Source organism: Camelus dromedarius, chromosome 22 (assembly GCF_036321535.1).
Source record: "Camelus dromedarius isolate mCamDro1 chromosome 22, mCamDro1.pat, whole genome shotgun sequence".
Taxonomy (NCBI): domain Eukaryota; kingdom Metazoa; phylum Chordata; class Mammalia; order Artiodactyla; family Camelidae; genus Camelus; species Camelus dromedarius.
In genome coordinates this window covers 22,083,929-22,228,107 of record NC_087457.1, presented here as the reverse complement: position 1 = coordinate 22,228,107, position 144,179 = coordinate 22,083,929, and positions in this window count along the sequence as shown.

The window sequence follows — 144,179 nt, the reverse complement described above, 5'->3', positions numbered from 1 at the left end:
AGTCCCACAGATTCTGTGATAACCTCAGATATATTTGGGAGAATGTGTTTATGACTCTGAATTAGGTAAGATTAGATTACACCTGGGTGTGAAGAGGACATACCCAACAGGGCTGGCAGTAGGATCAGCATTGTTTTGATGGAGGAAAAATGGATGTGGGGCATGAGGACGGCCGTGTCCCAGGCTGCAGTTGAGCCCCTGGGACGTGCCCCGCCAAGTGTGGGTCCTTGGCTTCGCGCAGGAAAGAATTCAAGAGCGAGCCACAGTTGAATAAAGGCAGATTTATTCAGAGAGATACATCAAAAGGCAAGAGAAAGGCCACGAGGTGTAGGGGCTGGGGGCTCAGATTAAAAGTGGGTATATACTCCATAGACAGAGTGTGGACCATCTCCAAAGAGGGAGAGAGAGAGGGCAGCGGCTGTGAGGCACGTGTTGCCAGTTTTTATTGGCTTGGTGGCTTCATATGCTAATAAGTGGAAGGACCAGTTTAACTGGTCTGGGGAAGGGGCTGGGATTCCCAGGAAGTTGGCCATTTCCCACTCTTTGACCTTTTGTGGCTAGCCTTAGGACTGCCATGGCGCCTGTGGGCGTGTTATTCACCATGTTAATATATTACAACGGGCATATAATGAAGCTCAAGGTCTACTAGAAGTTAAATCTCCCACCGTCTTGAGCCTCAAGGCCTCCTGGGGGTTGAATCTTTTACCGTTTTGATGTTAATTGCTGTAGCCTTCCTTCAATGGCTGTGCCCTGCCCCCTTCCTGCCTCACTTTCATTTAATTAATCACAAAACTCATTCATATTTGAATTTAAACATTTGAATTTTCCTCTTTCCTCCTCTCCCATTAATGATTAGTACTAAGTCAATGTTTGCATTAATTCCATCCAAGACCTGTATCAATACTGTTTTACCAAAGATTTTTAGATATTCCTTGAGTTTTTTTTACTCTTCAATAGTTAGATTTTTAGGCAGAAAGTTTATCCTAATGAAAACAATATGTTTGACATCAAAGTGACTGACATGTTAAAACAGAATGTTTGTTCTGGAGGAATTATCAAAGGACAGCCTTATTTAGAGTATGAGCAATTCCGTAGATATAGCTCTTCTTAAAAACAGAAATTTCCATATTTCCACTTTGGCAATTTTTCCCCCTAGAATATGGAAATATCTAGACTAAATTGTATGGAGCTTATGGAATTATAAAGACTTGGCATTCATTAAATTACAGATTAAAATAGTCTCTTAGTTTAATTTATTGCTTTTTTCTTTTTTTGAAATTCCAGTGGAAAGTTAGGACAAGGGTAATTTTCAGTCATAATATAATTGGAAATTTTTGCATTTTGATACATAGTAGTTTTGTAGGCTGTTGTATGAAATGCATTCCAGTTACTGCCAGAAGCCTCGACTGCATTGAGATATGAGGGAAAAGCAGGGTGAGCTTAGTTGTGAAAATCTGCAGCATGACAGACCTTGTTGAAATGTGTCTTCCTCCGCTGGCTCTGGTTTCCTGACGTGGGTCATATGGGCAGTGACTTTCACTCCCTGGTACCCTCAGGACAACACTGGACTCTGACATGAAGCTCCTTCTCCTTTATTTTTTCTAAATCTTGCCCTCTGTACTCTCAGTATGGTCTTTCTTCAGAGCCTTTGTCTCTTTCTCAATATTTCCTTAATGAATTCACTCTTTCTCTATACCCACTGCATTTTTAGTCTTTCTGTATGTTTTCTAAACACAGCGAACACCAATAAGGAGTAGGAGCAAGGAAATATAAGACAATACAACAGACACTTTCGATTCAACCCCTCAGGGAAGGTAGATGGGTTGCTATGGGCTATCTTAAGAAAACGTAAGAAGTGATATATTAGAACTGCCCAAGTGTGTGGGAATATACAAGAGCAGGTGTATGATTCTGTCCAGTTAAAACATAGAAGGCTTTTTGCAAGGGGTGACATTTTTGCTGGTTGTGGTTAGATGAGTAGAATTTCCAAGTGAATAAGAGTGAAAAGGACATTTCAAAGAGTACCAAAGTTTATAAAAGTTATTTTAAGAAATGTAAAAGTTAGTAAAGCTGTTGTTAATTTTTTCGTGGTAAGGAAGTCATATGACCTGTGATTTTGAAGTATAAGCTAACAGAGTAACAATATAACAAACAAAATACCCATGGAAAATGTTGAGGGCATAGTGGAAAACTGGAGGTCGGATGACTGGAGAGAAGCCAATTGGAGTTATTTAAGTTGAAAGAAGTGAAGGCAGCAGCAATGGGAGTGAATGCAGGGGCTCCTTACAATTATATTGATCTCTTCACCAATTGATTAAGATTAAATTTAGCATATTCCAAAATAAATTTAAGTCATTTAGTGTCTTCCTGTGTGTAAGTCCTGTTTGCCAATTTCAGTTGTAGTCACCTAAAACTAGAGACCAGATCTTTTGTTTCTCTTCTATTTTTACATCGGATAGCAAAGTCTCTCTAGAGCAGATGGTGACTGAACACACTGTGTTCATTAAATGTGTAATTCCTTCTTTACGCTGAAAAACTTCTCCCCTCTTATCTGGATCCTCCATACTCTCTGTACCTTTCTCACTTCCTCACTTCACTGATGTGCTAATGGGCTTAGTTCCACATGGAATTTTTTCTGACAATGTAGATGGTAAACTATACAGAGTAAACTCAGGGGCCCATTGACTTTGATAGCAGAGTTCTAAAAAGGAGACCCATCTTGGTGCTTTACAGGCACCTGCCTGTGTAAACAGACCCACTCAGGTGAATAGCACACCCCACAGAGGCCACAAAGATGGACTAAATAACCTCTTGACTGGAGAGAAGAGGAACAAGTGAACTCAAAGGTGAGCGGAATGTTGGAAATAAAAGACCAAGGGCAGCCGGGGTGATAATCTTATATGTAATTTCACTGCAGGGAGAATGGCCTTTCTGTGGCTATGATTTTTCTACTAACAAATTTTGATTACCGCTTTTTAGGGGGTTAGAACCACTTTTTGAAATTCATCCTGCTTCATCATTTGCAAAATCATTCATTGTTGTGGTGCACTATAAAAAGAGACAGCATGTGGTGCCAAATGCTGCAAGTAAGCCTACTTTCTTGGAATACTGATTATGCTCTCTCTTCCCGCCTCCCAGACCCCAGGTTAGGTGATCATAAGTATTTATGATAAGCAAATGCCACTGCTTTAAAATTCTGCAAATAACTCAACTGAGATTTACGCTGGATTATTTTAAAGGTCACTAGATACAGATGGTTCACAAAATGATAAATCCTTGAAATACGAAAACTTGTGCTAATCTTCTTCTGAGAATTATTAACAAATTGAAGTTGAGGGGAAATAAGGAAAATCACAAGCTCTTAGCAAAGTTCAGAAGAAGAGAATCTCAAACTCAGTTCCTCCATCAGGAAACAATGCATTGGAACGTTAGTGCAGAGAAGGTCTGCAGCGGTTTGGAGAAGACCGATTCGTGCAAACCTTTCAGCTCCTTCCACAGGTAGCAGCGTCCCTCTGCTCACTCACATGGGTTTTGCTCTTCAGGGTTTGCTTAGCAGGTGTCTTCCCTTTGGAATTCTTGCTTAGTGCTTAGAAACTCTTTCCTCTGAGTGGCCTGATCGATGCTAGGAGAGGCTGAGTACCCGGGCTGCTCTCATTTACCTCGACTGTGATCCAGAGAGTCCCATTCGCTTGTCACACTTCTTCACAGTGAACATTTGATATGAAGTGACACCCATTTCCCATTCAGTATGAAGCGACTGGCTTATGGTCATCTTGTTAGTTGTTTAGAAAAACTGTCAGAAATGAGGTGGCTTTTCTTAGTGTGCCCTTGTGGGACAGCCTGGCTCACCTTTTTCTGAGGTTAAAAGCATGATGAAATGCCACGTTTGTGCTACTGTTGTTTCATGGTTCCATTTCCTACATGCTGGTGTCAATAAAAAAGAAAACAAGCTTTTTCCACCTGTCACTGGAATGAAGAGAGTAACAAGGGTGGCACCAATTTCTAGGGCATATTCCTCCCCTCAAATGTGAAAATTTCCCTTTGCAATTTCAATGTGGGGTGTGTTACATATGTTTCACATGCTAATTAACATATTGGCCCACATTTTTGCTGCAGCTGTTGCCACAGCAACCAGCCGTGTTCAGCTGTAGCCTGAGGGCACCTGGCTTCAGCTGCCTTTCTTATCTCTTGCTTTCTGCTCCTGTTTGCTTCCCCAGTCCACCCCTGCAAACTTTGACCAATGGGGGTGGGAGCCAGGCGCTAAATGCTCTTCTCTTTAATATTTTTGGGCCGATAATCTGAGACACATTATACATAGTTCCTCAGGGAGTTCCCAGCTATGGCTGCCAGATATAATATAGGATTCCCAGTTAAATTTGAATGTCAAAATAAACAACAGTCTATTTTTTTTTTCAGAGTAAGAATATGTCCCAAAGATTGCATTGGATTGGTTTGTTAGTACTTTTTTGAGAATTTTTGCATCTGTATTCATTAGGGGTATTGGCCTGTAGTCTTCTTTTCTTTTCTTATAGTGTCCTTCACTTGCTTTGGTATCAGGATAATGCTGCTAAATGAGGATAATCGTAAAATGAGCTTGGAAGCGTTCCTTCATCTTCAGTTTTCTAGAAGAGTATGTGAAGGATTTGTGGGTTGTATGATTCTAGGAAGTTGTCCATTTCTTATAGTTTATCCAGTTTGTTGGTGTATAATTGTATCGTCTCTTGTGATCCTTTGTATTTCTGTGGTGTCAGTTGTAATGTCTCCATTTTCACTTACAATTTTATTTGAGTCCTCTCTCCTTTTTGTTGGTTAGTCTAGCTAAGGGTTTATAAACTTTGTTTAGCTTAAGAAAAAAACTCACTCAGTTCTGTTGCTCTTTCCTGTTGTCTTCTAGTTTCTATTTCACTTATACTGTAAACTTTATTTTTTTTCTTAAGCTAATTTAGGGTTAGTTTTTTATTTTTTCATTCTTTTTCTAGTTCCTTGAGGTGTAAATTTAGGTTTAGTTTATTTAAGATCTTTCTTTTAATGTACACATTTATCACTATAATTATATTTACCTCTTAGAACTGCTTTTGCCGCATCTCATGTTTTGGCATGTTGTGTTTCCATTTTTGTTTGTCTCAGGGTATTTTTGGATTTCCTTTTTGATTCTTTTTTTGACCCGTTGGTTGTTCAGGAGAATGTTGTCTGTTTTCCACGTATTTGTCAATTTCCCAGTAGTCTTACAATTTGATTTCTAGTTTCATACCATTGCGGTGAGAATAGTTAGTCCATGGTATTAGACTTTAAAAATTTGTTAGCATTTGCTTTGTGGCTCAACGTATGATCTATCCTGGAAAATGGTCTGTGTTTTTGAAAAGAATGTGTATTCTAGTGCTGTTAGATGGGATGTTCTGTATATGTATCTGTTAGATCTATCTGCCATATAGTGTTATTCCAATCCACTGTATCCTTACTGATCTTCTGTCTGGATGGTCTGTCCGTTGTTGAAAGTAGGGTCTTGAAGTCTCCTGCTGTTACTGTATTGTTGTCCCTTCAGTCTGTTAATATTTCCTTTAAATATTTAGATGTTCCAATTTGGGGTGCATATATATTTATAATTATTATAGCCTCTGAATGAATTGAGCCCTTTATCAGTATATAGGGACCTCCTTTGTCTCTTGTGACCAACTGCAAGTCTATTTTATCTGATAAAAATATGGACACTCCTGCTCTCTTTTTATTACCATTTGTGTGAGTATCTTTTTCTGTCCCTTAACTTTCAGTCTGTGCGTATCCTTAAAACTAAAGGGAGTCTCTTGTAAGCTCTCTCTCTATTGCTACATCTTGCTTTTTTGTCCACTCAGCCACTGTGTCCTTTGGAGAATTTAGTCTCCTTACGTTAAAAAGGATTATTGGTAGTAAAGAATCCCTATTGCCATTCTGTTAATTGTCTTCTGACTTTTGTAGTTCCTTTCTTCCTGTCTCCCTTTGTGATTTATCTTTTGTAGGGGTATGCTCTCATTCCTTTCTCTTTTTCTTTTGTGTATCTACCAGAGGGGTTTTTATTCGTAGGTACCATCTGATTGATTAATTCTTAATAGTAAACGTATTTAAGTGATTTGGCTAGATATACTTAAAGTAAAGATATTGGGAACTGCAGGCAATCTGATATAAGGCTAAGTTACCTCTAAAATCATGCCAACAGGAACTTATTTATTTTCTCAAGGTAGGTTATAAAATCAAGAATAGTTAACATTATAAAACAATGTTTAATGTCACAATATACTTCAAGCATTATGCTAAATGATTTACCTGACTTCTGCCTCAATACTCTTATGTAAAAGGCACTATCATTGCTTATTTTTTCATACGTAAGCCAAGTATCTGATCTATGGTCCTACAAGTTGTTAAGTGTGAAAACTGGAAAACAAATTTAGGTATATTTGAATTCAGAGTCCAAATGCCAAACGTTTGAGAAATAGGGACATGGCTGAGCTAAGTGTGTGGGCAGATGGGAATGGTCAAGTTTAGGTCTCTTGAAGGTAGAATAAAAAATGGTTGGAATTAGTTAGAAGTCGATATAAAATTTATTTCAGTTTTTCTGTTTTCTGTCTAACTATGTATTGATGAAGTACTTGTTTATAAAATTTGAACAAAGTGGTCATAAATCTTGTTTTGTCATAAATCATGTTCCATCACCGATATACACACATAAAGGAAAACTTGGATCTTTTAACACAATTGATGTCCTGGCTCCAGTTTGAAACTTAATTTCCTATTTCAGTCCACCCGTTTGGAATGTGTGTGGTTAGTTTGGTGACTAAGCTGATGAACTACAGTTGCTGCTTTGATAATGATTCAATCTCAGTTTAGTTACATCAAAAAAAAAAAAAAAAAAAGTCCCACTCCAAAACAAACCTAGCAGAACAAAGGCAAGTTAGGAGAAACACTATACATTAGAAAAAGTCTTTGCATGTTACTCCTGAGGTAAAGATAAAATAACTCTTTGGCATTGTTATAACATAGGAGTCGTTTTCTTTATGGCCTTTGAACTCTAACTTCTTAAATATCTTTAATGTTCGCAGGCAAGAGATAACGTTCATAGGCAAGGGACGCAGCAGCATTCTATTTCTGACTTCTATTATTGGCTCCTTAAGCCCAAGAGAGAAAACTGAAGCTTTATTTTAGAATGACTCTCTGATACCTGTTCACCTGCTATGAAGATGACCAATTTTGTATCTAATAGAAAGCGAAACATTTTTGAATTCTGTATATCACCTCTTGGAGTGATTGTTTTCTTTAGCAAAGTATACCTCCTATCAGCTTATTTCACAGCATTAAATTTGTGTTTGTATGTATTCTGTTTCTCATATATTTTTGAGGAGAAACCTTACTAAGGATGGTGTATACATTTATTTTTAAGTCTGCAGTTTTATTTTATTTGGTAAAATTGGCTTCTTGTTCTGAGCGTGTTGTGGCCGGAGCAGCTCCCACCATTACTGCTGATTCTGTTGGGCACTGGCAGAAGGAACGTTTGACCTGCTATCTGTTGATAGCATTTTGCAAGAGATTGGGCTAAACAACCGCAACCAAGAATCACTAACAACATCAGGAGCTGAAAAACTCTGCTCAACTGTTAGGAAGTTTGCAGTGACACAGCTCTTGTTTGGAGAGCTTACTGTGTGCTGCTGGAGAATTAATCTTTGAGTGTAAACCTTCTTCTCTTTCCTTAATCAGATAAACTGTCTGGCCTAGAACACAGGTCTTTTCTTTTCACAGACAGCTCTGTTTTCTCCCGGTAAGAGAGTTTGTACAGCATGAGGACCTGTTTCAGTCTAAGTGGAAAGTGTCTTAGGTTTGTTTATTTCATTCATCTAATAGCAGTTGTGGGAAAAAGAGAAAACTGCTATAAAGCGGTCAGATTGTCTTTTTAGTTTATTTAGGGGAAGTCTGAGGTGAGAAAATAATTTGCATCTTCCTGTTTTGGTTGAGTGTAAGTAGACTATTTTATTTTTTTTTAAGGTATTTGTTTCACTGATTTTTCAGTAGGGAATAAATGCATGAACCATTAACAGAATCACAAAATAGCCCCTTACCACATCCCTTTGTGTAAGTGAAGCTTAGTTATAATGGCCCAGACATAGCTCTTAGTTTATAGCATGATAGTGTATGTTTTATTTTTTTAAACAAATTGTTCACCAAGCGTTTGGTGATTAAATCACTTTTTTTCTCCCCTCTTCCCTCCTTCCTTTCCTTTCTCCCTTTCTTCTTTTATATTCTTAAACTGCCCTGAATCCTAGTGGTAGAAATAAGTATTTTTTTTTTTATTATCACATCTTAGGGCACAGTTTTATCACTTTCCTTATGTCTTTCCTAATTGCTTTCTTAACAGATTAACCAATTTATTACATTTACTTTCAAGCAATATTTTCTTATATACAAAATATATCTTTATAGTAATATTTCCATAAATGGAGCCATATAAGAATGGAAATGCGGTACCACTGATGTGGTAAACAGCTTTGACATGACCTTCAGTGATCCTCACCTCCTGCCACTCCTAGTTCTGTGAATTCCTTCCCCTTGAGTAACATGCTTCTGATTAATAGAATATAGTAACATTGAGGAGATTGAGTCACTTTTGTGATTAAGTAACAAAAGGCTGTGATCTCTGTTTTGCTAGCGGACTCCCTCTGCTTTCGGCTTTGATGAAGTAAGCTGCCATGTTGGAGAGGCCAACATAGCAAGGAACCGAGAGTGGCTTCTGGCAATAGCCAGCAAGGAGCCCCCAGTCCAGCACCCCTCAGGGAAATGAGTCGTGACGACAGCCATGTAAGTGAGCATGAAAGTAGCCTCTTCCCTAAACAAGCCTTCAGGCCTGGAGGATAACATGGTTATAACCTTATGAGAGGCTGAGGTGGAGGTCCCAGCTGAGCTTGCCTGGATTCCTGACTCATAGAAATGGTAAAATAATAAATGATGGTTGTTTTGAGCTAATAAATTTAGGAGTAATTTGTTCCACAGCAATAGATAACTGATACAATTGATAACAATTTACTGTTTTCTTTTCAAGTCTTTTTTCCAAGAGACAAATATAAACATATTAAAATTGGGATAATGTAAACATAAGTTTTCTTCCTGAATTTCCCCATACATTTCCATGATTCTGAATAATCCTTCAAAATCGTATTTTTAATGGTGATATATTATATAATTGTATAAATTCACTGCAATTAATAAAATATCCCATTATTATCATTTTATGATGGTAAGTAATTCTGTGAAAAAAATTCTTCTATACAAATACATTGCTTATCTATGATATTTTATTTAGCATATTAATCTGAAAGTGAATTACTTGGGTAAAAGGCATTTTAAAACTCATAAATATTATTTCCAGATTCCGTACTGGGACGATTGCCCCAATTTCTTAAACTCACCAGATACATATGAAAGAGTGGTCTCCTTATTATAAATTGGCCCACATTGGGCTTATATTTATTTTTCTTACAATTTGATAAGTGAATTTGACTTCTATTAATGTGCATTTTGATTTCTAACAAATGTAAACACATTTTCACAATTTAATTAGTCATTTGGGTATTCTGTTGTCAGTGAAATTCTTGTTCATATTTTGGTCATTTTTATATTGTGCTATTTATCTTTTCCTTTATTGATTTTATTTTAATGATATCACTTTATTAGGTTCTTTATGGGATAATGTGCAAATAGCTTTTTCTTAATCATGTACTTTAAAAATCATTGTGTTTTAAAAATCACATTTATTTTGACCTTGATTCTAGAGCAAAAGGGACCAATCACATTCACTTTTCTAGCAGCATTTCTGTCTCCCTCTCTCATTCACACATACACACACAGACACATTCATTGTTGACATTTCACCTAGTAAAAATATTAATATCAAACAGCCTTTTAAAAATTGGGTCATATGTACAGTCCCTTTTATTTATTTAAGCACTGAAATATATATTATCCCATTTGACACTCACAACAACCCTGTCTAGGTAGATATAGGAAGTCTTACTATCCCAATTTTACTAATGGTTTAAATGTAGCCCAGAAAAGTGACTTAACTGACTCAAGGTTACAGAGTTTAGTAGTTGGCAGAGTTGACACCAGCCACCTTCTGATTTCATATCCAACACTTTTTCCTCTTCTGTACTCCACATCCAGCATTATTTTAGGTGTTGCTGGCCATAGACTAAAGATGTTTACGTGTGCTAGATATTTTTATATGCATTAACTCATTTGATCCTTACAACAACCTGTAAGTAATAATTTCCTTATTTTCATAGAGAAGAAATAGAAGTCTCAAAGATTTATTTGCCCAAGTTATAGAGTTAATAGAGGCGATTACCCAGCTGTTAGGCAGATCATATTCAAGGCCTGGGATGTGTTCTTCTGTAATTTGAAAGTGGTTTAGTGTACGGAGCAAGTGGAATTTATTATAGAGCTATTTTCTTTTCATCCTACTCCTTTCCTATGGTCTTTGCCATTCCCTTCTCCGGACTCTACCAGTAAATGGGGTTTTGTTGGGGCCAAATTTTTTCACCTGGTTAACACCTAGACTTTGGTTAAGGCTTGTGTCAGGCACTGCCTCCTCCAGGAAGGCCATCTTGAACTCTTTTTGTCCTTGTTCAGACACTCTGCATCTTTCTAGCATGGCACTCATCTCACTGTATTCTCTTTATCTGTTTGGGTGTTTAACCCCAAGTGCCTAACCACTTTAAAATGTGAGTTTCGAGAGGTCTGGGGGCACTGCTTATGATTCAGTTTGAATTCTCCTTGTCCAGCGCAGTGCCTGGCTCAGAGTGAGTGCTCAATCAGTGCTGAATGAATGAGTGAGGAAAAGGATGGGGCGGAGGGGATGCTCGGGACTGGAGCGCTCTCGGGACTGTAGCGGGACACAGCTGGCCAAGCAGTACTCCTGTGAAGCACAGGAATCTTAGGTATTCTCATTATCTGCTCGTAGGGAATTCCCATAGGAAAGGTTCAGAAGGAAGTTTTGTTTCACTCTCCCCTTTCGCTGTGGTGCATCTATTTGAAGCTTTTAAAATAAATCAAGAAGATTAAGATAAAACAGCAACTTAAATATGACATTTTATATTAAATGGCACTTCTGGGGATTCTGCAGGATCTAAAAAACAAAGTTGGAAACTCTGCACCACAAGTGATGCACATTTTACTTTTACCACTTCTGTCAGATAAATCTGAAGTCATCATGTACTCTGCGTTGGCACTGATGTGTGTATTTATTCCTGTATTAGTTACTGTATAAATTAATCATAGAGTAGAGATGTTTGAAAACTGAATACAAATTGTACTTCTATTATTCTTGCCTGGTTTCTGCAAGTAGAAATTGGAGGCAGTGACAATTATCTGTCTATGTCATATTCTATAGGCAAGAATTAAAAAAAAAATTTTATTTGTGGGGGAGGTAATTAGGTATGTATGTATTTATTTAGTGGAGACACTGGGGATTGAAACCAGGACCTTGTGCATTCTAGGCACGCACGCTGCCACTGAGCTATACCCATCCCCTATAGGCAAGAATTTAAAAACTATTTTTCTGGAAAAAAACAAAAATACTAAAATAAAATAAAATATATTTTTCTGAAAAATAAAAATATTCAATACTAGTTCCAGATTCAACGAACAACTAAAATCTATTTATTTACTGTGTTTAGTGGTTTTTAAATTGCTGTAGATGAGCTGAGGTGAGAGTAGCAGGGAGTAATCCACTCTTTAGCCGGCTTGCTGATGGAAGTGGCCAAGCTTCAAATGCCAGAGTACCTGAAAAGGTATGAACAATTATATTAAATCAATAATTCAAACTGAATAAGCACATGTTACCAAAAATCAGCTGAAGCACAGTGAGCACTTGGCTAAGTGCGTGCAATGGAAAGGAGGTGAACTGTGTCCTTGCATCTGCTACGTTTGAAATTGTATAATTTGGAAGGAAGGGAATCTTTCTTGAGAAATCAGCTGGGTGCCTGCCAGTTTTGATCAAAGAGAAGCTTCTGGCAGAAGGCTATAAATCCCAAAGATCCTTGAGATTTTTAAAGCTGTTCTCTCCGCTGAAGAATTTCACAACTACATGGAACATGTTGGTACTATTAATTAAGGAGCAAGGCTTGAAAAAAAAAAAAAAAGATTTCAAAATGGTGAAAATCCTCAATGTGAATATTGATGGTCCACTTCAGGGTCAAAGAATGTAGGTAATACATATTAATGGATGTCTCCTTCCTTTCAAAGATGCCAAAAATCACTCTCAGAAGAGTTAGATTTTTTTAAAACAGTCTCATTATGGTATTTGCTTTAATCCCTAACAGAGTCCTTCCTATACCCGAAAAACCATGGCACGTCATCCGGTTGATGGGTAATTTCCATTCAGTAGCTGTACGTCCCGACTAGCCACACGCGTACTCTAGCGCCACCTAGCTAGAGTCCAAGGAAATGCATTACAACTCAGTTCCGCTGCTGGCTTGTAATTATTTCAACTTTTCTTTTTCTCTTTTAATTATACTGTATTATTTAGATGCTTTTGTTTTTCCTTCTCTTTAAATATAGCCCCCAGGGATTCTTTTATCCCAATTTAAATAGTCTAACGTAGGAAGCGGCGTCCCTCTCCAAGAAGGGTTATTCGTTAGTGGTAAATCCCTGACACAGTATAGAATGCATTTGGTTCTGTAACAACCATGAGTCTCTGATTAGGTTTGCATTTTTGGAAGGCTGTTCCACGAAATTATTAAATCTCCAAAGTTGGTTGCCTCTACTCACACTTGAATTATTATTATTATTAGATGGTCAAGACTAGATTAAGGTGAGACTCTGTCTTCAGGGGGCTCACATTTCCCAGCAGACCCACACCGGCAGGCCTGGAGTGCCAGGGAAGGAGGTAAGGAGAGGATGCAGTGACAGAGGGGAGGTGAGTTGGGCAGTACCAGTGACAAAGGTGGGATTGGAGAGGCAGAGGATGACTTCAAAGAGGACAGTCTTAGACAAAAACCCAAGAGACTTGAGAAGGAGAGTAGAAAGAGGAGACGGGAGATACTAAAGAGAGAACTCAAACCAAGGGTCAACCTGGGGTAAAGAAAGAATCAGAATAAAGGAAGGCCAACAAAGAATAAAAAAATAAAGGAAGAATAAAAGCAGAAAGCTGAGAAGAGGGATTTGATTCCACCTTTACAGTTAACATTCTAATGTGATACCACCTATTTGAAAACCAGGGTCTGTAAACTGGAGCCAAACCAACATTGTTGATAGTTAACTAACCTACTAGCATTCACTTTCTTGATCTTGACTTGATAGGTAGAAATTTAATGAGCTGACAGCATATTTTGAAATAAGAAGTTAGAGCCTTTTTATTTTTTCATCTTCAGAGCCAGTTTACATCCATGAAAGGAAAAAATTACTTAAAGAAAATTGAGATTAGCTCTGATAAATACTTCACAGAGATGCTGAGATGTTCTTGGGTGGCCAAATGATGCTGCGAGATCGTCAGAGCTTCCTCTGGAAAGGTTGGAAATAGGTTGTGCATTAATTCACATTTCAAATGGCTTTTTTTATGATGAGGAAACTCATCACATTAGACACATAAACAAGGATTTTTGACACTTTCTTAATGTAAAAGAATATAAACAGGAGAATCTTTACAAGTATGCTTAAAAAGGAAACATTATTTTAGAAACAGCATTTAACCTAAAATTTTAGTGTTTTTAGGTGTGTATAATACTGGTTTTGTAAAAAAAAAATGTTTACTCTTTCTCATTTAGTGAATGTGTCACATAATTCTGCAGGACTTTAATTCCTAGCAACCCTTCTTTTGCAAGGGCAAGTCGACAGCACTTTAATCACCTTAGTTTTATACCATGTGCAGAATGTGGGGAAGGCAGTTTGTCAATGGCACTGTCTACTCTTCAGCACTCTTTGGTGTTCCTTTGGTTCCCCGCTTACCACAGAGCTTGCCCCACTCTCCAGTTCCTGTTCGGGAAATGCTCTATTCTGAATGCTGTTTGTACTTTCGGTCGCTTTTTACTAACTTCTGCTTGGTTATGAACTGATAATTAAGAAATGAGCTGATAGTGAGTTGATGTAACTCCTTCCAAACATTTTCTGGGAAGAGACCTATATCTATCTATCTATCTATCTATCTATCTATCTATCTATCTATCTATCTGATAGGACTCTTGTTCTTTCTATTTGTTTTATATCTTCAAAGTCACCTTCACCCTTAAGTCCTTTTCTTATGGTTGTAAGATGATAGTGGCAGATTCAGATCAACACTGCTGTGGGGAAGAAGGAGGACCCTTTCTTATGTCCTTTTAAATTTTTATTTGAAAAGAAGTGAGGAAAGCTTTTCCAGCAGCCCTCCAAGAAACCTCCTCTCATGCCTTGGTGAGGATTGGGCCACAAGCTTACTCCTAAATCAGTCACAGAAAGGAAAGATTACAGTGATGGGCTTGGACTAATGGTTCTCAACCTTGACTGCATTTTGAAAGTTGAGAAAAATCCTGATGGCTGGGTCTCACCCCCAGAGATCCTGGGATATGGCCTGGAGTATTGAGAGTTTTAGTGGAAAGCTCTTTTGATGGGGACCCTTAAAAGAAAGAAACCTTCAAGAGCCAAAGGAATTAATAAGGTACAATAGGTGACAGAATACATATTTTAGGTTGAAACTTCACCAGGCATCACCGAGGTCTCCTGGTAAGGCAGCCCTATGCAGAGTCTCTGGAAATTTTAGCATCACCACCTTCAGGACTTCACAGAGATTTGTCAATAGGGCCTGTGCCATGTAGCCTAGAAAATTGCATAAACATGAAATTCTGGCCCCTTCAGCGGTTTGGCCTCGTACTGACTCCCGGGTACCATCTGAGTACACCTGTGAAGCCACACGGTCTCCTGAGCGGGTTGAACAGGTGAGTGTGGGCTAAAATCCAGCTACTCTCTGCTGCCAAGTCCTTCCCGTGGCGCCAGGCTGCAACCGTTGTGGAGAGTGACAAACACAACCCTCTTAATCATTTCAACTTTCTGTCTAGAATGATGGTTTGGGGCTTCTTTATATCAACAGAAAGAAGAAATTAAAAATAAAATTTAAAATATATGGCAGTCTGAATAGTCCTACTTTATTTAGATGCTATTTTTATGGTACTATTATGTACACTGTTTAATAAATTGTCCAAAATATGGGACATTTTCTAATGTTTTTATTTTGAAGATATTTGGAATATCTCAGTGTTTTCACATCATAAAAATACTAGATCAGGAGGTGTTCCAGACGACCGTTTCCTGATCAAATACCTCATCAAAATCCTTAACTGTCTAGTTCTGTGTATTCATGATTCATTTTCTGAAGTTTTAGGGTAATGAGCCCCGATTTTTAAAAAAAGTGTAGTTCTAACTTGCTTCAATTGGTGTTCCAAAGACAGACAGCCTTCCTAGAGAAAAACAGAAATATCAAACCAGATTGCAGTTTTACTGCTGATCCAAAGCTTCCTGCTAACAATTTTTTTTTAATATCAGGAAAGACAACCATTATCATCTTCTCAGCTGCTTCACTGGCAGAAATCACACCACACAGGGTACCTCCTTTGAATTCTTCTCCCATCACAGCTATGAATGGGCGATGTTTTGCACATTGACGTATGTCACCTCACTCTTCTTCACAATGATCCAACCAAGTTAGACACCATTCCATCTCTGGTGCAGATGCAGAAATCATAAAGCAATGTGCCTAAGGTCACACAGGTGGTGGAAGAGCCAGGACTGGATTTCAAGTAGGTCTAACCTGGAAACATGTACTCAAGAGAGTCTAACTTGGGTGCCACTACCTTAGGTGGCATGTGTGCAAAAAAAAAAAAAATTTATCCAAAGATAAAATAAATGTATCAATTGTTGACATGCTGCCAATATTGACCTACATAATATTTGAATTATTGTTTACTGACTACTGTTTAAAATTTAACAAATTAAAAAATATATTTGGAAAATGAAGGGATATAATTATTGGCAGCTGGTAGCAGTATCAACAACAGTGACAGAAGCTAATCTGAATTGTGTACTTGTTAAGAGCAAGGTATTATGCTAAGCACCTTGATAATGATAATAATAAATATAATAAATAATATAATAAAAATAATAATATAAAAATAAATGAGAGCAGCAATCCTATTACTACTGGCTAACAAGAGCAAGTAATAATTAAAACGCCGTGTCCTCATTACTCTTCCAGGAACTTCACATGGACCATCTCCATTCTCACAACAACCATACAAGGTAAGTTTTCATCATCAGCTCCGTTTTATAGATGAGGACATGGAGGCACATGGGGTCAAGAACTTCCTCCCCATCACCCAGTTAGTAGGCATCAAAATTGGAATTTGGACCTGGACTATTTGATTCTAAAGCCATGGATTTTACTGCCAGATGTGACGTGGTCATTTAAATAAAATAATGTTCCTTTAAAATCACCTCTGAGCTCTTTCAGTGAATTGGACTTAAGAATAGTCATTCTCTTGGAAGGAAGCCTCTAGGTTCAGTATTATATAGCAGATACGTGCAAAGTTAAGGAGACAAATTGCCTAAGTTAGATGCTCTTTAAAGTTCTAAATAGAATACTAAAAGCACTCTATTTATTTATTTATTTATTCTTTATTTATTCTCTTAAAAGTTCTAAACAGAGTACTTTGCTTTCAATGTTCCATCTCCTTTGGACAGCTTCGCGTGAAGAAATTAGGTACATTCTGTTTTTCGACATTTTGTGGAATCTTTTGGAGCTTTAATGAAGTTTTGAAATTACAGTAAGCGTTCTGGGGCAGACCACAAAACTAAGTCTCTCTTCGGAATAAACTGACAAAGTCTAGAACAACATATTTTACTACACACGTGAGACTGAAGTTCTTAAATTTTTAAATTTGAGTGTTTCATTAAGTGAGTTCTTGGCTTTAGAGACCTACTAATTTAGAGTACCCCTAGAGTTGATAAATGCATGTATCGTGTTTTTGGCATTCTATAATTCACTGCCACAGATGGGAATGTGTGAGATCGTAGGGTTCCTTTTACGGCTACCAGCCAGCCTCCTGCAGATTTGCAGGATGGACCTTAAAATGCCCATCATGAAGACAGCCAGCCTCTTTACTTGAGGAAGAGGCCACTCAGGCGGTTTTATTTGTTGGCAGTGGTGATTCAACTAAATTCAACAGGGAACTTTTGGGTTCAATTGTGTTAAACTGTGTTGGTGTTACAAAGATGGGGCTTTCATCTGCTCTCAGATAACAGTCTAGTGGTGGGGCGGACACAGACATGACCCACACTAATACTATACATGTTGTTAACGGCTGAGCACACCCAAGTGCCACGGCAGTGTATGGTCAGAGGGGTTCACTTATGATTGAGAGGGATTCCGAGAGATGTTCTGAAAGATCGAATCTGAACTGAGTTTTAAAGGACACGCAGGGCTCTTAAGATTGGTGGATGGGAGGACAGACCGTTGTGTTGCAGGAGTCCATGCTTTGGAATCAGGTAGGCCAGGCTGAGGATAGCGGCCCAAGCTCTTTATTCTGCTCATATTGGGTAACTTACTTCATCTTTCCTGCCCCAGCTTTCTCCCCTGCAAAAAGAGACTAGTAATATCTGCTTCACAGAGTTTTTGAGAGGATTAAATGAGAACCTGAAAGAAATGTGTATCAGAGTACTTGTAATGTAACATTTGCTGGGTAAACGGTGCATGAATGCTTGGGCACACACACACATACACGCTCACACACACTCAAGAAATAATGTCCTCGTGTGACCATACGTTGTCACATTTTTGGTATTTTATTATAAAATTGCTAATTGATAATGAGGAACTGAGTGACTTTTGTTCAATTATTAGCTATTTCTTCTTGCCCCTCAGGTAATTCTAATGTGGTTTGCCAATCTTCCTTTGCTATTCATATAAGAGATCCTACTTTTTTTTTTTTTTTTTTTTTTTTTTTTTTTTGGAGATTATGGCTTTTAAGAAAAAGAGGGAGGAGTTCTGAGGTGAACAGAATAGAAAGGTTAACATCAGGAGCTTTTACACATTTTTGGGGGCCTGTTTCCTATGTAATGAAAAGCAGAAGGCAAACTCTACTTTGCTGAATGACTTGCTCTTTTACGTGGGAGATAAATATCATTATTACGGGAACAACCATTGATCTGTGAATGGTGACAGGTACCTAGTCGTACAGAGTGGGCTGTGAGTCCACCAGGCAGCAGCCCAAGGTGGAGTCAGTGATGATGTGGATTGAGATACTTTCTTCCCTGAGCCCTCACTCGCAGCTTGGAAGAGCCTTGCCTTTTACTTTAAATGAGGACATCCATGAGGATGTCTGCCAGGAGATGAAGAGGTGTGGTCTCTGAGCAGGTCTGGCCAGAGTAAGGCCCCGGGCGCACTGACTCATCTCCTTGAGTGACAAGAAATGTGGCCTCATGCCCAGAAATTAGATCAGAGCCTTTGGACGTGGAGGGGAGGTTTTTCAGTATTTTTTTTTTTTTTCTGACATCATAGCCTGACTTATGGAAAGCAAATAGGAATTTGCCTCTGGACTTAGATTTTTCGTGAAGGAATCAATTCAGAGAAAAATATACATATTTATTTTGTCTTAATACATAATTTACTCTGGGTAGTATTGGGTGGCATGTAGGTTACTGGTATTCCACTCAATTACCTCTGTTTAAAAAGCAGAGCTAATTTATTACTTTGTATACTTTTAAAAATATATATATATAACTTGAACACTTCCTCTAAAGAATTGTTTTGACAAAGTGGAAATCAGAAATAATTATATTAAATAATCTATACTGAAAATGTTCCATTAAGGACTTATCTTTAATCACAATCATATTAATTAATAGTAATTAAATTATTAATACTAATTGTTAACATTATGCAAACCATTGATATTTAATTAATGTTATTAATAACCTCTTCTTTAAACATAATTCTATTAATGATCCCTGTCATCAGAAAGTGAGTATTTTAAGTGGCATATATTTAAAAGTATTTCACTTGTCAATGTTCAGATACTAACTATAATGTATAATAGAGAAAATTTTATTTTATTTTATCTTAATTTTTAAAATTTTATTTTATTGAGTTATAGTCAGTTTACAATGTTGTGTCAGTTCCCAGTGTAGAACATAATTTTTCAGTTATACATGAATGTACATATATTCATTGTCGCATACTTTTTCACCGTGGGCTACTGCAAGATCTTGTATATATTTGATAGAGAAAATTTTAAATAAGCAATTTGTAAACTAGAAAATATCTGTATTGTTTTAAAAGTAATTACACTAAATATGAATTTCTCCTCAATAGTTAACATCGTGGGATTTTAAGTTTGTTATTATTGAGGGTTTTAAAAGAATCGTGTAGTAGAAACAAGAGTTTTAAAGTGTTAACATCAAAAAATAAAAGACAGGTTAGGGCAGGTTTGGTGTAAAATCTTAACAACAATTTGCTTTTAGATATGGGTTTTGATTTTATGATGTTAATGTGCCCCATTTTATCAAAAAACAAATACTATGGAATCCACAAAAAGTTCTCAAAAAGATTTTTCAATTTATTTAAAATGAAAAATAACGAATCTGTCACAAAATGTGTGGTTCCTAGGGTCAGCGAAGACATTTTTATTGTTTACGGAATGATAGTTTTTTTTTTAAATGATGCTATCGATAGTATTTACGTATTGTGGTTTTTTAAATGAAACGGCTGTTAAAATGTTTGCCAGTTTCTCCACAAAATAGAAGCTACTGTTTAATTTTCCCTAAAACAAACACAGAAGTTTTAGTGAACATTGCTAGATTAGTTAACTACCCATTCCCTGTGAGACATAGCAAGCTATTTTAAAATATTGTATTAATTTAAAAATGATATGTGAAATTGAGTGACTCCTGGGACATGAATTATCATGCCAAAAAAACATTTCTCTTTAGAAGAAAAAATAACTGCTTCCATCTAGATATAATCGTTTATTTTTTGTTACTGCTGTAGAGGAAACGTACTGAGTGATTCTACTTAGTAAACAAATATTCTGTAATCCCATGTGAATATTTTTTCCCTTTATCTCTCATGAACTGTCAAGTGTATATTCTACAATTACATTCTGGGATATACTCTATAGAACACAATAACTTAGTTTATTTGAAAATACCCTTAAGAAACTATCTTTTTATTACAGAGAAAAGCAGAGGGAAAGCTAGATTTTTAAATTGTATTTGATCCAATTTATAGATCTCATTTAGTATTTTGAGGAGTATATTTAGAATTCATGTATTTTACAAATATACAAGGAAATTTGTTTTAAAGATTTTATCAATTCAAAGCATACTTATTGAAGCCTTTGGGATACACATAATGAAGAAAAGAGATATAAAAAAATGCCTGCTCTTCTGGAACTTACATTTAAATTGGGAAAAATGGATAATGAACAATGTAAGAGACATGCAAATTATTTAGTATGGGGAAGGTGCCAAGAGCTGTGAAAGAAAGGGAAAAAGGAAAAATAGGGCCAAGTGCAGGGGGTTGGGAGCAAGATTTTCTAGAAAAACAATTCTTTAAAAATTTAAGAAAATTTGCTTGTTTGATAAATAAGATAAAGTAGCTCAAAATCTAGTGCCAGTAATGATGCTGATGCATAAGGCAAAAAATAAATAATGCAAAAGAGAAGCAAATAATCTTTAAGATCTTTTCAATGATTCTATGATTTTAATCTACTTATGAGCATTAAATCATTCTTTTATTGGATTCTTTTATTGCAGACCCTGTAAGTGAACATGGTAAGTGGTTATAGTCTGCTTCCAAAAGAGGATATCAAATTATTTCTTATTCCTGCTGTGCATGTTTCAGAGATAAATGTGAGATAAATTTGATATGTACACAAAGACTTAGACATCAAGATATTCATTGCATCAATGCTTACAGTGGTGAAAATTGGAAACAGACTAAATGTCCATCAATGGAGGACTGAATAGGTAAATTATAGCTATATTTAGAAATTATTCAGCAGTTAGAATATTGAGCTAGGATTATATGCATTGTCATGGAAATCTCTTTAAGATATATTGCTGAGTTTTAAAGAAAACAAGTTCCAAGACATTATATCTAGAGAGCTGATTTTTAAAGTATCAAACAAATTCAAACAATTCAAACAAATCAAAACTGTATGTTTTGGTATGTACGTTTATATGTATGGCAGATCACTTTATTTTCCCCAACTCTTTCCTCCGTCTCTGTAATAGAATTATATGTCAACATCTTTTTTATATGAAATGCTGACATTTCATATACTAAATTCCTATAGTTTAATTTGGTCTTTATATTCCTGCCCAGTGTCTTACTTGGCCATATAATTCTCCTTGACTGTCTAGAGCTTTGTCTAGAGGTCTTGATGTGAACAGAAGCTCTAAATGTGCTTGTGGGGTTTTGCCTGACCCCTTACATGTCTGCTATCGGCCATGAGAAAATAACAATCTTGATAGCTAACAGTCCCAGAGGAAAAACCGTTTGAATGAACCTAAACTGATCTGTAGCCTGAAACAGACTAGCCTCAGCTGCCTCATAATCCCTTGACCAATAAAAAGAAATGTTCTAAGCCACTGATTTTTGAGATTGGTTGTTATGCAGCATTACTGCAGCAGTAGCTGACTAATATAATATGTCTGTATGTGAGTGCTTAGAAAAAGATACATAGTCTTTATCTCTGAGAATCAGGATTGGATGTAAAGAGGAAATTATAATTATTTTCTTATATTGTTAAATGTATTTTAATTTTTAAAATTTAATTTTTGAGTAGGTAATGCATTTTTTGTGTTTCAAACATGAAAACATTAAAAGTATACACCAAGAAGATCAACTCGTACTTTCTTTTTCATCCACCCCATTTCTGCACCCTGTAAGTAACAAATTAGTATATTGTTTATCTCATCAGAGTGCTTAATGCCAAATCAAGCAAAAACAAATCTATGTTCTTATCTTCCCCCTTTATTACTTACACTTTGTTCTTGACTTTGCTTTTGTTTGACATCAGTATATCATAAAGGTCTTGTCATTTCAGTACATATATACTTTTCCTCTTTATTTATCAATTGTGTAATATTCCACAGTGTTCCTTAGTTTATTCAACCAGTCCAGTATTTGCTGAGCAGTTGGGTTATTTCTAGGTCTTTTCTACTACTAGCATTGTCCACAATGAATACTTTTGTACACATCACTCTGTAAGTATAGAATAATCTGCAATATAGTTTTATATTTTCTTTTCAAATTTCTATGCATCAGTTTTTTTTTCTCTTCTCTAAATACATAGCTGAATACCTTTAATACAAGTTTAAACAGTAGTGTTGATAGTGGCCATACTTTTCTCGTTCTTCCAGATAAGAAAATGTCTTACTTAGGAAAGACGCCAGTGTTTGGGTGGGGCTCACCTATAATCATAATGTATCAGTTGGGATCTGTGCAATAAAAAGTTCAAGGGAAGTTATTTTTCTACCCATAACATTTCTGACACCAAACATGTGAGTTTTCCACACTAAGCAATTCTCCAAATCTCTGTGGATACCAACTCTCTATCCTACAATTTAATTCAATTATGACACCAACTACCCAGAATTGGCACAGACCCTCCCCCCCCCAGCTTAAGGGCTCAGTCCCACAAGACTGTCCCCAACTTCAGATGCCAGTTGCAAGCAATGAGCCTCCAGGTTACCCACACTTCTGTCCAACTTGATGACCAATTAGGGGTTTCCACCATCCCCTCCTCAGGTTCTGTAATTTGCTATAGCTCACAGAATTTAGGGAAACATTTATTACCAGTTTGTTATAAAGGATATTGCAGGGGAGCAAAATTTGCTACCCCAAAATGTGTCTCTTTGGCAGGAGAATTAATTTAGACTGATTATTTTTAAGAAACAGAAGACTCAGAAAGTCTTGGTTTTTAGCTCCTTTTTAGCTGCCTAAAGAATTTAGATAAAGAGCCTGTTTCTGGAATTGACTTATCACCAGTGATATTATAATCAGGAGGAGGGGAATAAAAATTACCTTGGTTCTTAGTCACCCAAAAAGAAAAAAAAAAAGAATGTTTAATGGGAGCAGAGAGCATGATATAAACAGAAGATTTTATTTGCAAAGTAAAAAAGTAGTAAAATGTAGTGCACCCTGAGAACTGGGGGTGGGCCAATGCAAGAGAGGAGAAATGGCGCGGGCGCCTTTGTTTTTCCTGTCTTTATATCCTGGCTTAGGGGGTATTTTCGTGATTGATTGACTCATTCATGGCTCAGGTTCCTCGTGCTCAGGTTGATTGACAGCTCGTGTTCATTGTGCTCAGGCGCCCATCTCCTTTGCGCAAGTTCTTACCCATGATGCACACGGAGACCGACAGGAGGGGGCTCGAACTGCAATGTTAATTACATTATAATGAGCATTGGGTCAAGTTAAGCCCAGTCCTTCTCTCTATTGCGCAGCTGCAGCATTAGATTCGAGCCGGCTTCTTTGCTGGCTTTCATTCAGAGAAAGTAAAAGCTTCTTGGAGCCCCTTATCCTGAGGCGCAGGCGTTCTGTTATTTTCTGGGTTGCTCCCTCCCACTTCCTCTCCCCCTGCCGGGTGCTCATTTCTATTTAACTGCCTAACAATATCAGCAAAGAATATGGGCTAGGTGGGGGAAACTCTGCAGGGCCTAGAGATCAGAGTCCACTCTGTGTTTGCAAGGCCCATCAAACACTTGTTTACCAAACATTTGCTTTTCTGTCTCCCTGTAAGTTACCTTCCTCCCTCTTCGAAGTCCCAGACAACTATCCCCAACATCCTCTTTGGTCTTTAGTTGAAGTGAAACTGAGGGTGGTCGTCATCAGTTAGCCATCAATAAATTGCTGTGTATTATTATAAATATATATTTATATATATATATAATTAATTAATTATATATTAATAAACTGCAACCTCTCTTCACTGATCAAGCTTGCTTTAATTCTTCTTACTTAAACTTGCATGTCCTCCAAGGCTCACGTCACAGGCTTTTCTAAACAATAAGACATCTTCCCAGGTTGTTTTATCAGACACTTGGAGTCAGCCGTGATCAGTTCAGCTCAAGCCGGTTAAGACTGGTTGGCACCCCGGACCCTCCCACTGGGCTTGCGTGAGTGTCCGCTGGGTGACCTACTGACCTCCGTGCCAGGAGCCCCACGCTCAGAACCTGCAGCCATTTTCCGGACCGCGTGCGGTGATGACGCAGGTGGTCTAGCTGCGCCTGCGCGGACTGACGAATGCGCATGTTTTTCTTGTCTGCGATTTCCTTTTCCCAGGCTCCCCCGGCCTCAGCGTTATCCCATTCATGTCCCGAAACCCGTGCCTTCGGAGGAAGCAGGTTTGAGATTTGTTCTTCTTTCTTCTTGCTTGGTCGCCTTTTGAATAAATCCTTTTCCTGCTGCAAACCTCGCGTCTAAGCACTGGGCTTGCGGCGTTGGATGAGCGGACCTGATTCAGTAACGGAAGCTGGCCCTGAGGTGAGGATTTCTGCTATTTTGGTGATTCCCTCAGTTTCCCTGCGTTCTCTTATGCATACACGTTATTCAACTTTTGTTTAGTTATCTTCTGTTAATCTGTCTCACGTCAGTTTAATTCTTAGACCAGCCTTAGACAAGAACCTGGAAGGACAGAGGAAAATTCTCTTCTCCCCCACAGTATTATAAAGGACACAGATACCAGTGAGGTGAAGAGGTACGTAAGGTGAGGCCTGGAAGGACTTCAGGTCTGGGAGCGTCTGTACTTGTGGAGTTTGGGGTGCGTCACCCTCCTGGTTCAAGCACATGAATGGATTCACGAACTTGGAAGCTCTCCAAACCCCATAATTTAGGGGTTTTATGGAAGTTCCATTACGTAGGAGTGATTGATTAAATCACTAGCTGTTGGTGGTTAACTTGACCCTCAGCCTCTCTTCTCCCTGGGCGTGGGGTGAAAGTGTCAACCCTCTTAGCCCATGGTTGGTTCCTCTGGCAGCCGGCCTCCCCCGCTAAGAATCCCCTCACTTTCTTAAACTTGGGTACAATTGAAAGGGGCTTATTATATATATAACAACAGATGCTCCTCTCGCCCCACCACCCAGGAAATTCCAAGGGCTTTAGAAGCCCTAATGCCAGGACTGGAGACAAAAAATAAATGTGTACTTCTCATTATACCACAATATCCCAACAGTACAATCAAACTAATTAATGTAATTAAAGTAATTAATGAGAATTTATTGAAGAGAACTCTTTTATGAGAAAGGGGGCGGGAATAAGAAAACCAAACAGGGATGGTGACGTTTATGGGACCAGCCACACAGTAAGGTGGCATTGCCCTCCCCAGGACTGAAGGGGAAACAGGAAATGGGGGCTCTGGGAGCAAAGAGCTCTAGGCAAGAGCCTCCTCATAGAAACATAGCCTTCAGTAAAGAGTCACTTTAACCCTGCCATCTTCTCTAACTGTCTTAACCCAAGCAGAAACTGATGGTCTTGATACAGGAAAATGGGGTGCAAGAGGATGGCCATTCCCCAGCTCTTGGTTGAGCCCCCTGGGATGTGCCCCACCAAGTGAGGGTCCCTGACTTCGTTCAGGAAAGAATTCAAGAGCGAACCATAGTAGAGTAAAAGTAGATTTATTCAGAGAGATGCACACTCCATAGACAGTGTGTAGGCCATCTCAGAAAGCCACAGAGGCCAGGAGGCATGGGGATGGATGTTTTAAGTAAAAGTAGGTACACACTCCATAGACAGTGTGGTTCGTCTCACTCAGAAGGGACAGCAGCAGCCTCAGAGCATGGGGTCAGTTAGGAAAAATGAGATCAGCCCTGAGGTGTGGGGCTTGTTCATTTTTATGGGCTCGGTAACTTCATATGCTAACAACTGGGAGGATTATTCCAAGTACTTTGGGGAAGGGGCTTGGGTTCCCAGGAACTGGACCACTACCTACTTTTTGACCTTTTATGATTAGCCTCGGAACTGTCAAATGGCGCCTGTGGGCTAACATATCATAATGAGCATATAATGAAGCTCAAGGTCTACTGGGAGTTGAATCTTCTGCCATCTTGGTGCTAATTGCTCTGTCATTCTTTTTATGGTTGTACCTGCCCCCTTCCCTCCTGTCTCAGTCTGCCTCGCAAGAACAAAGGAATACAGAGCAGGATGATTAAACCTTCTGAGATCCAAGCCCTTCTGAACTTTTGTTCTTCCTCATGGCCTAGCCTTGTGGGATTTTTGTCTGATTGGTGTTTGGCAGCACTTACATACTATTTGGAATCTGTGGTTGAATGTGTCTCCTCATCTATGAAAATGTGGCTTAAAGATACCTAAATACATTTTTTATGTTCATGGGTCTGTTATTTAGGCAGAAAGATGGGAAGATGAAACATTAAGCTCCTGTCACATTCCAATAGGAACTAGAACTCCCTATATTTAATTTTTAACAAGGAGAATAAATTGTATATTATTTATACAATTAAAGGAGAAAAATAAATTGCTTTATTTCTTAAGCTTTTGTTTTGAAAAGAAACAGGCATAGTTAAAGGTATGCTCTGACCTGGCACTTAGCCAAATCTTTAAAAAAGCTTGTGTTAGAAACTGAAAGGAACATAAATAAACTTAATGTTTGACCATAATACAGACTGTCCCCAATACAGGCTCCTGTTGCCAAGTGGTGGTGTTTATCATACACTCAACCATTCTGATTACTCTGGAGACTGTTTTAAATTGTTTCACTTTAAGCATCTCCTTAATTTAAAACTCTTAGTTCACTCTTTCTTTAACATAGTGTCTCTTATTTTTATCTTTAGTGCATTTCATTTTTTACCCCCTAAAAAGTAGCTAATACGTTTTTTTTTAAAAGTTTATGATTGTTTAGAGCATTATGATCTGATTTTGAAGCAAAGTCTACAAATATTTCCCTTGGTTTAATTTCATAATGATAGAATGTATAAGTTGGGTTTTAAATGATTTGTGATGTTTTCCAGTGTGGAACCCTGATAGAAATCTAGTGATTAATCCCTGCCTCCTGCTTGATGAGCTCCTTCAGAGATCAAAGGATACCTTGTTAGTCACTTAGAAAGTACAACAGATTAGTTAAAGCGCATGCAGTCTCAGACTGTTCAGAATTTCCAAAGTTACCCGTCAGACCCTGAACAAGAGAAGAAGTGACACGTTGAAGGGACTCAACAAAGTTTACCTTCCTAAAACAACCATTCACAGATAGCCTCTGTAGGTGTGGGTGTTTTGCCCCAAAGGTAACAACAATGCAGGGTTGGTGATGGTTTTGCAGCCTATTCATATTTTGGTAACTTGAGTTTCCTAAAAATGAAACTACCTACATTTTCTCAAGTAAAAACAGATGAATATTGAAGTCTGATAAGTTCTCTACATTTATATGCTTCCCGAGCATCTGGGTTGCTCTTCCAGTACCTTGCACCGTTTAATTATCTTGAAATAGTTTGTTTAATTTAATTATCTTGAAATAGTTTGTTTAATCTGTCTGGCCAGCTATATACCATTAGCTACACAAGAAGAGGCTGAGTCTGTTTCATCTAAAACCATCTCTGTCTCTTAGGACAGTGTCCAGCACTCAGTAATTATTTATTGGTCAACAAGCACTGAGCTGAGTAAGTGTGTTGAAATCTCAGCACCTGTGGGTTAGGCATGCAGTGGAAAACTTAGAGTTTAAAATTAAACTCTAATATTTGTAGATTTACTTGGACTCTAGTTCAAAATCTGATCTTTTAAAAGCTCCTGCAGTACAATTTCCATGTAACTGCTAATAAATAGTATTTATTATAAAGTTACCTTTTCCCACAGTAAACTGCTCTCTATTAGCTTTTTCTCTTCATGTCTTTCACTGACATCACTTTGTCTCTTCCGCTAGACTTTGCACATCTTGAGGGCCAGGACATGGTATTCCCAGTAAGGACTTGAAAAGTATTTCTTGATTCACTGTTTGAATTAACAAAAAATTACCAGCATATTATTGATATGTCTTGACTGAATGGGCTTCTACACAGAAGAGAAATCTTAAAACTTATATTTTGATTTGAGTGTATTTCCTTTAGTCCCCTTGGCAGAGAGAGAGAAATTATGAAATATTTAATATACTATAAAAGCATGAATTATTTATGAATAAAACTGGCTAGAACTCAACATTTCAATAAGTGCTAACATCTAAGCACTGCCTTTAAAAATAAACTATTCTTAAATTCAAGCCTAAGTACACCTGTTGGGAGTGCCTCAAATTTTGAGAATTAAAGTTGATGATTAGCTCTGGTAAAAGTATCTTGTTGCAATCTAGCAAAATTAATACTCTCCTGAGATCACGAACAGATTCTCAAGAAAAAAAAATTCTAAAATGCATTTTCAGTAATGGTAGTTCATTGAAACAAGTGCAAAATATTTCTGGTTGAATACTTGAAGAAAACTTGACTGATAGATTGTATCATATCTACTGGTAAAGAGTCTCATTAGGACAGACATGAGCATAAAATATTTGTATAATACTTCAGAATCCATAAAGTGTATTTTCATGTTGCAACTCACATAATCCTCCAACTCGTGAGTTATTTGAAATCTTCTTTATTTTACAGAGTAGGAAACTGAAATAGAGAGGCATTAAGTGGTCACTTATGAACTGTTAGTTTGTCAGTCTACAGTTTACAGCTCAGTTTCTTGAGGAAAGGTAGGATGCTGTTCTTCCTGTTTGAATGGGTGTGTTTCCCACATGAACAATACAGACTAAGATGGTTCAGCTTCCTAAAGGTATGGATCGAAAAACTAAGCATCACTAAATAATGTTTCTGTGATCCCAAGATGATGGATTCAAAAATAAATAGAACAAAGGAATAGAATCTGGCTCAAACTGGTGATTAATTCTCACAGATGTTTGAAAATACTTCTTTCAACTTAACTTCTTTGTGTTGTACTGTGAGTTTTTTTAACCACCGAATTATGGAGTTTTCATAATGTATATAGTTGTAGGAGTATAAAAAAGGAAACAATGACGTTGCAAAAGTTGCCTGAAAAAGTCTATTGTTTTCTTCTTTTCCTCAATCAGACACACTCCTCTCTTTCTCTATGTATGAATACATGCATGCACATGCCTCACATAGCATTTGCTTTCTTATCTACCCATTCCTAAGATTTTATCTTGAGTCCCTCATTTATTGACAACTTGCTGTGATGTTCAGAAAGGAGTGTTTTTTTCCGAAAGATAAACTTCAAATAAGATCTTCAAAATAGATTTTAGATTTTACTTTGTTACTGCAGGATTTTATCATGCAATATGCTTTCTTTTACCAAGTATGTGACTTGAGACAGAGATTTGAAAGAGATGATTCTTCGAGGTTCCCTTAAGAGCTTCCAAATGACCTTAGTGGGCAGCTGTGGCCTTTGGATTACCAAAAGAAATAAACTTGTCTAAGAAAACTCCAGCTTGCTAAATTTAGTACATTGACAAACATTTGACCTTGGTCCTAGTAAAATGCGGTAGTAAGCATATGAAGAGCTATTGCTTTTGTTTCTCCTTTCTCTGTTGCCCAAATTTAAAACAACGTGGAGTAAGATTAGAACTTTTTGATTTTGACATTCTTAATGCTATAAAAAATGAATAAAGGGCAGAGTTCATCTCATGCATTGATGCACTAGTATATTCATTATTTAGATTTATGTTCATAAGCTCTAATAGATGTGTTGAACATTTTAGAATGCTAATTCCCTTAATTCCCTGGATCTCTAGATGGATGAATTTGGGAAGAAGATGGCAAAAATATTACCTAGCTGTGATATGCCTAATTTGTTGTAGAACTTGAAATTAAATGTAGAAAAAGAGAGAAATACTTAATTTATTTTGGGTAATATTAAGAAAAAGATAATGAGAATCAACACTAATATTCAGGATTTAACTAAGTGAAAATTATAGAATCATCTATGTAACTTCAAGATTTGTATGTACTATCTTCTTACCAATTAATTATTTAATTAAACAAATATTTGCTTATTATATACTCTTTGCCAGGCTTTGTTCTAGGCTCTTGAGATTTATAGGTTAATAAAACAAGTACAAATCCTGCCCACCAGGCACTCATATATGAAGTGTATAAACACTTTATATTGATTTATGCTGTGTATAAAATATGTATGCATGTACTAGATTTTATAACATAGTAAACAATTCTGGCAGTGGATCTAAAAGCTAAAGAACCATTGGAAACCCATCGTATCTAGTCACATGTTGGAGAGCACTGTGCAAAAAAGTATTTTTTGCAAATGCATCCAACGTGGAAATGCTGTGTAAAAAAACTTACTTTACTAATCTCAGTGATCTTAATAATTACAGAGTGATAAACCATAAACATGTAATAGCTGACATGGAAGATGGTTGAGGAAGACAGAGTGACAGCTAAGCAACACTAAGCCATGTAATTGTTGTGATAATTATCAACAATGCAGTGCATTTTTTTTTTTTTTTGTCTTGTTGAAGTCAGTTTGTGGAGGCATAGAGGACCAGTGTGGCTTATAATAGCTGAGATCTATACACTTCATTTGGGTCAAGCAAGATGTCTTTGTGGAGCATCTCCATCCATTGATAGGAGCAGAAAAGAAGGTGACTCCCCCCACCTTCTCTCCCCTACCCCCAGTGCTTTTCACATTGTGGTTTTGTTACTGCACCTAACTCTGGTCTGCTCACCTGTGCGCAACAAAGACAATCTATTGACACTGGGTTGTGGTGAGGGAAAATACAGGGTTTATTACAGAGCACCAAGCAAGGAGAATGGGCAGCTCATGCTCAAAAGACCTGAACTTGTAGGTGGCTTTCAGGGAAGGGTTTTTTAAAGGCAACCTGTGGGATGAGGGCTGCAAGGCACATGGCTTTGTTCTGATTGGTTGGTCGTGAGGTAAGAGGGTAGTATTTCAGGAATCTTAATTAATTTTCTGGTTCCAACCAGCCTGTGGTCTAGTGCTTGCAGTTAGCATGAGCAGATATCTAGTTTCTGCATAACAACTCAAAGATAACGTGTCCAATTGTTACGTGTATCCCTTGAGAGGGAACTAGGACTCTGAACTGTCATTCAAACTCTCTTGCTTAACTGCTTTCCCTTTGTTTCTGTACTCCATCACTTCTCTGATTAATAACTGCTAGAGTCTGCTCTTTGGAACTCAGGGAAGGTCTAAGAGACTAAAGTCTTCTTTCCTGCAAACAACTAACAGGGGACAAAGAGAAGTCTTGTCACCCAGGAAAGCCTCCCAGTGTCCTGTGCAGTTTCAGTTTGACATTGTCTCTAGAAAAATACTGAAATTCTAAGACATGATTTCATTAAACAAATAATGTATCCTACAGGGATTTTAAAAGCATTCTTGTATGTCTTTATTTATTCATTATAGTTTATAGACTTTAATTCATATTTACTAAATGACATTTATTTATGTTATATACTTCTTTCCATGTAGCAATGTATTGAGTAAAGATAAAACATTTTATGTGAGTTTAAGAACATATAGAAAAGATTTAAAAATCTTCTACATTGATAACTAAATAGAATCAATGGTTATTTAAATGACTCTATCAACTTGTTTAGACAGGTTGAAACAACTTATCTTAAGGGCATTCCAACAATCCCCTTCAAAAAGCCAGCAATTCACCCAATATAAGCATTTTAATAAAAAAGATCTTCTGTTCCTGTTGCTTTTGTCTTCTCAGAATGGGGGTGGGGATGGGGTTTGGGGTTGAGTAAGGGAGGAACAAACTATAGAGCAAGCTTTTAAAAACAGATAAAATGATATTTTTCTTTAGGATGGGCAAGGAAAGTTTCACTGAAAGAAACACATCTCAGGTAAAGCTAGTTTTCCTTTTATTCATCTTAAAACTGACCAGTGAGGCTCAACGTGTGCCCTACACTTTTTGTTCTGGGCACCTGAGTGGTGCACAATGTATCACTTATCAGTAGAACAAAAGCCTCCTTTATCAGTCAAGCGCTGAGGAAGATGACAGGGGGAGACTCAAAGCCGCTGCAGGCAGCTCCTTTGCTGGGACGGAACAGGAAATAGACTATTCATGTGGACTTTCATGTCTAACTCTATTTAATTGGATTCAAGTAAGATTAGCTTCTTTCAAAACATATCCATGTTTAATGGTAATCCTAGCTGCTTGTTTCTTCTGAGAGACTTGGTTCGGAAAATTTAGAAAATAAATTGTATTATCTGGGTTTTACAGTAGAAACAGTAACTTTTTATTTAGCTAAAGAGTATTGGTGTGTTATGAACACCTTACCTTCTAGAATAATATCTTTCATTACAAATTATAACATAAGTGTCATATTACAATATTAAATTATAATGTAATAAGAATATAAAGGCCAAATAAAATTAGGAAGGTTTTGTGCTATGGATAGTGTAAAAGAATGTTAAAAGGAAATTTTTATTGTCCTGCAAAGATACAATTTTAACTGTAGTTTAATTCTCAATATTAATCTTGTTACTGAGTAGATTCTTTTCTCTTTTATGTAAATATATTTATCCTTTTAGGATTATAAGGTTATACACATACTCCCCCTAAAGTAAAAAAAATTCTGTTTGGAAGGTCCCTAAAATGTAGAACCCCAAATTCTTGAGCAATTATGAAAGAATCGTTTCCTGAAAAGCTCAAAGGTTTCTTAGTTGCTACGTAGGTCACTCCGTGTGAGAATAATTTAATACAGAATATTTCACACATAAGAAGTCAGTACTGATCACATTTTCTTTCATTCTGCTTCGTGTGTCCCTGATATAAATGTTTGAGGAATTATAAATTAGAATAATTAGATATAATGATTTTTATACCATCATAGATTCCATGCCAAGGGTAAAAACAGAATAATGTTTTGTATTTGCAGTATGATTAATTATAGAAACATCAATTTGGGATGCTCTCAAGGAAGGAAAGAAAATTTATATTAAAAATTAAGAAAAATTTAAAAAAATTTTACAAACCATCTAAATTTATAGCCTGACATATTTTAGTGACTTAGTAAAATATGCCATATAGGGATTCTTGTTTCAATGAAGAGTTAAAAATTTCTCCTACCAAAAAAAAAAAAATTTCTCCTACCAGTTTTTGTCAGTAGATGCTTCTATGTGCATGTTTGAAAATAATTTCCTTGATTTTCTATAATACTTATGGCACTAGTTTAGATACTGAGAATAGCTCTGAATAAGACAAAATGATTTAAGTAGCTTGATCATAAGTGCTGTGGAATATTTGTATTAGTCATTTAAATGATGGAATGATTGAAGTTTTATCACAGAATAATTACAAACTTAATGTTTTGTTTGGATTTAATTTTCCATTTAATGTTTTCTGATCTGCATCGTGTGAGAAAGTTGGTCCAATATTCAAAAAGTAATTTGTTTCTGTCTCTGTCATCTATTTATCTAGATATATAGATTGTATATTACTATATACCTAAATAAAGATTGTACACACACACACACACACACACACACCCCCTGGTCTATATACTACAGGTCTAATGAAAATGATCTTACAGAACTCCAAGAAGAAGAATATACCTTGTCTCTTTTAAAATATTCCCTTTTCCTTTACTTTTTATAAGATTCTTATTAAATTAAAATAAAAATGTTGAAGCAGTCAAAAGAGTTGAGATTTCAAATTGAATACTAAAGGTTTTTTTGTTGTTGTTTTAAGTTAAAAATTTTTGTAAGATAAGGACTTATTTCTGGTGCTTTTAGTAATGTTATTTGGGTGTTGTGATGTTACATTCCCTCCATGATTTGCCCACTTGTGGTCTTCATCACCTTCTGTTTTAAGATCAGCCAACTCATCTGTCTCCCAGAATAATTGTCTTGCCTTACCTTCACCGCTGGATGTAGGATTCAACCAGAAGTAATGTTTCTGAATAGTCCAGCTTTTTTTCTGTTCTAATCTATCCTCGGACTGTCCAACCACATATGCTGTAATCATGGTACAGTGGAAGCAACATCTTTTTTCAGTTTACTATTTAAAAATAATTGATGCAAATGAGAAATTTCTGGGCTTTAGTAGTGCTTCTTACTCTCTTCACAAACCTCTTTCTGAATCTTGTTACCACTCCTGGAGGTGTTAGCAAAGTAGGTCATTTTTTATGATGAAATATAAATATAATGACTCCTGTTCAGAGTAAGAGTATGTGTTGGTGTCTTGAATGTTTGAATCATTCTGTAATGTCCCTATAAGCCTTTGCTGAAATATTCCTCAAAGGATGTTCCTAATTAATAGATAATAATAATAATAATAATAATAATAATAATAATAATAATAATAATAATAATAATAATAATTTTTTTAGTTACCAGAGGCTTACTTGTTTTCAAAATTTTTCTTCCAGGGAAAACAATTTTTATAAACTGTATGATTTGCTGGAAAAGTAGAAATTACTAGTGTGTTGGGAAAAAAAATTCTATAAGAAATTTAGAACATGTAAACGAAATCACTCTTAACTGAGAGTTAACTCAGAATGATTGCTTTATTCATGGGTGGAATAGACTCGGTGGGAAATGACAAGTAATTATTACTTTTAAAATAATGAATGCTGTGCTTAAAATGTCAAATCATGATAGCATTTGGATTTCACCGTGCATCTAATTAAAGAATCTACTTTTGTTATCACACCTACACACCATCTATGTAATTTCCTCTTTTTATCTTAAGGTCTTCCAAGCTCCCTGTGATGGTTAGTTTTATATGTCAGCCTAGCTAGGCAGTGGTCAACCCAGACATTTGGTCAAAACCCAGTCTAGATGTGTCTGGGAATGTTCTTTAAAGATGAGGTTAACATTTAAAACAATAGATTTTGAGTATAGTAGATTAGCCTTCAACATGGAGGTGGGTCTCATCTAATCAGTTGAAGGCCTTAAAAGAAAAAGATTGCATTTTCCAGAGGAAGAGGAACTTCTGCTAGCAGATAGCTTGTGGACTTGAGCTACAATGTCAATTCCAGCCTTCTGGCCTGCCCTGAAAATTTCAGACTTGCCAGCTTCCAAAATTGTGTGAGCCAATTCCAAAAGTAAGCCTATATCTATATTGTATAGTTCTGTACCTAATTTATTGGTTTTTCTTTCCCCAGAAAACGCTGACTAATACACCCTCTGTGTCCTTAATCACTCTCTCTTAATCACAGGGTTGAGAATCACCCAGCATCTGTTCTCAGTCTCTTGCCAGGCTTGTATAAAGTGGATAGATACCTTAAGGACTATACATTTTTTTAGTATTTCGGATTCATATGCTATAAGTACTAAGATAGCAAAGTACAACTTAAGTGTAAATTGGCTCATTTATAGGCTCTAAAATTTTAAATCTTTGTTTAGATAAACCAGTCCTACTGATTTGTATATGATTTAGCTATTTAGAAAAATGCTAAGCTGGTAGATGAAATACAGAAGGATTTACAAGCAACATAGTTTTTATTTTATTTTATTTTATTTTATTTTATTTTTCAATTCAAGAGTTAAAATTTTTTTATTGGCAGGTCAAAGTCAATTAGGAAAAGAGACAGAATTAATGGTCACCACAACTATTGATAAAATAGGGGACAGCAATTTTGAATTTAGGAGTTTCACTCCAGTTCCCCAAATCTTTAAAGGAATGTAGCTGTGTCTTTGTGTTGGTTTTATAAATAGACACTATTTCAAGGAGGAATTGAGTCCCTGAGAAATAAAGTAGAAAAGTAATGAGAACATGTCCCTATCTCAAGCTTCCTGGTTCATTGTAATAAAATTATTTTCTCAATTTCCCTTAGTTGTAGGTACTTCACTGACATAATTACATTTTAGTGGAAAGAAGGGATCACAATGTTGTCCTGTTTCACACTAAGAAACATGATCATTATATATATATATATATTTTCTTTTCTCTAGCTTATACCAATAAGAATGTAAGGATTACACAAAATAATTGCATTAACGGCTACTTCCTGCCAATATAAAATGTCACTGAACACAATGGTAGGGTCTTTCTCCAAATCGCTGCTGACTTTTTGGTCTGACCTATGAAGGGAAATCACATAAGCTACTTAAGGTTGGAATAATAATCTTTGGAGATTAAAACGATGAAAGCTTTAAAACTGGCTGCATGCCAAATTTTGATTTCCTGTTGTGCCTTGGGGCATAGTGTGGTGAATTTTGGGAAATTGTTCTCTTGGTTGGTGTTCAGAGACTTCTTTGCAATTCATTACAATTTAGCCAATGCTAAATTTTAATAGTTGGCCCGTTTGGGGTCAGGTAATAAATTCTAAGAAACATGACTCTTTAGTATCATTTTTCCATTTATTAGTAATGGGGCTGTGTAGAGTGGAGGATAAGAACACAGCTTTTGGACAAAGAGAAGGAAGGGTTTCCATTCCAGCCTCTCCTTTTATTACTCCAGTGATCTGAGGCAAGTTAATTAGCATCTGGGTAAAAATGATGAATAAAGTTGTTGTAAGAATCACCTCAAATTAGGTGATGCATATAAGATGGAATATATAAGCGTGGTACTGGCCGCTGTTTATCACTTAGAGTAAACGCATTTCCATTTCATTGTCTTCTAAGCATCTCCAGTTTAACATGTCCAGTCCTCAGCAAATTTCCCCATCTCAGTTGATAAACTCCATCTTTCCAATTGCTCAGCCTTCACTTCCTTCATACCCCGTGTAAATCCTTGAGGGAAGCCTTAGGATCTACTTCCAAAATATTTCAAGACTATAACTGCTAATTCCCACTTCCTCCCACTGTGTTCTAAGCTATCATCGCCTTTCACCTGGGCTTCAGGGGCTAGCAAGAAAAAGAATTAAAAAATGACTCCAAAAATTTTAGCCTGAATAATTGGACAATGGTGCTACCAAAACAATGATACAAAAGGAACAAGGAAAAAAGTTCAGTCAATAGTCAGAGTTCATAGTTAGTGAGATACAAGAACCTCTGTTCACTCTGGACCATAATAACCCATATGCAAGTTCCCTAGCATTGTAGCAGAATCAATAATTGAAATGCTCCTGTTAATTAAGATGTGTTGCAAAGTACTTGGAGAAAACAAGATGATAATCCTTTCAGACAAGAAAATGGTATTCAATACAGAGATAGAAATTGTGGCAGCTAAATGCATGTTCTGTTTTCTGACACATGGTACCATTTTGGGGATCACTTGATTAAAATGTTCCCTGTATCGATTTATATCAAGCCTTTATTGCTTGGTTTTTATTTTGTCCTTATAACGGGTAGTTCAAACTATGAAACTTGGTAATTAATATGCTATAGCTATACCTTAAATAAACTTTTTATTAGGGGAAGTCCCATAGGCTATCAACTTGGTTTCAGCAATTATCAACACATTGCCAATCTTATTTCATCTATTTTTCACCCACTCTCTTATCTCTCTTCAACAGGTTAATTTTGAATTCCATTTTGTTTATAAATATCCAGCATATATTTATTAAAGATAGGGTCTTTATTTTTTAAAGAGCTACACTGCCTTTAAATAGATTGAAAATGATTAATTTATTGTCAGTAAATAACCAGTTTTCTCATTCTGATGAACATTTATTTATTAAAATATTATTGAGTGCCTCGATTTAAGGCTAACATTTAGCCTCTTATTCCCTGTTTTATTTTGGCAGTGTCTGTCAGGTGATTTTCAAAATGAAGTGTTTTCCAAGTAACAAGTACTCCCCTAAATAATAAATGATATATTAAATGCAGTAAAAGAAGGGATTTTTAAATATTATATCACCATTTCTTAGAACACTGCTTCTGAATTCTCCCTCTCTCTGCCCCCCACTTCCCTCAATGCACCCATCCCAATCTGGTGCCACAATACAGGCTCCATCTTTGACATCTTCCTTGAAAGGCCAGAAGTGAGTTCATGCCATGCTTCATGATGAGTTCACATCTGTTAATGGAACTTGAGAATGTAGTCAACTGTCATGGGCATCCATTTCACTTAAGAGAATTTACTACAGACCTCTAGTTTGGGTTCTCACATGCATTTTGGAAAAGGTTAACTTTCCTGTTCCTTACCCCTTGAACCTCTAAGAGACATTCTTGTCACTAATGATTCTACCTGCATGGTGCTTTAACAGTAATGATTATACGTCGACATCCTTGACTATGTTGTGATCTTGAAGGGGGTCACATGGCTGTGTATTTTATTCAGTTTTGTATCTTCAGTGCTAAATCCTGAGTCTGAGGAATAAATCACTCAAATAAGTATCATTACAAAATATTTTTAATGGAGCTATTTATTACTTACAATAAATTTCACCCATTTTAGGTGTACAGTTTAATGAATCTTAGCAATTGTATATAGTCATGTAGCCAGCCCCATAATCAAGGTGTAACCGAGTTCCCACTTCCTAAAATATTTCCTTATGCCCCTTCACAATTGATCCACATCTCTGAACACTGCCCAATGAAGCCATTTATCTGCTCTAGAAAAAAAGCAGTTTTGCCTTTTGTAGAAGTTCATGTAAATGAAATTCTTGGATTGCTTAATATTATCTGTTAGATCCCTGGACTCACTCACTGTCTTTTTGGATTTTTTTGCTCAGTTTCTCATCTTGGGGTGTTATCTGTTAGTGCCGTGGTTCTTGAAACTTAGAAGTTGGTCCTCAGTAAAAATTGATAAATAAAATCTAAATTGCATTAAGGGAAGTAAAAAAAAAAGAGAAAGATTTCATTTGGTTAGAAGGAAACAACATTTTATATTGGCATTTATGGATGTGTAGTCGATAGAACTGGACACATGAAATGTGAGAGTTACAAATAACCAGAGACGTTACATGTAATTCTGAACTATTTGACTCTGGCAATCTTTTAAAAGTAGTGTTATTAAATGAGATGTTACTGAGGAGCAAATGGAAGCAGGCCTTCAAAATGATGCAGTTTTAACCTATTTAATGAGCCTTTTTAAATTCTTGATCAAAGAGGTAAGAATTTCATATTAAGAGTATCTTAGAATCCTAACAGTTCTGAAAGGGACTTTGGATAATTTCTACTTCAATTTCTGTATTTAATCAATGAAAAAGTTAATATCAGAATAAGATCTTCTGATTTCTAGGATTAATCCTGGTTTTCTGAAATTGTCATTTAATCAGATTAAACTTCATGGTTTCATTTTACTAGGACTTGACAGCTTAACAACTCTCATTTCTTATCTCCATTAAATGCATTTCTCCTTTTGTGCTCCTCTGAAATCTTGCTGTTTTTCCTCCACCAAACTGTGTCTGTTTATTTAAGGCTTCTCAGACAACCATACATCACACAATTCGCTCTAAAGTTCCATTATTCCCGTTACATTGATTTCCAGTTCCAGAGAGCTGCAGAAGTTTCTGTTTTTGCTCTTCTGCTATTTTTGTTTTATAAGAATTTTTGGAAAGTTAACATTTATCATGTAGTTACTATGCACAAAGCTTTTTGATTGTTTCTGGCTAGTCTCTCCCTTAATCCTCCAGGTGGCATTGGAGGGGCGTGCCCTCATTTTGCTACCAGGAAAATAGAGGCAGGAAGAGATCAAGTGTGTTTATCACGTAAGAAAACCAGGTGGAGTGCCTTCCGCATGCAGGTTTCTGTGATTAGAATTATTTCTTCTTTCATCCCTTCTAGTAGATTTGAAATGACTTTAGGGTCGGGCTGTGTCTTTTTTTCGCTTTGCAATCTCCCACAGTCCCTCCCCTGCGTTCCCAGTGTTATTCATACTTAGTTTTGAGTGACCAGATACTTCTCCTTGCCTCTAAGAGCAGTTGTTCCATGAGTTCGTGTAAAGCAAACTGAACATGTTGCTTTTCAAGGCTGAGCAGAGTCCTGGTCACTGAAGCGGTGGCCGCTCTTTTAGTGATGGCTCGCCACTTCACTGCCACTCCTGGTAACTTTGTGCAGGCGTTCCCGGCTGTTCTGGAACTTGCTCTTTACCATAGGACATTTACCAGAAGTCAGCCTATCTTGCAATGGTCGTCTTTCAAGTGGCTTCGAGGAAGACTCAAGGCAGCAGTTACTCAGCTTTATTGCCTCACAGGCTAAAGCAGTTTTCGTTTTAATGGGCTGCCAAGCAGTATAGAAAGTCCTGGTGGTGCGACCAGAAAGAGGAGAGTCAGAAAAGCAAACTCTGCTCTCTGGGGCTTCAGGTAAATGGCTGCCCTGTAGATTTCTTTTTCATGTGACTCTGATATTGGCAGCTGTGATTTGCTATTTGACTCCCTTTATCACCTGTTCATGTTAACACAGAGGTTCACAGTGTGTCCCTTGTCAGAAAGACTCCACTAAGATAGAGGAACCTAATTGTGTGTTTTGTCATGCTGATATTAAGGAACCAGGGGGAGGCAGGGTACCCAAACAAATTGTGCAGGAGAATATTTTACAGAGGTGGCAACCCATGGCACAGAGTGCCTGCCCTGGAAGGATGTGCTTGGGGCACAACCAGCCAGATCTCAGATTTGTTTGTTACCACATGTTTACACTTCCGGTGGACAGCAGGTGCTGGAGGTACCACTTGAATAGGGGCAAATTGCTATTTTTTTTTAAATATAATCCAGGCTTGCTGTTGTCAACAGAGTCAAGTGTAGTAAGCGTATCTTAAAAGAACACTCCATGTGAGCAAGATAATAGTTACATGATCTTTAATGACGACTTTTATCTCACTCTCTGTTTTTCTGACAGTATGTTAGATCACATTAGGCCATTTCCACTAACAATATTGTGGAATACAGCAGCCTTCAGCATCGTTCCAGGGAATCTGGTCCGCCTTGCATGATTTTGTACATAGCTGTGGAGGCTATAATGTGAGATTTAAGGCAGTTGAAAACAAAGAAACTGGCAGGTGATTTCAAGGCTGTGGGTTCCATTTAGGTTGAGGGGGAAATGAAAGAAATAGGTTCCTGTGAGAGATCTGTGTGAGACTCAGTGATGCTTAGAACCTGAGCACGATAGGCCAGGAATTAGAATTAAGGAGAGGAGGAATGTTGCAGCTCCGAGTTCTCTTTCACAACTAATCAGAGATACGGAAGAGTTTGCCAGAGGCTGGGATGCTCAGAGGCAGGTGTGCCTGAACCAACTTAACAAAAGAAAAATGAATACTACTTCCTGTATAAAACTTTTATTGTATAAAGAAGTTGGAAGCAGTGAGATTTAGTATCGGGATTTTTAAAGGTCTATATATTCTTTATTTTTCTTGGAGAATCCTAAAATTAGATAATTATACATGCTGGACATGCCTTGTGTGACAATAAAAATTATCTCAAGGATTGTGGAGTTCATACATGGATGTTATAACTTACTTTCTTATATTTTTAAATAACAAGCTCTTCTTAAGTGTCTAACATTGTATTTGACTAAGAAATAAGCTACTATTTGATTAAAAATGAAAATAATTCATTACAGTATATAATTTATTTGTAAAACAAGATTTATAGCCAAGTCCATTATGTGATGGCTTCTGTAGTCCAACTTAAGGGGATAGGTAAGAATATCCACCCCCCCCCCCAAAAAAAAAACCTTTAAAAATTCACAGCTTCGATTACTAAAGAACCTGCATAAGGTCAGGTACGATAATATTACCAAAAAGGAAGGGGACTGCTGATGGAAGGTCTAAAATAAGCCGAAATAACATGAGATGACAAATAGAGATGTTTGCATAACATTCCCTGCTGAGAAAGTTGTGAAGCCGTGTGTGGGTTTGGTGGGGAAGGAGTTTGGTAATTGATTCGTGCTGTTGTTCATGGGCCACAGAATAAGGGAAAGTGGAATGTTTGTCTTTCACTTGCTGAAGTTGCAAGTGAAATGGTGTCTAGATTCTAATCTAAAATGTAGAAAGTGCCAATTCACCAGGCTGACATAGGCTGATGGACCTATTCTGTAAATGGCTGCACTATTTTATGTTCCCACTAGTATGTGAGTTCTTTCCAGTTTCCCCAGATCCTTGATGACACTCGACATTGTCTGCCTTTTGTCACTGCCATCCTAGTTGGTATGAAGTGAGATCTCATTGTGGTTTTAATATGCCTCTCCCCAGTGCCAAATAATGCTGAGTATCTCTTCATGTGTGTATTATCCATTCCTGTATCTTCTTTGGTGAAGTATCTATTCAGATATTTTGATCACTTTTTTTATTGGGCTGCTTATCTTTTAAATTATTGAGTTGCAAGAATTCTTTATGCTAGATACAAGTCCTATAAGAGAATCTGTGATTTCAAGCACTTTTTTTCTAGTCTGTGGCTTGCCTTTTTACTTTCTTGGTGGTATATTTTGAAGTGCAAAGGTTTTGAATTTTGACGAAGTCCATTTGTTAATGCTTTCTTTTCCTCCTGTGTTTGATGTGTTCACAAAGTTATTAGATAATTTAAAATCACCAAAATTTACTCCTATGTCTTCTTCTAAGAGTTTTACAGTTTTAGTTCTTATATTTAGATCTATGGTACATTTCAGGTTACCTTTTGTGCGTGGTGTGAGAGAAGAGTTCAGGTTTCTCCTTCTGCCTCAGGATGTCTGGTTAGGCCAGTGTCATTTGTAGAAAAGACTATTCTTCCGCCACTGAATTATCTTGGGAACTTTGTCCAGTAACAGTTTCTTATAGGGTCTGATTCTCATTGCAAATTAATGTGCATATATCTGGCTGCAATATACAATTGTCAATATCCTCATATGCGCACAAAGAAACCTAGAGGTAAACACTACCCTATACATTTCTGATACACAAGGCATTTTACTATTTTGCTAAATCTTTGCTATGGGAGAGGGCACATCTAAGTGCAGGAAAGTAGCTATAGAGAGAGGTTACTCATAATATAAGGTACATATGGTTAGGAACCGTGGTAAGTGCTAAAATGACTTTTATTACTAAAAGAAGTAGTTCAGCAATAAGGTAATCATCAATTGCACTTTTCTTATAACACTGGACTGATCATTTTTATACTGATCTTGTAATTTTTAAGTCTGGAAATATTACGATTGTCAGATTAACAACTTTAATTGTGTAGGTTGTAAAAAGAAGCTGCATAACCGAAGTCCTTTGCTATCATCTGAATGTTTGTGTCATCCTCAAATTCATATGTTGAAACCTAACCCCTAAGGTGATGGTATTCGGAAATGGAGGTCTATGGGAGGTAATTAGGTTCTGAGGGTGGAACCCTCACAAGTGGAATTAGTGCCCTTACTAAGGAGACCTGAGAGAGCTCCCTTGCCCCCTTCTGCTGTCATGTGAGGACACAATAAGTCTGCGACCCAGAAGAGTGCTGTCACCCACCATGCTGGTACCCTGACCTCAGATTCCCAGCCTCCAGTACTGCAAGAAATATACTTCTGTTGTGTGTAAACTACCCAGTCTGTGGCATTTTGTTACAGCAGCCCAAATGGACTAAGGCATCCTCTGATAGTTCAGTGAAGATGAGTTTATTCACCAGCTTTATTGAGTGCTGAGCCAAGCATCCGCTGAGTGGGGGCATCTATCACACTCTTTTGTAAATGTTTGCATTTTAATTTTCCTTTGAAGGTTAAAGCATGACTCTGGGCAAAGTCTTTAAACTCTTTTTGCCCTAGTTTTCTTTTCTCTTAAATGGGGATACTAAGTACATCAACCTCATAAGGTTGTTGTGAGGACGAAATGAGTTAATTTATATGAAATACTAAAAGTCGTACTTGACTCCTCGTAAGAGTTAACTGCTGTTGCTCACTTGAAGGCAAGCTCTTTGAGGGCAGTGGTTTTTGTTGCTTTAATTCATAGATGTATTCTAATTCCCTAAAAGCATTCCTGACATGTATTTGGTGTTTAAGCATGTCTAGGATGAACAATATGAGACATAAACATGCTGGTTTTGAGCTGGTCGTAGGGATTGGTGAGACTAATGGCTCAGGCCATTGACGAGCCTTCCCACGTCACGTACCTGTCAGGATTTACAAGCGTGTGTGAGACATGTCAGTAGGATGCACAGTCGTCATAGTAACCTTTGCCAACCATCGGTTGGGAACAGCGTCGTATATGTGAATGGGAACTTTCACAGGGACATGTGAGCTAAATTGTGGTAAGTGTAGAGCAAGCCACAAAATAAATTGAGAAGAAACTCGTTCCCCCAGGACAGCCACTTAAACATTTTAAAAGACTTTGGGGGAAAAAATCTTGTCAAAAGTTTCAGATGGTAGGATTATGAAGAGAGAGACTGGGTTAGAAAAAAAAGCAAAGTTGGAATGAAAATCCTCTTTGGTTTCAGTAAAGTTCCCTACAAATTCATTGACTTTCCAGTAGCATTTAGGATGATTTGAGAGAGGAGGAATCAGTTTCTAGAAATAAATTTAAATTTGAATACCACAGTAAAAGACCTCTTGGAAGCCCATACGGCTTGCCACTCCAAGCTAAATACCCAGTCAAGTCTAGATTCTATCAAATGAAGATTCTCACTTTAAAAGGAAAGGGAAATTTGATCACGGCTGGGAGTAGGCGAGTCAATGGCTGAAATGAATAGGGAAAGGACACTGTTTCAAAAACAGCGTGAGAGTAGCCACGTTGGCTCCTTCAGTGTGCTTCTTGACAGATGTGCCATCTCTGAGCTTCTGTTCTTGAGGAAGTTAAGGAAGTGAGCCTCTAACAAAGGAGGGTCTCACTTGCCCCTGGTATGGAGGGCTGCATCTCCGATTGCATTTGGTTTGTTTTAAAAGCCATAGTTCTTGTGATTTGAGCTTTTGAGGAACAAGTCTGAGGACAGCAAATCTATTTATTTTCAGAACCCAAAGAGGCAGATTTCATTAAAATGTATCTAGTACATCTCTTATTAAAATGGAGATATAAAGCTAAATATCACTGGAGTGTAATTTAGTACATTGAGATTAATATTCATTTATCATAATCTTTTCTCCATTATCAATGGATTTATTTCAATGTAAATATTGTTAATTATATAATCAATTTATTGTCTAGTTAATATTCTATATGTCATATAATTATATGAATTACATAATTAAATGTGTATACGTGACTATGTCTGCAGGAGATGAATGATGAATGTGGCTGGGATTTTCCTAAGGAGTCGAGCATTGGCCACACTGAGCATTGAATGGGAGGAGATGAGAATCCTGGATCAAGTTCTCATAAAACAAAACAAAACAAAACAAAACAACGGAATAAGGTAAAGCAGAAAAGTTGCCAAGCAGACAACAGTTGGAATCATTGTTTCCATAGAGAAAAGAGAGTTTGTGGACTCCACATAATACTGATCAAAATAATGTCCTATCTGTGTGAGTACTTTGAATTGCAGAAGTATTTCACATGCGTTATTATATTTGGATCTCATGGCACTGTCCAGGGTGGGCTTTTACCAGCCTCATGATTTGTAAATGGGGAAACTGAGTGCATTAGTTGCCTAGGGCTGCCGCAGATCAAACGGCCACAACTTCTGTGGCTGAGAATGACAGAAATGTATTCTCTCACAGTTCTGGAAGCTGGAAGCCTGAAAGTAAGGTGTCATCTGGGCTTCATTCCTTCTGGAGGCTCCCGGGGAGAGTCCACTTCCTGAGTCCTCCAGCTCCTGGTGGCCGTCAGCATTCTGCGGCTAGTGGCCACGCCCTTCCCATCTCTGCCTTCCCATCACATTGCCTCGTCCTCTTCTGTCCGTGTCCTCTGTGCTGATCAGGACAGTTGTCACTGGATTTGGGGCCCATCCAGATAATCCAGGGTGATCTTTGCATCTCAAGGTCCTTAGCTCAATTATTTCTGCAAAGACCTATGTGTTGCCAAGTAAGGACCTATAACACGGCTTGATGCTCCATGTATGTTAAAGAGAAATGTGATGGTCTCATTTTAGGAGAATTAAGACCTTGAAATGGAGAGAACAAAGATGAGCTAACAAAAATGAATCCATGAATGTGGAACTGAAGGGTCAGGTGCTCTTAGACCCTTGAGAGTCGTCGGGTTAAACAAAATTAAACTTCTCAACGGCAGGCCTTTCAAAGTCTTTAATATTTTCAGTATCAGTGCAGTTTGAACTTCCAGGGCAAATGCGGTGTTTTCCAAGATGATCTGAAGAGGGGATTTCTTTGTGCTGAACTTGAGGGAGCAGTGGGGCTGCAAAGTGTAGTTTGGGAAACAGTCCACTCAGTGAAGAGAAATCGGGCCCAACTGCTGTAAGTAACCTGGGACCACGGGGATGCGAACAGGCATTTTCTGTGAGTTAAATACTGTGGTGAGGGCTTCAGGTGCACTAGCTCATCTTAACACACTCCTGTGGTAGGTTCTGTTATAATTACTTAATAGCTAAGGAAACTGAGACGAGAAGAGGGTCAGCCACTAGTCTAGGGTTATGCAGGAGTAAGTGTTAGAGGCTGGTCACTAATCAAGCCAGTCGACCTAACCAAGCCTGCTAACAAAATCACTGTATTATTCCAACATTAAAACATTCTTACAGACCACGTAATTAAATATGTGTGCAAATCAAGTCTCAGGACTCCAGAGAGTGGCGGCTGGGCTACTGTGGTCTCTGGCATCAGGGAGCCAGGCTTGCTGTCCAGGGTGTCCTTCATCGTTTCTGTCACTCAGGGCTCTGCGACGAAACAAAGCTGGTGTCCTGAAGGAGGCGAAGAGATGCCTCGAGACTTAGGTCAAAAATGCTTCAGTCCACAGGTAATTTATGAGGGTTGATCCTATTCCTGTTTACTTCAAAGCTTCAGTAAAAATGAGAGAGATGCAAAATGGCATTTCATTTTGCAGAGACGTCTGGGTTCTCCTGGATCTGGTCTTGCTGGCAAAGCGTCCTCTGACAATCTCATGGCTGTGCTGAGAGGAAGAGAGCTCTTGTCTTTTCACCTAAAATAAAATTCCAAATGGTTTTCTTGAATATTCCCCATCAGAATTTCTGGGGAGGGGTGGCACTTGAAACTTTTCCCCCCACAGTTAACTACTCCTGACATCGCTCAACATTTATTTCTGGAATAGAAGCTGAATTATTGAAGAAGGAAGAAGAGGAGGAAGGCGGAACAAGACCACAAGCTGCATTTCAAGGGGTGGCATCAACTCGTAGGATTATACCAGTTACTATTTGTCAAGTGCTTTGAGCAGTGCTTACCGCATAGAGATGCTTGTCCACTAAATAAAAATACAACTCCGGGAGAGCTTGCCTTCTCTGGGGGTGGTTCTGGGGGCTTCTGAGAGGACCTGAAAAGAGACAGTCTTTGCAGTAAGAGCAGGTCTTTGGAGGTGAGATGAGCTCAACCTGCAGCGTGTAAGGATTTCTAACTTTTTAAGCCTTGGAAGTTGGCGCAGTGACAAATATTCCTGAAAGATACCAGCTTCCATTTAGATGGAAAAAGGGCCATTGTATTTCCAAGGAGCCTCAGGAAATTAGGAGAGAGGTTATTGTCGTTTTTCACACAAGGAAATTGAGTCTCAGAGGTTAAGTTTCCTGCCCACGGTCAGGCAGAGGGGGGATTCACAGCCGCAGCCCTCCTGCTCCCTGCCAGGTGGGTTCCGCGGCACCACTCACAGCAGACAGGCACGGGGCTCAACTGTCTCATTAGAACAAGTAATTGCTTATTCATTTCTCCTTTTTAAAAAAAAAAATCTTACGAAGTTCTCTTTTTTAGGAGGCAATAATTTTTGTCACAAAATTTAAATGGACAGGGTTGACTTTGCTTGAACTAATGCTTTTTGTGGTGGACTCGGAGACGTGGCAAAATTCTTCTCAGGTGGTATGCGAGCTAGAAATTGTTACTGTGCTTTGGGAGGATGGGAATTTATACCTTCTTTTATTTTTTTAATTGATGGAAACAGCGAAGTATTTAAAAAATTTGGTTGTATCTGATCTGAGCTCATTCATTTAGCAAGCGTTTTTTGAAGGCAGACTTTTATGAGAGTGGCTGTACTGGGCTTAGGGAGCATAAAAATCAGGAAGATAGGTATCTTGAAATAAGCTTGCAACCTGATGTGCACACAGTCTAGCAGTGCAAGTTTCCTAGTGATCAGGGTCACTAAATACTGAAAAGAAAGCAGAAGCTGTTTATCATTCAGCCGCTAAGCTAACACGTTCGGCTAACAGTCTTGTATGGCAAACAGTTCCACGTACTTACAGAAATAGATACAAATAAGTGTATGTATATGTATTTTAGCCACTTTCTTACTTTGTATCATTAACCCTAGCATAATGAGGAAGGAAATATTAGGACAAGTTATATTAGATGTGAGATCAAAACGCTAACAAAGAGGTTGACCAAATAAACCCAAGCAAACCAAATTGTGGTTACACGTTACATGACAATGATTAGTGGCTGAAATCTGAGGAACAGCCGTCTGGGTCAGATGCCATCTATTTTCAAAAAATAGCCCATTTGTTTGCTTATTGAGGGCACTTTCCTCTTAATTAACAACCCAGTTATGTCTTTCACTTGGTATCTGTGACTAGCTAATACATTCACACAGGTACCAGCTTCTGCTAACTAGCACCATCGCTGAACAGTATTCATGGAACACTTACCCAGAGCAAGTATCTTCCTCTACTCCTCCTCCCTTCATTGTCCGCCAGTATGTATTGGACATTTGCTATTAACTATGGCAGGTGTCTCCTAACATTTTCTTGAGACTTAAATTTCAGGAAGCCAGAAATAAAACACTGTAAAAGGCCCACATTCTGCTTCTTGTCTAAAAAAAACCTCCCAGTCGTCAACAGTATGCCATATACATGCCAATTTTATCATTGGGAGGAGAGGGTGTTTGGTGATTAATTCAAAAATTATACATATTATGAGATGATTCCTAGAGACTTTATACCGAAATGTGCTTTAGAATAACCTAGTAAATAACAGGATTTCAGTAACATGATTCACGAAACCATCAACTGACTTTCGTCTTTCCACGAAGGTTCTTTACTTTCCCCAGTACTTCCTAAACAGATTTTTTTCCCTCCCTATTCAGTTCTTTGAATTGATTTTTGCTTTAGCATACTGGATAACTTTTATTTTCAGCCACCACCAGAGCCTCAATCTTATTCTTCCAAGATAAGTGGATAAGCAGTGAGGGTCTTTGGGCTGCTTTAAAAAAAAAAACAAACAAAAAACATTCAGTATGAATTTGGAGGACAACTCACGTCTTTTGTGTGTGTTACTTCTCTCCGAGGGCAGGTGGAGCTACCTGTCCTCTGACCCCCGTCAGGCGAGTTTGCCTTCCCTTTTCCCATCCCGAAGACAAATTAAGAATGCTGAAACCTTTCCCTCATAACAAAACAGTGATAAAGCAGGTAACAGGACCTCACATGAATCAGCTCTTTCAAAGGAGAGGCCCCAGCCTGCACCCTTCTGTCTAGCCTGCTGGCCGGTGGGTTTTTTCCAGGCTCTTTTTAGGGTCGTAGCATTCTTTAGCCTCGCACACATTCTCCTTGGAAATGTTTCACTTTTCAGACAGTCTCTGTGCTGATCAAAAAACCCAAAGAGCCACTCCAGAAATCTGAACTTCTAATGATCTTCTTTTATATTTTCTTACAATGGACAATGGCTCTCTCTGGACTAATGGCCTCAGTACACAAAGGGGCAACAAGGCGGAGAGAGGGAGGGAGGAGAAAGAGGAGCCACTATCACAGGAGGGGCTGCAGCATCTCGGTGGAAAAAAAGTCGTTTTCTGTAGCCAAATTGTTGTTGTCTCTTGCTGAAAATATTCAAGGCCCCTGCAAACCAATGCTGAGAAAGGGTAAGAGCGGGTGGACAATTTTCTTCCCAAGAAGAAACAATACCGTGGGTTAAATGGTAATAGATGAGTCTTCTTGTGCTTTTCTAATCCCTCTCACCAGCAACGCAACAACAGAAAACTAACGCGCTAATAATTCCTCCCTCAAATTTCCTCCGTGCAAGGTTTGACCTTTTTGCAGCCTGAATGAAGCAAGCGGCCTTCAAGTGTGTGACAATTATGTTGAACCAAGTGCACCCTCTACTGGTCAATCGAAATATTACCAAACTAGTACAGGATTCATCAGATTCCTGAAATCAGAAAGGAAAGATATTTTTGGGCAGTTTTAATTGTAAGAGTGTTTTTCAAGATACAGTTATATAAGAAAATTGCAAAAATTTATGTATTATATTTCATAGAAACTTAGTGAAATAAAAATCGATTTTTATGATTTAACTATTTGCTTGAAACTTGCTATCACTTCTTCCAAACATTTGGAAACTTTTCTTTTTGGTTAATTTTCAGACTGTACTGACAAACTTCACTAAAAGTAATGATGTGAGAAGTGGCAGAGTCCTCATAGGTTATTTAGTACAATTCTCTCATGTATAGAGGAGGAGACTAAAGCCCAGGGTAATTCCTGAATGCTAGTCCAATCACTTATCCTATCACCGAATCAGCTCTAAATGACTTTTGGCTATTTTGGTAAGATAATGTATAGACTAATGCTTTGCAGATTGAAAGAATTAAACAAATATTGTTATTAATATGTTAGGAGAAGAAAATGAGATACATTTACATTTTCTCTCCCTTTGAAGACTGTCTCCAAAAATGATAAAGCCACAAAAAGCTGGTAACATCTCCTTTGATTAGAATCACCACAAGTTTTAGGGATATGATCTTACATAGGCACATTATGTAAATATCACGATTTCATAGATTTTAGAATTTTTATTGGCAACTGGGTATAGAGGTGAGTGTAATTTATCTCAGTATCTGAGCAAAATTGTGAATTATAAGTGTTGATGCACGAAAACCAAAGATAGTTGTATTTTGACTATTGGATTGTCTTTAGCAAAAGATGTTACCACGTGAAGACAGCGCCTGTGTGGCACTGCATGTATGTAAAATTTCCTTGAATATTTCATTCCTGCATATTCTGACCAAAAGTCAATTTCAGATGTTTTTCAAATTAAAGCTAACAATGAAGACTTAAATCATTTTGGCAATTATTCATTTACTCAACACTCATTCAAAATAGTGACAGACACTGGGTTAAGTGGTAGTGATGGAATTCTGATTTAAAAAAAAATCCTATCTGGTCTTTGCTCTCAGTGCACTTTCAGAGTATGAAAGAATTATTATCGATAAGGCCTTGAGCTCTGACTTGGAGAACACAAAAATGAACGTGACACCAAGTTTGCTCTTAAGGATTTTATATGGGGAACAGAAAGAAAATAAATGAGAATAATAAGATGAAAATAAAAATATAATAAATATAAAATGAGAAGAATAATTAGCTGGCGCTAAAAAGTCACATAGGTAAGAGACTGTTTCCTTCTGGACTTGGAGAATGCCTTGTCCAAGTATTCAGAGTAAGGGACAAGATTCTAGAGCCTGAAGGAACTTTGCCACAGTTTTCACCAGGAGGCTGTACCATTTCCCATAGAAATGAGTTTTGGGATGTGCAGGGCTCAACTAGTATTTTAAAGATGGGGGCCAACGATGTTAACTATGATGCAATCATGTAATAATCCTGCACAACCAAGAACTGTCTTGCCAAAGGCTAATGGCACTACCATGGAGAAACACTGAATTCTAGTCAATGTAGAGGAAAGGGAGGCCCCAGAGGTGTTCCACCAAATGATCCTCTTGCTCTCTTGACTGCATTTCTCTTATAACTGGAGGTCTGGGTTCATATTTTATGTTCTGATTGTCCTGCAGTGTCTGCGGGGACATTTATCCACTTTAGAGGTGGCCCTGCCACATCCCATCGACCTCAGTGCACACCCATGGCTTCAGCACCAGCAACACTAGGAAGAGCGGCGGGTCGTTTCATCACAGGTGTTGCGTGAGTGGCCCCAAGCCCAGAGGGAAGTGAAGGCAGAGACACGGGGAGAGCCTCGGATCTGCGGTTGTCACCTCAGTGCTTGTTCTAACACTGAATTGGAATGTTGGCAGTTTCTTTAAAATTACCAAATAAATGATACAAATTAGAAAAGGGTGCACATTTCTCCTTAAAAACACTGAAGAAATATGCAGTCACCTTATATTTTACTGAGTTCATTTTCATTCAGAGATTTAGAAGGTGGCCCCTGGAGCCTGAAAGCCTGGCTCAGACCCCAGTTCTGCCACTTCTGTGCCAGGTTCTTCATCTGTGAAAAAGGGGGACGTTTAGAACTGTTTTGGGGGTTATGTAAAATATGTATAGTGAGTCCTTACCAGTGCCCAGAACATGGTGGATCCTCAAAAATTAGCATACTTTTTGTTTAATCTCTGCACAGGTTCTGAGGTTCTAATAAGCATGTCACAGCACAATTATAAACCTCAAATCTGTTGTTCTCTAGGATTTTACATAACTCATAATAAAAGCCACACAATTTTGAGACTATTATATATGGTTATAAAAATCCTATAACTGTCTTTGAAAAATGACCTGATTAAGAAAGAAGCCTACTTTTTAATCTTCTGATCCTGGAAAATCTGGCCAAGCTACAGGGCTCCTGAGGGAAATGCCCCAGACTCTGATGGCCTGGGCACCACGCAGTCCGTATGGTGTTGGAGACTGTGATACAGAGATGTTGCTTTGACATTTTTAGTGACCTAGCTGAATGTTCTGCCTACTTCTAAAAGTTTGCTTGATTTCACTTTCTTCCATTATCCACATTTACTTTTTAATGTTATTACTGGTGACTGTGAACTTTCCCAGTCCCGCTGAAAGATGGGAGAATAATTTTCAAATTTTGATGGGCTTCAAATGTAAACTAGAACTGATGATCAACTTTTCTATGTTGTACCTCTTTCTATGTGTGTCTGTTTTGGTATTGTCCTCTGTGGATCCCAAATTAGACTGTGGAAACCAAATTCTTGCTTTATCCACTAGGGGGAGGCCTTGTTCTTCTATTCAATGTGAATCTTCATTTCAAAAAAAAAAAAAAAGGTGAAGTTTACATTTTTCTTCTCCCTGTGAAAGTCGAATACTTTCAGTCCAAAAGAAGTTTGCTGAACGTCGTGATGGTAGCTTGGCTCTTTTAAGGTTGACACTGCGGAATTCACTAAGGAAGAAAAGACTTGCTGGTCTGTGAATGGTGTTTAGTCTCCTTTTTCCCTTACCTTTCATGGGCCACTCAAGCCACAGTCTCACACAACACACGCTTTTTCACAGAGCTGTCACACCACTCTAATGAACTCTCTTCTGTCTCTTTACAGAGACGACTTACTGAAGGATTTCCCGAGTTATGCAGCCACACTTCTTATTAGTCTTCAACTCTTCACCGCTTTGATGGAACACTTCACGGTAAATACAACAGTGATATGAATGTTTCTGACATTTTTCAAGCATCAGTTAAAAAAAAAAGAAGGTAACTTTTCAAAACCCATTTGAATTTGAATTTCCTAATGGTTCCAAGTAGCCAGCATTTAATTTCATCAAATGGTATCACTTTTGTAATACATATAATTGAAAATGATGGAGTGTTGGAAGTCCATTAACTGGTAAGAGCTGGCAGAGGTCCACTGGGGTTAGGAAATTGAGGCTTGCTCAAAGAACAGTGATGTTTATTTGGTGCTCAGAAAATGTAAAGTTATGTAGAATGATGGTGCAGCCAACTTCGCGAACAAGTTTGGCATTTTCTAGAAACGTTTAACATAAATATACTATATGACCCAGCAGTTTCACTCTGAGTTATCCACCCAAGAGAAATCATTTATCCACACAAAGACTTGTATATAAATGTTCTTTAGCAGTGTTATTCACATGAGCCTATGCAAGGAAACAATCAGATGTCCATCATCTAGTGGACAGATAAACACAAAATGGTGCATCCATACAACAGAATACTCTTGACCAAGGGAAAGGAATGAGGTCGTGGCACACACTCTACAGCATGGTTGACCTTCAAATCCATTTTGTTAAGCAGAAGAAGCCAGACACACAAGATCACGTATTGTAAAGTTTCATTAAAGGAAAAGTCCAGAAGAAGTACGTTTACAGGGACAGATAGTAGATTAATGTTACTGGAGAATTGGAGTGGGAGAAAAGGGTGCCTGCAGACAGACATGGAATTTCATTTTGGGGTGACTGGAGTGTTTTAAAATTGGATTGTGGTGATGGTTACACAACTCTGTACGTTTACTAGAAACTATTGAATTGGACACTTAAAATTTATTGTGTGTATAAAGTTGCCAAAAGTTAGTAGAATGAATCTGAAGGTGAAACGTTCTTATGAAAATCTGAAGCGTTCTTCCAGAGAGAGGAACTCAAGCTCATTAGACACTCCAGCTTCCAGGTCATGCCAGCTTCTTGTCTTAATTTCAGAAAAGAGTAAGAATTTGTAACTTTCATTTCTATCATCCTAAAAAGGAAACCCACTAACTGCTCCTGAATCAAAGCATCAGAATTCAAGCAGTGGAGCTTGTGACATGTGAGACATTCCTCTAACTCACACAACCTACCAGTCACCGAATGAGACAGGACTCCATGAGGTCTGGTCTCTCCTCGCAGGGGACGGGAACACCATGTTGTTTGGGTATCTTGAGCAATTTAATGCTATTGTCGGCAAGTGACATGGATACAAAGACAAGAATTATTTCCCTAACTTGTGACAGACTATAAACCTTGTCCACGTTTCTCCTCATGCCTTTGGGAACCTTCCTTTGCTATTATCTGGCCAGGACAATGGGATATTTTTTTTCTGACATCAGTGGTGGGGAATTGATGTCTTGATATACGTCTGAAAACTCACTTAAGACAGACGTCTTAAGGAAGGTATGGGAAACGGAGGAATATTCACAAGTATATTGATTATTTTTACTTATAGAAATGAATCTTATCTCTCTCCCCCACATCCCATTAATAATCGCTACTATTTTGAGTCATTAAAATGCCTGGCATTTGTTTTGCAAAACCCATTCAAAACGTCAGATACGAAAAGAAATAATGATATGTTTGCCTGCACACTGCATTTGTCCTTTTCATCTCTGAGGGCAAATACCCCTTCATGTATGTCTCTGGGAAGTTTCCCTTGATGATGTTATACTGGGGGTGCTTTTTGGATCTCACTTCTTTTCCTTCCTTCCCTTCACCAGGTTAATTAAACTAGCTTCAGGAGGAGAAAATGTCCCTGCTCTCAGGGACGACAGGCAGGAGGACTCTGCCCTGTCTCACCGTCTTTTCTCAGCACCAGAATGCCTCGATGTGGGAGCGACAGCTGACTCTTCAGTGATGGCGTCAAGCTTGGCTCTTCCGTCTCCAGGTGGGGAGGGTCCAAGTCACAACTGTAGCCAGTGAAGATCAGAGCAGCTGTCTTTTCCACCTGGAACACACTCCAGCACCTGTTGGAAGAAATTTTTATTTGTCGCCCAAAAAAAGAACCCTTGCTGAAGGATTATAGGTGAGTTTAAAAAAAAACCAACCTATTATTATCTCCTAAGGTCTGCAAATTATTTTCATGGTTGAGTAGAGCATTTTAACTTGTTGTTGACGGGCTCCTAACAATGATGTATTGTAAGCTGGCTTCATTGTGGCTGTCCCCTTCCATGGTGACAGCTTTACTATGGTAAGTGTCACCAGCTCTGTGGGTTCAAAGTCTGTTGATTGCCGCTTCTCTCCACCTGGAGTACAGTTTTTCAGTGTTGCTGGATGAAATCCTTTCCATCGTTTGGTTTGTTCGGTTGGTTCAGCTGAATGCTTTGTTCACAAGACTGTCTTTGATGCCACTGGGGAAAGACTTTCTCCTCCAGATCCCTCCAGCACGTGATTACGCTCTTAGAGACATAATCTTATCTCAAAATAACCAGTACTGGGTAACATGATTATATTAAGAAACTTTTTTTCCCCTTGAATAATTACTTTATTTGAGAAGAAAATTCTTCCAAAGATTTTTAATTGAAATCTTTAAGTTGTGTAGTCTGTGCATTATTATTGAAAGTAATAAAATCGTATAACATCCCAACTATTGCAACAAATCCAAATGCTATGGGTACCATAGTTAAAGAAGATACTTCATTCTATCTGGTTTATATTTGTTTGCATACTTATCTAACCTCCTCTCTACAGCTGGGCTGTAAAGTCCTTGAGGCCAGGACAAATGTGGACACAGATTTGTAACTTCTGTGAAACACCCAGAGGAGGGACTGACACAAAGTAAGAAATAGCAAAAGATTTGTCCTTCCTCCTTTTGGTTTTTTCAACTTAAAGTGGCAAAACTTAATCTTGAGACATAGTGCTGGTGGCTAGCACACAGCTACTAGGGATTCGGGTTCTTTGCATCTTGGCCTCGTAATGTTTTTGCTTTCAAATGAATCAAGCCATATCTAATTTTTGTGGGTCTAATTGATAATAATATATTATTATGAAGCCAGGGTTACTCTGCGGAGAAGAGTCCCTTTCTCTTAACACTCTCCCAGCCAAATCCTCCGCTCCTCACCATAGCCCCGGTCTGCTGTCCACGGGATACCAAAGATCCTGTTGGGGTCCGACTTCACCCTGTAAACCACTCCATTCGCTCATCAAATCTTTCTTCCATTCACTCAGTTGTCTTCTGAAAGATGATCCAGTCCGCCAACAAGGCTCTATGTGGTCTGGCCCTATTTGACTCTTTTAAGTAACAAACACATGACACGGTGAGGGATGGGCTTTAGAAAGATGTCTCTCTAACTGCTGTAGCCCAATAGTATGACCACATGTCCTGGTTTTCCAGAATGGGATCCGTTTTTGATTGTTGTCCTGCTGTAAATATTAATAGTGTCCTCTTGTGATCGTAACACTTGATGTTAGTGATAAAGTATTATATTTTCCCAAGAGTAGATAAAGACCATGTAGTATGAAGCTCTTGGTTGCAATTGGTTGTGGTATTTTGTGAGAGATGATGTCCTGCATTAAGTTAGGGACAGTAGGGACAGAGCACAGCAGAGGATGGTTAGCAGTGGTGGTGACATTTAAGACGTAGAAAACACAGTGGGCGGTGGCTGATAGGATGTGGGAAATGCACAAGAATGACTAGGGCTCTGCCACTCCAGGTTTCTCCTTCAGCAGCTGAGCAGGCAGTGGACTATTGACTGAGATACAGAGAACTAGAAGATGAACACGTCTGGGGGACAGAAAATAACAACTGAATGTTAGAAACTGTGGAACTGAAGACGTCTCTAGGATGTCTAAGAGAGCTGGTAGACGTTCTGACGTATGTCTGAAACTCTGGATAGAATTCTGAGCTGAAGAGAGAGATGTCGGGGTCATGTGCATAAATATAGTAACTGAAGCCACGTGCATGGACGAGATGGCCCAGGCTGACCCTAGAGAGAAGAGAAGTGGCCGGGGACAGAGCCCTGAGGAACTTCAACACATGATGACTGATGAGAGGTGTGGTTCACAGCAGAAAGTGAGAAAGAGACAGAGAAATAAGGAACAAGGAGAGTGTGAGGTCCTGGCGCCAAAGAGAGTATTTCAAATGCAGGAAGCGCTCAGCAGTGTCGACAGCGGGAGGGAACGAGGTGAGGTCCGAAAATAACCAGTGGGTTTAACAGCAAGGTCACCTTGGCGGGAGAGTTTAGTGAGAGGATGTGGACACATCAGGATGCAAAAAAGTAGAGCAGAAAGAAACTCCTTCTGGAAATCTTAACACTGAGATGCGTGTCTCTGTTAATTAAAGAGAGATGGTAGTAGATGAATTAATTCCTTCTTTTTATTAGCGAGTGCGTTCCGTTTCCTAGGAAACGTAACAGCTGACCCACTTAAGGTACATGTCCTTTAAGAAACCCCCAAGGAGGTTAAGGGTAAGACTGTGTGGCTCTAGAAAAAAACTAGTGAGAAGGATCTTTAATCCTTGTGTGAAGGAAGATTTAAGGTCTCCATAAATGTCATTGCATAGTTGTGGCCTGCTTTTCCTATAGGGAAGCCTGGAACTTGCTGTGAATTCTGCTTTTCCTTTTTCTTAGAGCTTGAAAGCCATCGATTACCTGCTATCACTTGACCGGCATTATTTTTAGTACCTGCTTTTTATAATTATCAGTGTATGTCAAATGCCCTAACCACTAACTGATAGGAAACCAGACGGAAGAAACACAAACACGGGGGTGCGATCTCAGAGGGGGCCGAAGAGCTTGGGCCTGATACCAAGTAGACCTGATTCTGCACCAAGCCTCAGTCTCCCTCCCAGTAAAATGTGAGTGTTAATAGCAACCTCATCATGTGGTCATAGGGATTAAATAACACAAGATGTAGATGTGGCCCCCAGTAAACACCCAAATCAAAATTCATCACGAGATAAATTACTCTTCCACTTTTTTTTCTGGTACAATGTCATTTCAAAAAGGCTTTGTGTATATGGAGAAGCCATTTCAAGGTCAGGATTAAAGTCGCTATCAGGGTTGTAAGAATAAAGTTGATAGTGCATTTATCTGCAATATTCATTTGCCTGCTATATTGAGAAACCAGGGATAATCTTCTTAGTGTCAGTCAACCCTCTTCTGCCTCTGCCTTGCAGTAGCAAGAACTCGACTGTCTTTGATACTGTCTGCTTGATACCGTTAATTTAAGGTTGTTGGCATCCCCACTTCCTGCAGAGGAATTGTGCCCTTTTTGGGTGTCACCTAACTATTAGAAGGTTTAATTGAGTCTGCCAGAGGAATCCCAGGTCACCGAGCATAGAAGTCCCTAATTGTGTGATGATGTTTGTAGCAGCCTTAGACAGAGTTGTCAGAGGCTGGATGTGTATCCCCTACACTTAACTGTGTTGGAAGATCAGCTTATGGTGATTTGAAGATTCTTAGATACATTTGCTTCAAGACTATTAGCTTTATGAATTTATTAGGTGCCATCCAATGAACAAAGTCACCAGAGCTCAAGAAGAAAAGGAAACATACTTTTCTCTTTGCTTGGCAACTGAGAACAGTGAGAGAAAGTGAAAATGCATGTAGTATATCTTCAGTGTGAAGAAAATGCAAATTTCTGTATTGGCTAAAATGTACTTCACACAACGGACCGTGGAAAGATTTGACAAAAATGAAGCATCCATACTTTGAGTAGTCACCAGCCTGATTCTATCACCACTCCCTGTTTTGTTAATGACTAGGACCTTAGGTGGAAGCATGATGACTCAGGCATTTGGGGATATTGACAAAGAATGAACAAAGTGAGGGAGGTTGGACTCTGGATAATTAGTACAGAAGATGAAAGCAGGACAGGGTTTAAAAGGTTCCAAGAAAGGAAAGGGGACAGTGGACCTAGGAAGTAAGAGATGTGGTATCATGGGAATTAAATACATCAACCTTACAGAGATTCTAGGTAATCAGAGCTGAGACTTGAGCCCCTGGTCTTGTCCATCTGTCCCGTCTTGGACTGTCTGCAGTATGGCTCACCACTGCTGCTTTTGGAGGTAATTTGGACTAGAAGTAAGTAAACTTTACAGCATTGGAAAAATGTAGCGGTATGCTAGCTTACCCTTGGGGGAATGGGACATTTTCCCTTTTACAGTGAATTGATACCAGTCTGTCTTCCTATGTAAATTTTCATATCATTTCACTGTTTCAAGATGTCCTTTAGGACCATTTGGATTTGCAGAATACTGTACATGAATCAGTATTTTGCGATCATATGTTCTAATTTAGATGTTTAACTTTTTCGAATGTAGTTTCCAGAATTACCTAAAAAAAAGAGTGGCTCACCACCATGCTCTACAGAACTCGTGTATTAAAAAAAAAAATTTAATTGCACGTTCAATTGCATAGTGATTCTTGGCATTTTTAATGGTGGAAGTTTGTGAGCTGTAGACTGAAAAATGATCAAAGAGCTATTAGAACGAACCTCACTTCTATTAACAGTCATCATAATGGCCCCCAGCCCTGACTGCTTCTCTTGTTCAGCTTCAGTCATCCTGAACCCATCACCGGGCTTTCAATGAATTGGCCTATTCTCTTCAAGTTTCCCTGATGAATGTCTTTCCTTCTTTGGTGTCTGCCTTTCTATAGCTGCAAGTCAGGAACGCACATTAACTCAGTGGTACGTGGAGGGGAAGCGCTCAAGAAAGGGCAAACTTTTCTTCCTGATGAGAACTCACTTGGGGAGCTATTAAATCTCAAGAGGAGAAAAGGTTTTTTTCAGTGCATTGTCGGGTCTGTCACAAACACAGCTACTGACTTTCAAAGATACTATTTGAAAAAATAACCCAGCTGGTAGGTGTGATATTTAAATCTCACCCCTAGGTGATGCCCGGCAGCTGTTGCCAAATAACACGTGAAGTGCATGAGAGTCAGAGTTGGCAGGGAGGTGTTCGGAAACCTTCCCCTGGTGGGAAGCCGTGGCAGCAGGAGGGGAGAGGGCAGGAGGCAAGAGATGTGAAAAGGTGGGTTCTTCCATGTAGGGAGCGGATGAGACGATGAAGTCAGTTAATTTGGGCTCTGCTGGTTTATTTATCTGTTCCTGGCACTTTCCTCTGTACAAACACAGGAAGCCGCCTCCTTGGTGAGGTTTCTAATGAAACCATTTACTTGAAATAATAAAAAAAAAAAAAAGAAGAAGAGCTCCCCATGGCACTTGCATTTCAATGAGAGACCTTCCTCTCCAGCCTGGGTGTGTGCAATTGATCGGTGACACTGGGATGAAAACGTCCCATCGATCACTGGGAAAGCCAGGCGCCTTCACTTGCAGTCTGTCAAGCGTTTTGGATTATTTTACTCCGGAAACTTAAAATGTGACCCTGACAGGCTTTCAGAGTTTAAGGTACCTATTATATTTACAAAAGAGAAAAGGAATTTTAAAAAAATCAAACAGAGAAAAATGATATTAGTCTTATAAAACTGTGACCAATATTCCTCCCCACAGGCATTGTAGTTCCCACTTTAAAACTGGTTTATAATTCAAACTTCATGTACAGATTGATTTTTTGTGATATTCAGATTGCACTGTTCAGTGCAGAGTGTGGACCCACAGAGGAGGGAGAAGCACGTTGTTCGGGTGATGTTCTGCCTAGTGCAGGTTTTCTGTGAGTAACGAATGTTCTCTGGAGGGACTTATATGTAGGGTTGAAGTTTTGAACACTGAGTTTATTTTAAAGTCCACTTTGGAGTGTTAAAATGAACTTGTTCAAAAAACCCCACAAACAACCCATTTTGGATTGAAACCTACCTCTTTTTGTGTTTAAACCTCCAGAAGGGTATTCTTCATTTTTCCAATGACTGGTACCACCCTCTGAAATCTTCAGTGTTAGGAAACCCTTCATTATATTTCAGTATAATGAAAGAATCACAGGATTCCTCTCTAAGAAGCTGTTTCTCTGCACCCAGGCACCCCGTAGAGAGCCCGCCACATTTAAAAACACACAGTCCTATGGATGCAACCCCACAGGGCTTTAAATTACATTCCAGCGTCAAATAACTTTCGCAGCTGAGAAACTTTTCCGGCCAAAACTAAATTCCTCCCCTTAAATTTTCAGCCTGTATGTCAGGACCCAAATCCAGGCTCTGATGACCCGCCTTGCATAGAGCTTTCATTCTCTTTTTCTTCTGGAACAATGGGACTTGGAAAAAAAAATGCTGTTTGGTTTCACATAAAGGGCCAATTTTTCACCTTGACGAACATGTGAGATTATAGTATTTACTGACATCGTTCTGTGACCAATCTCTGAGTCATCTGTTCAGAGACTTTACCACTTGTGACGGTAGGGGAGGAGAGTTTCGTGGAGCTGTGGCTCCAAGAGCATCAGCTGCTTAGAGAACAAAAACAGTGGGATAATCATTTCACCCAGCAGATTGCTAGTGATTAAAAATTTCAAAGGACACTTGCTGGCCACTGAAATGTAGTGGGGGGATTGTAGATGAAAGTGCATGGGGTGTTGGGTTAATTCCTTGGGATCCAGCCGAGACTTGTTACAGCTAATGTCCAATAATGGGACGATGTCCATGATTAGCCTAAAGCTTTTTCGCAAGTTCCATTTCCAACGCAAATCTAATTATCACAAACGTATTAAACTACTGGGGAAGATGGAGCAAGCGGGAAGGTCTAATTGTTGCAAATTAACCCTTGCTTTGGGTTACACAGACAGTGCTCTGTTGGAGACGGAAAGATACTTTACAATGGTTTTCCTGCCTTTAAAGGGCTAAGGCTGTAGAAGGGACAGAAGGTAGGCACCAAAGCATTTTTCACAACGTGAGAAGAGAAAAAAATGTAGAAATGGAAACAGCCGTTGTTCAGGAAAGACTGGGAAATCCAGCCATGAGTATTAACAAAGTGCTGAACAGCTGGGGTGGGGAGGGTGCAGGTGGAATTGAAGGAGAAAAGATAATTCGTATCAGACCGAGCGTGTCACGAAGCAGCAGGAGCTGAACAAACAGCTCTTCAAGTGACAGGAATGAGACGATGTAGCCAGAGTTTCATAAAAAAAAAAAGTAGTCCAAGTCTTTCCTTGAATTTATAACGACTAGTTTTATTGCTTCAAGATTTAGGACTACTGCCATATTGAAGAAAATGAGAACAAAAACTTTTCAGTATTTCCAGAAAATTGCCTGGAAGGAGAAAAAGAAGCAATAAGTGAAGATGACAAATAAATGAATCAAGGTGGTAATAGGATTTTATCCCATTATTTTAAAGTTAAGGCTGGTTTACACCTTGTGAATTGCCTGGTTGTCTTAAGAATAAATCATTTAATTTACTTCTCAAGAAGAAATGAAAATCAAAATGTAGATTTTCACAGTATGCTTCTTCAAAACTTTTGACTTTCATATTCTCAGTGCGATGAAAGCCATTGAAGCATGGACAGAGGAGGGAAGAGTCATGCCTTCTGGTTGGGAGGCCTGTCTGAAGCCCTGCCTCATCACCGCTCTGAGGCAGATTTCTCATCTGTAACGCGTGTGCTGTTAGTTTCAGTAGAGGACTAGACAGCACAGGCATCCTGGTGGCCACAGAACAGCCGAGACACAAAGGGCAATCGGCACCTGTGCCTGTGACTTCTCACTGGGGACCCTGTGTCATTCCGTCTTCTGGGGACCTCCTTGTCTCCTTCCTCTTGTCTCCTGTGGTCTTAACCTCTCCGATGGCGAGAGAAAAACCAGAAAGATGAACGCAAGATAAAAAGAACGTTTCTTTCTTCAGCTATAAGGGAAGAGCTAGCTTAAGCCATCCAAATCATGGTTCCTTTTTTCTTGGGCTCCACCAGGGTCCTGCTAGGTCTCCCGAGGGCTTCTCTCCTCGAGAAGGAGGCAGTCCAAGTTACAGGGGAAGGAAGGGAGGGAAAGAGAAGCAGTGTGCACACACAAACTGTAACAGATAAACAGTTGTGCTGCCCAAGTGATGTATTCTGAACAGAGAAAAATCGAAGATGGTTAATTCAGGCAGGTGGTTTCAGGTAGACGGTTGGTTGGTTGATTCACGTGTTCCTCCAAATCTTATGGGAGTAACTTAGACACTTCTTAGAGATGAGACAGACAAGGATTCTTCATTCATAGAGCTCACATTTTAGGGGGAGGAGAGAGACAATAAACATGCAAATGCATTGCTGAATAACTGTGTTTCTTGTTGTGGTAAGAATTATGAAGAAAATCAAATACGGGGCCGAGAGAGCAAGTGGAGGGGAGCTGAGTTACGCCAGACTGAATCTTTAGGGAAGGCTTGACCATTTGGTGAGAACTGATCTGGTGTCTGTTGAGGGTGCTGGGCCTTGGCGCCGATCAGTCACTGCCTGTTTTGTAAAGCTCCCTTCCCGGCGGACTTCCGTGCCTGTGACACCACCTGAGGGGCTGTCCTCTTCGTCCCCCACCTACAGGCTAAAGCTTGTGACTGCTGGGTCAGGTGAGAGCACATGAGATCACATACAGCGAACTCTTCTACAAACTGTTCAACAAAAATTTAACGTACGCCTTCTAGATACCAGGCATCCGTCAGTGACTCTCTCTCACACACACACACACACACACACGCGCGCATATGCATACACATACACACACGCACCATGCACACACTCATACAGAGCCTTTCTAAAGTTTACAGCCTATTTAAAGATACAGTCTCCTCTTCCTCCTCCTTTTCCTCTTCCTGACAAAAAGTAAGTTTAAGGCCAGAATTTCTGTAAGGAAGCCATTTTTCTTTGTGCTTTACTAACATTGAGATTTAAACCATCTGTAAAGCTAATATTGCATTAAATTCACTTAGAGACATTTCTGCCCAACGTTCCTACCCCTTTCATATTTGCTTTATTCTTAATCAGATTTGGTTACTAAGTGAAATAAGGCCTCTATTTCAGCTTGACCATTCTGTGTTTTATATTGCAAGCCTTTGGGTCTATTTCAAGGTTTTATTTAGAAAGAATTTGTCTATTTTTGAAGTTATTTATTATTACTATAGGTGGGCATGGAGCTGTTTCTTCCACATGCCTTCTAGTTCAAGCTCCAACCTCAAAACAGCGAGGTGGGACCATTTTTCCACTTTTTAGTGGATTTCGGCAGACTAAGGAATACTGGCTGAAGATGCAGAAACATACGTCTTATGAGAAAATGGGTCAGCTTAACACCTTCCACTTTGAGATGGGCCTGCTGCCCAAAACATTCACTGCAATTAAATTATTCCGTAACTTACCATGATTAATGAGAAAAACGTCCCTCTTTACCTCAGCTAAATTCTGCAAATGACAGAATAGAAGAAATAAAAGTTGTTCACATTTTTTTCATGACTCCAGGAGAGGTTAGAATAACCAGAAACATTTCCTGTAAGATCATGAACAAGACAAGGATGCTGACTCTCACCACTTTTATTCAACATAGTTTTGGAAGTCCTCACCACAGCATTTAGAGAAGAAAAACAAATAAAAGGAATCCAAGTTGGACCTAGAATGTCCACTTTATATGTGAAAGTGTAAGGTCTTCATGTCATCACCAACTCGGAAACTGCCTGTGGGCATGCGAAAAGCACTCAGGATTATCCAGTAAATGGTATTCAGGGAGGAAATGGATTCCATTTTTAAGCATTTACCCATGGTCTTCACTTGTGGCTTCTACAGTGGGAATGTCTTAAGGGATATAGAATTCACACTACACCTGAAGACGACCTTGAAAAACGTTTTGCTCACTTAATTATAAGAAAACATAGCGTGTCAAATTAGCAAAGGGAAACAAGGGAAGAACTAAAAAATGTCAGATGCAGTAGTTAAAACCAAAAAGAAAACATATTTTAAAAATGAGACGATCATTTTCTCTTACACTGATTGAAATCCCCTTTGTTTTATTTTCCCTTGTTAGAACAAAGCTGTGCAATACTGTGAAATTCTCCCTAATATGTATTCTTCAGGTGGGTGACAGGTCCATGGTAACGTGAGATGGGGAGAAAAGAAGCTCTCTGGAGTTCGCAGAGGGATCAGGCCTCTCAGATGATGGATGACCTCTGGTTAAGGGCAAATAGGCCCCTGATAAAAAGAAGAATCAGTGGTAAGGAGTGGGTACCTTGGACAGTGGTAGCTTTTTTGTAGTGTATTTTTTGGAAATGGCATTTTCTATTCCTGTGTGTCATGATAGGCTGCCCTGTGTTGTTTTCTGCTTCCTGAGCTTAACTAGAATAATCAGGCAGGTGCATGAAAGAATTTTTTCCTTTTTTTTTTTTTGCCATCTAATCTGTATTCTGTTATCTATAGGTTGTTTGACCAGACAGAGAACCTCTGAGAGGCATAATATGATTACCAAACAAAAACGTTTTAGCTACCACAGCATTGGTTTTGCTGGTATTCTGACTGCTGGGGTAACCACGGTATTGACATGATACAGATTAAGCCCAAGGACAGAGTTGTTGCTGAATGAGTTAGAAATGAATCCATCTAAGATTCTGCACCCTTTAATTTGAGTTTTGATTTTTTTTTCCCCTTCAGGGGTATTGAGTGCATTTTTCTTACACAAGGATGATAATGAGCCTTTGTGGTCAAAGATGGAAAATCGTGCTTCATTAATAAGCCCAATAGGGGAGGCTCTTTGAACCGACTTTAACATCCAGCTGGAGAGAGTCAGGATTCAGAAGAGAAACATCTGGGCTGCTAAGGGATCGGGGAGCTCCTGGGGGGGTTTCCTCCTAAGGGCTAAAATACCACTTGCTCTAAAGCTATCTGTTATACCAGGGTCAAGGGGAATAGCACAATAAGGGTAGGAATCAATTCTGGGCAGATAGAATCTTATTTCTCCTGCTGGCACCTACAGTGCTTGGGAATTACTGTTACATGACTGAATAAATGCTTTCTCCAGTCCTCTCCACTAGAATCCTATGTGAAAGAAAGAATTGCATATTCCTTCAAGGGTGTATGATTCCAGATTAAGATGTGCCTACCCATACAACTATTCAAAAGATGCTGCTAAACCAGAATCATTTCTGTGAGAATGTAGTGGTAGGGTTAAGACAAAGAGCAGTTCCCTTTTTTTTTTTTTTTCACTTCCCTCCATTTTTTGGTTTGCTAGTGTAATGGGGCCGGAGTATTTTAGTCAATGCTGTCTGATAGAACTTTCTCTGATAATGGAAATGTTCTTTCCCTGCGCTGTCCGGTAGGATAACCACTAACCATATGTGGCTGTTAAGAACTTGAAATTGTGGCTAATGTTCCTGGGAGATGAATTTGAAACTGTATTTAATTTTGGCTCAAATTTAAATAGCTCCATGTTGCTAATGGCTACCACACTGACAGGGAGATCTAAGAAATGGAATAAAACCATAAGTGATGCTTTCCTTTCTTGTCACTGACTAGAATCCTTAGATGCTAGTTAAAATGACTAAATTGTCACGTAGGGTTGCCACTTCATAAAAATGAATTTACCTTGCCTTTTACTTTTTAAACCAAGGCTGGGGGCATAACGTTTTCAGATGGGGTAAGCAGTGCAGTGAATAGGCTTTTTAAAGTGTTGTTGCCTCTCCTATTTTGTGTAAGAAATTGATCTCTGGGTCATGTAAAGGGAAGTATTCGCTCCTGGAGAAGACACATTGTGACATAGTAGTATTTGAACGTGAATTGTCTTGGAAATTGCAATATCTCAGCTTTGTTCAGGATTCACTTTGCTTTCTTCACTAGACCAGAGCTGTCAAGGTGAGGGGCATTAGGTAAAGTTTGCAGGTGTAGTCCTTTTCTTGCATTATGGTTGTATTTGTATCCAAAGTCAAATAACAGATCTTTCATATTTTTTCACTGATTCTGATGGATTCTGTTAGGTGATCTTTTGTGTTCATGTGTTAACTATATTATGGCAAACTGTTCTAGAGCCATAAAAAATCAAGCCCTTTGGGAGTTTGTGGTGGAGTTTAACAACACGTAGGAACAAACATGTCACCTTTCCAACGCTACAGCTTAGGTGAAGTTCATTGCATCATATGCAATGCTACGTGCTCCTCTCTGGCTATTAGGCAAAATGCATTACTGCCTACAGTTTTAGTCTCAATTCATGTTCCATGTGTTTCTGCAATTGCATTTTTCCCCATTTCCACAGACTGTAATCTTCTCTTGACTCAAGAAATGAAGAGAGGGTGAAACTGGGAGAATTGAGGGACTCTAGAAAAGTCAATGAATAAATTATGATTATCTATGAAATTTTTACTCCCTCCATTCCATTTTCTTCTTGTCAGTTTCCTTCTCCATATGTTTTTCTGAGGTATAAAGGCCAGTCCATTTCGATGTACAAAATATTTAAATGTTGTCAGCCTAAAGAATTTTCCTCTAAAAACATGACTTTTAGAGATGTGTTTACAAAAAGTGAAGCTGCGCTCAAGATGTCAGAGTGAGCTGTTACAACAACTGAAGTAACTAACTCACGTTTTCTTTCTCCTTTCCTCATTTTGAACTTTGTACCACAGTTCTTCTTCATTAAAAAAATACTAAAAATATTTTCCAGAATATGTGGAGAGTATTGGATCAACTTACTTCCCTGACCTGAATACTCGAATACATCTCAGAGCAGTCTCTCTCCCTGTGCTGGTCATAGGGGATCTTCCTAAAACACCTCAGAAATTTCCATTATGACTTCCCTCTGAACAGTGGACACTCATAGGTAGGTCAGCAGGTTTTTGGGGTGAGAGCGTGTTCAGCTTCATAGCCACATGTTGAAAGTTGATTGTTTCACTGTTGGCAGCACTGAAATAAATTCCCTTTGGAAGTTTTTATTTGTTTGTTTGTTTTTGTTTTGGTTTGTTTTTGGAAAAAAAAAAAAACTCTGCTTCAGGTGAAGATCAGCACATGGCAAAATAATAATCCTGTAATTCTTATTCCCTCCTGTGGGTGGGCAGGGGGTTAAGGGTTCAACTTCCTTTTCTCACATGGACGTTCACACGTTTCGGAAAGCAATCCACCTTTTAGAAAAGACGGCAACAGAAACGAGGAGGAAGATCCAAACAGTAACAGGTTATCCCACAGCGCTTCGTTTCAGAGCACGTCTTAAGAGTCTGAAGGAAAGGCAGAAAGAAAGGAAAAAACAAAAAAAAACCCCTCCAAACTCTGACAACTTACAAGGCTTAAAACTGAAGAAGCTCCATCAGGCTAAAACACAACAGATGCGTTCTTAGAAAACATTGCATGGTGCTCAGTTTGATTCTAGACAGGCTGACTTTGGAAGAGTTAAAGCGAATGCTGATCTTTCACACATTCACACTTCTTACCCTAACGTCTAAATGGCAGAGTCAGAAATTCCTATGCTTGAACCGTGGCTCCTCTTGGGCTAAGAATTTAAATTCCATAAGTCTTAGTTTCTTTGTCTTTAAATTTAGGATAGCCATCATACCTGTTTTATAGGTTTTTATTATTATTGTTATTAAATTTTTGCTTTCACCTCCAGCTCATATTGTGATTTGACTTCCTCGTCTCCGTATTGGTCGCCGTTATCCCACCCCATCTGCCTGTCATCTCTCTTGGAACATGGTCTTCATGTCCTGTTGGCCTTCTTTTTCTATCTTGATTTTCTCTGTTTCCTGTCCTTCCACACAGAAACCAAAGTGGTTAACAACAACAACAAAGCCAAAAAACAAGTGTATCAGATTATGCTACCCTCTCTCTTTCCGCCCCCCCCCCCACATTTTCCTTTGCTCTTTCCATCAGACCTCAGCTCCTCTCCATGGCCAGTGGGGACTTAACAGACGTGGCTCCTCTTCTCTTTCTCCTTCTCTGGGCTTTTGCACTTCCTGGCCCTTCTGCCTGGAATGGTTTCCCCAGTTGGTGGTGTGGGTGGCTCCTTGTCACTCCTTTGGTCCATCTCAAGTGACCTCTCTACTTACAGCCCTTCCTTCCTCCTTCATCTCAGTTGTCTGTCCCTAGCTATTATCAACCTAATCACCATGTTGGTTTTCTTACTCACAATATAGTTATCTCTTCAAGACTGATTATTTTCTTGTTTATGTTTCTCCCCTATGAGAAAGGTAGGTATGCTCATAGGAAGGTATGCTTTGTTGAGGTAAGGAATCTTGGATATCTTGTTCCCATCGCATCTCCAGGGCCCAGGAACCATGAGGCACAGAGCTGTCATGCACTATAATAGCTACATTTATTGAGAGCGGTGATAGGCACCCTTTCAGGGGCTTTACATGTGCACATTCTCATATTTCTCACAACCTGTGGGGCAGGTATTGTTTCTATCCCATTGTACAGATGAGAATTTTCATATTGTACCCCAGGTCATTTAGTTAAAAGTGGTAGACGTGAGACCACAACCAAGGGACTCCAGCCACAGAGTGTATCTCTGTAATCATTTTTCCAGTCCTGATAAATATTTGTTGAATAAATGAATGTTTAGTGCATGGTGCATGCCTAGCATCTAGCATGTGTTAAAAATAAAGCTGTTATTAATATTGTTATTCATCTGGGAACAATTTAATTCTCTTATGGGCTTACTTCCTCAGAGTGGGGTCAAGCTGTTAGAAAGTTGCAGGGCTGGCTGGTGAGTCTGTGAAACTGCTCCTGCGTTAGCTGTCTGTCTCTGATAATTCGGTGGCAGACAGGCCTTGAGTCAAATCAGCTGATTTGGCTTCAGGGGATCTCAGACAGCCCTGTGGAATCCAAGTCTTCATTTTAAATGTGAAGATCTAATACTACTCGCTGTTCCACAAATCTTCCTTACCATCAGTGTTGCACTTCTGCGGAAGCTGTAAAATATATTCCAGTGACTGGAAGCCATTCAAAAGATTATCTTGAGATTTACTACTTTTAAACTGGAAGCTGAAGAAGTGCAGCGGCAAAGCCGCGGAGGAGAGATGTCAGGGCTGAGCGTCCCTCTAGTCCTCACCGCTGTCTTCTGTGGGTCTTGGCTCGTTTCAGTCAAAGCTGACCTTTAATAAAAGCTTTACAGTAACGAAAGGATGTAAATACTCATTTAAATTTAAAATGGTTGTACTGATATGCCCGAAAGCCTAGGTGATATGCTGGGAAATTCAAAGCGGATCTGGACAGAATTCCGGTCACAGAAGAGTGGTTCCCCACCTTAACCCTCCAGTTACACTGGGGGGTTCCCTTGAGCTCCTCTCCCAAGATTATTGCGAAGGTTTGAAAATAATAGTATATGGAGAACACATGCGCAGTGCCAAACACATAGTAAATCATCTTATTTTTCCTAATTATTAATATAAGTATCTCTCGAGGGCTTTTGTTTATTTTTTTATTGGAGATGCCTGGAGGCCCAAAGGAAGGTGTTGAGAATGGCTGAACCTCTTTTTAAAAAGAGAACAATACACAGATTACCATATGATTACGTACGCATAGCAGTACATGAAGGCTACGTGCAGAAAGGAGACGTTGTTTTCTTGTTACAAATCTGCAAGGCACTAGTAATGCCCTTTGACCTCTGTGGAGAATGGAAGAGGCTAAAAAAACCAAAATAGAGAGTGGGATGAATTCTCTTTCGTTGCTATGCTGTCTGGCCTTGACTGAAAGTACTGCTTGTAATGTTCATTCCTTTCTTACTAAACATGGATGGTTCTCGTTCTTACTCTTTAGTCTTTAAGAGTTGGGCTGATTTGAGTACTTGATACCTGCAGGTTTGCCGGGTGGTTTTGTTTTGTGCTTCACGGTAAGGCAATTACAACTCAGAGAAGGGTATTTTGTTGAGACAAAATCTTTCATCTCTTGGAGTTCATAGCCTGCTTTTTTCAGTGCTGCGATACTTCGTTTTCAGAATATTAAGTCCAATGCCAGCACTAGCAGTAACTAGTGAGAAGTTCAGAGTTCTCAAGAGGAAATACTTTGGAAATAATTATGCCTTAAATATATAAAATCTTTGCCAATCATACTTCAATAAAGTGGTTAAAAAATTAAAATTAAAAAAAAAATCCCCTGAGGGATGCTAATCAGGAAAGAGGGAGGGGTAGATATCCAGATAACCTGGATTGAGAAGTGGGTTGTGGGGAGGAGGGAGAGGATAAGGGAACAAGTGTTGGGCTTTCTAAAGAGAAAGGGACCCTGACTCCACTTCTTGGCCATGTGCTAGGGAGGCTGTATGACCCGGGGGCAGCACAAATACTGATGTGCTGAAGAAATAGAAGAAAATACCATGAAACATAAGAAAACGAGGGCCATTTCCACCTGAGACTTCCAAAGTGATGGGAGGATGGTCCAAAGAAGCCCACTGGGCAGTGGAACATGCGCTGGGGCTGCTGTCAGACTGGAACGCGGGCAGCATCCTCCCCGACATGGTCTCAGAGGAACGGTGCAGGCTGGCCCCTCCCTGTGGGAGGGCTGTTTCTGTCCCATCCTTTGCTCAGCTTCGCAGTGGCCTCCAGAAAGACCCCAGGTGATCGTCCTTCCAGGATGGGTCAGTTTGGACCTTCTTACATTTTTACATGCCCCCAGATGGGCTTTGTTTGACAGCATTGTCTCCTGTGATTGGAATGACTATTCACCAGAACTGTCTCGGGTTGAGGGATGGGGTGAAAAGCTAGCCCACTAAGAGTGGTTCAGCTGCCCTGTTGCTCTACACATCAAGCTCTGGAGAGCACTGGAACTTGTGGCAAGAAGCCTTTAGCTTTCTTGCTGATCTTGTGAGACCCTCCCCACCCCCTCCCTCTGGAGAACGGGAGTTAATTCCTATTAACTATTCACCTTTTCCTTCTTAGTTTTATAGCTGGGAGCTATAAATTATTTATTTTCTTTGAATTTCTTTATTTGTAACTTTATTAGTATTTTTTTATAAAGCAGATGTAATTCTTTCATGCATTAGCTATTCATATCTTTTGCATAGTTTTCTATTCCAATGTTTGTCTTTCAGTTATTAGCTTAATTGTTCTTTATATATTTGATATATTAACTCAGTCTGTAATATATGCTATGAATATTTTTCCAGATATTTTTATATTATTGATGCATTATGATGACTCATCTAACAGAACAGAAAATGAAGGTCGAACCTATAAATTAGAGGTATTCAAGACAGAAGATATCAGGATAAAAAAAATATATAAGCAACAGTATAAGATAAAAGAAAAAAGCTAACTGTTGTAGTATTAAGAATTTGTTCCTTTGACAGTTACTGATCACAGTGCCTTCTCTGTCCAAGGCACTGTTCTGGCCACTTGGGTTACAAGAGTGAGCATTTCAGACCATACTTTCTGCCTTTAAGGAGCTTAGATACTAGTGGGTGGGGAGAGAATCAATGATAAAAATACTAACTAAGTAAATTGGATGGTATGGTGGAAGGTGAAAAGTACTATGGGAAAGTAATCAGGTGAAATAGAACAAGGTACACAATCAGAAATTCTGGGTGGAGCATGGGGGTTGCAGATTGCAAACCAAGAAGCCTGATCAGGTATCACTGTGAAGGTAAGGGTAGAAACAAGATTCACCATGACTGGGTGAGCCATGTGGGTATCTTAGGAAAGTACATTCCAGGCGGAAGAAACACCAGTGAAAGCCTTTAAGATGGGAGCATGCCTGGCTTGTTTAAGGAACAGCAGAGAGGACAGTGTGGCTGGAGCAGAGAGAAAACAGCGATGAACTCATCTAGCTGAAGGTCTCATTATGTCTGAGGGACATGGGAAGCCATAGTTTTGGAGAGGAACAGTGTGGTGTGATTTACATTTTCCTCAAATGTTTTATTTTGAAATAGCTTCAGTCTTAGAAAGGTTAGACAAAAATTAGTACAGAGTCCCTGTATGTAATTTACCCAGCTTCCTTCAGTGTTAACACATTACATGACCAGAGTACATTGATGGAAACCAGGAAATTAATATTGGCACAGTGCTATAATCTACAAATTTTTCATGGTATTCAAACTAACGTCCTTTTTAAGATCTTTTTCTACACTCTCACATTGTACTTACTTGGTAATACTCCAGAAGCGTACTGGCAGGTTATTCTGTAGAATGTCCCTCCCTTTTTGTTTGTCTGGCATTTTCTCATGATTAGATTGAGACTGGGCAGTTTTTGGCAAGACTACCAAGGAAGTGCTCTGCCCTTTTTGGTGGGTCATGCCAGGGAGTACCTGAGGTTGGTATGTATCTTTATTGGTGATGCTGACTTTTATCACTTGATTTAAGGTAGTGTTTGCCAGATTTCTGCACTATAAACAGTTACAACTGTCCCTTTGAAAATAATAAGTATATTGTGGGGGGATACTTTGAGACCATGCAAATATTCTGTTTCTTGTAGTATTTTCACCAGCTAGATTTAGTATATATTGATCATCTGTATCTACAACAGTTATAATGTGGTGTTTGCCAAATGGTGTTTCTATTTCTATCATTATTTCTGTATATATTTTTTAAAAAATATTTTTATTGAAGCATAGTCAGTTTATAATGTGTCAACTTCTGGTGTACAGCACAGTGCTTCAGTCATAACATGAACATACATATATTCATTTTCATATTCTTTTTTACCATAAGTTACTACAAAATATTGAACATAGTTTCCTGTGCTATACAGTATGAACTTGTTTATCTATTTTATATGTTAGTTAGTATCTAGAAATCTCAGACACCCAATTTATCCCTTCCCACCCCTTCCCTCCTGGTAACCATATGTTTGTTTTCTGTGTTTGTGAGTCTGTTTTTGTTTTGTAAAGAAATTCATTTGTCTTTTTTTTTTTTTTAGATTCCACATATAAGTGATATAATATGGTATTTTTCTTTCTCTTTCTGGCTTGCTTCACTTAGAATGACTATCTCCAGTTTCATCCATGTTGCTGCAAATGGCTTTATTTTGTTATTTTTTTATGGCTGAGTAGTATTCTATATTTCGTGACTAGAATTCTCTGGTGAGAAAGGGCTGTACCATTTCCTCCATTTACTTAGTTGTTCAACTGTTTGTGTAAACATAGACTAGTGAATTATTACTATCTTGTTTTTTCTCATTGATCCCAGATTTACCCAGTGAGACCTGCTTCAGGTTTGTGTCTGGGTCCTGTTCATAATCCCATGTTTTTCAAGATGTGAGACAGAATATAAGGATAGGAACAGGGATGGCAGTTTTGAAAGTAGTACAGTTATTTGAGATGAAGTGGCTTTGTCCGTGGAAATGGAAACAAATGGTTGAGTTCTAGATACATTTTGATGGTATAATGAAAGATTTCCTGATGGAAAGGATATGAGACATGATACAAAAGAGAGGGACTTAAAGATTGTTCCAGTTTGCCCAGAACATAGGAAGAATGATTTTGTAATCAAATGAGATAAGGAACGTGGTAGAGTAGGTTCTGCGGGAAACATAGGAGCTTACTTTTAGGCATACTGAGCTTGCAATATCCTTTAAACATCCAAACAGAGACTGTATTAATACACCATAATAATACATCACAGACTGGGTGGCATAAACAACACAAATTTATTTCTCACAGTTCTGGAGACCAGAAGTCTATGATCAAGGTGCTGGCAAATTTGGTTTCTGATAAAAGTCTTCCTGGTCTTCTTTCTGGCTGCATCCTCACATGGATTTTCCTTTGTGGGGAAAGAAAAAGACCAAACTCTCTGGTGAATCTCTTCTTATAAGGACACTAATCCTATCGGATCAAGGCCCCACCTTTATGAATTCACTTGACCTTAATTACTTTCTTAGGGGCCCCATATAAAATATAGCCACACTGGGAGTTGGGGCTTCAACATATAAATTCTAGGAGGGGGACATGAACATTCAGTCCATAACAGGGATTTTGAATAGGCAGTGGAAAAATAAGTCTTGGATTTAGGAGAAATGTATGGACTGGAGATACAAAGGGTGTATTTGGGAGTTGTCTGCAATGTAGATGAGATTTATAAACACAAGACTGATGAAATCAGCAAGGACGGGAATGCAGATAGAAAAGAGAAGTGGACCGAAGACTGAATCCTGAGTTTTTAGAGTGAGTCTAAGAAAGAAATTGGAGAGCAGGTGTAAAGGCAATTCTTTTGAGAAACTTTGGTGGAAAGGAAAGCAGAGAAATGTGGTGCTATCTAGAGAAAAGAAGGACATCAAATTTTCTACTTTAAAAATGGAGCATTGATAGAATATCAACTGATACAAATAATCCAGTGGAAAGGAGAGAAATGATGATGTAGCAAAGAGAGGAATCACCTGAGTGATAACGTTGAATAGATTAAATGGGATGGGTCACAGTGTACAAGTCAAATAAGTGTCTTTATAAAAGAGAGGAAGTAATTTATTTCAGGAAAAAGTTGGAGAGGTAAAGTGAGTAAAGATGCTGGTTGAAGGATTGATTTTATTGTGGAAGTCTGTGGGAATTCTCTTCTGATTGTTTGAATAAAGTGGGAACTCAGATTACCTGCTGAGAATAAAGATGGGGAGGAAGGTTTGGAGGTTTTAGGACAAAGGGGAGAAGGTGGGAAATAGTCATCTAAGACAGAGAACAATGGATGGACTAGGGGAACTATAGTATGATTCCCAGAAAGCATTAAAGGTTTGGTTTATGGGCATGAGTTTAAAGCAAAGAAGACTAGCCAACCTGATTTTGGGTTTTCCTTCATCTAGTTTCAGTCCCCCAAGTTCAGGTAAGAGAGTTGGTGGAGAGTTGGATTTAGCCAGTGTGGAATTTCAATGGGATAAAGAGGGAAGTAGGATGTAGGGGATGTTCAAAAATAGAAGGTGGTGGTGATAATGGATTGGAGGTTCTGGTGAGCTCTAAGAGTTGTTTGAATTGGGGTGCTGGAGGGAGTGACCTATAGAGACCCAGAATGATGGTCAAAGAATGGGAATCTTCCAATTGAGATTATGAAGAAAATGCTGTTATTGGTAGTGACAGAGTCTAGTAGGTACAGCTATAATAATGATTGCAAATTCATAAATTCTCTGTGTTTGTGTGTCTTAATATACTTTGTGGAAGCAAAGAATAGTACTATATCACCATATCAGTGAGTATTTGAACTATATAGAATTTCTAGAAGGTAAGTGACAAGAAAAAGAGTACATGATTTTATCCCATCTCTATTAAAGCATGGTTTTGATGACTAGTAATAAATTTTTAAGAGTTTCATATCATAAAGAGATCTGTGGCTAATGATAGTTCTGAATATATAAAATTGCAGAACTTTCCAAAGTATCTTAATCATAGCTAACTTATATATATATATATTTTTTTTCACCCTAAAATAGATTCTGAAATATGTGGTCAGTAGGTAGATCACTAGAAAATCATAGTTTGTTCAGATCAACGAGTTTCCATTGTCTCTTGTTTGCTATTATTGGTTTAAGTTCCACTTTAAATACATCTTATTTGCTAGAGAGATATTGGTTTTTAATGTGTGCTGATAATGTGTAATATCTTCATATCACTGAAATACGTTTATAGTAATCATTATTCAAACCAGAGAACTGTGTCTAAGATAAAATTTGATTCAGTTATGTTCAATCTCTTGTTGATGTTCCCTGTTGATTCTATTTAAAAATCTATCTATCTACCGACCTACCTTCTTCTAAATCTATAAAAACGCAGAACTTTGAAAACAGTTTTAATCTCAATAAACTAGATTGCAAAAAAGAATAAAACTATATGGCAGTATAGATTATACTTGTTATGGAAACTATTTTTACCTTCTTTTTGCACTACATCCTCTAACAGTGCTTATTTATTACTTAGGTTTAGATAGCCTTCTTCACTACTTATCTATACTTCCAAATATAATACCTTGTTTCTTGAGGCTTTCAAGAGAAGTTCTGGGTCCATGATTTTAACCGTCCTCTTGGTCCACAGTTCCAGCATCAGCCAGGTTAAGCTTAGTAACAGTGCTCCACAGGTTAAGTTGCATAGCATTTATGTTCAATTATGCTGTCATATGATATGTGAGGCTGAATATAGATAAGTAGTGGAATGAGAAATCCAGGTAAGGCAAGTTTTGGAGGAATCCAGTAAAGAATTAGGATCTGACAAGGATGTTTCTTTGTATTTATTTGTCTTGAGAGGCTGTTTAATTTTCAGGATCTTCTCAAATCCTAAAGATCAGAGGATAGAAAATTTTAATACTTGGAAAATTTAATGCTCTTCCTTGATCCCAGTTGTAACGCCTTTGCAACTTTTGACCGAATTTCTGGTTCTGGTCTTAAAAAGTCCATGGATAGGAAAGGGCAGAATAGATTAAAGAAAAATTTCAACATTGTTTTTTCTTTTGAGAAGGACTTGTGTTAGCTGTCTACATACTGTGATTTCAGACTTCTCAAACCTGGGAGATACTTTCTCCACTAAATCCTTTCTGTCTGATATTTCCCCATTAACATTCTTTTTTAATGATTTAAAGCTTTATTCATGGTTAAAATGTAAATGCCTATTTTTTTATCTAATGAATCTTTTTGGGCAAATGTGATAAGCTTTGTAACTCTGTCCCTAAGCCAGGTTTTGAAGGAGAGGTAGTAGAATGGGTGACAATAGTCAAAACCATTCACTCTCATGTTCTTACAATCAAACTTTTTCCTCAACTGTACTAGCCACATTCATGCCTGGTTTTCTCCTCATCCCTTTCCTCCCTCCCTTCGTTCTTCTTTTCCTCCTTCTTTTCCTCCTTCTTCTTCCTCTCTCCTTCCCTCTCTTCTTTCTTCCTTTTTTCCTTTTGCTTTTTCTGATTACATTCTTATTGAACTGATTTTTCGTTTGTAAAATTCAGAAAGTTTTCCAGTATTCATCTCAGTTTTGATGATTCTGTTTAATATATACATATTTTTAATTTCCCAAACACTGTAGGCTCCTTTAATCAGAAGATCCATCTTTTTATCCCTTGCATCCCATGGACATTTTCTTTAATATATAAATGAACTTTTCCCCCTTTTTCCATTTATAGGATAGAATACAAGATTTCCCTAAAATGAAGAACAATTGATTTTCTTTTGCTGGATCATCATTATCTGTCTGATGTATCTATTAACTCTCTTCTAAGAGATTCTCAATCTACTTGTCTTTGTTCTCTGTGCTCATTTGGCCTTTAATTCAATACTTGGCCCCATATATTCTGTTTTGTGCTATTTCAAATTTATTTATTATTTCTGTAATAGTGTTGTTTTGATCTCCAGTTTGTCTTTTTCACTTTGCAATCTCATTTTTCACTTTATTCTGTCGTCTTATCCTTTCATCTTGTGTGTCTTGTTTTATTGATTTCATGTTGTCCAGGAGTTCTTCTAAAGAACAAACGACTCATTGTGGAGATTTTTTTCCCTGTTCTTTGGGTAGTGTTTAAGTCCATAATTGATTCTTCTTTTCGTTTCTTGTCTCTTCTCTCTTTTTAATTTTATTGAACTTTTCCTCCTTATTTTGTTTGGGATTTAAATTAAAAAGGAATTATATGTTTCTTATAATTAAAAAGCACTATTGAAGTGTATAAAAATAAGTTTTTCTTTGCTATACCTTCCCCACTCCCACTGCCCTGAGGTTATTATTGCTAATGGCCTTATGTGTATATATCCATACTTTTATTTTTGCTATTAATGTTTGTTAATGTATATGTGCACACACATATATACCTATACATATGGGAAGGAAGAGACAATTCACCAGAAAACTACACTCCCAGTGTCTCGATGTTGGACTTTGAACCTGCAGAACTGAGAATGTGAACTTTTGGTGTTGAAGCCACCCCCCGGTCTGTGTGTTCTGTTATTATGCTTGCCTGAGCTGCCTAAGATGCTGCTCTCTTCCTCATCTTCCACACTTCTCTTGTTGGAATTCCCATTGTTTGGATAGTTTACAACTTCTGGAGAAATCTTCTGGGTCATTTATATTTTCTGTCTCACATTAGATGTCCTAATGCTCAGTGTGTTACTGCCATGCTCTGTCAGAGCAGGCAGCGGTGTAGATGGTCTGAGATTCCTGATGGGCAGGCTGACATCTCCACTGCTGTAGGGCCCTCTGCTTCCTTCTGTCTCCCACACTGTAGACTTTCATTATTATTAAGTATTTTGGGAATGTCCCCTTTCCTGCTGGCTGCCCCCCTCCCCTCTTCGTTGTTGATGGTTTGTAACTGTGCTATGCTCTTACTGTCATTTTCACAAGACCTCACATGGAAGAGAGTAACACGGGTATGTAGCCTGCCATTCTAAAATGGAAAATTCTAATTTTTATGTAGGTAAAAATGTTTGTCCTCTGCAGAGTTGACTCTTCATCCTTTTTAAACACATTGTATTTATTGTTATTTTGGGTAGTATTTTAGCATACTTCCCATCCCATTTCATTAAATTGTACTGGCATTTAATGTGGCCTGCACTTTATAAAACTTCTGTGTAACATGTTTCAATTCTGTTAGACTGTTTCCTCATTGTACCGGAGACATGTTAGCCTTACTCTCTTGAATGATGTACTTGTTTTTTGTTCTTCTTTAAAATAAAACTTCTGTGGCCCTGCACATTTTACTTCAATTAGAGACGATGATCACCAAGTATAAAGTTCTGAAGGTAGAGTTCATTTTTTATCCATCTCTGTGTCTGCAAAAGATCTGCCCCTGAGCTGTAAGCATAGGTTTCAGGAAAGCCTTGATGAAGCGAATAGCTGCAAGGGGACATTTCTTTCACTCACTGTGACTAACCTGTTTACTCATTCATTCAGCAAACTTTTATTTATGGAAGAACCGTTGTGTTCCAAGCATAGAGCAGTGCTCTACACTGGGGATCCACAGCCAAACAAGACTGCCGTGCCTTCTAGAAATTCCGAAATGTAGCACTCATCTATCTTGTTTTGTGCTCTGTCAAATTTGTGAAAGTCTTTTATCCCTAATAGAATGATGGTTGAGGGTGAACGCTCCTTCATATATTTCTCTGGGACTCAACTTCCTTCCTGCACCAGAAAATACATGGGCACTGCATGACAGCTCCATGGCCCCCGCCTGGTCTGTGCTCTGCTGCCATCACGGACCTTAGGATGTTTATTTTGAGAGGACATGTTCTTTCCACAGCTCCTTCTTAAAACCATACTTGTGGCTCTTGTTTATATGCTTCTTCAGTGCTTTTAAAGTAATAAGTGCTCCGAAATATTAACCATGTAAATATCATGGTGGGGATGATAAAACTTGCTTTAGATTGTCTGGATCAAGATTGAAATTTGTTTTCACTTGGATGGTGTTGAGATGGAACAGGACAAGGTCAAGGTTTAAGGAAATGATACCTGGAGGTGGCAGGAATGAAGATATGGGTTTGGGGGTGATCAGTCAGCACTTTTGAGTAGCTCTTTCCACATCCTTAAGTCAAACCACAGAAGACCAAGACAAGAAAACACGGAATGGATGACGGCAGCAACTAGGTTCTGTTGCCGGTTGGCTTGTCTTCTCTTCCTTGGCATTTTGCTGTACCCTAGAGTTTGTCTTTCTTCTCTAGTGAGACTCACAGAAAATCTCTTTATTAGCTCACTGTTTTTTGGTCTTCTTCTCGCTGCTGAGAATTTGAGTGTGTCATCATGTCTTAAGTTTTTATAATATTTTTTCTTAATTTAAAAAATATATAGTAGTAAGTGTAGGAGCAGATCTTGAGATACTTGTATGGAATACTTCACTGTAGTATGTATGGGATACATACACACACACATATGTATTAAACAATATGATGTAACATAGTATAGAAGAGTACAAAAAATGCACAGAATCCTTTCTACTTATTAATTTAGGTGGAGCTCAGATTTAATTCTACCGCAAAGAGTTCCTTGAACAACATTCTAGAAGTCATCTCATCCAGTTATCTAAATACATATTTAGCACTTAGCTAACAACACAAAATAATTTATGGTATCTGTTCAACTATTAGGAGTAATACAAATGAAAACAGGTGGCATGTATTCAGTACTCACTATAGGCACAGGCGTAGGCAAAGCTAGACACAAACTTCCAGGAAGCGAGAACAATGTGTTTGGGGTCATTGTGTCTTCATTATATCATGATGTCTGCATAAAAAGAACAGTAAAAAAAAAAAAAATCAATTTATTGGTTGATTTTGTAGGTAATTATAACTTTCTCATCTTTTACTTAAGAATTTAGAAATATTATCACATCATTAGTTCTCAAAAGTGTTTGAAAATATGGATAACATTGGATTTGCTTTACTGGATATTCAGAGCTTCAGTATGATTAGGATGATGCATATTCTTACAATAGAATCATAATAATTGATAACATGTATCCATTTCTTGTTATGTGCCAGATGCTGTTGTGATAATTATAAAGGATTAGATCTTTTAATCTTCATTATCGCTATTCTTATTATCCCCAATTTCAGAGGAAGAAATTGAGTACCTCCCTCCACACAATGTTATACTTCCAGTCAATAAAAATTCAGCATTTGGATTTTGTGTTTATACAGTTTAATTTTTTTCATCGTGTAATATGTGCTGTTTCATTTCAATTCTGTAATTTATGGCAGTCTGTTTTTTGTAAGAAACTAAAGGAAAAATATGTGGGATGAAATATATTCTCCATAGTATATGCCCTTTTTATAAGGACAATAATTAATTAAAAAGCTGCAACAGTATAACCACTGATAGTGTGGCTCCTTTGGAAGAAAATAAAGGTCCTGGGGTAAGGTTATAGAGATACATGAAGTTGATTTGTTTCCTCATTCAGATTTAAGTGTTTACAGCAAAAAAGTTGATACCAGAAAAATCCCAAAGAATGCAAATGTTAGTGTGGTACATTTTATAAAAATAAAATAATTGTTAAGTCAGATCTAAGAATGAAATTGTATGAGGCAAAATAATCTTTTTTTATGTTACATTCCAGTAGGGATTTGTTGCTCTAGAAAATTAACACGTGATTCTGCTAATTGAAAACCCTCCTCCCCTTTAAATTACTTCCTCCTTTTTGCAGGGGGTAGTTGAGCATGAGGAAGTCACGATACCTAGGACTTTAAAGAGTTTATTTTGAATATGCTGAGAACTCTAAGCATATCAATCTTCTTTTTAGCTTCAAAATAATTTATCAGTTAACCATCACAGCATCCTAGATGGGATCAAAATATGATTCTCACTTTGTAGGCTGCTTCAGGCACAGACCAGATAAGTGCTTTATCTGCGATCACTGGCAAGCCAGGGGCAGACTGAGAATCAGAACGTCACGCTCTGAACACTTCAACTCGGGTTCAGCGGAGGGATTCTCGCCAACTCCTGTGCAGACCCCATGGCAAGTGGGGAAGTAAAGGTGAGGCTGAGAATCAGTGCTACCTGGGTCTGCTTGAGGCTCTCTCTCACTGTGGGTCTGGGGGGAGTGAAGAACCCAGGAACCCAGAAACTAACCTCCAGATAATAACATAAACAGTCCATTTTTTCAAGTTCATATATTTCTTTGAACTGACAGCCTCATCTCCCTAGTTCACTGCCAAAGGCTAATACTGTACTGAGCTTTTACTGTGAAAATCTTCCTCACGCTAGAAAACAGCCGAAAGAAAATAAAAGGACATTTTCCTCTTCAGTTAAACGTATAGCTCTGTTTGCTGTAGAAAAGTGTAATGCTTACTGAGTAAAGGTCTATGATTCTACTGTCCATTCTTTAAAAATCAACCTATCTTTAGGTATACAAAATTATCTGTCAACTAAGTGAAATTTAGCAAAACTGGAAAGACAGAGTAATATGATAAATGGAAAGACTGGAGGTAAACTTCTAATTCCAAGATATTTATGGCTTTACACTGAAAGTAAAAAGTTCTACTCTACAGATCTGCATATTGAAAACATATACTCAGATTCTGGGTTATTTCATAGTTATTTAAAAATTATAAAAACACAAATTGCCCAGTATTTTCTTATCATAAGCAAAATGACAAATTTGATTTATGAAGATTGTCAGTTGCAATCAAACAGATCAGAACATAGTCATTTTACCTAATAAGTGATAAGATATTACAGATTCTTATCTCAATTCCAAACATTACTGAAAGAAATAGAAAGAAGCTTCCAAAGGGAGACACTAGAGCTAAACTGCTATAAATTCACCCAAAAGAAGGAAAGGGAGAGGTGATTAAAAATATAATTTCTTTTTCATTTATTAGAGAAAATGAAGAAAAAAATGGTATTTATTGATAGGGAAGAGTCTGAGGTTAGCCCAACTGTTTTTCTTTTGCAGGCAAACTTTTCTGTCTAGTTAAGAAATAAACCTATGTTATTTTCTTTACCCTTGAAATTATGAGGTTCAACAGGATCCATTCAGACTTTCATTTTTATTAATGTTACCTTTTAATCACAGAGACTTTTTCATCTGTAGACTCAAGCCTTTCTTTTGTATAGGAATAGATTGTCCTATTATATTATAATGTATAATTATGCATATAATATATATATTACATATAACAATATTGTCCTATTATAATTCAGATTTATTGTTTCTTTTCAAATGGTTTCTTCTTCAAGAACAAAAATGATGTTTCACATCATTTTCCCATCAACCACCTCTACGTTTTCTTCTCTTATGATTTTAATCTCTGCTAATTTACACGTTTGAGACAGCTGCTCAGACTTGTTCTATACATTACTCTTCAATTTTCAGCAGTGTTGGCTTTGTTCTTTAGTGAATTAATGTTGAGTGATTCTAATCTCATGAAGATGTCACTTTGACCATTTTACTTTTAATGTGTTTCCTATAATTTCAGCTTACCTCCTAGCCCAGTTCCTTTTCCATATCAGTATGTTGTCTAATCCTCTCATCCCTTAGCTCTTATTTCAAAGGTCTATGCTTTGAATTTTACTGTGAACAGAAGACAGTGTTTCTAAAATCTCATTTCCTGTAATATCCTTTGGAAGAATCCATTTTTAAAGCTATGCTTTTGTATATTAAAGAAAAGTTTTCTGGTCTCCACACCTTCTTTGCATTTTTTATTCAGTTTTTGAACAGAAAGTGAGTTCTACCTAGTTATCGCTAGTAAGCAAGGACATTGTGTCAGTTAGAATTGCCTTAGGCTGAGGTCAGAGAAGGCACCATGGTGGCTTAAGCAGAGAGAGCCTTTTGCTCTCATGTGACCAGAAGTCAGTCTAGAGCTTGGTGGCCCAGAGCCAACACATCTGGTCCAGAAGTGGCTGAGGACCAGGGCTGCTTCTAGCTTCTGAAACTCCTAACCTAGGGTGACTTTTATTCTTACAGTCACAAAGTGGCTATTCCAACTCTAGGCATCGTGTGTGTGTGTGTGTGTGTGTGTATATATATACACACACATACACATACACACACGTATATATACACAGATGGGTGATATACATATGTTTGTATATATTGATATATATATTTATATACATATAAAATAAGGACCTTGATGGGGGGAAGGACAAGATGAAAAAGGTGTGTACCTTTTTTTTTTTTTTAATTAGAAAAGTAGTGTATTTGTGAAAGTGCCTCTCAAGACCTTTCTGTTTCGTTTCATTGCTGAGAACTATGTCACATGGTCACCCACAGCTGCAGCATGGTTGGAAGACACGTAGTTTTAGCTGGTACAAACTCATTTTTTTTTAAACCAGGGATGAAGACCAATATTCAAAGGTGCAAAATTGCCATTTTGAATTGCTGGCAGTAGATATAAAAAGAGCCACGCATGCAGCAATGTGTCTGGCCACCTGAAAAAGCAGCTTTCAGTGAAGAGAAGCAGCCTCAGTGCCTTTTCTCTGAAGCAGAGGACAAGAGTTCCTAGGAGGGTGACTCATTCTTAAGTACCAGGAAATATTCAAGGTTGACATCTGTTGATCCTGCCTCTTTTATTATCAAGTAGGACAAGTGAGACAGGAATATAAATAATTCTAGATTACAGACTCTTTGAGGCCATTGCATAGGCTCTGGTTATTTTTTTGTTGTTGTTCAAATTTCTTTATCACCTCTTTCCTAGAGGTAAACAGTCCATAAAATTTTGCTAAATTAGCAATATGAAATTGAATGCTGTAGGTAAATGCAATTAGAGAGAGATGTATACTGTGCTCTGGGGCATGGAGTGGAGACATATCAGACGGGGTAGTTTGTGGATGTGGTGGCCCTTGTGCCAGGCCCAATAAGGTAAGTAGGACTTCAGTCAGGAAGGAGGAGATGCTGGACAGCAGGGACGCACCCAGGACCAGGGGCCAGCATGTGCAGGAGGTGGTCGGTGAAGGGAGCAGGGAGAGATGGAGAAGGAAGACGCAGTCTGCATCACAGGGGCTCCTGGCCTGCTTGTTGTGCTGTGGATGATACGAAGCTTTTGAAGTTCTGAGAGAGTATATCAGGGCTATGTAGGTTGAAATGGAGAAGGGAACCCTGGAGTTAGGAAAGTTAATCTGGGTCTTCTCTCTGGCTCCAAGAGTGAGCATTTAAACAGAGTGATAAGCTTGCATATTATTTTAAGAAGCTTCAAGTGCTCAGAATTGGGAACGTTGTAACGCACTCTTCAGTTTTTAGGCGCAATTGCTTCCATTCATTTATATATTTATTTTTATATAAAACAGTGTCGTAAGTACTCTGAACACCAAACCCAAACTAAACAAATGCTACTTCTTTCCCATTTCTTTGGCAGCCATTTCTTTCCTTCCTTTTTGTATGGTTTTAAACTGTATTTGTATGTATCCCTTTTAATGCATTTTTTAAAGTTGTTTTTAACTTTCTAGAAAGGGATTATGCTGTATGTCATGTTCAGGGTGACGTCTCTCATTTAATATTATTTTGCTAAGGTCTGTGCTATATCTTGACAATGCAGTTTCTTTTTGCACTTTTATTTTTCTTCCAGTTGTGATTAACCTGATAATGACCCAAATGTAATTCAATTAATTGATTTATTTGCCTAGTTTACTTTTTTGTCACTGGGACAAAGTGACAAAATGAAAGGGTTGGGTCTAAACTTAGTTTTATTTGTCACAAAAAGGTGAAATTCAGTCTTAAATTTAACCTCAACTTAGTTAAAATGTCTTTGCTACCATCTAGTAAATACCATAATATAATAGAAACAGCCTTTTTGGCTATGCACGGTAGGCTACGCACATTTCCTCAGAGAGACCATCATGAGACAATTTTAGCAAGACATCAGAGATTTCATGACTTTGTAGTTAACATCTTCCAATCAGAATGCACACTAAATATGTGTTTAAAAAGTAGTAAATATTGGCTATGTCAGTTACAGCTGCATATAAAGATAACTTTGGGTGATGCCTTGTCTCTCAGGTCAAGAAGTAACATTGAGTGGAGGAATTTTGTCATATTTGACCTTTCAAATTTTCTTTTTTAGTTATTCTCCAGCTGTATGAAAAATTCAGGGCCCGACTAAGCAGAAAAATTTATATAATTAAGTAGAAAAAAATGATAATTGCCCCATTTCACAAGACAGTCTACAGCTTCACATGCATTTTTCCAGCATTAAATCCCATCCTAAGGATGTTTTTTGAGATGAATTTGTGTCTTTCCTAGACACTAGCTTTCCTTGGTACCTAATACCCTTACAGAATCAGGGGGACCAACTTATCCCACTTTGCCCGGGCCTTCCCCAGTTTTAACACTGAAGTGCTGCGTCCCCTTTGGGGCCATGCCAATAAATGCTTTCTCAAGCACCAGGAATTGTGTATAGTTCGTTTACATCATGTATCAATGATACATGCTCTACAGGGGATGAATTTCAGATATATTAGATTCTCATTTACATTTTAATGCAACATTTGTACGATTTCAAATTCATATTTCATAGTATGTATGAAAAACCTAAAGTATGAATATTTAAAATCCATCTTTTTATCTAATCTGAATTATTGAATATTCATAAAGTCATTTTATTTCTTTTAAGTATATATAGTAATTTGGTCTCGAAAGACACTCATTATGCTTTAATGAAGAAATGGGAATGATTTATGATGAATATTTCAGTTGTTTGTATGTGATGCATGAAAATAATTTGTTCTAGCAATCCTTAGATTTAAAGAGCTTCCTCTTTTAATTTTATTTCTCTAAAAGGGCTTAGAAAAGCTTATTCTCTCTTAGGGAATAGAGTGTAGGATTTTCAAGAATGCCTTCTGGAATCAAAACTCAAGGGTACAAAGCCCAGCTCTTCTGTTTACTAACTGTGTGATTGAATTGCTTAACCTCATGAAGACACAGTTTCTTGATCTGAAAAAAGGTATAATAATTAGTTCCTTCCTATTAGGTAGTTATGGAGAGTAAATGAAATCATGTAAGGTAGTCAGTGTGTTATAGTACCTGATACATAGGGAGTTTTCAGTATTTGGGCTACAAGAGACTACAAGGTAAGTTAAATCCAGATTTGTGCTGGTGTAACATCTGCTTTATTTATTCATTTTTCTGTAATGGGAATCAAGATGTTAAAATTAGTGTGCACGCTATGTTTGTGTATGTTTGTGTTTGATGGCTTTATTTGGCTCTGGTTTAAATGTGGATTCCAATATGCATCTGAGAAAGGGATTCTAACATCTCTGGCCAAGTGCCCTTTGAACTGAGAGCTCAGGTGGAAACAGACAGCTAAACTGAGGTAAATCACTACTCCTGTCAATACATTGTACTATGTCAAGTTTGTCTCAGGAGATGGAACCATCAGTGGACTGCATTTGCTCATGCTTGCTCTCTTATTGTAGATACGTTTTACTAGAGTAAATGTGGAGTTTTTAATTGGTTTCAGAATGATTTAATCAGACAGTGTTTATGTGGCAATCATAAAGAACACACTGTGCTAGGCTTGCCATCTGTTCAAGATAAAAACCAAATCTTCTTTGAAGAAATGGGCAGTTGATAGACAGATTTTAATGAGTGTGTAATGTTTTTTTTGTATCGATGTGAGGGGCTTATCCTGATAGTCACATAAATGTTATATAAGCCTGACGGCTCAATCTTCGTCTTTCAGTTCTCATTAGTCTCTGTCGGAGGACTGTGTTTTGAATTTCCGAAGTTGTCTCCTGACTGATGTATACTGTGTGAAGGGTGGATTTAGTCCTACCTGGAAACGTTTGCTCCAGTTAAGTTCTTTTATTTATTTATTTTTTTTGCTCCAGTTAAGTTCTGTTTGGAATCTCTGCTCACTCCTGCCTGGTCCCTGGCATCCAACACAATGAGTCTGTTGATTGCAAAGTGGTTTTCCCCTTCAGGAACCAATCTTCCTTTCAGTATTGCTTTTCTAAATTACGGTTTATGGATTTTAGGCAACACTTCCATCTATTTGGAATCTTCACTGTGTTATCCTCCTATGTTAGCATATAGCAATCTCCTCACTGAATTGCGTCCTGACAATGTTTATTTCATGTTTGAATAACCTTGCTTCTCCTTCCTGATTTTTTTTTTTTTCCAAAACGTGGGCCCATTAGAGAATCCTGCACGTCTTCTGTGACCAGTGTTGCCTCCTCAAATTGAAGTGCACAGTCCTAGCAAGCTCAGGAAGAGGTCCAGCCAGGGAACAATTTTCTAATTTAAGACTGTCACTGCATATCATTTAGTTTCCCCTTGGACTTCTGACTGAGGTTGTTACACGGGTATTATACAAGAAGAAGGGAGAGGAAAGCTTTTCTCCAAATGTGATGTCGTGAAGTATATAAACTTCACCTACGATGTGAAAATTTAGTGCATTTTCTTCAATATAAGATGCTCTTTGGCACAGTGTATGCTCCCCAGTGTCATGTTGCTCCAGAATAGTTGCCTATCTGTCAGAAGCTATTGTCAGCTTTCTCAGTCTCTGCAGGTGGTAAGTGTGCTTCAAAATTCACAGAAGGAAAATTGTGAGCCCACAGGGGTTCATGCAAGTGCTTGACCAAAAAATATGGCCTTATTTCTGAATACTTGGGTACCAGATAGGTGCATAATCAGGATATTTCATAGATTTCTTGCTATTAGGGACAGTTTAATCCATCTTAAGTAGGGATGGTGGTCATCATTACAATTTAGACATCAAAAATTTTCCAACATATATTTTTTCTTCTAATTATTATATTTTCATTTAAATCAACATAATTTACATATGAAAGAAAGCAAAAAGAATCAGGCACCTGTGAGGAGAAATTCTGTTCATGTAAATGTTAGGTTATAGTGGCATGTATGTACTTATGACAATGACCTTGTAGATTGAAAGCCAATCAACCAAGTTATATGAATTATGGTACTTTTGACTACAAGTGATAGAGTATCATATTAAATGCCATTTTGATAACAGATACTCAGAATTTCACAGTAAAAGATGTTCAGAGACAGGTAGTTCCAAGGCTGATCAAGGCTCAATGGTGTGAGGACTCTGCCTCTTTCCTTTCTCCAGGGGAGAAATTTTCTACCAGAAGGTCCCAGCAGACTTGATCCCAGAATTAGATAACATGCCAACGTGCAAACCACTCTCTGCAAGGGACTGGGGAGGGGAGGGGTGGGGAGAACTGTGACGGGCTGGGAACAGTCATGGTGGACTCCCTTGAGCTGTACCCCTTCCCTGAGAATGTTGGCATCTCAACTGAATTGGAGTTGTGTTAACAAGGAAGACTGGGATGGGATGGGGATGGCTCCCGGGCGTAACAAATAGTGTCTGCTGTGTAAGCCAGTCAGGAGCGTGGATGGGAACAGCAGGACGCTCTGACCATGAACTACGTAAGCCAATCCAAAAGCGAGCACAGAAACAGCAAGTGGCCATCCCTGATTATTCACATTCTCTGTGCAAATCCAAAGTCACGTTTAATTAACAAACATAGTACTTGTCAACTGAACAGAGATGGCTTCAAATAATTATTTTCAGCAGTATTCATGATAGACGTATGGAACCGGTCTTGGTTTTAAGCGCTGACTTCTCTTAGGATGTCTCTGTTTGGTACCATCAGGTGAAATGTGTTTTCTTGGGTAAAACTACTCTGCAGATGTTCAATAGACAAACCAGTTGTGTGATGAGAATGCAAATAAGGCTCAGGGGGATCTTTGGTAGCACTTGCTTCATCTTGTAAATTGAAATTGGTTTACCTTTGATGCATTAATTTTCTCACGTTGATGGAAATTAAGAGAATTCTCCAACTCTTCAAGAGGGCCAGGCTGCCCAATAAGCCCTCAAAAGTCTTCTCTCATAGAAAACTCAATTAAATGGTCTATTTGAGTCATAAATGTTACGAAAACCCATGGCATGGACATTGTAACAATGTCCCACAAGACTCTACAAGTTCTAGCCGCTCTATTACTTTTCTGATTTTACAATTACTTCATGTTGTGCGTTTTTCTTTAAGTTGACACTGAAAAAGGCAAAAGAGATTGCCAGTCAGGAACTCAAGGCTTCATACTTACTTTTTAGAATTAACCTATGTTTATCACTAAGTTAACAGATTTCTTCACAATTATTTTACTCTTTAAGCTTCTAGTTTATTCCTATTTTTGAAAATTTCTAAAATCAGTGTTTTAGTGCAGTTTTCTGATGATTTCACCAGCTACGCTCCTGGTTAAAATACATCCTAATGCCATCATATAATAGAAAAAAAAAAGAAAAACTATCTTGATATTTACTAGCCTCATCTGTAACATTTCCTTGACTTTCAGAGAGCAAAAATGGATTTCTTTTATTAGTTCTTAAATAAAAAATAATTCCACTTTAAACAAGTGAAAATGATTTTGTTTAAACTGCCTGATGGTCTCTTTTGATTATAGGGTAGAAAGAAATTCAAGCAAGTGTGGTACTTAGAAGCCAAGGATATATTCAGTTGTTGATCAAAAATTCAAGCAGGAAGGAGATAGTTATGTAGAACCAGCTTCTCGTCGTCTTTAGAATTATCTTGGAAAATACTTTGTTTTGTATTGCTTAATGAACTTCGCATATAAAAGCACGAGGCATTCCATTGAATGTAGGACCAGGGAAAAGCTTGTATCTTTTAAAGGATAATAACAGTTTCCTTTAAAAAAAACAGCAAAAATCCCAATGTACTATTTATTTGTGTATTTATATATACTGTACTTAATTCCATAAATTTAAAAAAAGAGAGAATTAGCATCAACTTTCAGACACACATGAGGTATGAGAGAAGAAGTAGTAAGATAACAATGTAAAACCAAATGAAAGATCAGGAAACAAAAGCATAACAGAAAGTCATTTTCATTTGTAAGAAGGGATCATAACTCTGGCTTGGACCTTCCAGCAGAACAAACAGGGAAACATAAGGGTCGAAAGAATCATTGTTCTTATAAGATAAAAATAAGAATTTTTTTCTGGTACTGAAATCATAGAAAAAATTTTTCTCGTGGGTACTCATAAAAGGACTTTGTGTGTTTTAATGTGTGGTATAATCAATAATCCAGGATATCATATTTTCATATTAATTGCCCCATCCCGTATTCTTCTTCTCCTTTTGAGATCATAACATCATAGATAAATTTTCTTCAAATCATTCTGCGAGGTACCAGATTGGTCTGGATTGATCGAGAATAACATTAAAAGTCTGAATTATGGTTTCAGTCTTTCCTAACTATTCCCTTTTATTCATTATATTTATATCTAAAGATTGTATATGTCTAGCTGTGTATTTATGGTAATTGGGGATGATATGAATTTAGTAAAGACAGCTCTTTGGATTTTTGTTTATCTTTCCTTTTGGGGGAAAAGGAGAGAAGGCAATGTCAAGACAAAACACTTCTAGGAAGGAGATGGTGGTTTTATGTACATGTAATACATTTAAGTCACATGCTTCCTTCCAGACTTGACTAACCCTGTATTACTCCTCAAGCTAGATGTTCCCACCAACGGCAGGACCTTATGCTGAGAGTAGCCACAATTCTTGTGTCCTGTTGAAGGAAGGAGATTAAATCCTTTTATCCATTCAGCCATTGAATTCTATTCTAATCTTCAGTGATATTTTAAAAGTGAGCCTTATTGTTATACAATTAGTGCATTTGCATTTGATCTTATACCGTACCTCTGAACTAGTCCTACTACTAGAGCACAGAAAGTAAGAATCCCAGAATAATTTTCCATACTTTCTCTTTTGAGGGAAACAATGTTATTGAGTGTTAAAAACCAACTTGCCAAAATACCTGCTTTTTTTTTTTTTTTCACCTCTCCCTAATGAGAGAGTGGCTCTGGTTGAGATGACCTGGAGAGCAGCAGGACTATAAGAAAAAGTGTTACATTTAATTATAACAACTGTGTGAAGCTTATTGCATTTACAGAAAACATAAAATGCTAAATAGGTGATTATAGGAAACTAAGGGTTCATATTTTAGTTGCTAAGTAGATGCTAGTGGAGTCATGGTATAATTATTGCAAAATACACATTTGAACAATAACAATAGTATTTCAAATCCATACACAAATAGATAAAATGTAAAAATAGTGCATTTTCTCTCATATCTTTCAAATACACATCAAACACAGAATACACCTTCAGATACATTCTTCCAACAGTAGGAGAACCATTTTTGGGGAAGTGGCATATGAGCCTTGAAGTGGAGAAAGAGTTAAGTGGAATTTTTAAATGCCATTAATAACCTTTGTTGAAATACACATTATTGAAGTCAAACTTTCTAAAAAGAAATAAAATAATTTTGATACCTTTTCAGCAAAAGTCATGATAAAAATGTTGAAATGTGTCATGAGGATCTACTTGTATGCTAACCACTTGGCATTTCATGTATCGGGTAATTACGGAAACAGTAACAGTTTGTATACTTGCAACAATATGTCTAATCGAGGCAATGAGAGAGAGGGTGAATGCAGATGCCCGTTTAGGTATTTGTGAATTAGGGATGCATGGTCTTAGTTCTTGAGCTTGCCACTGTCATTCAGTTGCTGGCATATGATGCACCCTTGGAAAATGGAGAGCATTTCATCAGTATTTGATTGGAGAGCGTTTTATTACCTTTTCTTCAGGCCTTCCTTTTCACCTCATTGATTCCACATTTTCCGCTTTCTCATTCTCTCTCCCTCTTTAGAGATCCCTGGTAGGGCACTTTATCTCACTCCTAAGTAGTTCCAGTGGTTCCAGCACATACTTCAGTGAGTCAAGTTGATCAGGTATTAAGACTGTAAAATACTGCTAGTGATTAAAAAACTAAGAGCAGTATTTTAGATGAGAAATATTCCCAAGTAGACGTAAAAGAAACATCAGATCACAGTAGAACTGTGCTCTCATGTGACGTCTATCAGCACGGCTAAACCTGGATTTAGTTTTTAAGCTGCCCTGTCTCAGTATTGATCCCATTAGTTCACAGTTAAATCTCCCATTTATTTATTTTTTCAAGTAAATGTTGTCTGTGTTTCGCATCTTTCCCTACTGTACTTCTGCATTTACTTTTTTGAACATAAACACAGGGCTTTGAATTCATCTTTTGAGTTTGAGATCCAGCCTCTCCTAGGGAGCGATACTTAATTTTGGCTTAATGATAGTACTCTGCTTTCCAGCTCTGCGAAATGTGCCTACTGAGGAGAATACATTTTATATTTTAAATGTAGCTAAACTAATTATGTTAATTGATAAGCATAAGTGTACTAAGTATATAAAGCATATTACTTAATTTTCTCAGTATGGGTAACGGGCAAAGTTAAAGCAGCAACTGCCAAGAAAAAAACAACTTTGAAACTTTAACATTGGTTCATGTAAAGACAATCAAAATTGCCCCAAACTGTGAATGGTCAGGGTAAAACAAGTTGAACTGAAAAAGAATTTGAGCAATATCTTGCAAAGGGCTCAATAGCAAACTGCAGGCAATCCTTAAATAGTCAGGAAAGGAAGCCAGCTAGAGAATCAGTGGGACTGCTTGCTCGGAGTCAGTTTTGGCTTCAGCAATGAAAAGGAGTAGATAAATAGATGGACTAAATCACATGCCTTTTGTCCAAGTCTGTATTGGAAAATGTGAGGAAGAGAATATTACTTCTAAAATGTCCTTAAAAATGTTTATATTAGACACCTTCTGTTACATCTTAGACATTTAGCTACTTCATACAATAGTACTTATTTTTACAGCTGCAGTGAGCATGACCTAATAATCTGAAATGTCACTCAATAATCATTAATGTCCATAGTAAAGTTACAAAGTGATTTCTAAGATGCCTTCTGGCTTAAAGCAATTTTCTTTATCTCTGGGGAAATGACTGCCTAAGATTACACGACACATTTTCTAAGAGCCGATAAAGAGAAAGGGAACATAAAATGCTGGCTTTTTACTATAGGGGTCTATGCATTTTTTTTTTCTTTCATTCCACAGACATTTATTTAGTATCTTCTCTGTTGGGAGTAACTGGTACCACCCTCAAGCTTTTCAGCATCTGGTAGTGTTCACATCTCTTCTGTAGCTAGAGCTGTGTGTGATCCCTCTTCTGATCTGGCCTCATCTCCCCAGAGAATGTGTCCATTCCTCCTAGCGTTCTAACTGGAAGCCCAATCTTGATGTATATCATGGGAAAAACAGGCTGCATTGGATGCTGTGATGCTCCCAAAGCACCATCAGTGTGCAAGTAATTGGGCCATGCAATTACAGGGTAAACCTAGCATCCGCTTTTAAAGACTAGTTCATTCAGCTCACCACCATTGAGGAATTATATCGCAGGAATTACACCATTCTAGTCAGTCGATATTTTCTTAAATCATTTCAATGACTATTAAGCTCCTTGGCCTAGAATGCAATATATGGAGGAAAGATAGTTTGTTTAAAATGTTACATTAAAATTGGGAGATAAAGTTGAATATATTATTATTTTGGGAAATGGCTTCTTTACTAATAAGTAGGATTTTTGTTTCTTTCCTTTTTTGGTGTTCCACAATTAGAATTTAATCATCATGAAAATAAAGATTTTGTTTGTTGTGTTCATTGCTCTATCTTCAGGGCCTAGTATAGAGCAGGTGCTCTCAAAATTTTTTTTTCCAGTGATTGAAATGTACATTAAAATTTTCTTTAGCAGGAATTAAATCAGAACAATTTATCACACATATGTTAAATGATTGATTTAGAAGTCATATAAAGATGAGGAAGGACAAGGTACTACTTAGCATTTTGCATTTCTATTTTGTGAAGGATAGAGATTTTTTTTTCTTTTCCATTATGGTTTATTGTAAGATATTAAATGTAGTTCCCTGGGCCAAATGATAAGACCTTGTTGTTTATCTTTTTATATATATATATATATATTTGTTTGTATCTGCTAATACCAAACTTCTAATTTATTCCTTCCCCACCCTCTTTCCCCTTTGGTAACTATAAGTTTGTTTTCTGTCTGTTAGTCTATTTCTGTTTTGTAAATAAGTTCATTTGTTACCATTTTTTTAGATTCCACATTCAAGTGATGTATGATATTTTTCTTTCTCTGTCTGACTTACTTCACTTAATATGATAATCTCTACGTCCATCCATGCTGCTGCAAATGGCATTATTTTATTCTTTTTTATAGCTGAATAGTATTCCATTGTATATGTATGCACATCTTTATCCATTCATTTGTTGATGGACATTACATTGCTTCCATGTCTTGGCTATTGTGAATAGTGCTGCTGTGAACATTGAGGTGCATGTATCTTTTTGAATTGGAGTTTTCTCCAGATATGTGCCCAGGAGTGGGATTGCTGGATCATATGGTAACTATTTTTAGTTTTTTAAGGAACCTCCATATTGTTCTCCACAGTGGCTGCACCAATTTACATTCTCACCAACACTATAGGAAGGTTCCTTTTTCTACACACCCTTTCTGGCATTTATTATTTGTAGACTTTTTGATGATGGCCATTCTGGGTGGTGTGAAGTGATACCTTGTTGTTTTGATTTGCATTTCTCTAATAATTAGAGCATCTTTTCATGTGCCTGTTGGCTGTCTTTATGTCTTCTTTGGAGAAATGTCTATTTAGGCCTTTTGCCCATTTTTTTTTTTAATTTTGTTTGTTTGTTTTTGCTTTTGTTGTTGAGTTGTATGAGCTGTTTGTATATTTTGGAAATTAAGCCCTTGTTGGTCACATTATTAGCAAATACTTTCTCCCAGTCTGTAGGTTGTCTTTTTGTTTTGTTTATGATTTCCTTTGCTGTGCAAAAGCTTTTAAGTTTGATTAGGTCCCATTTGTTTATTTTTGCTTTTATTTCTATTGCCTTGGGAGACTGACCTAAGAAAACATTTCTGTGGTTTATGTCAGGATAGAGATATTTGGAGGGCAGAGAGCTATCCTTTCTTCCACTATTAATTTCGAAGTTGTTGGATACAAAAATGAGGTCCAAGCATATGAACTGAATCTTGTTGTCATCACATTATCCCAACATTAAGGTCATGCTTTCAGTAAATTTAAGCATTGTCACAGTTGCCTGTGAAGTCAACATCTGGTTATTAAACTGATGCTGTATCTCAAAGACTACCCTGAAACAGGGATTTGGGTGCCTGTGATTTATGGAGGAAATCCATTTTGGGAAAAACCTTTGAGGAAGGAAGTGAAACAGGAAAATGGGAAGAGGCTGGAAGGGAGGGAGAAAGAACCCAGCAGGGTGAAGTCTGGCCTTAAACATGGAGGTGGGGTGTCTGGGTGGGAGGTTGGTGAGGGGGAGCACTGGGCCATTAACTGCCCAAAAGGTGAGGTGGTTGACCTTTTGAACCCCAGAATCATTCAGTCATTAACTGAGGGCTGTGGCTGGGGAAGAGGGGAGTAAGTAAGACAGCTCCTACTAGCCGAGGGCAATTTCCAGAGAAGGGGGCAACTGTGAGCCCTTAACTGCCAACACCATGGGGTTCTACCCTTGGGCCAGGGTAGGGTTAAGGTGAGGTACTTGAATTAATAATGGTCTTTTCAAATCTCAGGACCAAAAGTGTTTGGTAAAGTTCTGTTAAGGAAACAGACATTATAGGAATTCTAGCAGCAGATCCTGACTTTGTCTTTCTTTTGACACAGGTTGTATTTCCTGTAAGACAATAAAGTTATAAATGATTTAACTGGATAGATATGGAATTTCTCTATTGATTTATATCAGAACTCACAGCACCTCATACTTCATCACCAGCTGCTTTGCCTCTGATTATAGCTTCTTTCAGGCCACAGCTCATCGTGTGCCTGGGGTTGGGGTGCCTGGAAGTGACAGTCCTATGATAAGAACTTACTCTAAATCAAAAGCAGGATCAAGTTCAATTTCTCTGACAATGGGCCCTTGAAATGCTCAGAAGAGTAATAGTTGCAGGAATTAGGGGTCTCTGGCCTTCTGGATTTTCCCTCCAGCAAGGAACACCATGTTTTCATCAAAGTGTCTAGGTGGGGTTTTTACCATATCCAGAAGAACTTGTTTTTGCTTGATTGCCTTAGTTGCACCATAACTAGTGTCTTGGTGACTCTCTCATCCTTGATTAGCAGTAAAATTTAATTCACTTGGATGAATATTTGTCACACATAAAATTCTGATGATGCCAACAGTCAGTCAATCAACGATCACTTGTACATTTCTTGAAAAAAGGGTAGGACAGGAAAAAAATGTTCATTTGGAAATTACCCCCATGTTAAGTCTCCAGTTTTTAAGATTATTTTTCAATGGGCCAAATTTAAAAAAAAATAATTATAGTATGTCCTGTCCGGGTCTGGATGTGTGCCTGTTATCTCAGCAGTCTCACAAAGTGTACTGTGCAGCCTGCTTTGTGTATATGAAAGAGAGGATTTATATTTTTTAAATATATTCCCAGATTATCATTGTAAGGACACAAATCTGCAATGGAAGTCATCAGTGCTATTCTATTTGGATGTAAAAAAACTTGAGCTGAATTTTGTTACTTACGCATTTTTTGTGTGTGTTGTGTTTCCACAAAAAGTTTTTCATGAATAAAAGAAAAGGTGACCATGAAGAGCCAGGGACAGTGTGCTACCATCTTCGCTGACAGGGAAGCATTCTTATTTTTAACAAATGTCTCTTTATGTCAATGAAAGAGGTATCTACTCCAATTTAGGTATCCTGTGATTGACTTGCTTTCTGTTTCTGACAGCCTCTTAAGAGGAGACTTAGGCCCAAATGGCATAAAGGGAAGAAACAGGACTACTTTTTTAGGAGCCCATCTGTGATGAGAAATAGGGTAACGGCAAGAAACTACTAATCTAGGCTAAGACTAGCCTATCAGCCCATCATTCCTGAATAATTCTGATTTTTTATTTATCTTCCTTTAGCTCCATTGTCTTTTCTGAATGTAATTTCACATGTTTTCATTGTTAATTTGTTAGAAAGAAGAAGAAAGAGTCTTCAGGGATAAAGAATATCATTATTCTCTTTGCAAACGACCAAGGGCGACGCACTGATTCACAGCCGATGTCTTACTGAACGTGTGTGAGTGGACTTTAGTCCTGCACTTGCTTCTTTAACCGAGTGGAGTAGTTTAAGGACTTTTATAGTGGACTTTATTCTTTAGAGCTGTTTTAGATTACAGAAAAGTTGGGAAGCTGCTACAGAGGGGTCTCATGTATTCCACACCCAGTTTTGCTTGTTATTAACACCCTCGATAGCATGATGCCTTTGTTACAGTTCATGAACCAGTAATTGTGCATTATTATTAAGTAATGTCCATAGATCATTTAAAGTTCTTTAGTTTTTGCTGAAAACTTTAGTTTTCTTCTTTTCCAGGATCCCATTTAGAGCATCATTACAGTTAGTTGTGTCTCTTTAGGCTCCTCTTGGCCGTGGCACTTTCTCAGGCTTTCCTTGTTTTTGATGACCTTGTTTTTTGGAGGGCGGGGTACTAGTCAGATATTCTGTGGGATGCCCATGATTAGAGTTCATCTGCTGTTTTTCTCACAGTAAGATTGGGATTCTGGATAACTAGAAGAAAGACCACTTAGGAACCATTTTCATCACATCATATCATATCAAAGGTACATACTGTCAGCCTGACTGCTGGTGTTGACCTCGGTCAACTGGCAGAGGTAGCGTTCCACTGTCAAGTTACCCCCCCTACCCCGCCGCCCTTGCTCTTAATGGGATGTAAACCACAAAATAAATTACTTTACCCTGTTTAGCCATGAACTCATATTGTTTGTAGCATAAACCTTTCTTGCTTTTAAAAAGACAGAAATGATAGGACTATAAATGACATGATTATCAAGGTCTCTAGCATAATATTCGTGTTTCTTGTGCCAATTCTCCATAGTGTCATTGCTTTTTTTATTAGTATTATCATGGGAGATGGTTAGAGGAGCAGATAGTAGCTCTCAGACTGGTATCTTGAGAATGTTTGTGTCATTGACTTCTCATTCACTTACTCTATTTGGATATGACTTTGAATTATCCACAAAACCTAACTAATATATAGAGCTTTCAAAATACTTGGTGGTACTAATATCTTTAGGTCAGGTTATTGCATTTTATACAACAATATGAAAAATGTACTATCTTTACAGGAATGCTTATAATTTTTGTGTAATATTAAGTGAGTTACATTTGGGGATGATTTAACTAAACCAGGGAAAGCTCACTCTCTACTACATGGGAGGGGAACTTTTCTCAGTGTTACATATTCTTGATAAAATTAGATTACTTTGGGGGGAAAAGTCCAAATTTCACAAACTGCTGACATGAAAAATAACAGTGATTATAGATTTACTCAGAGAAAAGTGATTATAAGTTTTTTAGAGTTAAGCCAGAGGATTTTGATTAAAGCTTTATGAAGCATAGCATTAGACAACAAAGCTGATCACTTTTTCATAGTAAGGTCTCAATAATTTCCATTTTTATGTTTTAGTTTACGACACAGAAGAATTCTTGGTGCTAAATCTTTTAATTCCTTTTGAATAAATAATTCCCATTGCATTTAGAAATGTATGTAACATACCTCCATAATAAAGCAATTCTTCTCAAAATTATGTTGATTCAAAAAAAGTCTATAAATGAAATTTATCTGGGCAAGATTAATTGGTAGATTGATGCAGTTGTGCAAAATAAAAATATGTAATGAAAGACTAAACTACCTAAGGAACACTGAATTGATTGGTAATGAATAAAGTTAAAAATGAAACAATCATTTTATTTTGTATCCATAATACATAACAAAGTCACATCGTTTCTGATAACGCTGATTCTAGCTAAGCTGACACTGTCAGAGTTAAATGTAGTGCATTCAAATCTGACTCAGTCCAGTTGCCTAGTTCAGTTACACTCTAATTTTCACCAATAGGGCTCAGGGCACTTTATTCAAAGGCAGTGGGCTTACCTGCATAAGTAAGGCTGTCAGAGTTACACATGCCCTACTTGCAGTTACCAAATTTAAAAGCCTTCCAGGTGATAGAGTGTTGGTTACATGAGCCACTGTCAAATTTTCGATTCTGTCTACCTGCATCGAAGTTGACTGAACTTGTGGTCAGTGATGCCTAAGGCTTTCCTGCAGCTGAAGAAAATTTAGTATTGGAGGAAAACATTCGGAAATACAGATACTACAGTATAAGTAGAAGAGAATAAAGTTGAAGGGAAAGACATAGCCAAATATACACACATACACATATATATATTTTGTATATTACACACACAGATATAGTATGCACATTACACACACAGTGGAATAAAGGACTGATATAGTAGATTGGAGGACTAAGGTTTGAAACAGAGACACACATAGAATATCTATTCGCTTCTGGCTTTCCAAGGCAAATTTTAAAGTAAGTCATTCCCTTAACTGAGGTTCATTAACATTTATAACATTGAGAACTAAAGGAAAAGGAAATCTAGTATTTTTACCGCCCTGAAAGCACAAAATGATACAATGGAAAATATTCTAGATTTAGGAAACCCAGTGCTTATTTTGGATTTTTTACCCCTAGCACTTGTGCCTGTGAGTAAATTGTTCAAATCTTTAGTGGGTCACTTTGTTCATTAAAGAAAAAAATGGGTTTTGAACCAGATAATAAGTCCTCTGTAAGTGCTTGGTATTATTATGTAACCACGTTCATAAAAAATGGTTTATGTTATCAGAGTCCAGTCTCACGAGAATTCCACAAGGTGGTCCTCTATCTTGGGGTCCTGGGTAGGCAGCCCCAAAACGTGTCCCAATGGCGGATTGATCATTTTGAATGAAAGTTATTTAAGAAATAATCAATGCAGAGGGACACTCTGGCCCTCCCTTCTGTCTCTCTGAAGACAGGAAATAATTCCTCACATAAAGGCGTCTTCCCAGCATCTGGAGGCAGAAGACCCTGTACCAGCAAAGACAGGGAATCCAGGCCGAGAAGCTTGCATAAGCACGCCTTGTCACCTCTCAGACTGACGACCCCAAGCCCAAACTGTGTTTAGATTCTTCACTAACTGAGCAGCCAAAACCTAAGTTTCTTTGTTCTGTCAGTTCCTCACACATTAATTATTTCTTTTCCAAAAAAGTATGAAAGCTGTCTGCTTTGGCCACTTCTTAGGTCTCATTTCTATGAGACCTCCATGCAGGTGAATGAAAATTTGTTTCTTTTTCTCCTGTTAATGTGTCTTGTGTCAATCTTAGTAGTAGTAGTCCAGCCACAAGCACTCAAGTAGGGCAGGAGGGAAATTTCCCTCTGCTGGACATCTACCAGTGGGTAAACTGAGGCTGAACAGGCCCAAGCACTTTGCTCAAGGTCACCTGGCTCTGATGGGGCCCAATGCAGTTGAGGGTACAGGTGTGTCCTCCTCCAAGACTGCTCTTTAAAGGAAAGATAGTCTTCCATCTGCTGGGGACTGTTTTGGGCCTGAGGACACAGCAACAAACAAAAGAGGCACAGACCTTGTCTTCTGGGAAGGCATCAGCCGGTACAGCGCTACCCACGCAGGTGCTTCCCCCGCAGCAGCAAACTCAGGGACCCCGAGATACAGGAACTTTTTGAGGGAAATAGCGCCATCTGTCGGAGGCCATAGGAATTACTTTTTGGACTTGACTAAGGCTGGGTACGCTGAACTCTTAGGGGTTTATTTTGATGTGAGGGTACTGTGACTGGGAGAGTTTGAGAAGTTCTGCTCCAGAGGTTTCTGGTAAGAGGGGTGTGGACGAGAGGCCCAGAAATAGTGGAAAATGTATCCCGAAGAAAAGATGTTTTCAAGCGGTGGTATTCTTGAATAAATTAACATGGGGATGTGATTGAGCGGGAAGGGTGCTTGAGGAAAGGTAGTGGGTGGAGTCCTCTGAGACGAGGCGTTTGACCCTGAGGGCTGAGAAGGAGGCAGTCATGCAAAAGCCAGAGATGAACCCTCCAGGCTGAGATGGGGCTCGGCCTGGGTGAGAAAGGGCCTGGCTGAGTGTGAGGAGGGGGAGCTCAGAGAGCCAGAACCAGTGCGTGCGTGCCAGCATGCTGGGTCCAGAGAATGTGGTGGAGAATTCCATCCTAAGTGCAGTAGGAAACCGAGCTTCCTTCCAGCTACGCCAGCCGATGAACCTTCGTTTACTTACCATAATTATTCTAATTAATACATAAAATGTAAATCCAGAATGTCTAGATGTGTTTGTGTTTTTATGAATATCTTCACACTTAAAATGCATTATTGCTGGTTATTTTATGTTCAGAGCCACGGATTATGGAAGATAATGGATTGATGCTCGGGGAAACATCTACAGATGCTCAAGATCACCTGACTCCGATGTGGCTGAACCCAGGAAAGTAAGTGGATTGTTGTTATTTCATTCAGATGCAAAGTTAGACAGTTTTTTGGAAACTGTGTAACTAACGAAGAAATGTGTTGTGGACTGAATTGTGTCCCCAGAAAGATAGGTTGACGTCTTAACTTTCAAATCTGTGGCTGTGACCTTAATTGGAAATATGATCTTTGTAGACATAATCAAGTTCATATGTGGTCCTGCTGGATTAGGGTGGGCCCTAAATCCAGGGACGGGTGTTTTTATAAGAAAGCAATGTGAGGACACAGAGAAACACACAAGGAGAATGCTGGGTGAAGACGGAGGCAAAGTCTGCAATGATGCGTCTGCAAGTCAAGAAACATTGAGAATTGCCAGGAACCACTGGAAGTTGGGAGAAGGGCATGGAGCAAATTCTTCTTCAGAGCCTTCAGAAGGAACCAAACTTGCTGATGCTTTGATTTTGGACTTCCAGACTCTAGAACTAGATTTCTGTTGTTTTAAGCCACCTAGTTGGTGGTACCTAGTGATTACAGCCCTAGGATACTAATGCAGAGGGTTTAATTTTTTTTTTTTTTCGCTTTTTAACTTACTATTTTGAAAGGGCTAAATTATATTCTGTGGGAAGACAGCGTGGTCTCAGGTCATTGATTCCTTTTCTTCAAATACATCATTACTTTGATGTTGGAATTTAGGAAAAGTTTATTTTTGAATATGGAAAAGCACTCTTACAGAGTATGAAGATTAAAGAGAAAAAACCCAGATTTTTCTTAAAGGTTGTAAAATGTCAGAGAATAGACTCCAGCTGTTCTGTTCAAAGTGCTACGTGTCCATTTTACCAGATAAGATTTTAATTCTGTTGTCTCAAAATTTTCTAATGAAACGTGCCGAGGTTTTAGAAATTAATTGAGTTAATTTGTTTGGCTTTGATAGTAAACTATGGAGACAATGCATTTGTCTCAGCTATCCTGAACCATCAGGGAAGATAAACAGTGTCTCTCTCTAGATGCCTTGTCAGCCTTAAAAAAAGAGAACAGTGGCTTTTCACCTGGGTGGTAGAGACTCTGAGGGAAATTGATATTTCTCATGTACTCACAGAAATACTGTTTTCAGCTTAAGGCAGAGGAAGAATAGCTCATTTAAAATAAGGCAGCAGCCTAACTAGAAATGGCACTTTAAAGCCTGGCAAAATCTGACACATTGCCCAGGTTACACCACCATCAGCCTCATCGAAGTTCATTTTGATGATAAGGCATCAATGTGAAATGTGAAATGTGACAATTTTAACTTTTTAGACTATTTATTTTCTACAGCGAGAGCACATCAGAATCACTTGTGAGTTTTTGTTTTTATAGTATAAATAAAGTGCCTGAGCCTACCTCTCAGGTTCTGACTCAAAAGTGTTGGGTGAGGCCTGGGCATTTTAATCTTAATTTTAGAAAGTCCTATGTGTGATTCAGAGGGGCAGCCGAGGTTGAGAACCGTGGGTCCAGCAGAAGTGAGGTATTTGGGGTGGCTGTGTTCACATCTATAATCAAGTATTCATATCTTAAGGTTCCATATTCATAGCCTAAGTTTCAGCAGCCAAACAAATAATTTTAGTTTTGTGGTAGAATTTTCATTCCTCTTCATTCTAATTGTCCTTGTTTAACTGGAGGTAGGGGCCAGGTTGAGAAGTTACTATTTTTTTCCAACTTTCTGAGTAACCACGTGTTCTCTCTCACTCAATGAAGTATGTCTGTCACACACTCAGTATCATTCATATATAACTAATCATTGACTCAAGGATGACATGATGCTATGTGTGCAGAAGTTACATAATTAAACATTTTTAGTTTTAGTTATTTTCATGTTTCAGTTTCTTTTCTAGATCTTAATTATTTTTTCCAACCACAGTAAAACTAGCAGTTGCTAAATCCTCGGCCAATAGGAGCTAATGGTGAAATGATCCTGGGAGCATTAAAACCACCTCTGGAAGGTGGTCTCAGATATTTGCTATCTTTCAGAACCACTTTAGAACTCCTCACTCAGTCTGATGTGAAATATAATTAGATCTCAGTCAAACTCTAAGTAGAATATAAAGGGCATGTACAGACTTCTGGAAGCCTGAAGCTGTGGCGCTTGAAGAAATGGCCTTGAGACACTAAAAGCTTGAGAAATAACTTTATTTCTAGCTCCTTGCAGTTCAAGACAAATCATCACACATGCACAAGGTTACTAGTCAGAGTTACAGAAATGGCTGCACCAGTGACTAGGCCAGAGCGCCCTAGGGCACAGTAGCTGGGCTCTAACTGTCAGACCAACCAGCACCGGTGTGCATGTACACACACACATGCACACACGCGTGGTTTCATGCCAGCCTGCCACTTTGGCTCTGTTGCTCCGTGAGTCTGAAGGAACATTTATCTCACCTCAACGAATGTCACTTATGTAAGTGCGATTGTTTTATTGCTCCAGTGAATTTGATGTTTCCTTTGGAGGATCATAAAAGCTGCTTGTGGTGCAGCTCAATGATTTTATGGACATTTCACTGAATACTGTATCTTTTTCTGTACTGTGCTCTTAATTCTGAAATATCGGGCCATGCAAAGAAGATGTGCTATCACTACAATAACAAATGGATCAATTGAAAGGACACCCTATGCCTGGAGCATCTTTGCAGGTGTGAATGTGAAGTTGGATGATGAAGAAGATACTTCAAAGGACAGATCCACAGCATCTCAACACACACACACACACTGTTATGAACGCATATCTTGCTGTTGTATAGTACATATGACTCAAGATGAGAAAATGTTTTATTATTGTTCATGCCACTGACCAACTCTGTCAATTCTGAATCTGACATTCCCTCTGCCAGTCCCTTTACTGGATTCTGGCAGAGTTATCTAATGTACCACGGCAGATCCACAAAAGTAAAAACTAGAGACTCTCTCTAAGCTATGTATTTTCCTTAGCTATAATTGGAGGATGCACTGTCTTTTGTTACAGAAGGGTGAGTTGTTGAAAACTTACAAGTGATTCTGCCATTGTTCTTTGGTGTGATGAGACAGCGTGGAGTTGTGGACAAACATGCGGACGCTGGGGCAGAGCTGCCTAGGAGTGAGTCCCGGTGCCACTCCTTATTGCTGAGCAAACCTGTGCAAGTACGTAGACTCTCTGGGCTTCAGATTCCTCACCTCTGCAATGACGCTAATAGTAGTACTTGGTTCAGAGGGCTGACTGAGCACTCCATAGGCTAATGATGGCTAAGCTCTCAGCGCAGTAACTGGCACATTCAGGAATGTTAACCCTTGCTCTCCAGAGAGTACCTAAAATATACCTTACATACCCATTAAAACAACCTTTTGCTTTTAACTTTCTTCCTCATGAAAAAATGAGTAGAAAGTATGCACTTGGCAGGGATTTGGACTGAATTTTAAAAAATCGTGTCAACCAAAGGAAGCTGAGGGTGAAGAAGGGCATGTTCTTTAACATGAAACTCATTTTTGAAGTATTTATAGTGATATTGAATTAGGAAGGGTTGTTCAGTAAAAAAAGAGGTGCAACGAAATGTTAACACCAAGTAGCTGTTAGAGATCAGTTACAAATGGAGAAAATGAAGACTATTTCTAGACCATCTGCTGCATTTTAAAGCTTTGAGTTTGGGGGAAAATGGTAATCCTAGCCTTAAGATAGATTTCTAGAAATGGCATTGCTGCAAAAAAGACTGCATGTGTTTACACACGTGAGAGAAATGACCAGCTTGCTTTTCTACATTTTGTGCCAGTTTACACTCACACCATGAGCTTATGGGAATGAGCATCACACTGAAATCATGATGACAACAGGTATGATCATTTTTTAGAACAGTTTTAATTTGATAGAGGTATACGTATTATCATGTACTGAATATTTTGTTCGCCCAACCCCAAATTCATATGTCGAAATCTAATCACCATGGTGGTGATGTTTGGAGGTGGGGCCTTTGGGAGGTAATCAGGTCACGAGGGTGGAGCTCTCGTGAATGGGATTAGTGCCCTTATAAAAGGAGGCCAGTGAGCTAGCTCACTCTTTCCCCTACATAAGCGTGAGAAGTTGGCTGTCTGCAACCCTGAAGAGGGTCCTCCCCAGAACCTCCTGATGCTGGTGCCCTGACCTCTGACTTCCAGCCTCCAGAACTGTGAGAAATAATTTCTGCTGTTTATTAAGACAACCAGTCGTTGTTAAGGCAGTGTATGAACTAAGCATGAACGAAGACATATGTGGTTGGTGTCTCGACTTACGTTTCTTGGATTACTAAGTAGGTTTAATTTTTGAGAGCTTTTTGATGATTTTTCTTTCTCCTTTTTAGAAGTTTTTGCTTACATCTGCCATTTTTTCCTTTCAGGCATGCATCATTGTTCTTACTTATATATGTACCTTGTAAGGAGTACAAACTGCTAGTTTTCTCTCAATATCCATTTGCCCCTTTTCTCAAATAATGGGCTTTTTGACTTGGCATAGCTAAGGATTGTTTCCCAGACTCCTGTGTAGCTACTATGGCCTGTGGTTGAACCATGACCAGTGAGATCTGAATGAAGCCAAGGCATGGAATTTTGGGTTGTGCTTTAAAGGGGAGTCATACAGCCTTTTCTTCCTTTCCCAGGGTAGAAACTCTTATTTGGGTTTCTTTTATTTTCAGTTGATACTCTTGGTTTTTAGTTAAAAAAAATACATACATAAATAAGGACAACATTCTCTTCTGCTTCCCAGATTCATGGAATGTAGGACAATGGCCACCGTCCTCACCTCAGCTGACATGGTGGTAACTGTAAGCCCCATCAGTCACCTGTATCAGAAAAGAACCAGTGTTAAATCACTACATTTTCAAATAAAGTGGATGACGTAAAACAAACAAACAAGAAATTAAGTGTTTGTGTGTGTCTATCTTGTCTTACTGAATTATCTAGAAAATTCAGTCAGTGTTAAAGATTTTGATAATGGACCACTTTCTCTTGTCTCTGAAAATATGTTGCTTCTTCAGTATACTTTTGCTTCTGGTTTGTTAAAGTATTTTGTGTCATGTAACAGATGTGTCTTTGAATCGTATTTCAGTTTTGTGGTGCATCACTTAAGTAAGAAGGCTTATTTTTTGAGCTAAACAGTTGTCTCTTGAGCATTTATTAAAGATGATTCTGTGCTTTTCCTTTTAATCAGGTATTAATTTGGTATGATCAATATATTAATAATATTTTTTATTATGGGACTGGCTTTGCAATACTAGAATTTACCTAAGAATTATTATCTTAATGTATTGTAGTATTTGATCTGGCAATATTTTGCTTACTTTTTAGTATCTGTTTTTAAGTGAAATCAATAAGCAGTTTTTCTACTTTGTGCCAATTTCTTGAATTTTCATTTTAAGAAAATGCTTGATGCAAAAATTAATTGAGGTGTTTTTCTTATATTTCTAAGTTCTGGGGAAAATACTCGTACCTAAAACTGTCCCGACCTGGTACATTCCTTGGAATTAATATTTTTTTGTCCCTTACTGTGTGACAAACTCTTTTTCACACTTCCTGGTTTGTTGTTGAAACTCTTGACTTAAAAACTCAATCATCTTATATATATGTATATAATATATATGTATTTCTTTACGTTTTAGCTTAGAGTTTATAAAATATTCCTCTAAACCATCCAGCATTTCCTCTGTATCTGACTTATCACTATTCATATTCATTTGTTTTCCCTCTTGCTTTATTTGGTAAGAGGTTCTTTGTCTGATATCCTTGGCCACAGCCACTGGGAGAGGAGGAAGCCCTGAATAACATCAAGGTGGTTTTCATGTGGCTTATTGTAAATCCCTTTCCTTGGATGCTCCCAACTTCTGAAATGCAGGGTCTCGGGATCTTCCGTTAGGGTCTCCCGGTCACGGGGTGGGGTAGGAGCCTTTGCCAGTGAGCAGTCTTAGACTTGGCATCTCTTTCATTCCCACCCTGTGTGTGCTTTCTGTAGCAGTAACTCTTCCGAATTTGTGAGTGCATAAGTACCCTGCAGACTTGCAGTGCTGATCCAGATTTTGCTTATTTTTATATTGACTTGTTCCTTTAACAGACGTCCGTGGTGTGGTGAGGAGTTGGTGGTGTGGCAGAGGTTTAGTGAAGAATATTGGTTGCTTTTCCTACCTAACCATTTTATCAGGATTTCTACATTCAACTTTTCAAAACGATCAAGTCAGTCCAGTTCACTTATCCCCGAGTGCCTGATGTTTCCAGCACAACTTTCCTCAGTAATCTTACCCGTTTTGGATCGAGTGGGGATGCGCCTTCTCTCCTGTATTAGTTTAATACATCGTAGGTTCCATTCAGAATGTTTTCCTGTGTGTGTTACTGTTGTACGAAGCATGTGATAGCTTTATACTACGCATTACATTTCCATCTGATTTTAAATGACAGACTCTTCTGCATTTTTACAACACATTTTACTGAGTCTGTCTGTTAGACTGTAAGCCCCTGGACGGCTTACTCAGTCTAAACTTCCCTGTGCTAGCAGAGTGCCTTTCAGGTCATGGGTGCTGCGATGGTCAGTTTTGTGTGCCACCTTTTGTGGCTGGCTTAGAGTATCCAGCTATTCTGTCAGACACTTGTTGCTGTGGAGGTAGTTGATAGGCGTGGTTAGCATCTATGACAAGGAAGGTGACCTTGACTATCTGGCTGGGCTTCATCCGATCTGTTGAAAGGCTCTAAGAGCAAAACCGAAGTTCCCCTGAGGAGGAAGAAACCCTCAGTGGTGGGACTGCAGTAACAGCTCCAGCCAGAGAGTGTCCAGTCTGCCCTAGAGACTTCAGGCTTGCCCGCTGCACCGTGAGTAAGCCAATTCCTTGATCCTGACAGAACCCTGACTCAGACAGGTGCCTATAGATGGCTCTTCAGTGATGAAGAACATTTATTTTTTTCTCTAAATCTTTAAAATGTTATGGTTGTAATCAACTCATAAAAAGCCAAATACTATTCTTATATCATCTTATGTATTGTGAAAATTTATAGTACGAGTCTTAGAATTAAGCAGGAAAAAAAAGTATTTTCCCCCACTTCCTATGACACTAAGTTAACACGCGTCAGCACCTTCTTTCTACCAGCCAACAGCAAGACAGAAGGTCTATTATGTCCTCCCAAGGTGCGATGACAGTCATCCAAGAAATAAATGAAAGGAAAGAGTTTATTTTCTATAACCTCTACTGAAATGTATTTATGGTGCTACCAGCACAGACTCCCCCTTAGAACCGTGAGTTGCTGAATAAGAGATTGAGGATATTCTCTTTAGCATAAATTCCCCTCCACTGGTGTCTTCTCTCAATGGCCTGGAAACTCACAGAAGAGTGTTGTTTACATCTTTTATGATGAGAAGATAAAGGATGTGCTTTACTGATTCAGAGGAATAGATTCCCCAAAATGACTTTCATTATTTTCTAGGAACACAATTTTACGTGAGAAACAGTTCTCAGAATTGAGATACCATTTGCTTCCCTTTTTAGATTAAACACCAGACTCCTGTGGATATGCTGTTTGCTCTTCCACGTAGAGTCACATTAACGCACATCCTTTCTGAAACTCATTGGTACAGCCTTCTTGTTATGAAAAAACTGTTCCAGCCATGCTGAAAACTCCAGTGACTGCTTCGTAAATGTAGGCACATTATCAGAAATTGTTACCACAACTGCTACCCAAATGGGTATACAGAGCATTAAACTTGCTCTCGCTCCTTTCCCTGGGGTTGTAATGATTTTCTGAAATACTGCTTAAGAGATGATTATTAGAGGATAAAATCAATACGGCTATGCTTTTATCAATCTTCAAAATAAATCAGGGAAGGAATAGTGAAAGAGTTATTAGCCCGACTCGGCGTTTTTTTCCACGCTTGATAGTAAAGTATTCTTGCTTCAGAAAAAAACACATTAGCATCAGCCCAGTTAGTGACTACACCGTGACACATTTCTTTAACTTCACTGATGCAGTTTACTGTTTGTCTTTGTAGTGAATCTGTTTTACCTTATGCTTGGGTTGCGTGTGTGTGTGTGTGTGTGTGTGTTTGTGTCTGGTGGTGGAGGGGAACTTGTTATATACGAAATGTCTTGTTAATTGAATATAAAATATACAAATAATGTATTACTCCTTAATTTGAAGTGATGGGTTTCTTTTTTCTGCCTCTGCAAGTAATTTTCTATGCTTTAAATCTCTACTCTGTAAAATTCCTACATAGAGTAATTAGAATTGATAAAGATAGAAGAATTTTAAGGGGTGTGTGTGTGTATGTATGTGTATTTTGGACAGAGTTTATAAAACACACAATGTATTAACTTTTGAAAATGTTATTTGTCGGTATTTTATTGGCCAGATGCTCTGCAGTTTCTAATGTCATTTTGGAAATGCTACAGGGATAAGAGGGTCATTTTCATTATTTATAATTTTAGATCAGAATCAAAGATGACATTATCCTTTGGAAGGTCAGCAAGGAGCCTAAAGTACCAAGTTGACTTTTGGTCAGACATGCCCACACTGCAGAAACATGCTTATGTGTGTGTACACACACACACACCAGGCTATCCCATCAAGATTAGAAAATTTAATTTTATTCGTTTATCAACTTTGATAACCCTTCACACTTTCGTCTCTCACTTCCATGCTTTGTCTACAAGCTTCTCCTTGAGTTATACAGTAATTCCAGGGTTTCCTCTCTAGCGTGTCCAATAGTCAATAGGCAGGTCTCACTGCGTTTGTCAGTAGCACTTGACACAGTCAGTTATTCTGCGCTTTGCAGCCATCTGGCGTCCAGAACAGCTCTGGCTCATAATCTTCCCTTGCTCAACTGTACTTACTCCTGCATTACGGTTCTGTTGCTACATGACAAATTATGACACATTTAGTGGCTTCAAATAATACCCACTTATTATCTTACAACTTCTGTAGACTAGACGTCCAGCTCAGGGTCCCATCTGAAACCAGTGTTGGCTGGGCAGCATTCTCATCTGGAGTTTTGACTGGGGAAGAAGCAACTTCTGTGTTTATGCATGTTGTCGAAAGTCATTCCTTGTGACTGTGTGACCGAGGTCCCTGTTCTTTTGTTGGCTGTCAGCTCTGGATGGCTGCTACTCCTGGGGTTTGTTCAGGTCCTTGCCACGTGGCTCTCTCACAAACCCTCTCTACTCATGACCACGGATTTCTTCCAGGCTAACCAGAGACTCTCACACTTTGAGTCTCCCCTTGAATAGCTTCCTTCACAGTTGACCTGGACTCCCAGTTCAAGTGCTTGACTGATTAGGATGGACCCACAGGGGATAATATCCCTTTTAATCACCTCTCTATCTACTGGTTAGGCACCTCAATGACACCTGTAAAACTCCTTTGCCTTTGCCTTATGATGTAACCTAATCATGGGAGTAAAATTTCATCCCATTCAAAAGTCTCACCCACAGTTAAGGGCAGTGGATTATGCAAGCTGTGTACACCAGGGAGCAAGAATTTGGGGGCCCCTTTTAGAATTCCATCTACCACAGTCCTTCTAAGTCTCCTTCTCTGAACCTTTCTCATCTCTCCAAATTCTTGGTGCTCCTGGACCCCAGGGTTCAGGCTTTAACTATCTTTGCTCACTCCCTAAATGATCACATCATTCTGATATATTTTATTGCTATTTAATGCTGATGAATCCAAATTTATACCCCAGTCTCTATTCCTTCCTTGAAGTCAGACTTATATGGCCCCAAATGTATGTGATATGGATGTGTAATAGACATCTCAGTATTAGCAAAACCCAAACTGACCTTTATCCTCTCCCTCAAATCTGTTTGTTTTATGATTTTTCCCTTTGACCCTTCATTTTTGATAAATCTTATCAAATTGCATGACTAGTCCTCCTTCCAACTTTGTAAAAACAGCATCCTTTTCTTCTCCTTTCTCAAGTCACTCTCCTACATCTGCCTTATTGGCTTTCAACCCAAGATTCATCTTTTCATCTCTTGTACTACCTTTTATCTAGGGGACTGAATAGTGGGAGAGGCCATCTGTAGGTAGGAATGCATTTTTGTGCTGTTACAGGTAAATGGTCTCCAACTTCAAGGGGGCCTCCGTGCTTCTGAGAAATAAGTTTACTTGACTATGATAAGTCCTTCTCCCTTTCTGCCATAAATTCCTTTATACCATTATCATTAAAAAAAAATTCTGTGCATCACTGACAGTCCCACAGACAGGAGATACCTTTGTCTTCCACCTGATATGTAATGCCCCCTGTGTGTTTGCAAATATTCATGAATACTCACCCAGCTCTGTTCTCAAGGTCTCAGATAAGTAATCCTTCAATTATCCCCTCTTTCTTTCATATTTTCAGCGTTTTCCTCACCAGTGGCTCTTTCCCTTAACTGATCAACACGAACAAATCTATTGCATCTAGAAACAAAGAACACACCTTCTTGTCCTTGAGTTCTTTTCTGCTTGCTGCCTTGATTTTCTTATTCACCACACAATCAATCATCTTGAAAGAGTGGTTTTATTTACCCTTTTTATTTTCTGACCTTCCCTTTATTGCACGACTCTCTAAAATCAGGCTTCTACTCCCCAAATGCCATTAAACTACTCACTCTCTAAAGTCACTAAGAACTTTTAAATTGTAAAATCCAGTGGCCATTTTTTCAGATCTCTCCTACTCCCAAGTGACTACGTCAGCTACTTCTTTCTTCTTGAAACAGTATAATTCCTTGCCTGGACTTCTACGTTTGCCTCTGTGATTTCTTACCCAGACACAAAGCCACAAACTTGCTGACAGTCTTTTCATTTTTTAAATTTATTAATTCATCAAACAAGTGTTTTTGTGTATCTGTTATGTGCTATGTATGGATTGTGCTAAGTGCTGGCAGTATTTTAATGAGCCAAAGATATGTAGTTTTTCTGCCATCCTGAAGCTTATATTCTAGTGGGAGAGACAAAAATTAAGTCAACCTTCAAACCAGTAATTACAGCCTTGGTAATTATTCTAAAGGAAATGCACTGGACTGTTAGAAAATGGCAGTGAAATAGAGTGAGCAATGAGGAATGGCCTTCCTGTGACAATAACTGTAAAGGATGTTGTAAGAGCCTTCTTAGGAGACAGGACAACATGTGCAAAGGCCCAGAGGCATAAGACTTCTTGGCCTGTTTCAGGACCTGACAATTCCCAAGAAGTAGTCTATAATTAGAGATTACCAAGCGATTACCCAGACTAACTCCAACCTGTCTTTCATGTTTATGTAAATTAGATGTTAATGAAGCTCATGACTCCTCCCTACCCCCATTCCCACACCACCCAGAAGCACATTCCTTTGTGGCTTTCATCCAGTGTCCCACAGTGCCATAAACTCTCAAATTCTTCCCTGTGCTTCTAGAAGTCATGATTAATAGTTAGTCAAATGCCATGTATCTTAAACCTCTTCTCCAAATAGTGCTTATACCTTCTGGCTTGAATTGAAACAGAGTTGTATTCTGGTTCTGTTATTTACCCTTAAGTCCTAAAAATGATGTCTCTTTTCTCTCATATCTTGAATACTACAGAGGATGGAGGGGGTGGAGGTGTTACTTTTCCTCCTCATTGCTGGCCGGTTGAATGGAAAGCAACGGTCCTGCCTTTTGAAACTGAAGAGGCATCCTTAATGATCTCTAAGTAACCTTGGGGCTCATTCTTTCTGGTCTTGAAAACAGCACACATAGGCAGCTCTACGGTCCTGTTCTCTGAAATGCAAGACAATCTGAAGTGTCTCCTTCTGCTTTAGTTTACCTGCTGGGATGGAGGATTAATCCATGGTTCACACCCATACTAATTTCCTTATCAAACTAGTTGCTTGGCCATGTTCTTAGTGTCCTCATTTTTTTTTTTCAACATTTAAAGGCTGAGAAATTTCCAAATCCTTAAATACTGTTGCCTTTCTGCTGAAGAATTTGGTCTTTAAGTCATTTTTTCTTGTTGCATTTGACTGAGAGCTGTCAGGAGGAGCCATGCTGCAACTTGAACACTTTGCCTAGAAATAGCTTCAGTTAAATATTTAATTTCATCACTTACAAGTCCTGCCCTTCACAAAACACTAAAACAGCACAATTCAGCCAAATGCTTTGGTATTTTATAACAAGGATCACCTTTTTCTTCGGTTTCCAGCAACAAGTTCCTCATTTTTATCTGAAACCTCATCAGAAAGTCTTTTTACTGTCCATATTTCTACTAATGCTCTCTTTGGGATCACTTAGCTATTCTCTAAGAAGATGGGGGCTTTCTCTGCATCCTCAGTCTCCTCTTTTCTTTCTGAACTCTCATCAGAATTGCCTTTAAAGATCTGTTCAAGCAATATAGGGCTTTTTTTCTAGCGTGCACTGTCAGACTCTTCTAGTCTCTACCCGTTACCGAGTTCCTAAGCTACTTCCACATGTTGTTACAGCAGCAACCCTGATTCTTGGTACTAATTTCTGTTCTAGTCAGATCAGGCTGCTAAAATAAAATACCATAACCTGGGTGGCTTACAGACAACGGAAGTTTATTTCTCACAGTTCTAGAGACTGGAATCCCAGGATCAGGGTGGCAGCGTGGGTGGGTTCTGGTGAGCGCCCTCTTCCGGCGCTGCTGACTGCTGACTTCACATTATATTCTCCCACCGCAGACAGCAGAGCAGAGTGCAAGCTCTCCGTGACTCCCATAAAGGCACAAAGCCCAGTCATGAGGGTTCCAGCCTTACTGTCTCATCTATTCCTGATTTTCTCCCAAAGGCCACACCTTCTAATACCATCGTCTTGGAGAATAGGGTTTCAACGTATATAATTTTTTGGGTGATACAAACATTCAGTCCATAACAGAGTTGTTCCTAAGGTTTTTAAAAATTATGTATCAGTTTAATATCCATTGGATCTTTAACGATATCCTTTCTTTTGTTTCTAATATTGTAATTTGCATCTTCTCTCTTTATTTCCTCATTTGCCTGGCTAGAGGTGATCAATTTTATCCTTTTTAAAGGGACGGACTGGGACTTCAAAATGTAGAATAGATAAACAAGATTATACTGTATAGCACAGGGAAATATATACAAGATCTTATGGTAGCTCACAGAGAATAAAAAGTGACAATGAATATATGTTCATGTATAACTGAAAAATTGTGCTCTACACTGGAATTTGACACAACATTATAAAATGATTATAACTCAACAAAAAATGTTAATAAAAAAAAAGAAACAGCTCTTGATTTTGTTGATTTTCTCTGTTTCCTGTTTTTAATTTCATTGATTTCTGCACTAATGTGTATTATTCTTTTCTTCTGCTTACTTTGAAATTAATTTGTTCTTCTTTTAAAAATTTTCCTATGGTGGACACTGAGAGTATTGACTTTAGATTGTCTTTTCTAATACATACATCCAATACTAAGAAGTTTTTTACCTTCATTTATTCCTTCTCCAATTATTTTCCTTTCTTTATGTAGATCTGAATTTCTGACCTATATCATTTTCCTTCTCTCTAAAGAACTTTTGAAACATTTATTGCAAGGCATGTCTATTAGCAATAAGTTCCCCTATTTTTTTTTTTTAAGCTAAGGAAGGAAGTTTTTATTTTTTATGCACTTATGGAGAATAATTTTACAGGGTACAGAATTCTAGGTTGGTTGTTTTGTTTTTTTTTTTCTCTTAACACTTTATATATTTCACCCCACTCTCCTATTGCTTGCATGGTTTCTGAGAAGCTGGATGTAATTCTTATCATGCTTCACTATAGATAAGGTATTATTTTTCCCTCTGACTTCTTTCAAGATTGTGTTTTCTTTGAATTTCTGCATTTTGAATATGATACTCCTAGAAGTCATTTTTGTCATTGTTTGTTTCTGCCATTTATCCTGCTTGGTGTTCTGTGAGCCTCCTGGGTCTTATGTTCACTTTTCTCTTCCTCCTCTCAGAAGCACGAAGGGATTTTTCTCCAGTATTCACTATGAGAACTTACCTCCCGAAGGTAATACTTACAAAAGTATGTGGGCCCCCCTACAACTGGGTCCCCCTGGAGTTTTTAACTCTCAATTTAGAGGAAATTATCAGTCATTATTGTTTCAAATATTTCTTCCATCCTTTTTCTCTTTCTTCTTCTGATAGTCCCATCACATGTGTGCTATACTTTACGTAGTTGTTCCACAGTCCTTGGATATTCTGTTCTGTTTTGATTTTCAGTTTCTTTTTTCTTTTCCTTTTCAGTTTTGGAAGTTGATATCCTCAAACTCAGATAATCTTTCCTCAGCCAAGTCCAGTCTACTAATGAGCCCTTTAAACCTTAAAAGGCATGATATTCTTCTTTTCTGTTACAATATTTTTGATCTCTTGCATTTTTTTTGATTCTTTCTTAGAATTTCACAGCTCTTCTTGATTGCTGCATGCTTTATCCATTATAATCCTCAGCATATTAATCATTGTTGTTTAAACATCCTGTTCTGATATTTCCAACATCCCTGTTATGTTTGGGTCTGGTTCTTATGTTTGGTCTGTCTCTTCAAACTTTGGGGGGGAGGTTTGCCGTTTAGTCTGCCTTGTGGTTTTTTTCTTGATAGCAGACATCACGTCCTGGGTAAAGAGTACTGCAGTAAATAGGCCTTTTGGGATGTGGTGGTAATGTGTTGAGGGAAGGAAAGTGTTCTGTAGTCCTGTGACTAGGTCTCGGTTTTTTTAGTGAGTTTATGCCTCTGGGTTGTGAATTTCACAAGTGCTTCTCAGTTCTCCCCTTCGTAGGTGGGACAGGAGGGTAGAATGGTCTAGAGCTGGGTGTTTTCCTTTTTCCCCATGGAAGGCTGGCGGGAGCTAGAGCTGGGTTATCTTCCTCCACGTGGAAGGCTAACGTTGGCAGCAGTTGGATGTTTCCTTTCCTCCTCGGATACAACCCAGCAGGTGAGGCTCTCTGGTTTTTTAGTTTCTTCTGAAGGTAGGAAGAATATCAGAATGCTTGGGCATATTTCAAATTCACTTTTCTCCTCCTCTTCTCAGAAGCATGAAGGGATTTTTCTCCAATATTCACTGTGAGAACTTAATTGTCCTCCCGAAGGTAATACTTACAAAAGTATGTGGGCTCCCCTACAACTGGGTCCCCCTGGAGTTTTTAACTCTCAAACTTGTGCACACTGAGCCTACAGCAATCTTTCAATTACAATTCAGCTTTTATTACCATGGTGACTTTCAGGCTTCTTACATGCCAGACCAGAAACTGCAAGTCCATCCTTTAAATTTTAATTTGAGTTTTCAAAATTATTGCTACCATAAATAATTTCTTTAATCTGTCTTCCCATTCATTAATTAAGCTATAAATAAGTGATGTGTTATTTAATCTAGGTTTTAAGTATGGAATTTCAAGTCTTCTCTATAAAAATTGTTACTCTTTCCCAGATTGAGTTATTTTCTATAGGCTTCTGTTGCTTTTTCTTTCCTTTCTTTAGACGTGTAAAATGGTCTTCTGATACTTACATTCTTTGTACAGCTTCTGTCATGTATCTTTTTTTTTTCCTTCTCATTCTCACTGTGAGACTTTCTTTTGTGATTTTGACTGTAAACTGCTCATTTCCCTTGGAACTTTATATTCAGGACGTTTTTGATTCCTGGGCTGATGTTGCATTTCTCCTGAGACGATTATATTTTCTTCTGTCACCAGGGAGCACTACAAGCCCAAGCAGACTTTAAATTAAATTTTCTACTTGAAGTGTTACTTTTGAACACATGTGTAGCATAAATTGAAGCGAAAATCCATGTGATATCCAGTTTATGATTAAAAATTCTCGTGGGAGAATTCTTTTTCTTTCTATCCAGTTCCAAGTTTAAAATGAGTAAGTCTTTTTACTGTCTCTTCTGCATAATGGATTTATCTTTCATTCATTGCTTTAAACTAAAAGTATAGCCCTTTGGGGTACCAAATTCATTAGGTACGTCGTGTTAGACTCCTTATGACACGTTAGAATCTTCTGTTTTTTTCTAACTCATGCAGTCCAAAGGAAAGGAGAAACTTCAAAGTCATTCAAAATTTGGCTCAAGTGATGCATTTAAATATATTTAAATTTTTTTTCTGCACATAAATATTTTTCTCATCAGGTAGGGTTATTCTACAAAAGAGTTATTTTGTCCTTTGTGTTCACAGACAAAATTTGGATTATACATTTATTTTTCTTATCTTTACTTACTGATGATTAAATTACATTTGAATGTCATTTTGTTAAATTCATGCATTCAATCATGTAAATCAGTGTAAGGACTTAATAAAATTGTCCTGGAAGTAAATTTAATTAATAATTTAATTCATGACCTATTCATCATTGACTATGACCTACTTAATCTATAAATGTGTTTTAATGAAAATATTTACATTCATGTTAGAACAGAACCATATTGTTCCTCAGAAAACAACTTTCCTGAGAACTGCTATAGATTTTCACAATAGCAAGATGATTTTATGCTCATAGAAGAAACTTTTGCTGTAAGTTCCTATCAGGATTCTGCAAAGTCATTTTTATACATTGCTGTAAAAATGTCATCTAATGGGCTGTGTTGTGATGATGTTTATTTAGTTGGCCCTGTTATTCTCTCCTTTCCTACCACTAAACAGGGTTTATTGCTGGAGTTATTTCTTTATGGTAAATTATGGTGCACTTCTCCGTGTTTTGTTCCATCAGGACCCTGGAGTGCAATTCAGTAAGTAATATAACTACGCGTACTCTCAGGGCCTCATCAGAGCAATGCTATCTCTGAAGGGATCTGATTTATAACCAAAGAGGCAGCCAGGCAGAACTTTGCTGGGTGAAAAATTCAAAACTCTAAATAATATATAAAAAGAAAAATAAAATAGAATATATCTCATTGCATCCAATTATTAGTGGATTTTTTTTTTTTGAGTTAAATCTGCAAGAGTAAAGATACTTGAACTCTTTAGTGAAAAGGCAATAAATCTAAGTGGTTGTGAAATCATTGAAAGATATAATATTTTTCTCAGGAAAAAAATGAAATAAATCTCCTTAGGAAGATACATAAAAGTAATATTTCACAGGAATCTGAAATAGATGTTTAGAGAAATATTTTTAGAATCCCTTATTTTAATCATGCTTTCTACCACAAAATACATATATAAGTTGGAAATAATCATGTAATTAAGGGATGATCTTAAAGAAAATAATATTTAGGCTTTCTATAGTTATAAAAGAAACTTTAAAATATCATTGTATCTATGGAAGATAAGTTCCATGTACCTTTGCTTAGTCTTTATTATAAAAAATAAACTTTGCTACTAGCACATTAAAAAGGCATTTCCTTTTAACATGGCAGGGATAATTCTTAAAAGTAGCAAACCATTCTAGATTATACTACGTATTTTGTCTAAAATTGTCAAATTTATAGAATCAAAGAGTGAAGTGGTGGTTTCCAGGAGATGGGAGGTGGGAAAAGTAGGGAATTAGTAATCAACTGGCATAAATTTTCAGTTGAGAAAGATGAATTCAGTTAAGAAAGAAAACAACCATACATATTGTGGAAGAACATTAAATTTAAAAAAAGTTTGTTGAAAACTTTAAATTGTATGTCATATGAGGATGGGATTGGAGTACTAGAATAAAAGGTAATAAAAGTATGTAAAGTAAGCTGATGGCTTTGCTCAGATCAGTGACCATAATGTGACTTGAAATGATGACTCTAAGTAATGTAACTCTTTATGTAAATCAATAAAGGGAAAAAGAAGTAGTTTGGATTTAGAAGACATTATAATTTCTCCAAACAACTTTGCTATCATGCTGCATAAACTGCTGCAAGTTAAATTAGATACCTGAACAGGCTGGTGTGTGAATAACGCTTGCCTTAGGCATTCAGGCAGGTGGGACACTCACAGCTTGTTTACACACACACACACACACACACACACACACACTTTTTTTTCAGATCATATTGGTACATGATAAATTAATGAATAATTTTATTTAATATAGTGGATTATCAGTTCAGATTTTTTAAATGGTGACAATAATTTTTTTTAAAGGCAAGTTTTTAGAGCAGTTTTGGGTTTACAGAAAAACTAAGAGGAAAGTACAGAGATTTCCCATATACCCCTGTTCCCATATGTGCATAATCTCCCACATTATCAACACCCCCCACCAGAGTGTCCATTCATAACATCCACTGTAACCAGTGCACAGCTGATGAACCTACACTGACACATCATAATCACCGAGAGCCCGCAGTTTGCACTAGGGTTCACTCTTGATATTGTACAGTCTGTGGGTTTGAACAGATGTCTAATGACATGTATCCGTTATAATAGAATCATGCAGGGTATTTTCACAGCTCTAAAAATCCTCTGTTCTCCACTTACTCATCTCCACTATCTCCCCTAAAGCCCCTGGCAATGACTGATATTTTTACTGTATGCATAATTTTGCCTTTCCTAGAAAGTATATAGTTGAAATCATATGCTATGTACCCTTTTCTGATTGGCTTCTTTCCCTTGGTAACACATATTTAAGTTTCCTCCATGTCTTTTCATGGCTTGATAGTTCCTTTCTTTTTAGTGATGAATATCTCATTGTTTGCATGTAACACAATTTTCCATTTACCTGCTAAAGAATGTCTTGGTTGCTTCCAAGTTTTGGCAGTTATGAACAAAGCTGCTATAAACATTTGTGTGCAGGTTTTTGTGTGGACAGAATTTTTCAACTCCTTTTTGGTAAATACCAAGGAGCATAATTGCTTGGTTATGTGGTTATCGTATGTTGAGTTTTGTGAAAAATTGCCCAACTATTTTCCAAAGTGACTGTACCATTTTGTACTCCAGCAGTAAATGAGAGTTCCTATTGTTCAGTATCCTTGCCAGCATTTAGTGTTCTTTGTGCTTTAGATTTTGGACACTCTAATAGTTGTATAGTGGTATCTTGTGGCTTTGTAGTACTTTTAAAAATATTTTTTCATATATTCTCAAGAGTCTGCAGTATTTTGCATTCTGTATATTCCTAAAGTTGTAGTTCAAACTATTTTTTTTCAAACTACACATATATGGCTCTCCTTCCCATCACCTACTCCAGATATCCTCTTATCCTTTCCCCAGGGATATATCTGCCTCTAGCCCACATTAATAGAGACAAGTATTGAGAAAAAGTGTTAAAAGAAATAAGTCTACAGTTCAGTGAGATATTCTTTCACTAGCATAACTATTCAGATTTTCTCAGTGTTGGCTTGCTTGTCTTTGACAGCCTACTGGCTTTTTCCTGACGTATTTCATAGCTTTATTCTATCTACTAACATATTCCCAGACACTTGTCCTGAGCACTGAATACTCTACACGGCTCTTAACTGATCTTTGCTTAAACCATTTATCTTACTGATAGAATTTCTAAGTCTCTACTTACTTTGATTTCTCTCCTAATTGTATCAAGTAGATCTGAATTATCTTTTAAAAGGGATAAATGTAATATCATTGCATTTCCTGATAGTTATTCCCATTGCACTCATTCTTAATCACTGCTTCCAGATAAATGAGCTCTATTTTTAGCACATCCATTTTAAAGGGGCCAAGTTCTTTTTCCTTTTGCAAGGAACCCAGTGGCAAGATATAGACCAACAAAGTTAAAGATAGGATAAAATAATGAACCAAACTTTTATCTTTCTTTTTCAAAGTCTCTGCATTGGACACCAAATGTATACTGCAACACTGAGGACCTCGCTCTTGCTACTTCAATGTTTTTTTTTTATCTGTAATCTTTTCTCTAAGTCTGGTATTACATTGGGAAACCAGACTGCTGCTTTTGATGGTGGTCAAATACATCTACACATGGGATAAAATTGCTTAGAAACACACACACACACACACACACACACACAAATGAATCCATGAAAAACTGGTAAAATCTGAATAAGCCTGTGGATTACACCAATGTCAGCTTTCTGGTTTTTATATTGTACTACAATTATACAAGATATTACCATTGGAGGTAATTGGGTGAAGGGTCTACAGCACTTCCGCATACATTTTTTTGCAACTTTCTGTGAATCTATAATTATTTTAAAATAAAAAATTTAACTCCCTCCTCCCTCGACCCCTGCCGAAAGGCAGTAAGTCAATTTTGAACAACATTATCAGTACATTTGACTCTTGAGATGAAATGGGCAAAATCCAGAAAAAACAAAACTTTTAAAAATGTGTAAAAAGAAGTAGAAAGCTAATATAATCCTTTGTTCTTCTAAAAATAAATTTATTGTTTTTTGATAAACTTTCTCAAAGGAAAATTGGAGTGCTTCATAGGTGAATTATCTGGAAATATTTAAGAAATAAATAACACCACTTCTAGAGAATAGAAAAGGGGAAATACTTCCTAATTAATATTTTGAGGCTACCATAACCTGATACTAATGAAGATATTACAAGATGAAGACATAAGAAAGAAGGCCCACAGACCAACTTCTCTTATGATTATAAATGCAAAAATCTAAAGGAATCTTGGAAAAATAGATCCAGCAATATATAGAAATATCAGTACATTAAGACCAAATATGTTTTATTTCAGAAATTCAAGGTTAGTTTCACATTGAAAATGAATCAGTGTAATTCCTAATTTCAACAGAAAATGGAGAAAAAATATATCTACACATGTAAAAAAGTGTATGTGGTAAATTTGACACTCCCTCACTGTAACATTTCTTAGAAAGATAAGAAATGAGGTGATCTTTCTTAATCTAATAAAGAATAGTTAAACCTACAGCAAACACCACATTTGATGGTAAAATATCGATAAATTTCTCCCTAAGATCAAGAATGGGGTTAAGAAGTCTGCCATCACTGCTTCTATTCAATGTTGTGCCGATTTCCTAGCCAGTGCAATAAAGAGATTGATCAATCAGTCAGATAAAGGATCAGAAAACAATAAATAAAATTAATCTATAAAACAAATAACCTGATAGTGTATATCAAAGATTCAAAAGAATCTCCAAAATATTAAAATTAAGTGATTTTTAGAAAGCTTGCTAAATACAAGTTTTGTATCGTGTCAATAAGCAAACAGAAAATAAATCTTGCAGGTAGTATCATTAGAAAATCATCAAAAATGGAAAATTATCTAGAAGTAGAATAAAAATGTTTGAGAGATCAATACCAAAAACTACAAATCACTGTTGGAAGATTGAAGATCTAATTAAATTGTGTGACATACAATGTTCATATAGTAAAAGCCTGAACATTATAAAATTGTCAGTTTACTCCATGGTGATTTATATATTCAGTGTAATTGTGGTAAAAACACTGTCAGTAATATATTGTGGAAATTGATGAGTAGTTTTAAAGATTTATATGAAAATGTAAGGGGCAAGAAGTATCTGAAGCAGTTTGAGCTAGAAGGCACAGTATCAGACATGAAGACCTAGAAAAGCTATAGTTATTAAGACATGTGCTATGGGCAAAAAGATAGAAATAAATAAACAGACTAAAGAAGTCAGAAGTCAATACAAATGCAGTCACCTGTTTTATGGCAAAGTGCAATGGTAAAAAGCTGTATTTTTGATAAATAAAACTGAATCGATTGGATATCTATGCAGACAAAAAATAAACTTGCTCCATATCTTTTATAAAAATTGGTTTTAGGGGGATTTCAGATCTAAACGTGAAAGTTTAAACAGTAAAGCTTTTATAATTAAACATAGTTAAATATCTTTATGGCCTTGAATTATGCAAATATTTCTTAAACTAGACACCAGAATATATTACCCATAAAGGAAAATGATAAATTTTTATCATATTGAAATTATGTTTATCAAAAGATATTATTAAGAAAGGGAAAGACAAACCAAATGATTGGAGGATGTATATGCAATACACATCTGAGAAAGAAAGAAGGAAAGGAAGAAAGGAGGGAAGAAAAGAAAGGAAGCAAGGAATAATCTGTCAACCCAGCATTCTACATCCAGCAAAATACTCTTTAAAAAATGAAAGTAAAACAATTATCTTTCCAGGCAAATTTTAAAAAGCTGAGCTAACCTACTGAAAGCTATGTATCATCTCCCGAATTTACTCGAATGGAAGATTTGTGGTCACCATGTTGTAATTCAAGCACTGACATAATTCAAGAGATTTGGGCACTAACAGTGCCAGTAAATGGGACTGCATAGGGATAAAGAACGTGACTAATATTTTGAACAACTTTTTTCGACACAGCTGGATTTCTGAGCCTACTCATCCCCCAAATGGTAGACATTAAAGTATGGTCTACAAAATACTGTGGATCTAGATTAATTATCGTCAGTAGAACCGGGGTGTATGCTCTCATTGACATTGATGCTGCACACACATGCCTGGTGGTTCAGCTGCCCCTCATGTTTTATCCAGTCTCTTCTGACACGAAGTCAATAAGACACTCCTGCCAGAGAGCTGGTATATATGGTCATGTTCTGGTCATCTCTGAGAAAATGCATATGTTTTTGCAGTAGTATTAGAAATCATAGTTTGCATATGTGTGGTAGTAAAGTTGATAAAATATTGTGTAAGTAGTGGCTTTAAAATAAAGAAGTATTAGGAAGTATCTCCAAAAATGCAATACATTTAATACACACTATGTATTTAGAAATAGGTTAGAAGAAGAAACCTCAGGGACAGGAAAGAGATAATTTGATGCAGATGTGGTTTTATGGTTATGTCAAAAAGACACCAAAGAAAAAGAATGCAGAACTGTAGAGGTGAAAAAAATAAATCATAAGCCTACGTTTTTTTTAATGCAGAAAGTATAATCTTTACAAACACATGCACACTTCTTTTCCAATGATGGTTAATAAAATCTGGCCTAGACCCAGAGTCTACAGGATTTTAATTAACAGACCTAGCAAAAAAGGTTTCCAAGATTTGTTTAATCAGGTATTATGAAAAGTAGGATTCCAAGTCATATTGTAATTTGGGAATTTTTATGATATAACTAGGGGCTGAAAATGTTTTTAAAGTCTTTGAATGAAGAAACAAAGAATATAAATCCTGATCCATGTTGGAAAATGGAAGTTCAGCTGTCAGATTTATATCTGCAATAAGTTTTGAAGGGTTATTTGTAGACAAAAATTACTTGTTAGATATCCAGACTTCACAAGTTGTATGTTATTGCCTGTGAAATACAACCATCAATCACCCTACTAATTGATAGTTAGCAGAAAACAGTATCCAGTCTAAGATTGGTAGGTGCCAATTTGAAAGAATTTCAATCTAAAATAGAACCAGAGGATATAAGATGGAGACTCTCACATATATGCCCTTAGGGAGACGAAACTTAGGGATAAGAGAACGATTTCTTATAAATGCCTGATTTGCAGAAAATTGATGGTGTCAACAATTTTCTCAGATGATGGGAGGTTGATCAGAGGTTTTCTCATATCAGCCTTGGGAAGTTTAGCCAGAGGCGTGAACAGAGGTTGACCCAGGTTGGGTTGATCTCACAGAGTGTATTGAGCTTTGTTTGTGTGACTGGGCTAATTTTGTCTGCTCGGGAAGTTTTCAAGACTTGTTTTTTATTTTAGTGGCTCTAACAGAACTCTCCCTTTTTTACATCCCCTGTGCATAAATACAACCTGCCCCAAGACCTCCATGGACTTGACTGGAACTTTTGCAATTCCTCTGCTATACCTGATAAGCTCTCTTTTTTAAAAGCTTTTCTCAGTTTACCTCTTTATTTCAGTCAAAACCAGCAAGATGAGTTTCTGAGTGTTTCAGCTTAGGCAGTAGAGTTTCAATTCAGTGCATCTACTTCCTCTGCTTTAGCTTCAGGATAGTTATTATGGACTAAAGCCAATTATTTGTCTTTTCAAATGCAGAAGAGATGTACTGCCTTCCTATTTCCAAAAATAAAATGACAAAATAAATTTAAAATGGAAATATAAAAATTAAAAACACCAAACAAATAAACAAAAAGCAGAATTACAGACTAAAGTTAATAAGCTAGATCAAAAAGAATTATTCATGATAATAAAGAAGTCAGGTTATAAATCAAAATATCAGTGATGAATCTTAGTAAATAAAGATCAGAGTAGGAGGTGGGTATAGCTCAGTGGTAGAGCACATGCTTAGCACACATGAGCATTCATGAGGTCCTGGGTTCAATCCCCATTACCGCCATTAAAAACATAAAAATAAAAGAAAAATAAAGATCAGAGTATTGAAGGATATAAATTATTGAAAAGATATTAGAATATAAGAATTTAAGAAAGACAATATTAGAACATATTAGAATAAGAAGAGAAACAGGAATGAACTTAGACAAATTATAATGCAATATATTTCTATTTTTGTAAGATCAAGAAGGAAAATAGTAGATTGATAATTATAATATTAAACTATGTATCTGACTTAAAACTGTATACCAAACTCAGTTCTTTGCAATAATTAGCATCTTTTAAATTGTCCATAAAATGTTTTTTAAAAATGATCATATATCATACTCAAAAACCAATAAGTCTAAAGAGGTAAACTTTTTATGTGATAGCTGTATGGTAATGATATATATGTGTGTATATATATCTTCTCTGATACAATAAACTAAAACTGGAAATTAGCAGTAGACTAAAAATTTCTCCTCAAAACCCTATAGAAGTCTAAAATAGATAACAAAATAATTTCACATTTAGAAAGGAAACCAAATTACAATTACAACACATTTTTATTACAATAGTATTAAAACATAAAAACTGTAACAAACCAATGACCAGAGGCAAATTTTAAGTCATTGAATGATTTCCATTATTAAACAGAATTAAACAAAAATGAATGAAAATAGGTGAGCTAACATGTTTCACTCTGGAAATTAGAATAAGAACAACAAATGCCTTAAAACTTTGAAACAAAAGTTAATGGGATAAGGAACTAGCAGTTTAAAAAAGAGTCAAGAAGAAATTAAAGCATCATAAAAAATGTTAAAGATTGTTAGCTATTTTTCTTTTTCACATACCATTATGCATTTAAGATTTATCCAATTTGAGGGTTTTACATTTTACCCTTCCATCTAGCTTCTGTATGGTGCTTCAGACTAAACAACTGTCACATCTTCTTAGAATTCTCTTAGTAATAGACCTCTATCAACTGTCTTCTGAACAAACAAGACTTTTATAAACATCTTTACAAATATTCTGATCCTGCTGAAATTTTCTCTGGTGTGTATCTGGGACCTTGATTTCTACTTGATACTGTTAAGGAAGAAGAAAGTCTTTCTAAACCTCTAGGTTCCTCTGGCTGGCCTAAGAATTAAAATTGACACAAGGTGGATTCACAGGAGAAAATCACACAAAAGTTTAATAACATGTACATGGCAGAGACCCAGAAAGGCTAAGTAACTGACCAAAATGGTCAAAACCCTCACCTTAAATACCATCTTCAGTTAAAGACAAAAGAGGAGATTGGGGATAGTGGTTTGGGACTTCAGATGGGACGAAGGCAATCCACATGGAGATGGAAAAGCAAATGTTTGGTAAACGAATGTTTGCTGGGCCAGGCAATGACAGTGGGACACAGAGCGGGCTGGTCTCTAGGCCCTGCCGAGGTTCCCCCATCACACCTAGCCTGAGTTCTTTGAAGACATCTCTGGTGATGATGTAAACACAGAACCAGCCCCCAAAGTGGCCCCATTCTGTTTCTAACAAGGCACTGAGTTGTTTTTCAGAGATAAGAGAACAAAACTGCAAGTCAGGCATTCGAAGTACATGCAAAGGGGAAAATTTTGACCTCAAACAACACCCAAAACAATGTTTTGTTTTAAGTTACATTGCTCCAATTTCCAGTGAGGTTGAACATAGTTTCTTTTGCTTGATGGGTTTTTGGGTTTCTCGAAGGATCTGTTCATACCTCCTTGCAGAAGCTTGTCTGTCTGGAATTCAGGTCACTTGATTACCTTGTGACGTCAGGTCCCTAATGTGTTCAAGAAAACTATGGTTTTGTAGATTGCCCACCCAGAGAGAAGGTAGTTTTATAAGGGGGAGAGTGGAGGTGGTAGTGATGGTGAAAAATGCTAAGACCGAGAAGAATGATAACTAAATTTTGGTTCATAAGATGTGAGAAATCAATGTTAGGAAAATGAAATGAATGAAAGCCAGAATGCAAGGAGAATATTGTAATCCCAGAGATGAAATGCCTATACTTCAAAGGATAGAACAGGAATCATGGTTAAAATACATATTCTTATTTTCTCGTTCTTTCCCTTAATGAGAGACTTCCCCCATCTATTACTGAATCCAAACCTGTATTGCTTGCTGTTCTATAGGCCAGTAAATCGAGAGACAAGTCTTTGAAGAAAGGAATAGTGTCTTTATTTGAAGAGTCAGCAGACCGAGAAGATGGTGAACCAGTGTCCCAGAGAAACATCTTGCCCAGGTTTGGATGCTAATTTCTTTTATATAGCAAAGAGGGAGAGGTGAGGAGGTAAATAATAAAGGCAACATGTTGATGCAAATATTTCTTGGTTCCCATGAGACTCTGGAAGGGACATATTTATTTCTTATTGCCTGCAGTCATTTACAGGTGGGCCTGGTTAGGATGTTTCTTGTGAGCATAAACAAAGGTATTTTAGCTTAAGGCTAAGTCATGGGAGGTGGGGTTCCCGGAGATGGGCCATTATGTGTACTTTAAGCTTATAGGCAATATCCCTTTAGTGATTAACTTGCAGCAAAAGCAGTAGAATATAAGGTTAAAGTAAAAGAAGCAGATCCAATATGGATTTGGGTTTGTTCTTCCCTATTACCATTCTATGGGCTGTAGCATATAAGTAGTTAAGAACCTGGGTTTGAAACCAGGCAGCATGGTTTTGAAACACGACTTTCCTTCCTACCAGCTGTGTTATTTTGTGTAAATTTCTTCTCTGTGCATCAGTTTCTCATCTTAAAATGGGGAAGTTAATACCACCTTCCTCAGAAGATTGAAATTAGACTTCATCTATAAGATACGTCACTACATTCAAATACTTACAGAGTCTCAGCTACTCATTTTAATTCCATAATCACTTAATCACATATACATTTTTTGAACTAATGTAGAAACGTAGAAGAGTAGGGCTTCCCCAGGGTAACCCAACGTTAAAAGATGGAGCTTGGACTGGAAACTCCACGCTTTTAATCTCCAGAAGACTGGTTCCTCTGCAGATTTTTTCTGATCACTTTTTGGTTCTTTTCCATATCTTTAAAATAAGGAATTCATTAATTACATACTATATTCAGTTCTACCAATTAAATCATGTGCTCTAAATACAACATGAATTTACAAAATGCACTGGTTCATGTTAGATTAAACTTTCTCTGGTAGTTTTATATTTCATAGGCTCAACCATAGCCTTGGAGAAAGTAAATCCTCTTCTTTCGTTCAAGATCAGAGGAAATGCAGGTAGTTTAGTGTTCTAATAATGATCCCAAAATCTCCTCTTTGAACCTAAAATCATCTTTATATACCTTGCTCGTATTCTACCTTCCCTAAGAGAAAATTCAGTTAATGTAACCTGTCACACGGAGAAAATAAATTCCATAGATCTTTACCAGCATCCAACAGCTAATATCCTAAAAAAAAAAAAAAAAAGTACATAAGCCTTTTCTTCATGTTTATGCTTAAGGCAGCTTTATTGGCTGCTTTTCTGTAAGACATATTTTCTTTTACTCTATACTAAAAAGTTTTAAAATAACTCTCTACTTGTAAAATTAGCTGCCAAGGCATGGTTTATATTCTGCATCATACAACCATAAAACAGGTATGTTTTGATTAAAGAAAAAAAGATTAAAACTCAGCATAAAGCCAAGTTAATTACTACCATGGCAGTGAATAACCATAATTTATAATAGATACTCAAATGAAGAGTTTTAAATTGATGGGGCATTCGAGGTTTTCATTCCATCTCTGTAACTTCAGCTCTGCAGCTCTCCAAGGTGTGTGATAGAGCCCGAGGGAATACATCCTGAGGTAGGAAGTCAACATTAGTCATGTAAATACTGTGTCATCAACAATCATTAAATCCCTTCTTGATATAACGACCTCAATTACTCCTCTCTTTAAGTACAAATTTAGCGTTTGACCTTTTACACCTATAGGCTGAAAACTTACAGTTAAATAATTAAATGTAGTAAAAATGAGTTCAACTCCGTTAAATCAAGTTGAAAAGAGAAGCAGTAAGTGCAAGCCTGATTAGAGCTGTTAATCCACTTGGGTGCTGTTATTTAAAACAGTTGTTCACCAGAGAAAGAAAAAGAAATATGGAAAAGCATGAATCAAAACACAGAAGTGGTTTTCTAGGGCACTATTTTAAATTTTACTACATATTTTATACTTTTTTTTTTTTTTTTTTTTGCAATACACGGCCAGCTGAATCAGTTAAGGTCCAGGAGGATGCTAAAAGCATTTACACTCATGGGTTATTCAGAGGCAATGCCTGTCCAGAAAATTCCATCCCAGATTTGCCACTTTGGCACAGGACTATCTTGAACTGAAGGCAGTTGGGAAAAAGCAGGTGTAAGAAAAGCTCTCTGCCCTCCCCTATTTGCCTAAAAGCAGGATACATATTTGTAAAGGTATCCCCTTCCCCTCTGTATCTGGTGTCCCACACCCTCCTCTGCCAGAGAGAACTCCAAATTGTCATTAGCCTTGAGACAGCATCAGAGGAATGTATGTGACAAACTTGGCTGAAAATAGTCAGGAAGAGGACAAAGCAATGCACAGTGAGAGGAAATGACCAGAGAGAGAATTATAGACAAAAATAGGGGAAGTATGTTATGAACAAATATATAACCAGTGAAATTCTAGGGAGATAGATCTATTTCTAGAAATTGTTGAAAACCCAGTCAAAAATAGATGGATTTTTAGACAAACTTTAAATACCCAAAATATAATTCCTACCAAATATTCAGGGAATATCTGATTAGGCTGTTCAGGCTGCCATAACACGACTCCACAGGCTGGATGGCTTAAACAACAAAAATTTATTTTTCGCAGTTCTGGAGGCTGGAATTTTAAGATCTAGATATTAATAGGTTTGGTTTCTCCTTCAGGCCTCTCTCAGAGGATAGTCTTCTCTTTGTGTCCTCCTTTGTGGCCTTTTCTCTGGACACATACATACACATACACCCCACCCCTGGTGTCTCTCTTCTGATAAGGACACCAGTTCTGTACAATTAGTGTCTCACCCTTATGGCTTTGCTTAATCTTAATTACCTCTTTAAAAATCTCATCTTCAAATACAGTCACATTAGGACTTAGTCTTTCAATATATGAATTTTGGGGAAAGCAATTTGTTCATAACAATATACATTTTCTATATTTTAAGAGTTATTCTATTAAATTGCAAAAGGGAGAACTCCACCCAGTTCAATTTATAAACTGTGAACTTTTTGATTCTAAAAATTGGATAATAAAAATAAAAGAATATCAAATTATTTACCTTTGTCGCAAAACCTATGAAAAATCCTAAGTAAGATATTTGCTAATATTATTCTACTAGGTATTCAAAGAATACCATTATAATCAAGGAAGTGTTATCCCAGGAATGCAAGGATGAATCAACATTAGAAAAATCTATCAATATAACTCACCACATTAATAAGTTCAGAGAGAAAAGTTATATGATCATCCAATGTGGAAGGAAAATTATTTTATAAATATCAGTATGTGTTTATCACCAAGGTTCTTAGAAAACTAGAAATAGAAGGGAATTCTTTTAGGTGTAACTTACCATTCAGTATTTATGAAGAAGGTTTAGGTAGCTTCCCTTCAATATCATGGATAAAATAATGATGCTACTGTCACTACTCCTGTTAAATGTAGGGAAAAGCTCTGTAAAGAGCTTGAGGGAATAAAAATCAAGTATAGCAGCAGTTACCATAATAAATGTAGTAATTTATAATAAAACCCAGAAAAACCAATGGGATCCCTAATTAAATAACTAGAACTAATAAGTATCACCAAGATTGCCAAGTACAAATCAATCTATAAATATCAACATTTCTCTCCATTTGCAATAACCAGCAACAAAATATGTTACATAGTAGGATGTCATTCACAAGATCAACCAAACCTATGTAAGTATCTAGGAAATAACAAAGATTACATATACTTCTAGAGGGAAAATCTAAATATTCTATTAATGGATCTATTTAGAGATATTTCTCTCTAAATTAATCTTATCAATTAAAAGCTATTTAGTAAAAATACCAGTTGGAATCTTTTTGTGGAAAAGATGAAGTTATTCTACAATTGATCAGAAAGAGTGAAATTCTAAGTGTAAACAGTTGTTAAAATACACTGCAAAGTCATATGAATAGGGTGAAAAAGTAGGATACTAGGATAAGAACAAGAACAAATAGATCAATGAAAGGAAGTGGAGCGCTCAGAGGCAGGCCTTTTTATATTGAAGCCTTATTCAGTACAGTTATTATCACAAACATTATGGAAGGAAAAACTGTTGAGAATAAATGGTAGAGTATGTGACAGGCAGAATAATGACCTTCAAAGATGCCCACATCCTAATCCCTCAGATCTGTGAATACACTACCATACACAGTAAAAGGGATCTTAACCCATGATCAAGTTAAGAATCTTGAGATGGAGACATCATCCTGGATAATGTAGGTGGCCCCAGTGTAATCACAAGGGTCAATAAAAGATGGAAGAGGGTCGAAGAGATTTTTGCATCTGCCATGATGCTGGCTTTGAAAATGGAGGAAGAAGCCAAGAGCCAGGGAATGTAGGGGGCTTTTAGAAGCTAAAAAAGGAAAGGGTGTAGCCTTGTCAACTCCTTGATTTTAGTCCAGTGAAGCCCATTTCAGACTTCTGACCTTCATTCTAGAACTATAAGATAATAAACTTGTATTGTTTTAAGCTACTACATTTATAATTATTTTATTACAGCAGCAATAGGAAACTAATACAGACTGCCACCTCTTCAGATGAGGAAAACTGCTCAAGTGACAATGAGAATCAAGATTGTGTTTCCTATATATTCAAATATAGATATAAAATAGAAAGTCTGGTATCTGGGTCTATATCTCAAAGGAGAGCCAAGTTTAGAAGTACAGATATGTGTCATCATTAATATAAACTGTATTTAAAGCCATGAAACTGGTGTGATCACTTAGGTATCAATATGGGTAGCACAGAGAAGGAGAAAGTAGTTTTTCCTCAGCCCTCCCAAGGCCTGCCACTGGGGCCCTGGAGATTAAACTGAAACATTTATCAATGAGAGAAAAGCATACACATTTTATTTATATGTGCAGTGTGTATACATGTGGGAGAAACTGTTACGAGTAACTCAATGTGTTCGTTAAATTTAGGGCTTATACAGCACTTTAACAAAGAATGGTAAATTTACAGAGCAGTGACAGGACAGAGGACTAGAACTTTAGGCTTGTAAGGGTGGCAAACTGGGAAGGTAAGTATATGGGGGAAATTAGTGGAAGATAAAAGTTGTTTTTAGTAAGTTTTGTCCTGTAGATTCCTCTGTGCTATTTCTGGGCTGATGAGAGACTCGGGTGATTAAGATGTTAAAATATTTATATAGTTGCTTGGCTGTACAACTGAAACTAACATTGTAAGTCAACTACACTTCAATAAAAAATAAAATTAAAAAAAAATTTTAAAGCATTTAAAAATAAAAGATAAAGGAGGAAGAGGGGAAAAAAAAAGATGTTTTGCCATTCCTGACACAAAAGAGATGAGGGCAGAGAAAATTTTTATTTTCTGCTGGATCTCAGTTGCCTTCACTTTAAAATAATTCTCATGCCGAAGCAGTGTATTTTAGGGTGGCATCTTCTCTACTTTAGGAAGAAAGGATGGTTCGGGACAGGGTCCTTGGACATTATAATACTTAGGGGTCAGGTGTAGAAGAGAAACAAATAAAGAAGAGTGAGAGGAAGTTACCTGAGAAAAAGAGAGAAAATAATTTCAAGAAGAAGGAAAGTTTCCACAGGATTGAACGTTGCTGAGAGGTCTCATAAGAAGAGGAATAGAAATGCCTTTGGACTAACAACTTGGAGATTATTCCTAACTTTCATAATATAGGTTTTAGGGAAGCTGGGGAGTGAGATCCAATCTGCAACGAATGGACGGTGAACACTTGGAATGAATGAGTGTGGCCATCTCTTGAGGAATTTTTGTGTGAATGAAAATAGTGAACAGGGTCTAGAAAAATAAGACAGTGACTAAAGAGTGACGTGGGGTCAAGTCTTTCCTTTTGAGATCATAGTTGTATTTTTAAAATGCTTTCTAGCTGAAGTATGGAAAATAGGTCCTAGTGAAGAATTGTAAAAAATATTTTGATGAAAGTGTAAAAAATTGGGGGAGAATTGTTGGAGATCATAGTGTCATCTTGGTGAAAATTGATGGTGACATTCAGTAAGATGGAGATGGCATTGACGTCGGAGAGAAATGGGCAGGAGACAGAAAAAGGCGTTAGTAACTAATGTGATTTTTAGAATGAGGAAGTTATGGTGACTGTTTCTGGCTTTGGCAGTTGGATATTTGATCATGCCATTTATTTAGTAAGAAAACCAAGCAGAGGAGGTATGGAGTTGAATAGGAAGAATTCATTTGGGGACATAGGAAAGATAAAATATTATTCTTTAAGGATAAAATTTATCTGCTCAGTCACTTACCTGTTATGTTACCTTTTTAGTTATAAATGTTGATGATTGCATTCTGTATGAAACTTTGTGCTGGCCTAAGTCTGAGGCTGAGGTTGCCAGTCTTTGCTGTCAGAGAAACAAAAAAATCTGAATGCATACAGATGAAAGCAACAAAAAATTGGAAATTAAAATAATTAAATATACCAAAATTAAAGAAAAAAACTTTAAAATGTACAGTAATTTAAGACTGTCTTCTAGGGAGCAATAGCTATGAGCTGTGTTGAAGAAAACTGTTATTAATTGATGGTACTGTAAATACTCTATATTCTTAAGATAGTAAGTTTGAAATCTATCTTAGATATAATTTATAATGTCAACAGATATAAATACTGATATCTTATGTATGTCATGTAAGATTTTGATGGTATTCTATAAAACTTGGTATAGCACCAGTGAAATAGGTCATTTAAGAACCTAATGAATATATTTTAATGACTCCTTATCTCTCACATTATTACATGTAACCAGCTATTAAGTTTAATTGTAAGGTCAAAGAAAATGAAGGGGGAGAAAAGCCCCACATTGAAATTAATAAGATTTAAAGGTAAGTTCTCATCTCAAATTTGACCTTTTGTTGTAGCTAAATGTTGGGCATGAGTGCATTGATGTGCACACTTAAACTGTGATTCTTTTACAAGAAGAAAGGCTCAGTTAGAAGTCAGGAGGACAGAGATGTTTCCCATTCCTGAGTAACTTCCCATTTTGCTCTGGGCAAGTGACTTCATCTCTACTGCACACAATCTGAGCTCCATGAATAAAAATATATACCCTTTTGCCCTCTCTAATGCTGGAATTTCACAATGCTGCCAGGAAAGCGCTTTAGAATTTTTATCTCAGCTAGAGATAGAATTTTTATCTCAGAGCATAGGAGCCAAATTTATTTCTCAAAATAATTGAAATGGATGGAATTGTATTTGCCTATGGAAAACTGAAATTTGTGTACATTATAGAGATTCTTTTCATATTTGCTTTTTCTATAATTATGAAAGTGATGTCTTTGAAAATTTTAAAAATACAAAAGAAAATAGAATTATGTATATAGGCAAAAAAATGATGTGTGATTCCTAATTTTACCATACTGAGAAGCTGGTTATTTCCTTTCTTTTTTCCTTTTAAAATAATTAAAACTAGATTATATTTTTTAACTATATATTTACACTTTTGAAGAGTTTAATCTTCCATTTAACTTTGTATCATGAGTGTTATTTTCTTATTTTAAGGGCATAATTTTTAATTATTCAAACATTTTTACTTTGGAGGTAACAATTTTGTCTTTGTTCATTTTGCTCTCAAGTGTTAACTTTAACAAATAACATTTTAGCAAACAATTGTATTAAAATCTATGCTTGCATCAATTTTTCTTGGAATGAATTTCTGGGTATTGATAGATTTCTTAAAGAACATTGTTAGGGTTGATGATCTCACTCCAGTAAACAGAGAAATTAGCAAAATGTAAACATTTAAAATATTTAGATGCCTATCACTCCTTTGAGACATGGCATACAGTAATCCTTAGAAAATTCATTAAGTCCTTTTTGTCCTTTTGTTTTTGAGTCTCTAACCATTACTAGTGAAAAAAAATTAATTCAATACAAAAAATTTGTTAAAATCAGGGGTAAATGAACCTAAGTCAGTTAGGAGAGAGCCTGTTTCTGATATTCTGATTTTGAGAGAAATGGACCAGTCCGAATCAGGCTCCTATTTATGCTACTGAAGGAGGAAGCAGTTTAAGGAATAAAAATCCAATGGGGGAAGTCGAGTAGACTGACCCATGAGCTTGGTTCCTGGCTGAAACTGCTATGGGGCACATCCTGTGAGTTCAGGTGGTGCTCTGCAGTAAGATACTCTCCTAAAAACAAGTTAGTAATGTTTGAGTGCCAACAAATAACTTACTGCACAGAAGGAATTACTACCATAATACCTATTACCAGCCACCAACCATCTTGATTCAGACTATGAGAATATTTGTGGCACACAGAATTGGAATTCAGGGCTTCTGGATTTGTGGCACTCTTTTTTTGTCCACTCTAATGCCAGCTGACAGGCGTCTCAACCCCCAGAGTTTGGGGGTTGACAGTATGCAATTCAGTCTATCCATATAGGAAGATTCAGATATACTGTTTCTCACAATAGATTTCTAGTTGCCCATAATGGGCTGGGGTTCTCATTAGGGTATGAATATATTAATGCATTAAATACTGTAAATATATTAATATGTCAAAGCCATTTGATTTTGTAGTATTTCTGAAGTATTCTTCTGATTCCAATATTTAAATAGGTGTTTTTGGTTACGTGCAGAAAAAAAAAAGTGAAAAGGTTCCTTGTGATCCCACTTCTTCCACATGTCAGAGTTGCCGCCAACATTGTGATTACTCACCTAAGACTGCGGTATGTTACAGTAACTGAAAACTGGAATGAGATCAACAAAGTTTTCTTGCTCATATTACACATCTGCTAAAGATCAGCGGGCCCTCAGATCTTCAAGATCTTGAGTCCAGAATCCAGTCTGATGAGCAGCTTTTAACGGGCTGGTGCTGCTCTTGGGGCAGAGGGACCAGAGAGGGAGAAGGACCATGAGTAGTCTCTTCCACGTTCTGCTTGGGAGTGACTCCGGTCGCTTCCACTTCCATTGTATTGACTAAATCGAGTCACACGGCTGAAGAGGCACCCTAGAATGGGGCCAAGCTATAGTACAGATAGAATGACCCATAAATTAACAGCTACTCAGTGGTTGTGGAGTGGCCCTATAGCGATGGATTGTTCAAGCCAGTGGCAGCAGAGATAATCCTGCTTAATAATGAATCACCAAAGCCAGGCAGCTCTTTATAGAATTTCTTTATGTTTACGTTCACATTGAACCTTTGCATTCTCAATAATAAGATGTTAGGATCTACTAGAATGAATACAGCAAATTTGAATGGACAATATATTAATTTTTAGAAATAGTATTACCACATGAAGTAATGCCACTGGTTTTTTTTAAAATTTCTTTTCTTTATTTCCTTTTTCGTCAAAAATCTAAATTTTGTGGGCTGAGCAGAATAGGAAATGGCATATGGCTTGAATTTAGTAAAGAAACTTGTAGCCGGTTTCAAGAAAATGAACTACTGTAACACAGGAATTTAACCTAATCTCTTCCCGGCACTTCTTCTTATTGTCAGATATGATTCTGTTCACTTCATGATAAATTATACCTCTCCGGATCAGAAAAAGATGTTTAAATGGAAATAATTTCAGCTCTTTTCTGATGTCACTCTCTTTTTCCCTTCCGTAATTTGAATTTATCGTGATACATACCACTATGAATGCAAACCTTATCACCAAATCAGGTTGCTAATGAATTAGAGCTTCGTATTCTACCTTAGATATTATATCTTTAAGACAGTTTCTATTTGGCTAATGGCATTCTTTATCTCCTCTATATTAGGCTTACTCTGAGTGAACAGATATGAATGTATTATCCTATTTTCACAATTTCTAAAAAAAGACACGTACTTAGTCATAAATCTGTTAGGCTCCTTTACTAGCACCTGTACACGTAGAAATGAAGAAATAGAGTAGGAAGAGAAAAACTACTTGAAAAACAACTTAAATGATTTTTTTGTACTGTTTACGTGGCCCCGCAACTGAGTCATAATTACGCTGAATCTCATAAAGGAATTTGAAGTTGGGTTCCTATGCCGGCACTAAATGACATTGACCCAAAGGAGTTGAACAAAGAAACATTTGCAAAAATAAAAAGAGGAGACGATTGAAGCAATGGCTTCATCTCTCTTGAAATGTGTAATGTTACTAGCATTTCCTGTATCATTTCATTTCCTGATATTGCTGACATTTCTGGTGTTTTATAGAATGATCCAGTCAGGATGTTAAATATGTGTGGTATGCCCCTGGCTCTGTGCCTGGGATATCTGGGAATTTGGGGTAGTAGAATGGTTATAACTGAGAATAGAGGGCCTTAACTGGGAATTCCTTTGACCTTTCTGACTCAGGCAACTCACCATTGAAATAGGTATAACTTCCAAGTTTGCTTTAAGTGTAGTACGATTTGAGACAGGAGAAAATGTTCTCTTACATAAATACATGCCAACATTTCTTCCATCTCCTCACTATTAACATTCTCTTCTGAGAAATTTACAGAGAATGTAAGTGACTAGCTGGGAAAGTCAGATATTTTGTTGGTATTACAGTTTATAACCCTGTTTTGGGGATGTGTGAAGAATTTCACAATACATACTCCCCGTCTCTTGGGCATAGTTGTATCTAAGTAAAGATGTGATGAAGGTAGTTAGCATCAGCATAGTCCCACCTTCTTTCACACACCTTCTTTTCCATTTTGGCATATGGCCCTGGAGCTGCTGCCAGCACCCACGTGCTCCCTGGTACCCTAAAACTCTTTGCTGACTTCCTGCCCTGTTTGATCTCTTTCCCTGATGAATCTTCTGTTCAAATAGTCAATACCATTCTAAGGATTTTATAAAATAATTCACAGTTATGTACCAGTAGGTGAAAAGATTTCTCTTTCCAGGAGTTTTTGTATCTTACTGTAGAGCAAGGATTAGCCCAAATGAATCTAATACGGTATAATTTCAGGCACCAGCGGTAGTTCTGTCAGGGGGATATTTGGAATGAGTAGATTTCTAGGAACCTCCAAATACTTGTTCACTTAGCTTTCACCATGAATGTGGGTTCTCTATCCAGGACTCTAAGTAAAACCAAAACTTTAAAATATTTGGAGGTTGACATTAAAACATTAGGAGATTGGCATTAAGACAGTGAATATGGCTCAAAAATAAAACTTGAAACACCCTTTGATCTGTTTCTTTGCTGGTGCCTGTAGCAGTATTTAATAGTTGCTTCAGAACTATGGATTCAAGCAACTATAATTCAAATTATATATGAAGAGATAGAGACAGGTTTCCTCAAATGGATGTCCCAGCTCAAAGTAAGAATTTAGTTATCTTCCTTAGAACTTTTCAACCTATATCTGGTTTTAAGTTTACTTGTACTTAAGTAAATTTGTTTTCCATTAATTATTAGAATTAATTTTTCATTTTAAGTCAAGTATTAAACCTAATTTTAAATTAATTTAAACTACAGAACTTTCCTTCTAATTTTTCTCTGCTTTAAACTAGCTAGACCATTTACTTGAGAACATATAGTTAAATGAATTAATAGCTTAAATATATTCCAGCAGAGCAGTCAGTGTAGAATTAGAGGATGCTTGAGATTCCTTCCAGAATTCCAGTCTCATACATCTCAGAAGACTATTCTGTAGTCTACTTTGATTCTATTACAGAAATGTTGTTTGCTGTTCATAAACCCACTTGTAGAACGTTTCCAATTTATACCAAATATACTGCAAATTAGCACAAACTGCTGCCTCCTTCCCTCAGATCAACTCTAGGGAAACTATAGAGGCAAACACGCCTAAAACCGTGAGCAATCCCAAGGAAAAAGAAAGGCTACTTAGACTCGGTGTGTGGCGAGGCAGGTAGATGACCGCAGCCTGCCACGAAAGGCTTTTGGCTTGGCTGTTAAAGCAGAAAGCAGGAAAGTGCAGTTGAAATAGCGTCCTTGTGCCCCCACCCCCTGCCCCTTGCCTTCCTTCTTGTTGCAGAATTTGGCAATGGTCGTCCAAACCTCTGAAAGCCAAGACCTCAAATGGCTCACAGCCCTGCTAGAAGTGTCCTCAGGGATAAAATCAAAGCAGGGACACATCTTGATAGGGTGAAGAATTGGGGAAAATTATGAGGACTGACCAGCTTTGGCTTTCTCTCTTTCAGCCGTTTTCCTCCAAACTTCCAGGGCTGATGGATGGTCATCTAGGGGGACCACCTGTTCCTTGGTGTTTGAAAGTAGAGCATTGACTGGAAACGTTACTTGGTGTGGTGAAACCAAATGAGAATGATTCATCTGGCCTGTGCTAACTTGAGCTCTTCACCCAGAAGCCCATCCCTTCAACTACACTAGACCTCAGAGTACTGATCAAGGCTCTTTCTTCTGCTCTTCTTCAATTCATATTAACAGGTAACCTGTCCATTCAAGGATAAGCCAAATTTAACAACAACAACCATGATAATAAAAGCCAGAATAGTAAGATATAATTTCTTTAAGTAAAAATCTACAAGAATAGAACACCTTTAAATTAAAAGCTATAAATTGGTCAACACATAGGAAGAAGTGTTAAAATGAGAATTTGAAAATAAAAGTAATAAATGGAAACAGGGACAGGGGAAGATATTATCAATATGGAACAAGAACAAGATGCGATGAAAAAATAAGTAGAAATACTAGGTGCAAAGAAGTTAATAGTGGAAATAAAAGAATAAGCGATGGACTGAATTAAAGAATCAATACAGATGGAGAGTGAATTCATCAATTGTAAGATAAGAGAGAAGTATTTTTCTAAAAGGAAATAAATGTGATAGAGCTGCTGAGAAATATGGAAAACAGAATAGATCCAAACATCCAGATAATAGGAGTTTTTGAGAAAGAGAGGAAAAAGGTCAAGGTAAATTTCTAAGCTTCAAAAGGAAGAAAAGTTCATAAAACTGAAATATCCCATGCAGTGTCAAATAAAAGAGTCTTAGGCATTTTGCAGTGGTTTGGACGCAGTGGCCTATTGGTGATGTGCAAACTCCTTAGGGTCACTAGATATGGGAGATAAGTGTTGAGCATTCCCTATGGGGGGAGTGAGAAAAAGCTCTGAAAGGCAGAAGAAATCAGGTTGTGCGTAAACTTTCAAGCTGGAAAATATGGCTGGAGACCTCTTTGGTGGTAACCAGGAAATACAGAGTCCCAGGAAGCAACAAGAGATGGTTGTTCTGATTAAGGAAATGGTCCAAATGGGAGTTTTTAGTCTTCCTACTTCACTTTTTATGTCTTGTCTGGCCAATACGTAAAAGAGATGGTTCCTAGAGATTTACTGTGTCGAGGATTAAATGAGGTACTTCTGATTGCTTCAGTTGTCACTGGTACCATAAAGACTATAAAGGATGAGCAGATCAAGGGTGATGGTATGACATTATGGCCATTCCAGTGGGGAATCTAGCCACTCACAGTATGTATTCTTGTGGAATGTGAATCAGTAGTCACTCACTGCATTGCGGTAAGAATTTTTAAAATTTGCTAGCATATTGCTGTATTCTTCTGAGGGGCTTGGAGTTAACCATCAGTCAGTGTGCTGCAGTGATGATCTCATAGTAATCACCTCTTTAGAGAAAGAAGATCAGAATGAATTAGAGATCAGAGTCACTCAGGTGAAAAGCAGAGGTTGGCTGATAATCCAGCTAAAACTTAAGGTCCAGACCAACCTGTGAAATGCCTAAAAATTATATGAACTGGATCAACCATAGGTAGTCCTTTTACTGTGAGAAATAAGTTATTAGCATTCCCACACATTGATAATAGGCACAAAACTTAGAAACCAGCAGGACTGTTTGGATTTTAGTGAAATCTAATTTATCTATTAATCCTATTGGCCTAATGCACAAATTCACCAGGAACAAATCTGAATTTATGATTTTCAGGAATGATGAAAGGGCCCTTAGAAGAATAGATGGGAGGTGTGACAGGTTGTAAGACACTTGTCTGAGTGTGGTGTCAACTTTTAGCCTCCTCTCCTGTGATAAGAGTCACACTTGCTTGGTTGATGAAACTCTTGGGCAAGGAATTTATGACAATTGAGTTCCATTTGGAGAATCCATCTTTAGGCAATTAAGGGGAATTCTTGTCTGCAGAAATTATTCTGTGGTTTTCTAATAGTGAATTTTCTGTTTCTCACATTCCTTCTGTGTCTATTAATTGGAAAAAGAAAGCTTTGTCTGTCTTATTTACTCCTTTATCTTATTGCTAGAGGCTCATGAGTACTTATTCCTTGTGTTACATTCTGATATGATTGTTATTTCTCTCATTGCTCAGATTGTTCTCGCTTTGGCTGTTGGGAGTTTGGCAACTGTCTCACTTTGCCATGCCCTGTCCTTCTTTTATCTTATAAATTAACTAATTAATAAATTATTCCTTTATTTTTGGTACCGCAAGATGTTCCAGGCTCGTCTCATACTTTTGAATATTCTCTGTTCTAGTGTCCAAATCAGCCATTTATTCAAGGAGCTCTTTTTCCTTTTACTAGGGAATTGTATTTAGAAAATAATTCATCAGAGTCTCAATGTCAGTAGCTCACCAAACCTGAATCTTATGTATAGGTTTGCTGTATTTATACTCTGCCCATGGCTCAACTTTTTATTTAACAACAAACCACTCATGTAGAATTTTTCAGCATATAACATAGTGTTTTCAATCACTACTACTTTAGAATATGTACTGCTCCCAAGAACACTTTTTAGTTGGATAATGATCTAGATGACAAGCAATAAGCTAATGATCTAGTTGATCTGGACTGGTCTTCGAATTTTTTTTTGTTTTGTTTTGTTTTGTTTTTAACATTTTTTATTGATTTATAATCATTTTACAATGTTGTGTCAAATTTCAGTGTTCAGCACAATTTTTCAGTCATACATGGACATATACACACTCATTGTCACATTTTTTTCTCTGTTAGTTACCGTAACATTTTATGTAAATTTCCCTGTACTATACAGTATAATCTTGTTTATCTATTATATAATTTTGAAATCCCAGTCTATCCCTTCCCACCCTCCGCCCCCCTGGCAACCACAAGTCTGTATTCTCTGTCTATGAGTCTATTTCTGTCCTGTATTTATGCTTTGTTTTTGTTTGTTTGTTTGTTTTTTAGATTCCACATATGAGCGATCTCATATGGTCTTCGAATTTTCTAAAAAAAGAACAGATATGTTGTCATGGAGACAATTTATTTGACATTTGGCCACATGACTTACAAAGAGATGAATTAGTGAACCATGAGGTTGTCTCTATGCTTGAAGTCATATAAAACAATAATTAAAT